The sequence below is a fragment of the Siniperca chuatsi genome, linkage group LG7, assembly GCF_020085105.1.
Source record: "Siniperca chuatsi isolate FFG_IHB_CAS linkage group LG7, ASM2008510v1, whole genome shotgun sequence".
NCBI lineage: Eukaryota > Metazoa > Chordata > Actinopteri > Centrarchiformes > Sinipercidae > Siniperca > Siniperca chuatsi.
The window spans coordinates 5,879,084-6,001,017 of NC_058048.1; the positions used below are offsets into that span (position 1 = coordinate 5,879,084).

Genomic DNA, 121,934 nt, shown 5'->3' on the forward strand with positions numbered 1-121,934 from the left:
AATAGTAGCGGAGCCAATAACAACAACTGTAGTAGCAGTTGTCGAGCAGCAACATGGGGGCAGTAGGTGTCCCACAACCACAGATCCAGTCTCTGCAGCTCTGGAGGTAGAAATACCTGCTGAAAGTGACAGAAGGAGAGAGGAGAGAAACGAGAAAGCACAAAACTATGGGAGAGAGAAGATGTCGAGTTAGAAACATGCAGTAATAGGATAAAAATGCCTACAGATGGAGAGGGAGAGGAGGAAAGAGGTGCATCATGGGAAGTCTCCCGGCAGTCTAGGCCTATAGCAGCATAACTAAGGTTCAGGACTCACCCAAGTCAGCCCTAACTATAAGCTTTATCAAACAGGAAAGTCTTTAGCCTACTCTTAGCCTACTCTAAGAGAGGAGCTTGATAACCAAAAGGCTCTGGCTCCCATTCTACTTTTGGAGACTCTAGGAACCACAAGTAACCATGCATTCTGGGAGCGCAGTGTTCTAGTTGGGTAATACAGTATTATGAGCTCTTTAAGATATGATGGTGCCTGATCATTAAGAGCTTTATAGGTGAGGAGAATAATTTTAAATTCTATTCTGTATTTTACAGGGAGCCAGTGCAGAGAAACTAATATTGTAGAAATATGATCTCTTTTCCTAGTTCTTGTCAGTACAGTACAGCCACAGCATTCTGTATCAACTGGAGACTCTTAAGGGACTTATTCGGGCAGCCTGATAATAAGGAATTGCAATAGTCCAACCAAGAAAGTTTTGAAGTGCTGCTGCTAAGGCCGGGATGTTAATGGGTGTTGAAAGGTGCTTATATAACTGCAAAGATGCAGCAATAGATTTCGTTGTTGAGTGTTCCCCAGTAAGTGTTCTTGAACTGTGACGGGCAGCGGCTTCAAAGGCAAAGTGACTATGGTACTGATACAAACCGTTTCCTCCAAAACGGAGGGCTAGATTTACGACAACTGCCATGTAGTTGTCCATTTTCTGCCGGTGGGTGGGAAATTGAGAACATAGTATATCCCTGAGAAGAGAGAAAGTGTAGGCAAACTCAGTGGGTTTCCTCCTTTTTGGGTAAGGGAGCCCTTCTTGGCCTTCGGAAAGTCTGTCGGTGTGTGGTTTGTGGAGCGAAGGCATGATCAAGAGCAAGATCTATGTAATTACCATATATGATCTGTTTACATAGATTAGAGGGAACTAGAGAAGGACGGGAGATGAAGCTGTAAGGATGGCGAATGGGAGGATTTGATGTAGACAGGGTAAAGTTGCCGGTTGCCTGCTGGGCTGGAAAGTGTTGAGAAGGAAGACTGAAGTAAGGAGAAGCAAGGAACTGCTGCTGCAAAGGCTGTGGAGAAAAGCTGGCCATCCCAGTGCCAGAGGCTCCCACTGACATAGGCTGCTGGGACTGGTGGAGCTGGGAGATGGAAGATCCTGGCATCCTGGTGCCAGGAGCCCCGACTAAAGCCGGCTGCTGTTGTTGGAGGAAGTGGGCAGCTGGGGTCACTGGCATCCTGGTGCCAAAAGTCCCTAATGGGACCAGCTGCTGTAGTTGATGGAAGTGGGCAGCCAGTGTCAGGAGTTCCAACTAAAGCTGGCTGTAGTGGTTGTTGGTAGTGGGCAGCAGCTGGTGCTGGCATCCCGTTGCCAGGTTCCCCTGCTGAGGATGGCGGCTGGTGTTGATGCTGGTGTTGGATGGCGGGGGCGCTGAAGTTCTGGTGTCGATTTTGCTGTATAATGTGGGCTGCTGGAGTTGTTGCTGAAAACCCTGATGAGAGGTGGAGAGCCCCGCAATTCCAGTGATGGCTGCTTCGAGTGAAGGTGGAATGTGGATGAGAGGTGGTTACTGAAGCCATTGGTGATTTTTGTACTGGCTGATGAGTCTTGTTTTTCTTTTGTTCTTGCTGGCTTTTCTGTTGTCTTAGAGCTGGAGGACATGGGTGAACTGTCCCTAACAGGAGAGCTGACATCATGGCGCGTAGTTGGGGTGCGGGTGAAGACGTTGTTGCTGACACAAATCTGAAGTTAGCTTGCTTTGACAAGGTAAACAGCAACATTTCAAGTTCTAACAACCAATCAAAAGGGTTTACCTCAGTTTACATTCTGAACTCGGCCTCCTTAATTTTGTATGGGATCAGTCTGTAACGCAACAGGGGTGCCAATGTAGAAGGCTCCAGAAAAAGAAACACTGGGTCCTCCGGCAAAAAAAGTTGGACTCAGCCCAACTTTTGCAGCAACACTGCACAATGTCATCCAGCAACATGCTGCAGTGGACAATCAAATACATGCAAGCGGAAAATCCTGATAGATTACTTTATAACACCATATTTCTTCTGTTTACCTCGCGTTTATTGCATTTTAACCACTGTGATAACCATCCAGAGTTGTAAAATCCTGCCTCGGAATATTATAAACTGATTTGCAGTGTTTTGGCATCTGATAAACCTTCAACTTCATGTATCTGTTATTCACACTGAACTTCCTGGATTGCATTTTATTTGCTCACTGGTGCCTGAAGCAACACACATTCCCACCAATACCTTCAACGCAGCCCCTTGCATTGTTTTAATGGAGGGCTGTTTTTGCTCTGAATGCCCCTTAAAAGTGTGGTCAAGCAGGAACCTGCATCAAGTCCAGGTTTGTCTGTGCCAAGCAGAACAGAGAGATGGATGCCCTGTACCTGATGGAAGAGCTAACAGGAGTCAGGGTTGGAGAAGGAAGCAGCTGTAGGTCATGGCATGTAGAAATAGGAGGGCTGTCACAAATGTACCTCCCTGTTTACAGTGTCAAATGTGATTGGTGTTTGTTGGGATGATCCGGGGGTCATTTCTGTACATATTTGACTGCTGTGTGTTTATAGCTGTGACATTATGATGCAGGAGCTGTGATTAGGTTACATTTCAGCCGGTGGAATCATGACAGCGAGTGTGGGAGATGATTGGATGCAAACTCATGTATGCTTCCCCATAAACCATGCAGTACTGTGATTGGCTGAACAAATAACCATTGGAGAATCAATCAAAGTGTAGCCTCCCGTTGCTTTGCAAGACAAACAAAACAGCTCCAAACAGGTTTTTTTTACATTTTCCTCTGTCGCTGTTCCTCTCATCTTTTCTTCCCTCATCTCCTTCTTCCTTCCTCTTAAAACACTGGCGCAGAGCTCAGCCAAAACAAATCGTTTTTTATTCATGCTTTTAGCAGGCGAACAGAAAGTATTGGATTCCTTTAAGATGGAGCAGAAGGCAGAGTTTAAAAACAGTATTATCCTTCCAACAACCTTCAATCAATTAGATTCCCTATTAAAAACCCCCACTGCTAATGGGGCCTAAAGAGCTTTGACACACACACACACACATACATACACACATAAATTGTCACTATCCTCTTCTTTCTCTGTAAGTCCTCCAAAGTTTTTTAGTGATGGGCCAACTACCACGTTAACACTTGGGGACACACACATACACACACACACACACACACACACTTGCTTGTTAGAGAGGGCAGATGCAGACATTTGGAGGGTAGTCTGTGATGCTGTTAACACATTGGGAACCAGCTTGTCTGCTGCCCTTGACATCTGCCCAGTCTCTCTCTCTCTCTCTCTCACACACACACACACACACACACACACACACACACACACACACCATAGCTGACCTCATCCTACAGCGCAGCCAACAGAAAATGGGCAGAGATGTTCTGAGAGTCAGTCAAACACCCCCATTGGCTGAGCGACCAAAACAAACTCCCAATTATAGCAGATAGTTAGAGGCTATGCAGAATAAACAGCTGTTACCGTTTTGGACAGTTAGCTGAATGGAACTTGCTGAGCGCTATCAGCCAACAGAGAGGTTCGCAACAACCTCAGTAAACTGTAACGGCATGAAAACTGCCGGGACATTTTGAGAAGCGTGAACAAAGAATTTGCTGCCAGCAAAATGGCCAGACATGTTCATCTCTTGCAGAAAAATGACCACTTTCTTGGGTTGTAGCAGGGTAGTATTTGATGCCATCAAATGGGAATCAAACAGGCTCTACCTGTATTTATACTGAATGTGATTAGTGTTTTGGGCTGACAGGTGAATGTCTTGACTCACGGTGTATACAGATCAGTAAACCACATCCAGCTCTCCAGAGAGGCTCCTCACTTCTTTTTCTTCATCTTCAAACCAACCCATCTCATCTTTTTCTTATCCTCTCACACACTCCCTCACTCTGTTTTCCTGACAGATTAGATCTCTCTCTGCTTCATAGTTTAGATGGATTGCAAAGTGTCCCGAGCTATAAATCTATTAATATTCACTTTGGAGACCGAAGACGATAAATCGTATTCATAAAAGCGCCACACAGAGGACAGAGCACCAGCTCACACACACACACACACACACACACACACACATATACACACAGACAACTGACATAGGGTTTCACACACGCACAAATCAGGCAGTTCATTAACTGCCTGTGTGCTTGGGTGTACCTGTGTGAGTGTGTGCTGCATTTATGTGTATGAAGCTGTAGCCTCTTCATATGATGGACTCAGATGGGCTCTGCTTATATACACTGCTTATATACACTGCCGTTATAAGACTGACAAAGATCACTAAAGCAGACATACATACACTCTCTGATGGAACTCTTTTTCTTTTTCTAACCATAGATATATTTTCACTGTCTGATTTTGCTGCATCTTGTTAATCCATTTTCCTTCTTGTAGAATTGGACCATCAGCTTTACCATTTTTTGTCTTGATTCTTTATTTTGTGTTGACTTCAGATTTTTCATAAGCCTCTTGATTTTGCGATCTTTTCTCAACGGCACAATCTGTAATTTCTTCATTGAATAAGACAAGTTTTTTTTAGATTTTGTTTTTGGTTATGTCACTTGTAAAAGTAACAATTAAGAACACGACACCACAATCATTAATGTGAGTGCAGGTTTTGTTACAAGATTGAAGTCTAGAAAACTTATCAGAGTCAGATCAATCAGCATACTCTGAAGTGTTTAGATGATGATGTGACTCACCATCTCTTTATTACATTACATTATGTACACTTTTGTCCAAAGCGACAAAGTATAAGAGCTAGATGAAAATTTGGAGGGGCATCCCTCCCAAACAAACAACTAAAAGATTTTTTTTTCTTAAGAAATGAGCTGTCAGTATGAGCTAGCATGGTGTGTCAAGGTACATTCTGAAAAGGTGGCTTTTCAGCCTGCAGCAGAAGATGGGCAGTGACTCTGCTGTCCTGACTTCAATGGGGAGTTCATTCCACCACTGCAAGGCCAGGGCAGAGAAGAGACTTGACCAAGAAAAGAGACAAGAGGGTCCATGGAGTGACAGGGTCGTCCAGAGGTAGAAGAGCGCAATGATTGGGCCAGAGAGTAGGGTTTGACCAAGGCTTGGAGGAAAGAAGGAGCAGTTCTTTTCAATGCCCTGTAGACCACAACCACAGGAGGGAGGGAGTCAATGTCAGAGAAACAAAATGGAGCGGGAAAACGTGAACACTAGACAGGAGGCAACATTCTTCATGGACTAGCTCCAGAGGTCTGGTGGCAGATGCAGGGGCTCTAGTGAGGAGTTGTAGTAGTCCAAGCGGGAGATGACAAGTGCCTGGATGAGCACCTTGGCCGCCTCTTTAGTAAGGAAGGGGTGACTCCTCCTGGTGTTGCATGGGAGGAATATAGTAGAAGAGGGTTACTGCTACAATGTTTGCTGAAAGTGGCAGTTTGCTCTTCAGTGTCACACCGCAATTCAGATTACAGCACAGGTATCCCTTAGCCTGAAGGAACACAAGCTCATTATAGTCCAGGTTGAGCTTTGGTGCCTTGAGAGGGGCTACTTATATTGTTCACAGGAAGTGAAGGTGTGCTTGGAAACTTGTTCCAATAATGATGACTTTTGAAACCTCTAAATTAACTACGTTTTGGTCCAACTAACTTGCTTCTTTAGCCTTCTATAGGTTACATCATGTTAGTGGGATTAAACTGTTGCTGTGAATAAATGAATCTCCCAGCAACCAGTATTTTACAGTAAGTGTTGGAACTATGCTTAATGTGTGTTTTGTACATTTTTAACCTACCGTAAACCTAAAACTAGTGAACTACCTCTCAACATAGTGTCAGCTAAAGGGTTAGAATAGAACACCAGTGGCAGGGGATACTTGGATGGTCGGTGTTAGCTGCTGATACAGATCTAACAGTAAGTTGACCTTTTGGACCAAAACACCAAAAGTTGCTAATTTCTCCATGCTCTCTATGATTTCTTGTTGTGTACCCAAATCAAGAAACTCTAAATGCAATGATTATGGCCTTTATTATGGTAATTTCTAAGTTCTGCATTTAGAGCTGCCATGTCCACCATTGGGTAGGATAACACCCCTGTGGAACAATGCTATCACAGCCCCACCACAGGCTCTTTACAGGTAACCTCCCACTTGACATTACATCCAGTGTCTGAGAACTTTGCGGTTGTTGAGGAGGTGGATAGTTTGCAATGTAAATCAATAGTGCAATCACACGCGCTGTTGTTGCAGTGTAATAATTTATTTATTAGGCTGCAGTGAGAATGAGGCCATTTGGTGCAAGTCCTTTGTGGGAGGTAGCTGGTCTGAATCGGCTAACCCACCACAGTATGAGGAAGAACACTTACCACAAACAAATATATACAAATCTGATCTCTGTCAGCTGCACTGTGTGTGTGTGTGTGTGTGTGTGTGCGTGCGTGTGTGCATGATTAGATCTGAGTCAGAATATGAAGTTGAATGATTGATGCTTGACTCTTTGAGTTTTTTGTTTGAATCTGTGTCAGTGTATGTGTGTGTGTGTGTGTGTGTGTGTGTCAGAGAGAGAGTGAGTGATTTGGGATGCTGTGTTCCTGAGAGAAGAACTTTGTGCTTATCTGAAACACCACATGGCCTTTCTCTCCCCTCACTCACTGTCAAAGCTGCCATGACCAGGGGGAGTGGTTAGAGAGAGGTAGAGAGAGAGAGAGAGAGGTACAGAGAGGTAGAGAGAGTTAGAGAGAGGTAGAGAGAGAGAGAGAGAGAGAGAGAGAGAGAGAGAGAGAGAGAGAGAGAGAGAGAGAGAGAGAGATAAACTATTAAATTAATAGTTTTTAATTAATAAACTATTACTGTTATTGCACACTATCCAAATATTTGGACAAATTATATGTTGATGCTTTGGCAACACCGTTCTTGAAACTTTCATATATAATAAACCCCTTTGAATTGAATTGATAAACTAGGTGGATCAAGAAGGGGAGTGTGTTGGTGAATCAAAATGATTCTGTTCTTCTTGTTATAATTAGTAGTATGAGTATTATATACTGCTGTGCAGTATTTATACTAGGGTACCATATAGAGAATAAGTCTTTTTATTTGTTTTTGTTTTTATTGCTTTCATTTCAATTGTAATTTTAATGCTACTGATGACAATATATATTTTTTAGAAAACATATTTTGACAATTTTTTATTGCCATTATCTTTTAAATGACAACCTCTTGTCAGGGCAGAAAGACTCGAGAAGGTGAAACGAGAGTTACAAATGTAACTACAGTTCTATGAATTCTAACTGACCACAAGAGACAGTATGTAATACCGCCATGTGCATGCACATGATGAATATCCAGGAACTACATCCAGGAATCTCTGGCAGTCAGTGTGTGTTGTGTGGGCACAACAGTCTTTGATATTTCGTTGCTGAGTTAGCCTGTATTTATTGACCTTAACCACAATCTATCCCTAACTTTAACCATATCATATAGTAGTGGCCATGTGCAGATTTCATGGAAAGCAAGAATTTTAAAAACATTGGCATTAAAAAAAATAAAAAGTAGATAAAATATAAACATCACTGAATGTAATCCAGGGAAGGCTTCTGTTATGGAACAGTCTCCCTCTGGGAGGAGTCCTTATTCTGATTACCTGAGAGGCCTAGCGGACCTGTATGGGATTAGTAACTCACTGATATATGGTGTAGCCAAATTGTGTAATGCCTTAAAAGTTCAAAAAATGTATCATTCAATCCTGAATTTAATAGAAAGCCAGTATAACAATCCAGCCCTGGAGTAATATGGGAATGCAGTTGAGTCTTTGTTAGTAATGGTGCAAGCAAATTTTGAACTAACTGTAGACATGCTACTGCTTCTTGGCTTAAACAAGAATATAATGCATTACAATAGTCAAGATGAGACTACTGTTTGCATCTCCTTTCGACAATCAATATTGTTTTCTTTTAAGCATGGCTTTGAACTTTCCCTAACCCAAGTAATTTTAGTTGCCTAAAGTTATCTAATCTTAACCATAGAGGTGACAGTTCAGAATTAAATTTTTTGGTCATTTGTAATTGAAAAATTTGGAAGTCACCAAGACATACTTCCAATAGGGGCAGAAAACATTCAAATTAGTCATTTTGGAAGGCAGTGACAAATAACATATTTTGGAATTTACATTGTGGAACACTAAATCTAAAGTGCAAAAAAATCAACAAACATAAATAAATATTTTTCAGACATTATAAAAGTATAAATAGTGTATTTTTATTAGCCTAGGTTAAAATAAAATTCTCATTTGAGTCCTGAGTTACAAATGTTTGAGAATCTCTGTTGTTAAAGACACAGCTGCAGTAGAAAACATTTCATGTCATTTGAGGGTTTAAGAGCTTTGTCTTGCTCCCGGCAGCCTGTGTTGTCATGTCACTACATCAGTTTAACTGCAGGCAAAGCTAAAGATGAAACAGAGAATATGAGACAAAAGAAATATGAAAGTGTAAAATGAAAGAAAACATCAGTAAAGCAGAAGAAAGCTGTTTAGCAGGTAAAAGCTGAAAAGGTTTGTCAGCACAAATAAAGCGAGAAAGTGCCAAAAAACAAAGACGATCACATGCTCACAGAGAAATGAAAAGGTCAGAAGTAAGAAAAGCAATAGAATTCAGGGGAAAAGGTCAAAATTATATAGACTGCAAAGAAGAGAAAGAAAAGAAGGCAATGGGTAACCAATGAAGTCCCTCAGTTTGAAGTGATGGTGTATATGAGTGCCTGTGTGTGTCAGCATGTTTCCTGCCTTAATGAGACTGTGGCTCAGTGGAGTGAGGAGGGCGTAGAGGCCGACTCCTCCACCAATCCCTCCTTATTAAACAGACAGAGACAGAAAGGGAAGGGGGAAACAGAGAAATGGGAGAAAAGAAATAGAAAGAACAATAAGGTGGAGCGACTCAAACAAGAGAGGAGGAAAAGGGAAAGAAAAAAGAAGAAAGGGCAAATAGTAAGGACGCAAGAGAAAGAGTAGAAAGGGGAAGGGAAAGCAGGGAGGATGGTGGAGAAAGATAAAGACAAGGAAGGGAGAGAAGTGGGGAAAAAGAGGTACAGAGGTTAAGAAAGAGGTATTTGGTGTCAGATTTTCGCACACTTTTAGCTCTTCTCTTACTGAATTAACAGCTTCAGTGTCAAATACTCCAGAGTGAACATAAAAGTTCTCATTTTGCACAACTCTTGTGCTAAAGATTAGTTCAACATATGTGTAGTTGGAATATGAAAATTTTTGTCTGTTACGTGGACATTAATGATATGGATCTGACATTATGTCTTTCCAGTTAAAAATCTGACATTGAGCAGTGACTGTCACCTCTGATTTGATGCAAAAAAATATTAAAATGGATCTAATAGAAACCACTTGGTTGAACCTCTGATTGGAATTCACATAAATATAACTGTTTTATTCCTATTTAAACCTGCCTTAACTGATTTTTTGGCTAGCTGGGGGCAGTGCAACCAGTTACCTATTTAAACCTCCAGCAGACACGTAGCGACATAAGCATTCATTTGGAGCTGTGTTTGTCTTCGCCTGCTGCAGCTGGACAAGGCTGTTGAGAGCAGTGAGACTGAAACAAAACAGCAAAAGTTGCAGGCCACAAAACCAAAACAATGAGCTGAAAGACATTAAAAAGGCCCTAAAGAGCTGAGGGGAACTGCAAAGTTTGGTGATAATTCTTTGTGGGTTCGTCACTATGAGTGACCTTTCACAATATGCCAAGTTATTTCTTTACATTGTTAATATGAAAATATTGATGTGCAGCTTTAAAGCAAAATTTCAATACAGTGATACCAGTGATTGATGGTCTTCTGTGAGCAGAAAGACATTGGTTCGATCCCTAGACTGTGAGAATGAATCTGGGTGGTGGGTTGAATGTGTACTGCTCGTCCTGCTCTCATTATAACAAAATCTCTGCAGGAAATATGTTCATTTTGGACATTTCTGCAGCACATGATTTACGTTCATTCAACAGCGTTCAATGACAATGCAGAAACTAGTGTTCTTCTAATCTAGCACAATCAACAGAAAGGGGTGCATGACAGCTTTTAGATGGGTGTGAAATGTAATGGGTTCAAATCCCATCAGTAAACATTTCTATTGAAAATATTTAAAGCCCATGTGTGCACATTTTCATATGACTACAAAACATTTCAAATAATTCTGATGGCGTAAGTTTATATTTGTAAAAGAAAAAAAGTGCTACAATCCTAGTGAAAACTGGTGTGGGCATTTGTTAATTTTAGCCCATTTATTTAAGTGTCCCCAGGCCTGATCTGTGCTCTTTTTTGATACTACCACTGGAGGGCACCAAAGTTGGAATTTTTCAAATTTTACACATTCTTGATGCAACCAACAATAATTCCAAACAATGTTAACCTCAACTACAGCAAGTAGTTTTATATGATCAACCTTAGCCATTCTTGACAATGCCATGTGCAGTAAATAAAAACACTGAACACTAACACAAACTTAATATGAGGTTTGGTATTGTCACATCCATACATATATCAGTGTCGGCCAGTGGATTGTAGCCTGATAATCAGACTAAATTGTCATGTCATTTCTCTTCATTACTGATCAAATCTGAGATGTGGGTGGTGATTTAGAGGTCTGGAAAGTGAAGTGGTCCTCACCACCTCTGACGTGCTCTTGAGCAAAGTTCTAACTGTTCCAGCAGAACTTTTGCGAAATTTGTTTTTGTCATGTTATACTTAATCATTTCTCAACTTTGTGTGGGTTTCAGACCACAAACCTCTCAATAAATATATTTCCAACTAATAAGTCTATTTTCAATTCAGTGATATAGGGGAATGAATACTTTTAAAGCCACTGTCTCATTAATATTCAGTGGAGAACTTTAAAGTTGTCCTAGACGCCACATCAAGAAATGTCTCAGGGTCAAACACTGAAATGTTTGCTTTTCCAATATTGTATGGAAGAAAAAACTAAACGACATGTGAAATATTGACCATGGATGAAAAACATCCTTCCTTTTTATATCTTCTGGAGATATTTTACCATATAATTTACCACTTGAGATGGATGAAGATGAAAGAAGAAGAAAGGAAGAGGGAGTCGACTGAGAGAAGAAGGAGGGGGTAAGCTATAAACTAAAGATCACTTTCATCAAAAAAAAACAAGACTTACAACCTCATAAAGACAAGCCACATTAAATCATGCTCATTCAGTCCCTCCACACAATCCCTCCTTCTTTCTCATTTCTCATCCAAACTTTACTGTTGTCTTTTTATACATCCTCTCTTGTATTTTACCAGAATAAAAGACTAAAAAGTCCACCCAGTCTTTCATAAAAAACATTCTTTCAGCTCATTCCCACTGTTTCTTTCAACTCTCCGACTCTTTCTTTCTTTTTCTCTGTCTCTCTTTCTCGTCATTCAGCTCTATCTGTCATTTTCATCTGTCCGTTCTCTCACCCACTCTCTTTTCTTCTCTCTCTGGTGTTTTTTATTAGAAGAGAGAATATGAGTCGGGGGTGATTCCTTGATTGCTCCAGCATATGTGAGTGGCCTATAAATCTATCATTGCATGTCTCTCTCTTTCCACACACACACACACACACACACGTGCACGAGCTGTAGAATTTAGCCAGTCCCTCTGAGGTAACCACATATACCCACTGGGAGAGAGAATGAGATGGAGAGAAGGACAGGAAAAGAAAAGGAGACATAAACGTGGTGCTTGAGGGGTCCAACAACAGGAGACTATGTTTGTTTAACCCTCCAAACACACACACACACACACACACACCTGTCAATCAAAACTGGATCCCTGTAGGCGGGCACAGGTGACATGAGAGGTACAAACTGTAGCTCATGAGACACACATAGAGACAAAGTCAGTTTCCCACACACATGAGACATTTGGAGGCTGGTAATTTCAACAAGAAGATGAGTTTCATATCCCTGGATGCTTTGTGGTGATTTATCTGTTAGTGAGACAATCTGCAAGACACACAGCTGTTCCCCGGGAAAATAAACTTGTTTTAAAATGACAACCCAACCCCATTACCACACAGCATTTTTACAAAGTCACAAATACGTAAATCTGTTTGAAATGCTAAAATATATCCAGTAGCTGTTTTGCAGTGACTGATGTTTGCTTCATATCCTCCAGCATAAAATAAAAACATGTACCATTTAGAAACCCTAGTTTGTAGAAAAAGTTGTGTGTTAAACAAGCTGGAGAATTGTTTTTTGAAAAGCTATATACTGTACGTGTACATGGTGTCCACTTTAGAGATTTCAGGGTTTAGTTTTTTAGGGTTCCCACTATTGTCCTGATGACAAAGTACATGGAGAACTTCTGAGTCTGGAGACTCAGCAATAGACAGCAAATTTGGATTTTCTGGCTCCAGAACCTGTCAAACGTGGCCAAGCTTGCATGCAGGTGAGGTGGCAACAAGTCTTCAAAACTAATTGACAAAATAGGCTGTTTGTCATTAACGTTCAACCATTGGGTTTTCTGATACCACTTTCAGCAGGATAACATCGTTTGTTAGAGCCTTAGAGTGTTATGCAAAAGTGCATAACATAAAAGTGTGTGTAGTTCAAGGAGACCTGAAGGTCACAGCATTCAAAACAAAAACAGGGCCGGGACAGCTCTACCTGTTCAGAAAGCTTGAAATCTCAGCAGCAATTGAGGTAACAGAAGAGAGACTGGCATTAATCAACAACACTTCTTCAACACACATTATGGTAATTTGCCTGAAAAGTGAACAGCCAATCTCAAACAGGCACAAGCACATCCTTAAAATTTGTGCGGGTGCTTGTGAGGAATTATCTGCACTGACTAAATAACATTATTATATGTAGACATGATTGACAGCGTGTCGACAACAGATGGTCTTCTTTTGGCAAAGGTCACCTTTACATAGAATGAAAAGATAAATTGGAAATGAGCAATCGTTTACAAACTGCCAATATAATATTAGTGCAACTTTAAACCTCAATATCCTCTCAATTAATAATAATTTTCAAAACCACACCCAAGACTCACAAAAAAGAGAGTGGGAGGTTTTAAACACATTCATTTAAATCAATTTGGGGGTTTTAGAGCCAAAATGAAGGCACTTCTGTACTGCCTTTAACTCTCAGCTTTTCACCTGGGGAAAGTTGTTGAGTATGTTGTGACAGTGTCTTTAAGTCCTGTCATAGTGAATGAGCTTCTCTAAGACAAAATGGACATTTAAAGAGGCATTTTCATATCAGGGATGTTAGTGTCTCATCAGTAATCAGTCAGTTTATGAATGGGACACACTCAATGAACACCTTTAAAGCAGATATGAAACGGTGCAGAACTCTGATGTGCTTTTCTCTCTACCTGTGTGCTGTTGTGATTGCAGAGTCCAGGACGCAGTGTAGCGTAGAGCCACCGCTTCAATCCGCACTTAATCACACACTGCAGCACCGAGTAAATATCTAATCACACACACTGGGCTGCATGAATGCTGATGCACACAATTTTGTGTTTATTGTGCATACACACACACTCCCAAACTGCACATTTATGAATGAATAAACACACACACAAACACATACTGACACGTGTCTTTCTGAAATGGATGGGAAATTCCATCTTCTTCCACTCGGTGTAACCGTCAGACCAGGCAGGCGCACACACACACACATGCACACACACATCATTGTTTGTGATCTATCTCAATGCCACGCCTCAACAGATTCAATCAGAGGGGAGCCTTTGTTTTTTTTCCTATCTGTTGTTTTATTTTCCTATTCTCTCTCTCTCTCTCTCGCTCGCTCGCACACACACACACACACACACACACACGCACGCATACTCTCTCTTTCGTTTCTCGGTTGGAGCCAAATAACTTTAGTCTGAATGTTCCCACAGCTCTCACTATGGAACTGAAGACAGACATACAACAGCACCACACACACACACACACCCCCACACTGAAAATGCAAGAGAGGAGTGAGTTACAGACGCTGAGTTATTGCTGATGTGTGGCTGATATTGTGTGTATGTCTATATATGCATAGTGACGGTGTGTGCGTATGTGTGTGTGTGTGTGTGTGTGTGTAATGGGGCACATGACAGTAGAAGTGAGTTACAACTGCTGCTTGCTCTGTGTCCGGCCCTCAAGATTTATTACACACTTCCACACTTTAAACACTTAAACACCCACACATTGAGTTTACATTACTATATTTGTGTGAGCCTTCCAAGTACATATATTCTCTAAAACTTAATGCCTAACCCTCACCACAATCGTGAAGGTCCAGTGTGTAGGATTTAGTAGCATCTAGCGGTGAAATTGCAGATTGCAACCATTTGAATACTGCTCGCCTCACCCTCCCCTTCCAAGCGTGTAGGAGAAACTATGGTGGCCGCAAAACTCACGAAAAATGCGAACGGCCCTATCTAGAGCCAGTGTTTGGTTTGTCCGTTCTGGGCTACTGTAGAAACATGACGGTGCAACATGGCGACCCCCATGGAAGGGGACCTGCTTCCTATGTAGATAAAAATGGCTTATTCTAAGGTAATAAAAACACAACAATTCTTATTTTCTGGTGATAATACACTAATGAAATATACCCTAAATATTATATTCCATTTCTGCCAATAGCTCCTCCTAAATGTTACACACTGGACATTTAAACAAGCTCCCACTGAGCAAAACTTGATCCTCATGTAACTCCTCAAATTCTTTGTAGGTAAGTTTTTGTCACCACTTCTTGATAAAATACCAATTTTTGCCCATATTTATTCTAAACAAACCAGAAGCTTCACCTAGATCAGAGCTGGAAGATTTGTCAAAATAAAGCATTTGGGTGTGCAAAGACTAGCGCAAACAAAAAGGCATATATTCTCATCCCTGGCAGAGAGTGCATTGTCCAAAGGTGCGGGAGAAGCGCAACGACATGGGAGCAAATGACATACCACAAAAAGAGGTATTGGCATTTCCGTAAAAAGAAGGTATTTTATGTCGTACTGAGCATGGATGCCTGTAGATATCTGAAAGGAATACAACATACTCATCAATTACATAATGATACTCTATGATACGGTGTAGTCCCTCATTCGTCCAGGAGTGTTCTATCGTAGAAAAGGTTTCAATCGTAGTCACTAGATACTCTATGATATAGAAAAAAACACTTGGAAGACTTGAAAACCACATTTAGATTCATGTCAGAAAATGAACTTAAATGTGATAAAACAACGCATGCCAGTACGGCAGCGGCTATGCTGACAACAACATTGACATTTTATGACATGTTAGCAGTCAATTGCGTTTTCAGACATCCAGCGGACACAGAGCAACATTAATTCACAGCAACAGCATCCATTTGGAGCCCTGTTCCTGGTCACTAGGCGGATCAAAGCCCAAATTTCACACTCCTTTTAGCTATGTATTGGTCTCCACCAAATCCTCAGGGGAAATATTTGACTCTTTAGCAGCTAATTGTTCACCAGCTAGTTGCTAACTTTATCTGTCTGTCGTTTGATGCTTGGGAGGTAGTGTACAGTGGTTTTATCTGACCTTTTTTTTGCAGAAAACAGCTGCCTGCTGTTGGTCCTAACCTAGCCTCACCATGTGTGAGGGGCAAAAGACAGGCCTGGAAGGCCAAAGCCTTCACTAAGAGGCTTGACTTAGAAACAAAGAACAGACAATAGGAAGGCACCAAGCCGACACAACCATTAATTCACACCTGAATGTGAAATTGAGACGAGATCTTGCTTGAACCCAGCGCGAGATCTCTGTTGAATCTAAACAACAAACTCCTATTGGATGAGACGCGTGAAACAGCGCATTAAATAAACTTTAATTTCCCTAGGAAGAGTCTTAACTCGCTGGACGAGAAACAGACAGTTTTGTGTTTGCTGAACACTTTTTGGATCTTGATCGTTCACTCCCCATAACGATCCGTACCTGCAGAAGGAAGAGACATGGACTGACAGTTCCCTTCACGGAGAGCAAGATCGCCGCTGAGCCCCTCTCCCTACCGACGACGACCGTTGTTTTCCTTTGCTGCCCTGAAAGGAACAGTTTCGCCATTGGACCTGGCTTCATCAACGTCCAAGCCTGAGAGAAACTCCGCTGAACAACTCCAAACAACTGTGGCATCAATCGCTAACCAAGAACGATTTCAAGTAAGAGGCTTGTGTCTGGGCAGAGATAGATTCTATAACTGTGTGTTATTTTACCTTTTAAGTTTCATTGTTGTGAATTGTGCTTTGCTTTTTGGAAAAGTGACTGCTGCATTCGAATTGCTTTGTTTTTCTTTGTGTCAAGCATGTTCCATTTTGTATCGGTACCATGCTGTTGGTCCGTTTTAACTGTGTTAGCTTTAGCCACTGTGGGAGCTAATAACTGTGCTTTATCAGACTAAGATCCAGTAACACGGCCGTTGTACGAAAGTCTACTGCCAGATTACTGTGTGATAAAGGAACAGCCATTACGCTTTGCCACGACATTTGAGATTCCTTGTGCCTCACTCTGTGTGCTTTCCTCTCTCTTCTCTCTCTCCTCTGACCCACACACCTTTACACATACATGTACACGCTTACACACATCTCAAACAGCCCAGATAACGAGGTAGCTTAGCCAGCTAAGCTGCACATTATTTTGAGGAAAAATAGAGTTGGTTGGTTGGTTTTGTGCGTGACGATCACCCATGTGGCCGCCACCTTCCTTGCACCCCCCCCCTATTGTCCCACCCACACACACACACACACACATCTTATATGGTTGCTCATTGTTGTATGCTTATAGTGTTTAGACTAGATGATAGTGGTTGTTGATCGAAGTTATTGATTATTAAACAGTGCTAAGGTTAAGTAAACGCTATTTTATCTTTTAAAGAGCAGCTGCCTGTGGTTATTGTGTGTACATGTTGTGATAATAGCTGGTTGTGACGGTCAGTGCTCGGATCTCACCCTTCACTGTCCCCCCTTTTACTGTAAGATAGTGCCTTAAATATCAACATTTTTAGGTGGACAGCCACGTTTTTCACGTTGGTTATTGGTCCCTGTTCCCAGGGTGGTGCCTCGTAATTATTCATCTATATTAATATTTTTTACAATATTAATAATTAATATTCATAAATATCTTTTATATTTCTGCTAATAACCAAACCTGCCCTATCTGAATCCTAACACCGCTGCTACAAGGTTTAGAAGAGCACTGAGACTGAATCAAAATAGTAAAGTGGGCCACAAAACCAAAACAATGAGTTGAAAGATTCTAAAATGCTCCACTAAACTGAGGAACTGCAGGGTTTGGTGATAATTCTCTGTAGTAATTTGACCAATTGTTAATATAAATCTATCTATTAGTGCAGTTTTAAGTTATTCTTACAAATTTCTGTCATCCAAACACTGTGCTTATTTTATGTATGAAAGTGTTCCTCTTAAATTGATTAAATTCCTGCAGTGACCTGAAGGCAGCAGGACTGATATGAATTTAAAAAAGTGCGAAGCACAATTACACGCTTTGATCAACTAGGCACCTTGACTGATCTATATATACATACACACTTACATATACAGTATATTATATCCATGTATATATACAGTATATACATACACACATACATGATAGTGTACATAGCTTTGCATTCATAAAGTACCAAATTCAATAGTGTAAAGTAACACTCAATGAATAAAGTATGTGTGTATGTATATATAGACATATATATCTGTTTTGTCTATGCAGTGTATGCTATTTCTGTCATATTACAGACTCGGTTCACATGATTGTATCATGTTACTGTTTCATGTGTATGTTTAAGACACATTGTCACTTTAGTCTGATGAAGAGCAGTGCTTAAAACGTCACCTTGGTGCCATAAATAAGTGGACATTGGAGCCCTGCAGTGTGCGAGCTGTATATTTGTTTATTTCATGATTTGCTGTTATGGTTAGTACCATAACCTGAGTCCGTCCTAGTGTTTCTAGTGCTTTTCCCTTCCCTGGTGTCTCCTGTTTTTTTCCCCCGGTCTGCCTGTCTGTGTCTGTCTGTGTCTGCTGGCGCCCTGCTCACTCTCTTTCCTGGCCACCTGATTACCTGCACACCTGCACTCTGGCCTGATTGATGACACTCCTGCCATCCATCAGCTCATCAACTCAGCAGTACTTCAACCCTGGTCTTTCATCCAGTCTTTGCTCGATCGTTGCTTCAGCCAGCTTGGTATCAGCGCTGTCTAGGCCGCTGCTTGCTAAGTTTCTTCCAGTGTTTTTTGCCTGGAATTAACATTTGTTTTTTTCTGCTCCAGGATCACTACCTATATTCCTACCTGCCTCCCTTCTCCGCCTGCCACGCTCACAGCCGGTCCACCTACCTCTTTGCCTGCCATTCTGCCCACACTCCCGCTCAGTTCAACCTGACCGTTCTACTCTCACCCTCCACATCGCCAGCCAGAGCCCTCACCTACGACAATAAAATCGTGTTTGTTCATCTTACACCAGAGTCTGTGCGTTTGGGTTCCCCCGTTGATCACATTTGCTCACTTTCGGCTCAGCACCTGCCCTCTTTTGGTTTGGCTGTGCATGCGTTCTCCTATTTGTAAAAGTAAAATTGCCTCAATTCAGCTGCTGTCATATCCCTCCTGCTACATCTGCTCTTTCTTTGCCATTCTACCTCTCTTCATGACAGTTGAGAAATATACACAATTCATAGCCTCGAGGCACAAACCATACAGGTGGGGCCCTGAAATATGGCAGCGGATTGACTAATTAAAAAAGAAAATCCCATTTACGCATCGACTCTTCATATCCCAGGACCGATTTGATACGCTTGATTCAATACCAAATTCTCAAATCTCACCTGAGGCAGCGAATATTGCCAAGCGTCTGAGTCTAAAAGTCTAAATCCATCTGTTAGTGTGAGAAGCTGAGCCTGCTGCTGTCTGCTTTAGCAGAGCAGGTTGCACTGTAGAGTTAGGCAGATGTTAAAACTAAATTAAGATGTCCTATCTCATTTCCTCCTGCTCCTCTGCCCAGATCACTGTGTCACAGTCATTGCCCCCCCCTCCAATTCTTTTTTTTCCCTCTTCCCAGTATAAACTTTGCTGTGCACGACTGACTTTTATACAACAGTACCATTTTCCACAGGGTCTAAAGAACACACTAAGCAGTTAAAGTGTCAGGGGACATCAGTCTACCTTTGCAGTTACCTCAACAAACAAACAGACACTGCTTCTCTGTATTCAGACCTCACATTTTTCAACAAGTGTCAACTTCATCCATCAACACTGCGCCATTTCTAGGTTTGATATGCAGTTGGTGTCATTATTTCACTTTGAATGAATTTTGTATTTTTAGTGAAGAGAAAGTAACCATGGCAACTTCTAAATTTGGGACTGAATGAGTCCTAACGTGAATTAAATCACAAAGTGCTGTGAGAGATCATCATGCAGTCAATGACAGCCTTTCATAGAAGGAGAACCCCAAACTTTTCAGTGATGTCGACAGCACTTTAAGGCTGCTATGTTTCTCCTGCTCAAGCCGAAATGCATCTGATAAACATTACATCTGGTTAAGGTAAAAAAAACAACAACTCCTATTTGAGCATATTTAAGCTACCACACGCACCTTCCACATGAGTCAAATCCCAGCCTGAAGCCTTCTGACAGGATCTGACTGGCTGTTCCAGGGTCTAGATTAAAAACAATTAAATTAACAAATCAAATACTAATGTTTCATATCTGCTTAATGTCTAAAAAGGCAACTGTTTGCTAAAACATTCAGCAACCTCTTGGCCTTGTTTTGTTGTTATTAAATTTGGCAAAATTGGAAGTTCAGCCCTGACCTGTCCCTGGTGGATGTACAGGTAAATACAGTATGTCATTGATGTCACTCACGTTTCAAGCCCTTATCCATGTATATGCATCGGCAAAATCACCTATATAAGCTCTCTTTAACTCTGCCCAGAACCAATAAAGCTGGATTACCAACCAGGCAAAGTGGGCAGCTGCCATCAGACACCCAGGGGACCCAAAAGTCCCAGGTTCACTGCAAGGCAATTGGGGCCCTGTCTTGAGGGGCCCTGTGTCAAAACAGTTTTGAGAGCATTATTATTTTAGTTTATATTGTGGTCACACAGCACATATTCCGGAAAAAAGTTGTTGTTAATCGTGTTATCACAAAATAACTGACAAAAAGAAACCTGAGGCTAGGTATAATCTGCTGTTTACACTGTACTTAATGGGAACTTGAAGGCAACAGGGTACATACAGTACACAATGCAGTACGAAAGAGTGTGGTGGGCATGGGGTTGTGAGGGGGTCTGTATATTTTTTCCCTGGACCCCCTACCAGGTTAATCCGGTCATGCCGACCAATAAGGGTTGCTAAAGCAAAAACAACATCATGAGCTTTCCTCCCTGAACACAGTAAATTGTGTTTGATTGAGTGCAAGAAAAAATCTGAAACTGGAAACTCATATCACTTCTTAAAACCATGTTTTTCAGACCTGTATTTGTATTGTACCTGTATTACTTATTATTGATTTTGACACTTTTTGTATATTTTTCTTTTTTTGTATATCTGTGTGAAAATTACTATATTGAAGTACAATTAAGGGGAAAAAAACTAATTTAAAAGAGTTACATTAAAATAGGGAGCAAAGGTTATTAAGACCTTTTTATCCAGGCACCTTAAAGAGCCATTAGTACATCTATTTGTGGCTTGAGTGGCCACGTTAGGCTACATCCAACTCCGCAATATCACAACACATACTCCGAGTTCATGCTTGCGTTTTAGTCTGACTTCACTGCATCACTGTTATAGAAACCTTGTTGAACTTCTAACAGCACCTGTGCTAATTTACATGACTTTAAGTTGCCTTTAAACTTCTGAAATCTGATTAATCACACAGACCAATGATCTTTTAAGGAAAACACTTGCAATTAGCTTCCATGACATTTTGTTTCTGTGTTTAATGGATGCACCCACAACCATGTAAGTGTGTGTGTGTGGTTGTGTGTGTTAAATGAACCCTGTGGGTGTACTTTGGCGTAGGTTACACTCCATTACTTGTCCATTTCCACTGCATGGCTGGCCTGAGCATTTTACCCACAGCATAATGCACTAATTACCACTGTAAACACACACAAAGACAAACACTCATAACCATTTACCTTGCTCATTTCACTGAGCCAAAGTCCTTCCGTCTTTGCTCTCTGTCAGATTTCATTCAAGTGATCACTCTTGTCTTGACTGTGTAAAGAGACATAATTTGTTTGTTCCCTCAACAACAAAGGATGACCAGATTCAACTGGGCTCAAAGGCTCAAAAGGGAGTGGGTGAAGGAGGAGGTGGAGGCAATTTCATCTTCATCAATGAATAGATGTGATTACATCTCTGGGTAGAGTGGCGGGGCGGAGGAGGGGAGAAGGCAGGGGGTGACAGTAGGTGAAATAAGAGGTGAACAGATAATGACAAGCAGCAAGACTGAAGTAGCAGAGCAGATGAGGTCTCCCACCTCCTTTTGTTCTTCTTTTGGGTCACTGCCCTGATTACTGAAGACGAAATGAGCAGTAGTGTGGTTTTTCTTAATATTGTTTAAGCAGACTGATGAGGAACATTAGTCACAAGGCACAGTTGTGTGGTCGGTTCTTGTAAAGCTCAATAGGTAGAGCATTAATAAAGTCTTACTGTGGTTGAAAAAATTGAGATTCTATGGATTACAAGATAAGGTAAAACTGTAATGTTCCAGTAAGGAAATTAGAGTGTTTCTGAGGCAAACAATGACGGTCTCCAGTGCAGTCTTGAGACGTTTATTGTTATTTGGTCTCATGGCTTGTTGTCAGACAGACTGAAAAGGCTGCTCTAGTGTCAGTTCATCATCGAGACACACAATTCTCTAATATCACCTGCACTGTTCTGCACTGCCATTGAAGTGTGGGTAATGCCTGTTTTCCATGTAACAACCAAGCATCCAGCTATGAACTGTTATGCACAAATGTAAGGATAGTTATTCAATATTCTGTTTCTAATACTGTATAATTATTTTAGCCATGCTAGCAGCGTACGTGGCTCTGGCTGTTGGTCGACTGTTTTGGTCCAGACCAAAATTTCTCCAAAACTATCAGAAGGATTGTTATTCATGGTCACCAGATGATAAATCCTACTGACTGTGATTCCCTGACTTTTCCTCTAGCGCCACCAGCAGGTTAACATTTGTGATGCTGAGTGAAATGTCTCAACAATTATGGGATGGATTGCCATGAAATTTGGTACACACATTCATTTCCCCCTCAGGATAAATTGTAGTAATGTTGCTAATCCTCTGACCTTTCATCTAGCGGCATCATCTGGTAAAAAATGTAATTTGTCTAATAGGCTACTTTGGTTTATGACCAAATACCTGCAAAACTAATGTCACACTCATCAGCCTCAGCTGCACTTTTGTTTCTAATTAGCAAATGTTAGCATGCTAACACACTATACTCAGATGGTGAACATGGTAAACATTATACCTGCTCAAAAACAGCAGTATTGTCATTGTGAGCATGTTAGCCTGCTGACATTAGCATTTAGCTCAAAGCACTTCTGTGCTTAAGTACAACCTCATAGAGCTGCTAGCATGACTGTAGACTCTTACCATGCGTTCAGAAATAACACAAGGTGAATGTAAAGCCAATGGAATGACGGCAATACACACAAATTTCCTCAGGGCAGCACAAATTGAGTCGATGACACATCTGCCCAAGTTGAAAATAATTCAACTTGAGTGGAACATTTGCGCATATCTTAGGGCATTATGAATCTACTTCATAAACATATAGAAACAAGAGGAAAAAGGAGAGAGACTGGAGGGAAATAACAGAAAGAACTGGAGTTCTAGTGAGTCTGAGTTCACACAGAGGCTGAGCTGAATACAAACACACACACACAGGCATACTCTCACACACAGTCAGTGCTAGCTGACTAACAGCTAATGTCTGTTCAGAGGGGACGGCCCAATGGTAGAAAAGCACCCCAGGCTAGAGCGACGAGGGCTCCCTTGTGCCTTTTTTTCAGAAGGTAGCCCAATTATTAAGTTATATTATCAAATAAACACTCTATTTGTGGCACAAAGATTTGTTTTGATTGAAAAAATGAGTGAGAAAAGCAAAAAAAAAGAAAAATGTTTATGAGCATTCAAGAGCACTTTTGGTCCAAGCTCTGTTCATTTCTGACCCGGCCTCTGTCATGCTGCTGTCACACTTTCTCTTTCCCCCAGTCTTTCTCTGCTGTAGAGAATATACAGAAATTGTTGAGAATTATTGCAGTTTCTATTTTAACCAGCTTTCCTAGCCTTTACAGCACTGGTTTAGCGGCCAGCGAGTCGAGTCAGTGAGTGTGAGGTACACACACACACACACACTCACTTAGACACACACACACACACACACACACACACACACACACACAGGGAGAGTAGAAACGAGACGAGTATGAGAAAGTATTTCACATGGCAGAAAAGTAGACAGTGGAGTTCTTTTAATCAAGAATGGACAGACTCTTACATGTTCAATCTTCCCACAGGCAGTTCAAATCCAGTATGTCTAGGTTTCGAGATTGTGGTGATTATTTAAAGTAGCAATGTGAAGCCACTACGAGACAAAGCACAGCGCATCTTTTGAGCAGGTAACAAAGGGGACGGATTTTGGTCATTTTGCTAACAAGGGGGATAGCATCCCCCCTCGTCCCCCTTTAAATCGGCTACTGCAAACTGTCTAGCGGTCAGATTTGTGTGAATGACACAAGGCAAAAATTCACTTTGCTTTCTGTCTGAACACACCTAACGTCCTGTTTACATTGTGCGCTGTTGTGGTTGCACTGAATGGATATCTGTTGGATTGCTTTGCAGAACAAACGGTCCGCTAGCTGTCCGTTCAGTGTGTGCACTGAAAAAAACTCAGGTGTTTGCACTCAGCGCTGGCTCTGTAAATGGGAAACAAACAAAGTGGCTCGTACTGAGCAACACAGCACTATTCCAGCCATGATTTGTGTGTCAGGTAACGTTAAATGACTTGCCCACTGACATTCAGCTTACTTTCTAGTTTGCCAAGATATGCTGTTATTGTGACGTTTGCTATAGTAGCAGGAGAGTTGTGAGTATCGCTGTCCAAATATCATCCAATTTTCTACATAGATTGAAAGCGAACATTTTTGACATAACCTATGTCATTTGTGTGATTTGTTTTCCTGCATTTATTTGATAATTCCACTTTATTACAACTTGGATCATTCCTATTGGTAGTAATAGCATTGTATTTGTACTGCAAGTACTAAGTTACTTGCTAAGATCTGGGAAAGCACTGACATCACTGAAAAGTCCAATGGGGAAAAACAAACAAGCAGTGGTTTTAAACAAACTGCAAAGTTAGTCAGACATTGCCAAGTGAAGGTGAACAGTAAAAGTTTCACCCAAACTGTCAGTTGTACACATCAGTTTACAGACCAACTACCTGGTTCAACTTTGACCTCCATAGAAATTGTTTTAGATAATCTACACTGTTGACTGTTCTGTATAACCTTTCTGATCATCTGACTGCTTGTGTTTCTTGCCCTGCCACATTTTGTTGTAGCGATATCTGTGTCTCAGAAATGACTTTGGTGAGTTTGAACTGATGGCCAAAACTATAAGAAAAGACCCAAGTTGTAATTAACTGGAATTATCTTTTAAGTATGTTCTTATTTATCTCTTACTGAAATGAAAAATTCTACGCCTGTCTGAGGGTCACTTTCCGATCAATCGGAAATGGCCTGAGCTGGGGCAGTCGCAGGCATCCGTTGCCTTCGTCCCTCTAAGACTAAACATTTTCCAAATTTCGAGGCAAACCATTGAATAGTTGAATAAAGACATTTCACTAAAAAACAAAAATATCAATCTCGTTGTGACTTCAGAGGAAATACCAGAGGATCATCAAAGGCAATCGGCTTCATCTTCTGGGGACCATGAATGTCTGTGCAAAGTTTAACTACAATCCATCCAGTAGTTGTTGAGATATTTTAGTCTGGACTGACCCACCAATGTAGCCATCCATAGAGCCTCACTCCTAGCATGGCTAATAAATGGAGTGTAGAGGGTTGGCAGGGGCTGCAAAATCTTCTAAATGATGGTCTCATTTAGTTATTTACCTAATGCCCCCAAATCAATACAGTAATGATTTATTGATGTCAAAATGCCACACGTAGCACCTTTTATAAAAGACAACTGAGAAGAGAAAGTGTTGGAGAACAAAAAGTGACACGAAATAAGAGGAAATGTGGAGATTAATTTTGAGGACCAGGTAGTAGATGTAGGAAAGGGCGAGGGCAGCTCAGTGGATAAATGGAGAGTGGATGAGAGGAAAACATTGGGAAAACAGATGTAAAAATGAGAGTGATAGAGAGGAGAGCTATTGTAGGTTGCCAGCTCACACTCACACAAACTCACACACAGTATGTTTACGCAGCCTGTTTCAATTACATGGAATTAATATAGAATCTGCCAAGGCACAATTCATTTCCATTACTCAGGGACACACGGACCTTTCACAATGGTCCTGAATACAATCAACAACGACACATTGATATTTCCACACACAAACCTTCATCTGAGTTCAGCCTCAGAAAGCATTCTCACTGTTACTGCTAAACTTGAACTAAGGCCATGGATAAACGGGATTGAGACCTTTCTTTGTCATTACAGCAAAAATAGTGGTGATGCGCATGCTTTTTTCAGTATTGGTTCCATTTGATGTGATTTATTGTTCGTCCTGTCTCTTCTCATCCCTTGCGCATCTCCCACCCCCCCAAACGTACAAACAAAAAGCAAATGTTGCCAAGTCGCATGGTGGGACAATGAATCGTAAATGTAATGACATTCAGCCAGTAGGCCATCATCTTTATGCACCTTATCCTGTTCAACCTGCGTGGAAATGAATATCGCACTGCAGCGGAGGTCAAACATAAAACAGAATAAGCAATAAGGAATGCTCCTCCACCTGTGGCTCTGCAAGCACCTTCACAATACATATTCAAAAGCACGATAGGAAACTCTACATGGGTTATAGTGTGACTCAGCACACACTGTAAAACTATGCTAATTTGAATGTGTGTGCGTACATGCCAGCTTTGTAGATGTATTTCATGGAGTTTGTTACTTGCCGTGTGGAATGGTCTCACGAGACCCTTTAAATGTATCTTCTGTCAGTTGAAAACGAACAAGCAGTCCAGTGAGCAACAGAAAGTGAGAGCTTAAGAGAATAACTTGAATGGAGAGCCACAAAACTGAAAAAATGCCTCTCTCTTTCCAATACTGTCTCCTAGAAATTATATATTCTACTAATACGTTAATACTACAAATCATAGGCGGATGACGAGGTGGACTGTCCCACGTGCAGTTAGGTTTAAGCAACAAAGCACTTTGATTAAGACTAGGAAAATATAGTTTTTATTTCAATGTAAATTAACTAAACACAAGATGTTGTGTACTTCCAGTTACTTTTGACTTTCACAGAGCCACTAGCATGGCTGTAGACAGAACAGTCCATTTTATCAAATGTATCGATCCACACTGACTCTGAGACGTGCGCATCATCTGGGTTTCCTTATTATGTTGATGGAATACTAAATTCAGGTGACATGATGTAGTTCTCAAAAAGTATTTGTTATCACAAATTAGTGGTATATAAAGGTAATTTCTAGGAAACAGGTTTGCTCTTACTACAGTGTCTCAACTGAACCAAAATAAGCTGGAAAACAACAAAACTTGAGATTACTGATATAATGATATGGTGTTGTGACGAGACAACTTATTGAATAAGGACGTTCACTGCCATGCACACACTGTTGCTGTTAATTGAATTTTATGGTCACTTTTGAAGCCCTGATGATTTATCAAACTGGTATTTACAGCAGAGCTACACTATTTTAAGCTACATATGTATGAAGCTTAGTGAAAGTTCAATCAAGAAGATTCCTTTTCATATGCTTATGTCACAGGTCACAGGTTGTCATTTGTCATTTTAATTGGTTGTCAATCTCAAGAGGGTGGGTCTTACATCATATGAGCTGACCTAAGGGCAGAATGAGAGCAGAGTGGCCTGCTGCCGCATCATGAGACCATGATGGACAATGAATGAACACTCTCATCCCAGAAACATTCTGGTTTAGTTTCTGTTTGTTAACCTGAATGAACTGAAACCCCCATGAAAAGGACTGATTTCATGATGGGGTCTGATTACCAAAGACTACTATACTGTACTACTGTAGAATATCTCCTCAGCATTTTCTTTACTGTGCACCCTATGTCAAATGGAATTCATTTCACTATAACTCTCTAAGCCATACTTTCAATTAATCTCTTCTAAATGAGCTGTGATTTTGTGCTCCCCCTCATCGGTACAGTATATAAAACCCATATCCAGAGAACACATCACAGGTTTGAGGTAATATCAAAAGATGTTCAATACATCTACACCTTCCAAAGGCCACATAAACAGTGCAGATTTGCTTTTTTAAGCTCCACCCTAATTCAATTCCCTTATTCAAACAAGTGCACGCACAACCTGGTGAGGTGTTGGCTGTTTGAGTTTAAACAGCTTATCAAGTTTCCTGCTTAAACACAACACAGCAAGACAGAAGTGCCTGTAAAGTTAAGTCTGCATTTAGAAGAGTGTGTTACATTTATAAGTAGGGTTAGACCACTACATCAGGCAATAAAAGACTTTTATTAAAAATCTAATAGTGCTGTCAGTGTTGATATGATGCAGTTCATGTGATTGAACTGATGAGCTTCCATGATATTGAAGGCTTTTCTAGGAAGAGATTGGTGGGTGATGTCACACAAGGGGGACAGGTCACACAAGGGGGACAGGTCTGCCATGTTATTAGCCACTGATACTGCCACTGACTGTTGCGAGTCAGGTGGCCAAAATTGCATAGTTCACATTATCACATTATCACTCATGATATTTAAACTACTTATTTACATGCTACATTTCATGTTTAGAGGGAAGCAAGTGTGGCAAGACCACTTCTTTTTTCTTTTGTTGTACTTTTATGCAATATCATTGCATTTTAATAGTCATGTGACACATACAACAACATAGCCAGAAACCCGAAGCAAAATCCATGTAAGAGGTCATGTGACTACATGTGACAACAACATAGGCATGGGTCAGGCCTTCATGTTCAAAGAGAGTGGGCCTGGCAGTGCCAGCCAATGGCATCAGTCAGTCATTATTGTGATGCCATAACAAAGTCCAACATATTAACAAGCATTTAATGTCTCAAAGGTGGGGTATGCGATTCTAACCCAATACACGTCTTTTTGTCAAATTCGGTGAATATCGCCTCAAAAACTGCAAGGTGGTAGTGAGACAGAGTGTGCGTGCGAGAGATGTGGCCCATGACCAGTTCATCATAGTTTAAAAAAATGCAGGGTAGTGAGGATACAGCCATTTCATACAGGAGTCAAGCCAAAACTCCAGTCCGCAGTATCGTTCATACACTTCACTGATAAACCTGGGAATAACAGTTACATTACATGATCATTTTGTTTTGTGTCACTTCTGTCCAAACGCACGCTCCCTCTCTTTCCCTCGTCCACATCTATTTTTGACCAAATCCCATATCCTATCTTACAAATGGCCAATGAGTGTCACTGCTCAGAGGCAGTAATTATAATTACATTATGTAGCTATAGGTGACTGAGTTGAACTCTCTCCAGGGGTCTGTGTGACAGGTGGATTGGTGCCCTGATGTCTTTGGTTACTTTGATTCAGTGGGACACTCGAAAAACTCTAAAATCTCTAAAACACCTCAATGTGTCCACAAGCACTAGAAAAGTTCTGACCTACATCACTGTACAGGAAGCATTATAAATAGACTAATACATACTGATAATAAACGGATAAAAAGTAAAACCTCTTCCCCTCCACAAATACCGGCGTACTACACATATACTGTACATCCCAGTAAAAAAGGGAGAAAACATTCTACGTTTTTTAGTAACTGATGTTTTTTAATGTACCTGATTTAAGGTGTTGCTGCAGACCTGACCTGACCTGAGCCCGGAGAGCGAGAGTGGAGATATTGCATTGAGTGGTGTCATGACTAGATTATAATTGTCTGATTAGTCATTTTACCCATAAAATAAAACCTGACCACAACAAGAGAAGAGCAAAGGCAGAAGAGGCCTACCAGCTGGAATGGCTACTATCACTACCAGCCTTGAAGGAGGACATTGCATTGCAAGGGTCCTGTCCTTCAGGCCACGAGGAACAAACAGGAACATCTTTGTGTCAAACTTGCAACTCGCAGCTTATGTGATGAATAAAAATAATAATTGTACTTTCAGGTCAGACTCAGTTTTGATGAACAAACTCATCAGTCTCCATTGTCATGTTTTTGAATGTATTTATTACAAAGACAAGACAGATACCTGGAACCAAACCCCACACAACAGTTGTAACATGAGATTTGCTTAAAGGCAGAATGAGTAGCATTTGTACAATGTATAGACTGACACAAAAAGAATCCCTCTCAATCATCATTTATGACCCACTAGATGTGTGTGGCGGTGTCTGTATCTGCAGAGATGCTGCCCTCTGCCTGTATTTTCTTAGTTTCTTATTATTTTGCTGTGTTCGGGACGTTTCTGAGCGTCAACCTCCTGGCAGTGGTGTGTAGCCCCTAGCCAATAACAGCGTGCAGGGTGTGAGGTCGGGACTCTGTAAAAACGTAGCAACCAGTGGTTACATCGCTGTCTCCGTCTCTCTCCTCTGCTCTCTGTCTGTGTCATGGATGTATCTCCAGCGCTGTCACAGCGCTAAAACGAAGTGTGCAGACCGGTCTGGCTATGCGAGGCTATGGATGTATAAAGAGCTGTTTGACCGAGAGATGGGCTGAGCAACACGCGCACAGGCAGAGCAGATGAAGCGTTGCTTCGGCTGCATATTCACACAAAATCCAGCAATGTGGCTCCTTCCCGTAGGGTTGTGAGGAGATGTGGACGTGGTAATTTGTGCTTTAGAACATAACCACTGTGAAACAATCAGAAAATAACATTTTATTTCTCTAATTCACTGCTTTGTTCTTGCTAACGCCGCTCTCTCTCCTCTCTCTCTCGCTCGTTGAGGTGGGGTGGAGGGGCCAACTGCCTACTAGCTGAGCAACACACACACTGCGCTTCTATTCATGAAGAAAATGGAGCTGCGATTTGACATGAAGAAAAATGACTGGCCTTTACTTTAGGCTTCCATGACGCCACTTAGTGCACTTTCCTCTGGGACTGTCATTAAGCAGCACAAAATACATGAACACACACACACACTCAGTTCAGAGCATTTACTGCCTGTGAAGTAGTGCAATCTTAGTGCCACGCTGCTAAAAACATACAGTAAACGTGTAATCACAGCAGCGAAGAATTGCTTTAGATGCTTTAGCAATCAGACTATGACTCCTGTGCTGAACTCTTTCCTTCGTACTGTAATCTAAATGTGCACACAACCTTTCTGCATATTGGAATGCAAACACGATTCGTAGGAAAAGCCAGGGGTCTGTTTGGCCTCTGAAAACCTTAACTAGTAATCGAATCTGGGTGTCAGTGTGACCAAATTCTACTTGACACCCTCCTCTCCTCCCTCTATCTCTCCCCTCCGATCCATCTGATGACTCTGGCAATCTGTGTGTCATGTAAAATTAAGCGGATCTGAAGATGCAGAGAGGGAGATGAAATGGAAAGTGTGGTAGAAATTATGAAGTGTGTGTGTGTGTGTGTGTGTATCCCAGCGGCGTGCCTGGTGGTTAGGGCTATGAAACATGGTGGAAGTGACAAGGTAGTGACAAGTTTCCTCTGATCAGGGCTGCAGACATGACAGAGCAGAGTTTTAGACTCGGAGGCAAACACACACTCAGTCCTGATGGTCTCCATCTTTGATTTTGTCACACACACACACCAATTTAGGAAAACCCCTTTGGGTGAGCGGTTCTTCTCCGCCACAGCCACCCTCCTCCTTCCTGTCACCAGCTCTTGTTTTTTGTAGCCTACAGCTTTTTTGTTTTAACAAGTAAAATACTTTGAATGCAAAATTTAATTCTGAAGCCTGAAGTTTATGGAGAGAAATTAGTGTCAAATATTGGTGACAAATGCGTGTTTCATCATCCACAAATAAAAACCAGATTTACAAATGTGTATGATTTGTGAGTAATTTATGGTGTTCACAAATACCAACCAATTTGAACACATGTACAACAGTTTTACAAATAAATACAACCAACTTGAGAAAATGTCAGCATTCTAGATATACTGTATATTCCCACCTTCAACTTCACAGAGCTGATAACATTTGCTTTTGAAAAGCTTCCTGTGCATGTATGTAAATGTCTAAAAATATTTTTTGCATTCATTAACTGAGTGTTGAATGTGCGTGCATGGATCACCTGACACGTGTGGATTGGGTAACATTTGTGTGTGGAGGTTTGAGACTCTTTTCAAGTGGGAAAAAACATACGATAGCTCGTCACCCTTTGAAAAGATCATCTTTAAATAAGTAGTTTTACTAAGTCATATGACTTCAATTTCGGCAACTTCAAATGTACTGACTGTACTGTTTTTGTCATATTAAACATGTAGAGGCTGTGTCCCTTCCCTGACTCCTATAGACATAGCCTTGGTCCCAACATGAATATTTAAGAATCAATGTAAACTGTCTTTTAACATTATGTTGTTGCAAATTAGTTCAGTACAGGGCCCCGTTATTCAAACATGGTTTAACTAATCCAGGCTAACACGCTATCAGGCTAAAATAATCCTCATCCAGTTGAGTGGGTTCTCAAATGCAGATAGAGGACTGATTTATTAATCCTGGATGTTATCTTGAAAAACAGTGAATAACTAACTACTGATCATATGATTGTATTTACATGAGGTTGGTGTGTCGGGAAGCCTCCTAGCATGCAACGGGCATGCCTACCGGGCAACAGATTCATGGACATAATTGTCATTTTGCTCTTTCTATTGTAGATATTGTATGGGTGACGAAGTAGCTGATGGGGTGACAGAGGCGGACTGGCAATCTAAATTTCCCCCTGTGGGCCTGTCAGCTCGTGGACCATTGATTAAGTACTGTAATGTGGGTACAAATGGATTCAAAAGAAGATTGTATTCTATTTGATACTGCTTTTGACTGGCCTGCTAGCAGCTCTGTGTTTGTCAGGTTGTATATTTGTCTGAAAAGCTGTGAACTTTACTTTGGTACATTCAATCACAGTCTGATTGTTTCATGCCTAAATTGGTTGAAAAGGTTGTCCTACAAGTTTAACATCATGGCGCCTTCTGAAGCTTGATGGGAATACCAGAACTACAAGTTGAGAACACAAAAAGGATTAAATATGTAGACAGTCAGGAGTTTAGTGATCCAATTGGCCAAGTATAATATCCGGTCTTCATTTTAAATATTCTAAAAATTGTTTGTATCTCTAGAGACTTTGTGCTACATTGTGCCTCCATATTGTGCGAGGCAGTGCAGATGGTATCAATGAGTTAGCAGTGATGTCCCTGTCTGGGTCGAAATTCAAGGGTTGTTTTCTTTTTCCCAGTCTGTCGTTGGATGGGGAGGTCAGTACCATTAGAACTGCTGAGATCTGCAGTGATGCTGCACTAAAAGTGGTCCACACACCTTCAGAGAGACACTGCAAAAATCTACACTTTCTCATCTATAATTGCCATCTCTCTAAGAAAAGGACTTTTTTTGTATCTAAAAATGACATCATGTTTGGGGTTCACGCTTAACTCTCATGGCCATGAACCAGCTCGCTGTCAATAAGCCTGCACTTCGCAGGTTTGGGCTTTAGGACTTGTTGCACAGACAACAGCTGCAGATACATTTTAATCCAACTTGAAGAACTAAAATTATTTTTGTACTGGAAGCTTTTAAAAAGCAAATGTTATTAGATTAATGAACTTGAAGTTGGAAATATATATGTAGAATACTGACATATTTATAAGTTGGGTTGTATTTATTTGTAAAATTGTTTTACAATTGTTCAAATTGGTTGGTATTTGTTTGTGGTTTGGAAAAAGCACCATAAATAACTCACAAATCGTCATACACATTTGTGACATGCATTTGTCACCAGTATTGAGACTAATTTGTCTATAATGTATTTAATAAACTCACACAAACATACATCAGACAACCTAGTTCTGAATCTATTTCTTTGCGCGTGCACACACACACACACACACACACACACACACACACACACACACACACACACATCCTCTCCGAGCCAGGGTCCTTCCCTCAGTGATAAATGTCAGCCTCCCTCCTCCTGAACAGATATCGATGGTTATTTGGGCTTATTTCTGCAATCTGTTGTTCACCTCAGAGCGGAGATGGAATCCATTTCTGCCTGGTTGGCGGCGAGGCTGACTGTAGGACAAGGTAATTTGGCTGGCTGGCACCCTCTAGTATCTCTCTGTCTGAGCTGCTGAGCTATCTCAGCCTCTATTTCCAAAGTTTACCTCAAACAAACAAGTGCAGCGGACACAAAAACCCCTCAGCTCTCTGCTCTGAGACACACAAACTGGTCTTCAGCCGAAATGAAACAAAGTCCGGACGCCCTGAGCGGTTGTTAAGTTTGATCTGGCTTTCGCAAACAATCTGCTGAGGAAGTAAAAAAAAGGACACGTAGTACAAGCGTTTTATTTTTTTCCCTGTCATTTCAGTTTACATGTAATGTATATATATATTTTTTTTTCTGATTTCAACAGGAAATCAAACACTTCACATTTCATTTCTTCAATAAATGAGCGTGTATTTGCACTCCTGTGAGGCCAAGAGCAGAAAACCAGGACAAATATTTTAAGAAATGTAGTGTCAATGGTTTGTTGAGGAGTGTAGTGTCCAAACAAGAACCCATCCATGGAAATAGAAAGGATCCAATTAGTCTACAAGTAAACATACATCTCATTTCAAACACAGGGATATCAAGATAAGTCCAAATCCAAGTATCAGCCTTTCTTCAAATATGGATCTGAGCCCCACAGATGTGTCAGAGTCAGTGTGATGACGATTGTTGGGATGAATCTCTTAAACTCAAAGAATCTATTTGTACAGACTCATAATTCAAGGACACCAACCCTTTAGACTATTTCTTTTTTAAATAAACCTGCATCTGACACTGGCCTAAGGGGATACAGATTGCATTATCAATGTGTGAAGGAATGGAAATACTATTTGCCACAGAATGTTAGGTAACACAGTGATGCTTAAAGTGAGACTGTCACTTTTGACAGAAGAAACATTCTTCCACTTACAAATGAAAAACTGTAATAATAAATGCCACTTGTGGCCACTGTACAGCAAAGGTTACATAGGTTCACTTCAAATGTTACACATACTTTGGGTAAAGGCCAAAGATGTAGAAAATACATATAGGCACTTCAGCATTGAGGGTGGTCAAGAAATGTGGGCAGTGGTGAGTAAAAGCAATTCTAAAAGTTACAGAGTACCTAAAATCAAAAAAATATTGTGGATAATCACAGTAGTCATTGGTGCTGTAAACATGTTTAAGGAATTCTGGAGAGATGCACTACATGCAGTTTGGCAGAGGAAAGACAAAAGTGCATTTGGATAAAAGAAGAATGTCTTCCTGAGATCCCACATAAAATGATTTTTGGAATAAAACTTTGAAGACTTCCATAGTAGCACCATCATTATTACTGTTCAACTGTTTCCTTTGTTCTAAGCTTTTAAAATGGAAAAGCAGATTTCCTGCAAATGACTGCTCCAAGGTGTAACACAGTCCAGCTTTCTGTCCAATGAGTCCAAACTTTGGCTCCCTAACTAGCAAGGCACTTTTACATCTGAAGGCATATGGAATGATCATTTTAAGGAATTTGAGCAGCAGCACACCCAGAACACAAGACTGCTCTTTCTATTGTAGATACTGTATGGGTGACGAAGTAGCTGATGGCGTGACAGAGGCGGACTGGCAATCTAAATTTTCCCCTGTGGGCCTGTCAGCTCGTGGACCATTGATTAAGTACTGTAATGTGGGTACAAATGGATTCAAAAGAAGATTGTATTCTATTTGATACTGCTTTTGACTGGCCTGCTAGCAGCTCTGTATTTGTCAGGTTGTATATTTGTCTGAAAAGCTGTGAACTTTACTTTGGTACATTCAATCACAGTCTGATTGTTTCATGCCTAAATTGGTTGAAAAGGTTGTCCTACAAGTTTAACATCATGGCGCCTTCTGAAGCTTGATGGGAATACCAGAACTACATGGGAATTCCTTGATGGGAATACCAGAACTACAGACTTTGGGCTACATTGTGCCTCCATATTGTGCGAGGCAGTGCAGATGGTATCAATGAGCAGTGATGTCCCTGTCTGGGTCAAAATTCAAGGGTTGTTTTCTTTTTCCCAATCTGTCGTTGGATGGGGAGGTCAGTACCATTAGAACTGCTGAGATCTGCAGTGATGCTGCACTAAAAGTGGTCCACACACCTTCAGAGAGACACTGCAAAACTCACCAGCCCTCAGCATCTAAGGGAAGGGGATTGTTCAAAGGTCAGTGGTGATGACAGGCGTGACTCCGTGGATGAGCAGTGTGGGGCCCAGGTCCTGAGTCAGCAGCTCCAGCTGGTGTAAGTAGGTGGTGTAGCGGCGGGTATCAGCTGGTGGGCGGGGCAAGTATAGGAAACGCACAGCAGGGGCGGGCTGGGCCGTGTCCAGGATCAGCTTATTGACAGCTGACAGGTAGTCATCTGACAGGCGCGTTGCGTTGCTCGGGAAGCTATTGACGTAATCGTCTTCGTTCTCTTCCTCATCTGCTCTTGGCGTATTCTCTTCTTCAGTGGTATCAGGAGATTGTGACAGCAGTTTCTTGTCCCACCCGCCTTGGCGCTGCCAGTGTAGTGCCACCTGCTGGTCCCAGGGCACAGGGTAGACCTGAGCTTTAATTCTCAAATCTTTCAACAGGTGGCCCAGCTTCTCCTCCGAGCCTCTCACGCTTCGTCCTTCCTCCACGCACAGGAAGAGACGGAGCGTAGCTTTGCGCCAGGCTCTCACCATGTTGAGGATACATGCTAGCTGTAGCAGGAACAGAGAGCAGGTATCAACGTAGCTGCTGCTGTCCGGACGTAGGAGGTTGACCGGCCAGACGTCAACGTAGACAGCTCCCTTCCCTGGAGAGGAGGAGGGCGGCGAGAGGACCTGGGTTCGGTCAAAGTTGTTGAAGTATCGGGCAAGCACCACATTCTTAAGCATCTTCATGGCATCAGCAATGATCGCGACATACTCCTGGGATCCCAGAACCTTCCCGTCCCCAAATTCACCATAATCCTGTCTGTCGATGGACCCCCGCAGGGAGCTAAAGTGGAAGACAGGGGGTTGTTGCTCGAGCTCATGTGAGGGGCCAAAGGGATCTGTGGACTGACTGGTAGAAAGTGACGGATCAATCAGTTTGTCCTTTGGAAGACAGTCGTCATAGAAACCAAGGACGAGGGTGTTAGGACGCATCCCACCTGGAAAGAGGAGAAGGAGGAGAAAAGAAAGATGAGGGAAAGAATGAGACTAGACCATTTGTTACAATCTAATGCAAATTGTTTCTTTTTCATTATCACTGATTTCTTGAGTTGTTAAGTGAAGGGTAGAGGCTCAGTCATTTTATCCAATGAAGTGAAAGTAAGAGACAGATGTGAAGAAGACAAGTGCTGGAGTGAGAATAGAGACAAAAGAGAAAGAGAGATACTGGAAGAGAAAGGGCTGGAGAAAATAAGAGTGGTCAAAGTTAGACAACTCTCAGGAAAGCAGGAAGAAAGCAAATAACAAGGAAAGAACTAGAAAACCACCAAAGTCAAATCTCTTTAGAATTTGGAGTGTTTTAATTAAACCATTTTCATTCAGACTAAAACTAAAAATGAGAGAGAAAAAAAAATCAAAAATCAGCTAAACCAGAAATAAAGTTCATTCCTGAAAAAAAGCCAAAATATATAAATTACAAGTTACACTTGAAAGATTTTAAGCCAGTAGAAGTAGAATTGGAAAATTTCTGACTTTGACGCCCCCTAGTGGCCATAAGTGAAATAAGCGGGTTGCACCAATTTAAACCAGGATTGTCTAGTTTTTCTACAAACAAAAAGTTATGCCAACATAATAATTTGAAAAATGCTATAATCACATAAAATACTTCACATAGTGGTTTTAATCTTATTTTTAGTATATACAAAAGAATCACAGCACAAAATCAGCTACAGCTAGTATCAGCAGCTGTAAAACCAAGAGATAAATGTAGGCTTTCCAATGTCCTTATTAACCAACATTTTGTGGTGATGATGGTGACACTGACCTAGTCCAGAGATAAAGAGGAGATGTTGGATCCCATGACGCACAGAATCAGCCAATGTCAAGTTGACAAAAGCTTTGATGTTTAGATGGTCCACCAGGGACAACCAGGAGTCATATTGGGACTGCAGCGGGTCGGATGGTAAAGTGTCTGGGAGGGTGGAAGAAAACAAAATTGTATGATGTGAGAAATATAGCTGACAGCTCAATAGAAGTATGTTGGGATTCAGAGAAGGTAAAGGAAAGAGAAGGCCAAGAACAATAGATACACAAGTCAAAGGAGAGAGTATAGAAGTCAGTATGACAGAGCTGGAATTAGAGGCACAGCGTGAGTGAGATCTGAGACAAGATGCCGAGATGTGGGGGGGCACAGAGAGAGAAAGATGCAAGCACAAGTGACAGCGTAGACAGAATGTGAGACAGAGAGAAAGATACAGGGCAGCACAAACAGGCAGGCAGGTGATCAATCATCCAAAAAAACATCAATATGTATGTAGAGAGCTATCCAGAGGCCACATCTGCGAGCTTCATAGACAATTCCCGTGATAGTTTAAGCTGTGTTAGGACCTCTTGAGACTCCAAACACCGTTGTTCCTGTGGATAACTATTCTTTGCATTCAGCTTTAAGGCAAACAGCTGCTAGACAAGTGAGAGAATAAATGAATAGACTTAAAATACATTAGGAGGGGAGTGGGGAGTCCTCAACAACAAACTCCTCTTCAATGTAATTATGTGAATGAATGATTCTTTCATATTTCTCAAGACCAAGTGCCTCGTCAGCACTCAAAATGAGAGAAGGGCTCTTCAGTGGTAAATGAACATGTCATTTTTTCACTGTGAAACACTCAGAGGGTTTGGATTCTGAAGACTCCATTCAGGGCCAGTCCCAGTCTCCCATCAACACATAAAACCCCCAACAAAATCCTCAAAAGACAAAGAAAACAATCAATGACCCTGCTCCTTTAAACTCTGTCAGTGTGCCTCTGAAGAAAAGAAAGGAGACGCCTCCGGAGAATTGTGTGCGCGATTACTTCCCTCTAAATAAAACAGGAGCAGATGAGCCGATGTCATGGAGGAAGGTCTAGCATGCTAAAAAGGTCCATTAAATGATGCACTGCTCACTGTGAAACAGCATTTTGCTAATTCGTTTACTTACATATTTGGAAAAGACCTCACAGTTATTTTGACAAACACTTAAGTAAAGTGGCAATATTACTACTTTTTCTAGGAAAGAGTAGTACAACAAATGGCTATTAAAATTCAGCAATAATTGAAGATGACAGTCAAAAAAACAAGCTTTTAGTTTTATCATTGCCGCCTTTAAATATCCTAATAATATGAAATTATACAAAAACGTTATCCCATCACCATCCCCAATTTGTTTGGCTTATAATTAATAGTCACCCTGTCACACTGTGCTGGTTTAGATGAGAAATGGTGCAAAAGTAAACTTTCAAGTACTCCTGATAATCTGATGTTGTCATACAGAGGAACTTTGGAAGTAAATACTGTCTGGTGTCGTTCACAGGAGAAAGGACTGAGTCGTCACAATGTTTCAAAGTAAGAGTCTGTTTCATCATGACCGTTGAGTGTAAAGTAAATGTAATATAACAAGTAGCATATCTGAACACAATCAGAAACTTAACAGTGGGTCTGTTTCTAGAGGCTAAACTGAAATTCAGTTTCCTTACTGAGATCTCCTAGCTGGACGTGTCCCAGCACGTAGAGGCCGCTCTTCTTGATGTCGTTGATGAAGGTAATGAGGCCCACACTGCTGCGAGGGTTAGAAACCATCAGCAGGACCTGAGGCCTCCAGAACTTTACGTGGTCCTTCCTCACATCCAGCATCAGCAGGTACTTACGCACCTAGAGGAGACAAGAGAATTTTGAAAAGTGTACTTTCACCCCCATCCTCCTTCTTATTTAACCCCGTGGTCTCAAGTTCCATTCCAGACAGCCATGTGTGTAGGGTGGAGTTTCCTTAAAACAGAGATGTCTCTGTACTTATGAGACTCAGGCTCAGAATTTAATTACATGACACCCACTCCCTAAAATTCATGTCTAAATGTGATCTAATGCTCACAACACTTGCAGTAGAGATTGCATTACATTTCTTTGAATATATGCATTTCACTGCAGGATTTTAAGTAAGCAACTAGAAATTGGCCATATATACTGTGTATAGACTTGAACATGCTCACTCATGTTTTGCTTTCCCCCATGATCCATGATCAGAGACGTGTGCAGAAAGGGGAAGTAACTTTTATGGATCATTGGTGCATTAAGATTTCACATGGGGTTCATGTAACAGCCTATAATAAACCCAATAATGAATTTCACATATACTGTATATCATTTCTTATGCACAAGGGGAAACAAGTTAAATAAACCACTTGTTAATGAGGTAATTTGAGGTTAAAAGAGAAGCAGGCAGTGTATATTTTAAAAGGTATAAGTGCCACACAGAGGCTCAGGTTGTCTGAAAGTTCCTAGAGCTTATATATTTTAGCTGTGATACAAGCTCAAGACTATCAAAAGCTATAGTATAGTCAGGTTTAGGATAAGGTAAATCATCAAAATTAATTTCACCTGTTAGTTTCAGGAAGTTTATTATGTGGAATTCATGGGACCACAAGGATGATAATAAAAATACCAATGACGCACTATAGGAATCCAGCCATCTGTTGGAGCACGATGTTCCTGTTTTCTTTAGGCCTGATTACTGGGCCATCATGGAAACAAAAGAAGGTCAGTTTCAGGTGAAACTAGGCAGGGTAAACAGCAGACACTCAGGAAGACTCCTCCCTGAGGGCAGGGCTTAAGTAACACAGAGTAGCTTAAATTTCTGAGTTCTCAGACCATTTTCACAATTGAGAATGACTTCCGGATGGGAGCCAAAACGTCTTGATTCTGAAAACAGTGTCCAGATGACTACGACATGAACACTCCTGGACGAATGAGGGACTACACCGTCATAACACAAGTAAACACAAAATGCAGTTTTTAAATGAAGGTTGTTATTTTTAAGGGAAAACAAAATCCAAACCTACATGGCCCTGTGTGAAATAGTGATTGCCCCCTAAACCTAATAACTGGTTGGGCCACCCTTAGCAGCAACAACTGCAATCAAGCGCTTGTGATAACTTGCAATGAGTCTTTTACAGCGCTGTGGAGGAATTTTGGCCCACTCATCTTTGCAGAATTGTTGTAATTCAGCCACATTGGAGGGTTTTCGAGCATGAACTGCCTTTTTAAGGTCATGCCACAGCATCTCAATAGGATTCAGGTTAGGACTTTGACTAGGCCACTCCAAAGTCTTCATTTTGTTCTTCTTCAGCCATTCAGAGGTGGACTTGCTGGTGTGTTTTGGATCATTGTCCTGCTGCAGAACCCAAGTTCGCTTCAGCTTGAGGTCACGAACAGATGGACATTCTCCTTCAGGAGTTTTTGGTAGACAGCAGAATCCATGGTTCCATTTATCACAGCAAGTCTTCCAGGTCCTGAAGCAGCAAAACAGCCCCAGACCATCACACTACCACCACCATATTTTACTGTTGGTATGATGTTCTTTTTCTGAAATGCGGTGTTACTTTTACGCCAGATGTAGTGGGACACACACCTTACAAAAAGTTACATTTTTGTCCACAGAGTATTTTCCCAAAAGTCCAAAAGTCTTGATGATCCCCAAGACTTTTAGGAAAATACTCTGTGGACTGTCTGAGACAAAAGTTGAACCAGGGCCATGTAGATTTGGATTTTGTTTTCCCTTAATAATAACAACCTTCATTTAAAAACTGCATTTTGTGTTAACTTGTGTTATCTTTGACTAATATTTAAATTTATGTGATGATCTGAAACATTTAAATGTGACAAACATGCAAAAAAATAAGAAATCAGGAAGGGGACAAACACTTTTTCACACCACTGTATGTAACTGACCTTGGCAATTACATAATTTAGTGTGAACATCAGTGTTGCCAATTTGACGACTTTGTCACTAGATTTAGCGACTTTCCAGACCCTCTTAACGACTTCATTTCTAAAAAGCTACTAGCGACAAATTTAGCAACTTATTCAGACCATCAGGGAAAAGGTGAGAAATATATTAAAATATATTATACTGTAGTTCATTCCCATGCATGCTGCGGCTCTTCTGCCAACAGCGTCTCTCTTCCTCTCCTCTTGTGCTGTGCACAGGCAGTCAGTGTGTGGCATGTGGGGCAGCTTCACTCTTTCTCTCTGGATTAAGATGTTACTACAGGTTGTAAATATGTAAATAGTTCGTTTGATCTTGTAAATACTGAAAGGAAAAGCACTGAAAGGAAAAGCAAGGTGAGCAGATTAAAATAGTTATATATTTAAATATATATATATATATATATATATATATATAAAAATATATATATATATATATAAAACACACAACATTAACTGTAAGTACCAGTCTTGGCTACTTGACTTTAGACAGCTGATTTTACATTGTCTGTCTTCAAAGGACAACAAACAATGTTAAAGACTGTCATCTATATTTTGAAGTGTTGCTCCCTTGTTCCATTTTCTTCTACAGATGTGACATAATAGTATTGTAAACATGAAAAACTTCGCCACATTTTATAATTAACTTTATATTTTTCATTATCTGAAGCATTTATTACAGAAATTTATTTTCACTGGGAAGGGACTGGGAAAACTAGGCAGTAAAAAGAGCAGCACTGGGACAAGGAAGAGCAGCACTGGATGTCCTTCACATCCAGCACCCTGACATGAAGATCATGTTTTTGTCTGTGACCCGAAAGGTGCCGGTGGAAGGCACCAGCCAATCCGGTGAAGCTTGACAAGGCCAGGAAATCTGTCAACAGTGTTACAGCTACATTTGTTCGTAGCTTAAATGGTGTTGTGATTGAGCACCCTCACATTAGAGATGACAGTCCTGGGCTATTTTTGAAAGATGGAGTTAATTTCACACCTAGAGGAAATGATATGTTTTTAAGTACAGTAGCTAACTGCCTTAAAGTCCACCTCCAAACGCAGTGAACTGCTTACAGTTGGCAGTGTCACTGCTTTTGAATTTGGCCTTTAGGACCCATTTCGATACACCTAAACATAGCTCTGACCATCATGGCTAAATGCTGAGTTAATTTTTTATGTTCATTATGGTTGTTAAAAAATAACATCTGTAGCCATAACACTGTTACCACCTCTGCTCTTCCTCATTCCTACAATCGCACCCTTTATCCCCTTTTCCCCCTGCCACGCCATGGACTCTGCAGGTCTCTGGGCATAGCTGTTACATCTTGCACAGACCCAGTCTGTTGATTTTATTTTAATAAATGTGTTTACTTTTACATTTATAGTTTTAAATAGTGTCCACCTTTTTATGTTTTGTCATTTAAAAAAAAAAAAACATGGTTCACATTTGAATAAATTCTATTTATATTTGCACTCTTTTTGTCTTTACTACTGACTGAAAATGTTAAGATTTCACATTTTAATCTGACAGGTGAATCAGATTAAAATGTGAAATCTTAACATTTTCAGTACACTGAGTAGTTATGAAGAATGACAACTCCTAGGGGGCTTCAAAACTATTCAGTGTGCATTGTATAAAGAGTATAGTTTCTCAGTGAATGTTCCACATTTGTCTCAAAACAATGTCCAAACAAAACCAACACATAACATTATCTTTTAATTTTTTTTCTGTTAAAAACTATGCAAAATGTTAACCTATAATTACCATCATAATATTTTCATTTATAACTATTAAGTATTTTTGTTAAAAGTTTAGATCACCACTATATTTCCAATTAAAATAGGAAACTGATGAATGACAACTTTTAAGGATGTGCTTTTACTCTAAAGTATATTTAGTCTGATCCATTTTAGATAACAAAAATGTACCACTACACAAGCAACGGTTCAACAAATTAAAATCCTCTCTTGCATTCATGAAAACATCAATATTAAAAAGAAAGAAGAAGAAATTAAAAGTTTTTTCCTTGCCACTGTCGCCAAGTGCTTGCTCATGTTGGAAATTGTTGGGTTTCTGTAAATATTATAAAGAGTACGGTCTAGACCTGCTCTATAGGAAAAGTGCAATGAGATAACTTGTGTTATGAATTGGGGCTATATAAATAAAATTGAATTGAATTAAAAGATTGCAAATTTACAAGTCGTTATATATGACTTAAGTACGCTTGAAATAAATAAATGATGTGTAACAATAATTATAATGATATGACCTATGGATAATAACCCAGTGCCATTATTTGGCAAAATCTTAATGTCTTGTGATTTAACCTCTTTACCATGGAGTACACATCGCATTGGCCTAGGCGTTGTAACTTTCCTCATAACACGGCCCATAGGCCATGACAAAAACGGGAAAAGACACAAAATGCAAAAATACAAGTTATTTAAATACAAGTTGGATATAAGGTGACTAGTCAGTGAAATCAGTAGTGGTCATGTGGATGTGTGTGGATAGTGTAGGATAAGGTGTTCTCGAGTAAAAGTAAAACAAAGTGCTAAGCAAAGAAACGTGCAGGGGCCGACATGGAAGAGAGCGAGCCAAGCTGGAAGCTGGGACCTTTATATCCTGTAGAGCACGGGGCCCAGGTGCTCCAGATCTGGTTGGATACTGCAATCAGCTTTCTGGCACCTCAAAAGACAACATGGGTAGACACAGTAACTGACAAAGTGCACACACACAAGCAGACTAAGCAGGGGCCGTCACACGTCCTAATACTACTAATCCAACCATACCTGACTCAGGAACCTCGCCCACCTACATCCCAGCTGCCTGTCTTCATCCCTAACCGGAATGCGAACAGCACCCGCCCCAAACATCAGTACTCTGTTAGGCTTGGCCGTCCGCAGCAAGGGCCGCTCCCCAGAACAGTGTACCCACTTTAAGCGGCCGACTAAGTCACCAACTCTGAATATCATGTTTGTATGTGTACCTTGTATTGTAACTGCAGAGACTTCTTTTATGTAGAAACACATTATATCTCTAATCAACATCCCATTAGAATATGAGACTGTGGCAGGGACCAAAGGCTTTATGTGTATATATTTGTATGCATATGTGAGCATGTGTATATGCATGCATACATATGTGTCAATCAAATGCTACTGGTAAAAATTTACCCACCTGTCATTGCTTATGAGCATACGCTTAAATACTAGTGTGTAGCAGTTTGTATTATAATGCACACTATAACACTACCATCATTAGGATTCTGAAAGTGTGTTGATGAGGTGGCATCAAGGTACCATTAAGGGAATGTAACCATGTGGAACCAAACATTAGATCTAAACCTACAGTCTACTAGGAATGATTTAACACTCCATTTATACCCTCATTGGAATTAATGACCACTAGCTCAGTGACGACATGTCCACCATGTTAAAGCTGCTGCTTACACTGTCTGGTTCACCTCTTTGAGAGATGAAGGATAACTTTAGGATAATTCTGTGTTTTGCATGGCTTTGGCACTCTTGAGTGGCCCTCTTTAAAAGTGGAGTGAGTCTCTGTCTTGGTGTTACAGGAAAGTTGGAGAGAAAGTCATCTCTGACACATGCACAACAGGGATGTGATGTGAAGAAAGCAAACTTTACAGGAGTCAAACAATCACCTCACATTTAGTGGGAGGACGTGGAGCCTAAAGCACTAACCAATTTAGTAGGCCTTTTTTTGGTTAAAACACCCCTTAAATTGAAGAACAGCACTTGACAATGACTTGAAAATACTTGGCAGCTCCACTTAGGGATTTAGTCGTAAAAGAACTAGAAAAATCGTGCTAATGATGACAGTCTTAACAATACAAGTTTAGCTCAAGGTCCTGAAGCTGCTGAGTGTACGCATGTGTGTCTATACAGCCATCAATCAAAAATGAAGATGCAACCATTTCCAACATTATTACCATCATAATCACCATAACTGTTTTCATGTTCCCGTCCGGTAGTTGCCATAAAAAGAAAAAACAAGGTCTCAGAGGCGAAGTCCAACTGCCTCCACTCATCCAATCATCTGTCTCTCTTTATCTCTCCATTTTCCCCTGTCTTCTCATCCATCAGGCTATCATCATTTCTCTGTCGCTTCAGTCTCATCCATCACTTAGTTTCTCAATCACTCATCCCTTCTCCCTGCTTATATTCTGTCTGTCTTTCCCTCCCATGATACCATCAGCATTTCTTGCCTCAGTTTGTCTTTTTCTTCATGCTCTTTCTCTCTTAAACACTGTTGTTAGCCGCCTGTTATCTCCCAGTGTGTTTTTTGTTGCAAGCTGTTGTGTCTCCCGTCCCTGCTTCAATGTCACCCAGTTGGCGTCCTGCCACACTGGCTACTGCTGGAGGGTGCAGGAATGGAAGACGAGTGCATGTATGAGATATGTACACACACACACACACACACACACACACACACACACGCACGCACGCACGCACCCACACACACACACACTTAGCCTCTCCTGCTAGGCCTATTAGTATAATCATTTCAATGGGGGTTAAAGAAAGGAGGCACATTTGTAAAACTGTAGTCTTTTTGCACCTCTTTGTGGTTGTTTTGCATGTCTTCATGTTCTTTTTTCATCTTTTTGCACTGTTTTTGCATCTCTTTATGGTCATTTTGCTTCTCTCTGTAGTCGTTTTGTGTCTCTTTGTAGTTGTTTGATTGACTTCTCAACAAGAAATGTTAAGTCACTTTATACAGAGGCTCCGGTCCAGGGCCCCCTGGGCCTGTACCCGGTAGGTCTGTTCAGTAATCCATTCATGATACTAATAACTAATAACTACCTATCACCTGGGGGGTGGGGCTAGGCTGTCTCAGGTTGAGAGAAACAGCAGAGGAGGGAGAGAAGGAGGGGGAGATGGAGAGAACAGGATGAGAAAAGGGAAGGAGGACAAGGAGGAAAACCTCAATAAGTTAAGTGGTTGTAATAATGCTCTACCTCCTGACAAGCTGCTGGCAAACCCAGCCACCCTCACCCTCCCTGCTCATAACCCCTGTGCAGCCTTGGCAACGGTTCCCCTCGGCAACGGGCCCTCCTGGCAATGGTGCCCCCTCTCCTTGAGAGCAACAGACTCGCCACATAGAGGACATGGAGAGCTGGATGATGTAAAGCTCTGTGTGTGTGTGAATGTTTGTGAGTATGTGTGTGTGTGATAAATGTAGAGAGCTTTGCTGAGGGAAAAGATGCAGATGTGTATGTGTGTGTCAGGTAAACCTGATAAATATGTGATAGATGGCTGCTGTAGAAATGACAAGGCAGTGTTGTGTGTATGTGTGAGAAAAGAGAGACTGAGATAAAATGTGTGTGTGTTTGTCTGTTAAATGCAGAAGGCTTGGCTGAGGGAGAGGCAGCAGAGATCAGTCTGTCTGTGTTTGTGTGTGTGTGTCTGCGTGTCTCTATAAACCTGATAGAACGATTGCTTGGCAGAGGTACAGGCTCTTGTAAAGCTGAGGGGATGAGATTTTAGTTGCTCTAGTAATGACAAGGCAGTATCGAGAGTGTGTGTCTCAGTGTGTGTGTGTGTGTCTCAGACCTGGTGGAAAATGAGAGCCTGGCTGATGTAGCCCCAGCTGGAGGTGGGACTGAGGTAGTGAATCAGCAGAAGCAGCAGCAACATGAAGGCGATGCTGGCCGAGGCGTAGATGGCGTTGATCAGGAACATCATGATGGCGCAACCCACAATGCCCAACGCACATGTATGCCAGGTGAAGTAACGAAAGGTGGGCCTAGGAAGAGAACAGGAGAGGTGAAGAGGTAAAAGCTAGGGTGGAAGCAATACACAAAATCATGTAAATCGAGTGTGATAATGATTTGGTAATTAAACCTGATAAAGAAGGAACAATAGGTCGAGAGAAATACCAAGCTGAAATTATTTTGAAGTTGAATGTTAGTAGGTTCAAAACATCTCACCAAAAAACGTGTTGGTTGTGGCCCTACTGCAAATACACAGTTTTAGTTTGATTTGGGAGTGAATTGTGTGGGCACTTGTAAAGTATCACCACTCTGGGCGATACGTGCACCTTACTATGCAAACTATTTTACCTAACATATAGAAACTGACATTTTGTAAACATGGTCTGACTCTGAAGTCTATATAGATGAGTTGAAGGACTTTCTGATATTGAGCTACAGTTTTGACTGTTGTCTGGTATTTTCCATGTAATTAAGTATAGAGATGGTCGTAGAAAAGGTTTCAGTCGTAGTCATCTGGACACTGTTTTCAGAATCAAGACGTTTCTGAAATCACACTGTTTCTGAAAACAGTGTCCAGATGACTACGACTGAAATCTTTTCTACAATGGAACACTCCTGGACGAATGAGGGACTACACCGTCTTATAGAGATGGTCCTTTTAAATGCTTGTGGGTTATAAACGTGCTGTTTCTTTGTAGTTATTTAGTGGAGTTCTTTGATATGATAAGAAAAACCTTTTATTAGCTACTAGCTCACATCCCACACCTCTGAAGAGGCCCTTCCCAAATGTCAGCTCTTTAGACTGAGAGGGATTTGACAAACCACTGAGGATTTCAGTGAAAAGGCAGCCGGAATGAAATTAAGATTCTTCTAACATGGTTATCCATCCACCTGGGTTGAAACAGCTAATGAAACAGGAATCTCATACTTAATTATTGGTCTTTGTGCAAAGAAATACATTTTCAGTCAGAGTATTACTACTTACTGACCTTATTCCCATGCTATCGAGTCCATTTTTAGAAAGCAATGACAGATTTTTTTAGTCAGATCATGAATGATCTTTTACACTCTATGATCCTCTTCCTTTAGTCTTTAAACAGGACTGAAATTTGATACTTTTCTCATCTTCAGATTTCATGGCATGAAAAGGTCAGCTTGCCATCTGGAGCGGTTGACCATGACGAGAGGAAAGATTTTCTACTATTATTCGATGGATTTGTTACAGATATCCATGGTGCCCAGAAGATGAATCCTAATGACTTTGATGATCCCCTGACTTGTCAAAGTGCCACCAGAAGGTTGAATTTTTCACTCGTCCTGTGAAATATCTCATCATCTACTTAATGACATTAGGTGAAATGTCTCAACATCTATGGGATAGATTGCCAAGAAATTTGGTTCAGACATTCATGTTCCCCTCAGGATGAATTGCAATCACTGCGGTGAACCCTTAACGCGCCAGTGGTGCAAGTCAAATTTTTTAAATTGAAAGAAAAAAATTTAATTGAAAGACGCTTCTTCAGGAAATCATGTTTTTGTCTTGATGCTACAGAGCAGATCACCACTAATCTATAGCAAGAGGCAGATGCTGTGGGTTTTAACAGTTAATTAGACAGAAACAAATAATAAAAAAATAGTTTGGTGAAGCCGTTTGTATAATCTATAATAATTTAATTCATAATTCTACTGTATCTCACTTTGTGTAGCATTGGCACTGTAATGCATTTCAAGAATAAATACAGGATTAATGAGTAATCTGATGTCTTCTGCATAAACAGCAGAATACTGAGTTAGAACAAACCAGTCTGCTCTGTGCAGAAGTGTATGGGGTTATTTTGTAACAGCCTGGTGTCCATTAACCATCTTCGTTTACTTTCAAAAAGTAAAGAATATAAAATACGGCAATTTCATAAGAGTGAGTGAGCCATCTGGAAAATGAACTAACTTTCACCAACACTGAGGCAATCTTTTAAATAGCTGCTACACCCATGAAAGAATTTAATTTGCCTGGGTTTCACTGGAGAGTTTCAGTGTCACATGATGGTCTAACCCCCCTTCCAGAGACGTTTCCACCCTGACAGGAATACAATTCTTTAGAAAACATGTAAGTCACTTAATACCTGTTGTTTATTTAGACATTTGGGGAATGAAAATAGTCAAATATAAAGAGTGAAATTTCAAGGGCCCAACATATATCATATCAGATTTAGAAAAATAAAACACCTTGCAATATCATAGTCCTGTAGCAAATACTTGGTAAATATTTGGTGAAGCTCATAATGTTCTGTTTTTGTTGACACTGTCAGGGTTGTTACCTCAATGCACTTTTATTTCACTCAATTTTTGCTGTCCTTTCAGTCAGTGTTGCTGAGGCTCTGCTTGTGACTACTTGCTGGGCTCGACTATAATACGGAGGTGTTACTTTATTTGAATAGTTACATTGGCAAAGTAAACAAATATTTTTTTGCTCAAGCTTTTCAATCAATATAAATTTCAGCAATGCAATTTGGGCCATAGTTACTCTGAAATATTTTTTAAAAAGGTCAGACTTTAACCATACGTGATATCTGAATCTCAATGTCAGACAAACCATACTTCAACTCAAATTCTCCACACACACACACCTACAGAGCCATTTCTTAATGTGTGACTGTACAGCAGCATCAAAACAAACATGGAGTTAATGCTAGGAAAAGAGTAATTAAAACAAAAAACACACATAGATAATAAGCTGCTGCTGCAGATTGCTGTAGACCTCTCAGTGTGTGCATGACCTTGAATTCATATATGAATGAGTACATGTTCCTGTCAAAATATACTTTCATATGTGTGTGTCATTTAAGTGTAAAAAAGTTGAAGGGGTCTTGGAGATGGGAGCCACACAGCGGATGGAAGTGCTCACATATTTAGAGGATCATGTAATTGACCCCAATTTCCTGCAATAACTGCAGCCGTGTGGATAAACAGCCATTAAAATAGTACCAGCTGTAATTACACAATGCAGCTCAAATGACTGACTGGCTTCCTGCATGGATCCAGCAACAGATTTAGACTATTTAAGAGGGGGGCAAGTAACCACTGCTGAACACTATGCAGCAGGAAAGTGCAATTAATTCAAACAGCAGAGAAACAGAGGGACAGATGGACAGAGACAGCCATGACACAGTCATTAGCCCTCCAATGGGTCAAGTTATCTTCATCGATAAAGGAGGGGCAAAGGAAAATATGGGTAGGTTTAAGGTTAGAACCTTTAAAGATCAAAACAGCTGAAAGCCAATATTTCACACTGATATTCAAGAGTCTCATCGTGTGCAACCGAGACAGTAAATCCACCCCATTTGTCAAAATTATTAGTAGTAGTTAGAACCAGAGGCAGATATCAATATTTGAGTTATAAACATCCAATAGCCACGCTAGCATCATGGCTCTATGGATGGCAAAGTCAGTCTGTCAGCTGGTCCGCCACTATGGTCTAGACTGAAATGTCTCAACAGCTATTGGATGGATTGCAAAGAAATCTGGTGCAGATATTCATGGTCCCCAGAGGCTGAATCCTAATAACTTTGGTGATCCGCTAACATTTCCTCTAGCGCCACCAGCTAGTTGACATTTTTAGTTTTAACTTTGGTGATCCGCTACCTTTTCATCTAGTGCAATCATCAGATCACAATTTTCATTTGTCCAATACGCCTCAGCTGTACTTTGTGTTTAGTGCTAATCAGCAAATGTTACTAAGATGGTAAACATGGTAAACATTACTAGCTAAAGATCAGCATGTTAGCATATAGCTCAAAGCACCTCTGTGCACTTTTGAACCTCCTCAGTGCTCTCTGGTGGACAAACTATGTAATGGATACACCTCGAGTATATTTTTGGAAGCAATTTCTTATTACTTTCTTGTTGCCGACATATATTCCAATACTGATATATCTCTGTTGTAGATTTCCACTGCTGTTTTCAAATTGAGGTATTTGATATTTTTACTTCTCACCAATAAAGGCACTGAGAGCAAGACTCCTCACCATGCTGAAGTTGTCCTTTCTTAGGAAAATTTAAAACTTAGTCCTAAGCAATATTACCTCTCGTCCCTTTGGTATTCTTTGGCATATAGCATCAAACCGCTGGATTGCTTAACATGAGCCTGCTGTGTGGAGTTTACTGTTTTAAACACAGGATTTCAGGCTCTTTAACATTCAAATAGTTGACTGTGCCATTTTGTTGGGGTTTTATCTGACTATTTTTATGTATATACATTGCAGACAAATCACAAAAATGTACTCTTGTCAGGGTGGAAAATCCTTTGAAGCAGTATTTAGACCACATGGGACTCTGAAACTCGCCACTGAATGTCACACTAATCAAATGAGCTAGATGGTAAGAAGCTCTTTAATTAAGACGAGTTGGGCAGGTTTCATTGCAGGTTTTAAAGACTGACATTCCTGAGGCGGTTGAGTAAAACCCTCCCACAGCCCCCCGGAATGATTTCTCCAGTGAGACTCTTGAAAGGAAATAATAATAAAACATATCGACTTGTTAAAACTTGGTAGGAAGCTTCATCATATTATAAGTGGATGACAATATCATCCTGATATATAAGCCCTATCCTAGCCCGTGACCACGGTTTCACCGTGCTGGCCTACTGTCTTCAAACTTTGCTTTTATGTCTTCTTGACTTGATCACTTAGCATCGGTGGTGCCCGCAATTCTCTCATCTTATCCCTGTCTCCATCCCATTGGAGAGCAGGTGTAATTACGATAAAAGCTCGCCCACCAGGTCCGCCCTCCCCGACCCATCTCTTTTGTCTCTGCGGTCCCTCCATACGATCACCTCCATCTCACCCCTTCTGCTGTCTCTCTTGTTCTCCAGCGACTGATGTCACTTAGCTGACACAGCAAAAGCACCCTGAAATAATCGCCGCCAATCGAGCCCTTAGAGACATTAAGAAAACGAAACGGAGAGCGACAAAGATGGAGAGAGGAGACCCGGCCTTTAGCCAAAAGACACGTCATAAATGAGGGAAAGCGGGGACAGAAACTTTATCCTTACACTCCCTCACACACATACACAGACACACACACACTCTGACACAGGGGGGCTGCCAGGAGATGCCAGAGTCTGTAAGTGAGAGGTCAGTGAGTGTATGAGACGTTACGTCAGGCAGTGGCAAAACACCAGTGGAAACTGGACTGACCTTAAGAAACCACTTGATATTGGATCAGCCTGGTATAACATGATAACCAATTCACCTCAATGTAACGTGTCCTAAAAACTACCTTAACACAACTGCATGATGGGATCAGGCTCAGGTCATCTTGTTACCTGATAAACCTCCACACAACATAATCAAAAAATCCTCTCATGATAATATAAGCTGAATGTTTATGCATGGTGGTTACGTCAGCTGGCGAGTTGCCCCGCATGTAGATCCCTATGCAATTAGCCATTATGGCCGTTCCAGGTGGCTTCTTTCTGTGTTTCCTTTTGGTCGAACTCAGAGACAAGAATTTGAAATTACTCATGTTACAATCATGTTTATTTGGAAAGCTGTAGGAGGCTTATGCAGCTTGCCCCAATATACAATGTTTTGTGTGAGTCCTCGTTTTCCCTGAATCTCTACAAGGGAGGTGATGGGTGCAAAGTTAGCACGACCCACAGAGGCACAATAGCCACATTTATGGGAAATACGCCAGGTTGAAAAAACTGTAATTTTCCTTTAAAGTGATGCATTTTGTCATTCAGATATAGGTGACTATTACTTTAATGTCCCTTATGGCTTTATTGAGACATGAGAGGACATTTACAGAAGGAGTCACAATGCTGGTGCAATATTTGGCACCTGGTGCTCGAGAGAAAGCAGCAGTAAGTTAAAAATGTTATTATTAGGAGGAAGAACACTGTTGTTGCTGTACTCTCACAGGCTGCATTGCTGATGGATTTAAAAACTCTGCCGATTAATGCTTAAATAAAGACCATCGTCATTGGTCTTATTTGAATCAATTTCATCATTTAAGGTTATTAGAAAACAAACTCTAATCTCTTTTTTATAATATCCAACCGTGCACAAGCATTGAATGACAGGACATTTGGAGCGCCCATTTAATTCCTATTAGCTCACATTCTGTATGTAAAGTGTTTTGAAGGATATTCATTTATTCGGCCATGCAGTTGGAATGAAAAGTGAAAATAAACATAGAGAGTACTGGTAAAATTATTACTGTCATAATAATAATAATTATTATTATTATTATTAACCTGTTTTGCCCCAGTTGCATCGCAAGGCTAAAATATGCTTTATAGACTGATCTGATATGAGAAGAATCTTCTCAACAACTTAAAATGAGCTCTTTCACTGTGATTCCTGGTTTATTCGACTGGTTTTATTTCTATGTGCATAAGAGATGAAGATTGATATAACGCATTTATTACAGTGATCTTAGAAGGTGGCGTTGCCATTTATGTCAAAATGAACTATATTAACCCATCATGACATAGAACATACATAATACTGTGTCTATGTCCATACCCTAAGATAGTTAATCACTCTCAAAACCTAAGTAAGAAGCTGTTTAATCGACCACGATGTAACTTTGGTTCAACCTAAGCCCTGTGAGAGACAGATTAAAGACGAGAAGCTGAAATATGTTGACTATTAGTCTCTAGAGTGGGATCCACTGGATCCTACATTTCCCATAATGCAATTCCATAAGGTCTATTGATAGACTCTCCCTGCCAGGTAAATGCCCACATCTTTTAATACTCCACACCCCCAGTTAAATGTATGAAGTCTTTAAGACGGATCTGAGATACCCAGACTTGACAAAGCTCTACCAGAGTTACAGCTGAATTCTGAAGCACTTTGTAAAGTCTGTTTCAACGTGAGCTCTCTAAATGAATCATCGATAATCGTTTTGACGTTAAATAATGATGATTAAGATATCACCGCGATGATACATGTGATGATTAAGTGGTACGGACGCTATAAATAGCCACAGCCATGCGTAATGGTCACCTGTAATGACAGCTGTTTTGCTGTTGGAGAACCTCACCGATGCGACACAGTCGGTGAAAATGAGTGGAAATGAGACTTGTGCACGTGTGCCCAGTTCCACAATGACTGATTTATAAAACAGAACCAGGTGTACGTGTGGCTTTATAAATCTGATGAAAGGAATGCGTACGTTTGTGCGTACACACAGTTGTAGTCGTGAATCTACGACCTGATCATAAAGGATGGTTGAGGATAAAGGCACCTTTATCCTCAACCATCATCAAGTCATACCCCTCCATTAACAGATAATGATTCTCTAACAACCTACTGTCTCTCATCTATCTAGACACAGTTGATGGTCCATCTGGATTTTTACACACTCCAATCTGTCAAATCACTCTGCCTCATATTTGGACAAAGGACGGGCCCAGCAGAGGACAACGCTTTTGTTTTTGGAGCTAATGGTTCAGCTGGTCAATTCACAGATTATTACAAAGACAATCAAGGAAGCTGCAGAGAATGCTGCTGTAATTTGGACATCAGGTGGCACCGAGCTGGTAAAAGTATGTGTTTCTGTTGAGCTGCCAGTTGTTGTTGCTTTTCAGTTGCCCACTCCGACTGAAGGTCACTGCTTTTGTGTGACCGAGTTCCACGCTTTCCACAAACATCCTTTGGCATTAGTGTGGGGCGCTCAGTTGTGTCCTGAATCCTGGCCAGTGACCCTGTGATACTGTGTGTATATGTGTTTATGTGTGTGTGTTCATGCGTGTTTAAGCCCCAAGTCAAAGTGGCCGGTGCCCATGCAGCATCAGCAGCAGGACAAACAGCACCCCCAGAGGAACACTCCACGCAGCTGGAGCCACCGCTGATAAAGCTGCAGCCAACAGAAGCCTCCTCACACAAAACACACACACAAAGATAAAACTGCAAACACACACAAATGAAGGAAAATACTCACAAGCAAGTGCACACACAGATAATCCAAGTGGCAGATGCACTCATACATCAATGATCAGAAGAAAAAAATAATTCACCCAGCATGATGGATCTCAGACACAGTCTCCAAATTGCATACCTCAACTCTCCTGTTTTATGCTTTTATGTGCAAACACACACACACACACACACACACACACACACACACACAAACAAACACACTTAACAAGCAGACATCTTTTCCGCTAAATCATAATTTCAATCCATCCCCACCCCTACACAACAGCAAATTTAAGGGAAAGGGAAATATTTCTGCTAAATTAGTTATGCTAATTACAGAGCAGTTCTCAGGGGGAGAGACGGTGCTAAATGGCTTTTAATTCTTTTTGCCTGGAAAGAGACGTGGGAGAGAGCCAGACAGAGAGCGGAGTGAAAGAAGCAGACAGCACAAGCGAAAAAAAGTAAAAAACAAATTCAACCAATAAACACACAAACAACTGGTGTTAAAATTTGCCCGGTGACACAGCAACAATGAACTAACAGAATTAACAACTCAGGGGATGAGGAAGGAGGCCCAAAGCAGGCGGCCGGCCAGACAACAAGCCGCCTTATCAGCTCCAGGGGCCCCGGGTCCCTCGGCCGACAGGGAGAGGAGAGATCGACGGTAGGAAAAAGTTTCGCAGCTAACTTTGTGTCCTGTAGCCTTTGCCAGCGGTCACACAGTGATAACGAGGCATGAGCAGATAGCACACAGCAGTGTACATGGAGGGCACCAGAGGAAACACTGGACATTCTGAGTGTGCTGTACAGAAAGTTAGTTATTCTCTCACACTCACTCTTCAACAACCAATTACTCACTATACTAATATTATAAAGTAGACACCGTATACTGATGTTGACAGTGCACACTTGTGGCAATTGAAATTAATACATTTTAATATTTGTGCAAGTGTGAACTGATACAAGGTATAACCAAGCTACAGCAACTTTACAAAATTTCAATGCCAATTTCAAATTCTAAAACTTTACAACAATATAATTTTCCAAGAACTTATCACCACTATAATGTTTTGGTTTCAGGTGTGAGGTGTGTCAGGTAATCAAAAGTCACTGTAGCAGTAATGGTTTGGGCAGGTGCAGGTGAATAATTGAGTAGGTATTGAGTATGTGCACATTCGGGTGACACAAGAGTTCATTATTTCCCACAGGTTAAAAATATACTTGGGAAGAAGTTTTTTTCTTTGTCTTTTCTCTCCATCCTTCTACCAGCCTGTTTTCATCACAATAATACAACAGGTCTCTGAATTGAGCTCAAAGAGAGCTGCAGAATAGTAGACTGGGGCGATAACAAACTAAGCGTTAAATCAAATGTCAGCTGCATGACTAACAGTGGCTAACCCTTGGACAAGCTTTGGTTTGGTACCAACAGTCACGGCCTGTTGGCAACACAGCCACCTCTTTAGTTTCCATGACTATCGGCTATTTGGGCTGGCATGCACACACTGCAGCCCTGTTAATTTGAGTCTTCTTAAGAAACACCCAAACTGCTATTCTATTTGACAAAAGCGGGTGTTGACATGTATACATGGGCTGTTCCTTGGGATTTAGAGCAAATTAGATGATGTTAAAACTGTATTTATGAACCTCTGTCATTGTTAAAATGGATCAAAATATACTTGGGTGGGACGCACAAGTGTCAACTATGTGTGGGAAACACTGAAGTTGATCAGCACGTCTAGTGGGGATCATGTATGACATCAATGGCAAATCCTGAAACAAGGCAGAATAACATATCAGCCCAATAGTATCAGAAAATATGAACTATCTCCTTTCTTTGTGCACATAAACAGTGTAGTTAGATTTTTTTGTGCGTTTTCATATTGATGTGTTTATTTGTTTTGTATTGTCAATCAGCTGACACCCACAGGAAGACAGAATCAAAACATGTTGTACAAACTGTACTGTCACTGACGCACTGTTTTTATTCAGGCTCTCTATATCCTGGGACAGCAGTTCCTTTAATGCATTTGTCTCTGCATATTTCTTATTTTCTAAAAATCTAATTATAAGACAAAATTGCTTAATGATCTGGGTAAATGTACAGTAGAAGAAGACAAAAGTAAATAAACTTAAACTATAAATCAAATATATGCTATAAAGGCTAATTAAGAGACAACACATAGGGACAGAGCTATTTCCATTTCTCCCAAATATATGGTTCCTGAGCTCATAATAGAAATACTTTTACCATGCAGTTACATTGCAGTTTTATAAGCACTAAAAAAGACCTGAGTTGTGAGTCACAGAGAAATTTGTGAAATTTTCTTTTAGGATATTGTTCCATTCCTACATCCTTCCCTAAATATGACAAGAGAATTGGTACAAACATCATCTCTGTACTCACATTTAAACAGAAAGCAAAGGAAGCAGCTGTTGTTGAATAGCATCATTTTACAGGTGAGTTTGTGTAACTTCTCACCCTCCATGCGAATGCCTTTACGCGAGGTTTTCAATCCCCAAACTGCTCCAGTAGAGTAAGACAAGACTACAGTTGTTGTCCAATATGCAACTATCAAATTAATCCACTAACATCATCCTACAAAATATTCAGAAGCGCAACAGTTCAATTAATCCCATTATGCCAAGAATCAATACTACAGGAAGAACTAATTGATTTGAGAATTACTTCTCCACCTCTTTGTTTTCCAGATGTGCAGTATGTTTCTCATCCATCTAGACTTGACAGGTGTGTCCTTGATGTGGAAAGCTGCAAATGTTCTCACATGTCTTACAACTCATTTCCAACTATCACTGCAGAGGAATATGTAACACCAAATGCAACGCTGGAGGCAAACTGTCACAACAATGAAGTGATGTATGGTGTTTCTCCTCTCCATAACAAATAAAAACAGTAGCAGTTATCATGTTCAAATGTATTTCACAGCCAGTGGAGAAGTTTAATCAAGGAAGGTATGTCTTTGGAAAAACAATATAGGTTATTGGATTTGGGGATGTACTTTTATAAGAAGCAACATTTGTGACACGATCAAGACTTCACACACAAAATATAGACAAACTCAAAATAAAAAGTTGCCAAGTTAATCAAATGCCAAACTCTGGCTGTGTTGATGTCATGATGTAATCATTGCGCTAAATATACACCAACACTGTCCTCAGGTTATGCTACTGTTGTGTGAAAATGGCTTCAGGGAGCTTTTATATATCAGGATCATTGCAAGTGTCCTAAGAATACAAACAACACACACACACACACACACAGATGCACACACAAGCATTGTAAATTTAAATCTCTAAGCATCTCCATGTACTGTTAGTTGAGCATTCAGTTCAGGTTGCGCCCCCACAAAAGCAAACACAAACACACACACACACACACACACACACACACACACACACACACACACACACACACACACACACACAAACTCACTGTTTTATTGTTGGTCCCTCTCCAATATGGGGCTATAAGCAGTGGCCAGTTTTATGTCTTTTAATTAGTACACTGTCACCATAGCAGCATCCAGCTGGCAAACAACCACCTCCTTACACACATACATAAACAATGGCAGAGGTAGAAAATAAAGAAGAGAAGGGGTGTGTTTAGTGAGGAAAATGTGCTACAGAAAGTCACATCGCAGGGTGTCGACCACAGGCCTTCATTATGATGGGCAATCTGTGTGTGTGTGTGTGTGTGTGTGCGTGTTGAGTAAATGACACATGTTTACCTGAAATTAGGTGCAGAGGCCCATTCCAGAGCGAGGCAGGCCAAGTCCACAGCAGCATATACCAACAGGAAGAAAATGGTCACAATACTGGCGATGGTGTTGAGCTTCCCTGAAAACAGCACCAGCTAGAAAGAAAGAACCAAACAAAGGAAGAGGGAGAGAAAGACAGAAGGAAAGACGGAAAAGAGAGAGGGGATTATTATTCACAGCAACACGTCATTCCAAAGTCAGACAGAAGAGTGCATTTTAATGCCTTTTTCAAATGACCTTTTCCAGCACCAACCTACTTTTCACGCCAAAAAAACGCATCTCTAAAATATGAAGTAAAGCACATGATATACATGTTCATGTGCTTTTTGAGTGAAAATAAGGAGATAAAGCCTCTGATTTATAAGCAACTGACACAGTTCACCTTACTGTCCTCTACCTTCATTTGGAAAGAGGCGAATTGTGTCTTTGTGTCTTATATGGTTTTTCCACAAAAAAAGTTCAATTACCTTGTTAAGAAAAAATGACATCTTAAAATGGCATCTACTCTTCCAGCATTTATTTCTTCTTCTTATTATTACTTATTATATTTAATTTAAAAAGTGGAACTGGTGGACACAATGTGATTCCTACTTCACTGAAACCCCATTCTTAATGTGTGTGTGCTAGAGGTTTCAAGTTCACACATCGCAATTCTGTAAGTTTCATACTGGACCACGATTGGCTTCCAAACTAGTTGTGATGAAACAAATCATGCTTGAACAAAAACATGTCAAACTGAGTTTCAAGGTGAGAAGAAAGTCTTCTAAAGTCAAACTCAGCATAATGAAGCTATTGATATAACAATAAGCAAAACACATTTTTGAGTGGAGGGGGACTTTAAAGATTTCTGACGGTATCGAATGCACTCATCAAATCTGAATTCTTTCTAATCCATTTTTGTAAGTAAGTAAGTAATAAATAACTAAAACTCAATTCAAGATTCAATTTAGATCTATAATCTCCTTCACAAAAACACCATAGTTATTTGTGGTAGCCTAATTATTATTCACATCCTTTATCTACAACCTGAAAATGAGATTTGCAGCTGGATATATAAAATGTTGCACCACTACTACTAACATTTCCACATCATTTTTAACAAGTTAGCTTCCCAAGACCCCGATACAGACCAATTATGTTCATGAGCTTCATATATATATATATATATATATATATATATATATATAAAAAACTTGGGGGTGAAGGACAAAGTTTTTTTTTTTATATAAAAAAAACTTTGTCCTTCACCCTCCGCGGGTGGTCTCATCCTTCGAGCTCGGGTCCTCTACCAGAGGCCTGGGAGCTTGAGGGTTCTGCGCAGTATCTTCGCTGTTCCCAGTACTGCGCTCTTCTGGACCGAGATGTCTGGTGTTCTTCCAGGGATCTGCTGTAGCCACTCCTCCAGTTTTTGGGGTCACTGCCCCGAGTGCTCCAATGACCACGGGCACCACTGTTGCCTTCACCTTCCAGGCCTTCTCCAGCTCTTCTCTTAGCCCTTGGTACTTCTCTAGTTTCTCATGTTCCTTTTTCCTGATGTTGCCATCGCTTGGTATCGCCACATCAACCACAACGGCTTTCCTCTGTTGTTTGTCAACCACCACGATGTCAGGCTGGTTCGCCATTACCATTCTGTCAGTCTGGATCTGGAAGTCCCACAGGATCTTGGCTCGGTCATTCTCTACCACCTTTGGAGGTGTTTCCCACTTTGACCTCGGGGTTTCCAGTCCATACTCAGTGCAGATGTTCCTGTACACTATGCCAGCTACTTGGTTATGGCGCTCCATGTATGCTTTTCCTGCCAGCATCTTACACCCTGCAGTTATGTGCTGGATTGTCTCAGGGGCCTCTTTGCACAGCCTACACCTTGGGTCTTGTCTGGTGCGGTAGATCTGGGCCTCTATTGCTCTGGTGCTCAGGGCCTGCTCCTGTGCAGCCATGATGAGTGCCTCTGTGCTGTCCTTCAATCCAGCCCGCTCTAGCCATTGGTAGGACTTCTTGATATCAGCCACTTCAGTTATGTTCGGTGGTACATCCCATGTAGGGGTTTGTCCTCCCATGATGGTCCTTCCTCCAGCACGTCTTCCTCTGTTCCCCATTGCCTGAGACATTCCCTGAGCACGTCATCTGTTGGGGCCTTATCTTGGATGTACTTGTGGATCTTGGATGTTTCATCCTGGATAGTGGCTCTCACACTCACTGGTCCACGGCCGCCTTCCTTACGGCTAGCGTACAGTCTCAGGGTGCTGGATTTGGGATGGAACCCTCCATGCATGGTGAGGAGCTTTCGCGTCTTAACGTCTGTGGTCTGTATCTCCTCCTTTGGCCATCTTATTATTCCCGCAGGGTATCTGATCACTGGCAGGGCGTAGCTGTTTATTGCCTGGGCTTTGTTCTTGCCATTGAGCTGACTTCTTAGGACTTGCCTTACTCGTTGGAGGTATTTGGCCGTTGCCGTCTTCCTTGTTGCCTCTTCGAGGTTGCCATTTGCCTGTGGTATTCCAAGGTACTTGTAACCATCCTCAATGTCTGCTATTGTTCCTTCTGGGAGTGAGACCCCTTCTGTGTGGACTACCTTCCCTCTCTTTGTCACCATTCGACTGCACTTCTCAAGCCCGAATGACATCCCAATGTCAGAGCTGTAGATCCTGGTGGTGTGGATCAGTGAGTCGATGTCCCGCTCGATGTATAGCTTGATGTCATCCATGTAGAGGAGGTGACTGATGGTATTCAGTGTGTGCGGCATTGAGTCATATGCTTTCTTGTAATCAATCCAGGCAGTGCACAGGTTGGTGTGTCGGGCCCTGCAGTCTTGGGTGACTGTTCTGTCAACCAGGAGTTGGTGTTTGGCTCCTCTGGTTCCTCTGCCAATGCCCTTCTGTGCTTTGCTCATGTATTGATCCATGTGTCCACTTATCTTAGCCGCGATGATGCCTGACATCAGATCATGGATTCTGTTCAGGGAGGTTGCTGTGGTCCTTTCTCAGGGCTGCCAGCCACTGTGCATCGCTGTTGTGTGATGCCTCCCTTTTCCAGTACTGCTCCGTTTGCTGCTCTGCTTTTATTACCCTGCCATTGAGCGTACACTTTCGCAGGTTGAGTTGCGAACAGCCGGTTTATTCATTATCTCTCGTGTATCTCTTTAGGCGGCTGGCCAAGGCTTGGAGCCTTTGTTTGGCAGTTTCGAGTGCTTCAGGTATGGGCATCTGGGGGGGTTGCCTTGCCTTCATTTTCGCCATGATCTTATCTTTCAGGTCAGTTGCTGCCTCGTTCAGCGTGATTTCTCTTGGGGCTCCGTACCCAATCTCTGGTTGGGGAGCTGCTGGTTGCTCCCCTCTGACCTGTAGTCCTGGCTCCCCCTTGCCGTAGCATTTGTGTTGTACCTCGTCAATCTCAAGTTGTGATAGCAGTTGCCGCTTGTGGATGTTGGAACACTGAGCTACTAGTTGCTTCGCCGTAAGCCTCGATTGTGGGTTTCGAAGTAACCATTCATCCCACATCCTGTGCATGTAACCCCTCTGACTAGGGTTACTGGAGTAGTAGCATTCCAACAGAGCCTTATTATCGCATCTCGCCCATTTCCGTCTTGTTCCAGTAGCCCATTTATCGTCTCGATGCCCTGGTTCCCCAACACCTGACGCAGACCTTGTTTGGCCGGGCATCGTCATGAGGTAGGCAGCAGCGTGAAGGGTCTTGCCTAAGGACCCACACTGGATGATGGGTCATTGCTCAATGCGTCCCGAGGGGATTGAACCCTGGTCCCCACGCTATATATATATATATATATATATATATATATATATATATATATATATATATATATATATATATATGGTGGACTTAAGTTGATGTGGGACATCCATGTTTTGCGACCGTTCATGACCGTTGTTTTGCTGGTTAATATGACAAACGTCATTTTAGTTTGTAGCTAATAAAAATTTTATTAAAAACATTTAACCGTGGGCTGTTGTCCATATATATATATATATATATATATATATATATATATGGACAACAGCCCACGGTTAAATTTTTGCTGTAGAATAATTTTTTATTAGCTACAAACTAAAATGACGTTTGTCATATTAACCAGCAAAAACAACGGTCATGAACGGTCGCAAACATGGATATATGTTTATATATATATATATATATATGGACAACAGCCCACGGTTAAATTTTTGCTGTAGAATAATTTTTTATTAGCTACAAACTAAAATGACGTTTGTCATATTAACCAGCAAAAACAACGGTCATGAACGGTCGCAAACATGGATGTCCCACATCAACTTAAGTCCACCATTCAAGGTCATAGCCGGCTAAAAACGAGAAGCCTGCTACCTGAATGTTTTCTACATTGCTCATTTGCTCTTTAATAAAAAAGAAGAAACAAAAGGTTCAATAATATACTTGTTATCTTCTGAGCTTAACGAATCAGGGTATTTTGCCAACTGTGTACCGGATCCAAAATGGAACTGGCTATTAGATCTCAAGTCTAACCAGTGAAAATTAATGGTAGAGACCCAGGATTGTCCCATGTTTGTAGTCAAGTTAATTTTATTTATATAGCCCAGTATCACAAATCACAATTTGCCTCAAGGGGCTTTGCAATCTGTACAGCATGCAACACCCTCTGTCCTTAGACCCTTGTACAAATAAAAGCATATGCCATCAAAATAATTAGAAAAATTTGTCAAAACAAAAGTCAAGGATCCCCAGATAATTGAGCATTAGTCCATTCTGGTCCCAAGAAACCTGATGAAGATTGTATGCTGTTTTTTGATTATTTCTGCACTGTAGTGGGGAGGTGACACCAAGGACATATCTGACCAACATCTAGGGAGCAAGACACTGTTAAATTAAATTGTTCTACATTTTCCTGGGGACCACTGTAGGAGCCCAGGTGGTCCCCAGGCTCCTCTTTGGGAGCCACTGATTGAGGCTAATGTTCAGTTTTAATTAAGATGGTATCTAGGCTGTTGTTCAGCTGCATGCAGTCAGCTATGTTAGCTACAGCAGGCAGCTATGTGACAGCCAAGTCGAGTTTCATTTAGAATTCTCAGGGGGGAATTCACAAAGAATGAATTGCGGCTGCTGCTGGCTCCAGGAATTGCGCATTTGCAACCGCTATCCGCGCAGTCTCAAGGCCCGATTCACAAAAGCTATTGCACTAATAATTACAGGGCAAACACATAAAGTTTTGCAGCTGAGAGCAATTTGCCATTGTTTTGCATCTGTTAAATGTTCATCTGCAATTTTCTGTAGTGGTCCCAGTAATATTTGTTCTTAAGGTGTATGTGGTTCTTAAGATGTTATAAATGCAGTTGCAAGAACAATACTTTCCACTCGTGGAAAGAGATGTATGATTTGAAAGAGAACTTATTCTAATTATCTAATAACTCCCCGTGCTCTTTGATTCGTTTCTATCTGCAGGATGTCTCTTATTTTTCTATGACTCACTCTGTATAGAGTGATTGTTATTTTGGTTGCTTTAACTGTACACTCTCCCTCATGCCTCTGGGCGCATGGAGAGCTGTTTTCTCTCCTACTCTGCTCTCTGCTGGACTGTTACAGTGCGTAACCACCGTCTCCGTTTCTCACAGCAGCAGGTTTTATGTTGTTTTACAGTTTCATTCCCTCATGGTGAATATCAGGTTTGGTACTGTCTCTGTGCCACCTGTGCGCATATGATGTACTGTGATGCGCTATTGCTTCGCCTGGCTACAATCGCTGTTGCTGTGATCACTGGAAAGCCCGGTTGTGACGGCTCTTATAAATGCGCTTCAGTTACCACCAACTATGTGAAGATGCTAATAATTTCACTCCAAATGCGTGTGGCTATTAGCGCTGGTGTTTGTGAATTTGACCTTGTTTTTAAATGAGGATCATTTGCATAGAAAGGGGCTGATTTTGCACCAAATGTATGCATATTACCTGATATACATACCTGCAAATAGCACCGAGACGCTTTTTGCTTGGCAACACAGTTAGGGGTGCAGTTCACCCTTTGTGGGTGCTTTGAAAATTACACAGTTTCTTTTTGTCGTATTTATGCAGGTTTAGCAGCCGAAACAGCTGCGCAATCCTTTTGTGAATTTGCCTCTCAGTGCCTGATTTGGAGGGAGAGTAGTACCTCTAATAATACTGACAGCGCATAAGATTCACCCTCCCTCTCTGACTGGGGAGTAGTAGGTGACTTCTAATAGAGGAGGGAAATGATGACCCCATTATAAGCACTGCTCCCTGCCATGTTCTCTGACATCAGAATGTGTGAACAGGGCTGTGTGTAACTCACTGCGAGTTACCACAGATGTGAGAGCCAAAGCAGTAAGAGCTTCCACTCTTTCACTTGCATTACATATTGCTATAATAACCACAATTAAGGTTACATTTATAATGCAGAAAGCAGTAAATATTTGTGTCTACATAGTAGAATTTTGTGTTTTAAAGCTACATTGTATGAATTCGGGGGTAGTGCAATAAGCTGTTAACATAGTATGGACATACAGTATCATCACCTTGTAAAGCTGCTTTGGTGAACTTGTTAGCATACAGTTGCCTATTTACACATCAGACAGACACAGAGCAACATTAGTGTCTTGTGTATTGGTTGGTGCAGCTTTAAAGATTTAAGGGGACTGTAGTAGTTTCAAGGAAATCACTTGTCATTGATAAGCACAATTAATCTATAATCTAATCAGATATTTGTATATTTATTTATGAAAGTCAGATTAAAGCTACATTTCCCCTTATATTAAAGTTATCATATTTATATTTTTTATACTTGTAAATACAGTTCACATCAACATCTGAGCAATAATTACTAATAAAAACTAGGATTCTCATTTTTTTCCTGATAGCTCTCATATATTTTACTTGAAACTAAATTATATCAAATAAGTACACAAACATGAATGCCCCACATCAGCTGAAGCCCATCATTCAAAGTAACTACACCCTAATTTAATGCAATATAGGTATATACACATTATTTTTATCAACACATGGTCAGCTGTGCCCATCATAGAACTGTAGTTTAATTATTCATTCAGTGTGTAAATTACACTCGTTACCAAAAATATTGTATTGAATTGTGCAATGGTGTGAACACTTTCAAGTTATAACAATGGAAATCTTCCCCATCGCTACCTTCCTTTCCACATGTACCACACCTTCTTACTTTGGTGGAGGAACACAAAGTGTGCATAAACATTATCTTTCAGGCAAAGGCCATCATTATTTCTTCTGTAATGAATGAGAAATCTGTGGTTTCATCATCATCAAGTGCGCTTTCTTTATCTGTATGCGAGCTGCTGAGACTGATTGAGCAGAACAAGGAGGTAATTACTGTACCTAGGAACAAACACAGAGTATAGTCTTTCTCTCCAATTATCATGTATTTTACGATTGGCCGATGAGAAACTCTGCTGGAGTTGGAGTATATTTTCTTGAGCTCAAGGGCATATCATTGGTATTTATGGAGGGGGGAAAGTAGCAACTCTGTGATCACTAACTTTGTGACCATGAAGCAGAAGTAAACTGAAGGGGAGAGAGAGGAGAGAAGATAATGATGGGGAATTGAGATTAATGATGTCACATTATTGACAGGCGGTCAGAAAGAGAGAGAAAATGACGAACCGAGGGAGCAATGAGGATGGAGAAGGGAAGAGCGAAAAAAGAAGAGTGAAAAGGATGAGATGGAAAGAAGAAAGGAAAGAGAAAGAAAGATGAGTGAAAAAGAGAAAGTGCGTAAGAGAGCATCTCTGACCTCTGGCAGTCAAAGTCAGTGGGTGTCTCTCCAGCGCTCCCCTGGGAGCCGGCTCCACCAGAGCATTAATTAGCCATTAACTCAGACACAGGCCAGCATGGACAACTGCTGTCACAGCACACAAAGTGTGCGTGAGATGTGTGTGTATGTGTGTGAGCATGCACACATACACACTAAATCTCTCCTGGGTATGTTTTTGTGTAGCGATTTGAAAGATTTAAAAAGTTTTTACTGGAAAGCAGTGTGCATAAATTGGCATAAAGTTCGCTGAAATAAGTGGGCTAACATAGACACTTTTATTAAATAAAATAATTGAGCGGCTGCAGCTGAGTAATGCTTTGGACTACAAAGCCATTGTTTTTCCAGAAATGTTTCCAAGTTACAGGTAACAATTGGACAGTGCTTGCTTAAGTGTGTGTTTGGGTTCAGATGCAGATACAGTATGGCTAATGAAGCGATAAGTAACAGTAAATATCCAAATTTCCTGAAATAGTTTAATCGAGAAGTAATCAAGAAAATTTTAACAAAAATTGTGCCCTCAGAGTGTGTGATCAATAAACAGATTTTGGTGATTATTTTAGCCCAAAATGACAGAATTTGTGGCAGCTTTCTCATAAAAGTTAGCAACATTTTGGCACCGTTTTTTCTGGCTCGTTATTTTGAGATAGATTACAGTAGAAAGGAAAAACTAAAAGTCAGCTGTTATGTCTGTTTAAAGAACTTACTGCTAATTATGATGTGTAATAAGTTTCAGTGACAGTAAATTCAGTCTAAGGAATGCCCTGTAACAAGTTTTGTGACGTTGTGGCAAACAGGACTTTTGTTTTGTATCTGTAACCTTTGAAGTAAGGGGTATACAGATGAGGAATTGCAGAAATTACCATAGATATTTAGTCATACCTTGTAAAGATTACACTTCTTGGCCCAGCACTTCATCACTTTTTGTGTGAGCTCTTGAGAGCACAGATGGTTTCCAGAGGAGTGAGGCAGTGGGGATGAGAGTCAGCACCTCAAGTTCTGAGGCCATGGTACTCTGCCAGAAACTCTTCAGGGTGAGAGTGAGTCACTACCCCAAGTGAAGGAGATCAAGTGTCTTGGAGTCTTGTTCATGAGTGAGGAGAATGAGATCAACAGGCAGACTGGTGCTGCGTCAGCAGTAATGCAGATGCTGCACTACACTGTTGTGGTGAAGAACTCACAATTTTCAATATAAGTTCCAACCCTCACCTATAGTCATGAGCTTTAGGCAATGACCCAAAGAATGAAATCACAGCTACAAACGGCCGAAAAGAGTTTTCTTCGCTGGGTGGCTGAGCTGTATGGTAAGGAGCTCAGAAATCAGGAAGGAGCTGGAGTAGAATCACTGCCCCCCCGTTGAAAGAGGTCAATTGAGGTGGTTCAGGCATCTGATAAGGACATTGGGAGGACATTACGAGGCAGACCCAGAACACGCTGGAGGGATTACATGTCCCATCTGCCCTGGGAACACCTCAGGATCTCCCAGGAAGAGCTGGATCAAATGGCTAGGAAGAAGCACATATGGGCTACTTTGCTTACCCTCCTGCCAAAGCAACCCGGACCCTAGATGACCAGTGAAAAATGGATGGATGGATGGACGGACAGACTATGGAGCATTGCAAAAATCAGGCACATCCAGAATGCTGCGGTATGTTTACTGACAAGAACTAGGAAAAGAGATCATATTTCTCCAATATTAGCTTCTCTGGACTGGCTTCCCGTAAATCCAGAATAGAATTTAAAATCCTTCTCCTCACCTACAAAGCTCTTAATGGTCAGGCACTACCATATCTTAAAGAGCTCATAGTACCTTATTACCCCACTAGAACACTGCGCTCCCAGAATGCAGGCTTACTTGTGGTTCCTAGAGTCTCCAAAAGTAGAATGGGAGCCAGAGCCTTCAGTTATGAAGCTCCTCTCCTGTGGAATCAGGTCCTAGTTTGGGTTCAGGAGGCAGACACCATCTCCACATTTAAGAGTAGGGTTAAGACTTTCCTCTTTGATAAAACTTATAGTTAGGGCTGGCTTGGGTGAGTCCTGAACCATCCCTTAGTTATGCTGCTATAGGCCTCGACTGCCGGGAGACTTCCCATGATGCACCTCTTTCCTTCTCTCCCTCTCCATCTGTATGCATTTTTATCCCATTACTGCATGTTACTAACTCGACATCTTCTCTCTTCCGTAGTTCTGTGCTTTCTCGTTTCTCTCCTCTCTCCTTCTGTCGCTTTCAGCAGGTATTTCTGCCTCCGGAGCTGCAGAGTCTGGATCTGTGGTTGTGGGACACCTGCTGCCCCCGTGTTCCTGCTCGACAACTGCTACTACAGCTGTTGTTATTGGCTCTGTTACTTTATTAATATTAATATTACCACCCTCATTACATTATTACTATTTTAAACTTCTAAGTGGTATTTGCATTGAACTGAATTGAACTTCCAGGCAGATTTTGTCCTAATTTACATTCATTCAAAAATGTTGTGAGAGGCAATTCAGTAGTGTCCCGAAGAAAATCTTTTCCGTCACATAAATTTGTGCTGAGCCGCAGCTTACATACACCTCACCTATCTGACCCTATCCTTTTCGAACTTCTCTTTTAACTTTTTCTGTTTTTCTTCTCCCCTTGTTCTTGCAGTCCGCTTATATTCCCTTTACTTAAAAGTCCAATAAAAGAAAGCCTTAGCTCGTGCCGCCCCCCCTCCCCTCCTCTTTCCCTTTCAATCCTGCAGTGTGTGTGTGTTCGAGGCGAGATTACAGTCAGACTTTTGTCATCAGTAAATCATTTAAATGGTGGAGGAAGAGGCAGAAAGAAAGAGGACGAGAGTCAATGATATCTGATGGTGGCGGCGGCGCAGCTAACGATTTCCATCTAATTGCTCCTCCTCCACTCCTGGAGAGTGGAGAGGGATGAAGAGAAGAGGACGAGAGAGGGACAGAGAGTGAGAGAAAGAGAGCGCAAATGATGACAAGCCATTCAGCCTTTAACACTCACCTCTGATAATGATGATAGTCAGGCTTATTTGCTCCCAAGATCCTCCTCTTTGTCCCTCTATCCTTACCCTCCTCCCCTCTGCCAGTATTTTCTCCTCAGTCTAAACCGACTTCTTTCCCCCACTTAGAAGACACAATAGAAGAGAAAAAACACTACAGGCAGATTTTTTTGCCTTCTCTGATCAGAGTAAAAAAAAGTGACAGTTTGTTCCGTTCAGCTATTCTAATACTGCTGTATTCCTGGCCTCTGTCTGTTCTAGAAATACATTTTCTTCCTCGTGTTCCAACTTTTTAAAAGTTACTCTGACTGATTAAAGGTAGCCTTGAATTTATGAGTTATAATCACTTTGAGACTTTTTTTAGTGACCAGCCCAGATGGGTACTGCATCAATCATGGAGGATAAGTTTTGTTAGGATCCACACTCTTAACACAGGGGAACCTCAAACCAAACAACAGGAGCTATATTTTGTCCCACTACCTCGCCAACCTGGCATCTATTATCCAGAAATAATAGTAGCTTGTATCTCTTTTGTACTGAGCTTCATTGCTCCTGTAGCTCAGATGTCTAAGACCAGTGTTGTTTCTGTATTCTTGACGGCTGAAGCTCTATATTTTTAGGCCCATTGATCGTACAACACTAACTAAAATTTAAAATCTTTTCCACATTGGTCTTTTAATTTAATCGAGCCAGCCAGTGAATGTTGCCTCAATTCAGAGAAAAGGGTCTAAAATTTGGACAAAATGTGGAGCTGATGGGAGAAAATGAGAGGACTTATTGTGTCTGAAGAAGAAACGGGATTTCTACGCCCCGTTTCTGATCAGACAACAATTTGGTTAAAAATTCTTTACACCACATCAAATCCTAATAAAACAACTTATATTTAATATGTCAACTGTCAGTATTTTTGAGATTTGATGCCTTAACTGGCAGATTTGCTGAGATTTCCCCTTTGATGATTACTGGCAAGTATCAAATATCTTTATTCACTAACCTGCACAAGAAACCAGGAGATGAGCACCGAGACCCAGGGGTTACCACTGTGGGATGTCTTCTTAGCCGGAGATAGCACCTTACCTACAGGGATGAAAAGAGATCTTGGTGAAAACACTGGAAAATCTTACACAATTTTGGACACACTGTGGGCATGGAGTAACTGAAATAGCAGGTGGACATTCCTTGTCGATCAGATGTCACTCAAAGAGATGCCTGTTCACTTGTCAATACATACATGTTCACACTTACACAGTTTAACTTGAGCTCCTCTATTGACACCTCCTCCTCATTGCTATTCCTAATGGTGTATGACACTCTACTTCCCACAAGTCTCCATGAAATATTAATGTATTCACTTGGCATGCAAAGTTTGCTGCCAGTGGACATTTTCTTAGTGATTCACACAAAATAGAATATGAAATAAGAAACACAACAGTGAAAGACTACAGTGCGGTAGAGTTCTGCACAGAACAGTGTTTTAACCCCATACCACCTCAGTCCGACAGGATTTAGAAAAATTAATGCCTGCTCCAGCAGATGTGCCATCTGTCTCCCACCCGCTCCTTTAGAGACTTTGATCACTTCTACCTGCAGCTGTATACCACATCCCGCAAGGTAAATAAAACATATGTACCCGATCTTGATTTTACTAATCTAAAGAAATGCTAAGGCTGTGTTTAGATCTTTTCAATATGTGAAAAGATGCAGCCCCCTCATTCATTTCAACAGGACCAGTGTTGACGCAAACCCTTTGCCACAACGCATCATCCCGCAAGGTGAAATGACTGTCACTGTTATAACTTTCCAGAGTTGTAAAATCCTGTCTCATAGTATTACTCATGGAGCCATCAAAACTTGCCTCCCTGGGTCACCCCCCCCCCCCCATGTAGGGAAAATTCATCTTCATCTTCAACAGCTTCATCTTGAGGCTATGGTAACTAAGAGCTTATTAAAACACATTGATTGTGTCCCTGTTTCTCTTATAATTCATTTTGTTTCCTATAGCAACAGATACAAACCAGATTATGGAACATCAGACCTCAGAGCAGCATTGATAATGTTACAGTTTACAGATCAGATCAGATTTGGACGAGGGAAAAAATTCATGTAAATAACTACACGTCTAGTCAGGAAAAAAGACAAAGCGAGAGAGAGGAAGAGTGAGTGGGCGAGCGAGAAAGCGAGGGAGAGAAATTAAGCTGACACTTAACTTCATTTAATACCTTATAGGGCTGTATGCTTTACTGGAAGACAATTCATTTACATACAGCCTCTAATTTTTTCCATATATGACATTTCATCTCATGACAATGACGACATTTGTGTTGAATCTCGTGGCAGCTGTGTACAGTAGAGGTTAAGCATCAAGAATGAAAATGACAGACCCAACCACAGAGACATAAAAACTCAAAATGGGCGAGACTGTGGAGCTGTGGGGGGAGGTGACAGTTGGTGAAGGGGGAATCCAAGTTTAAGACTAAATTTCACAGCTGATAAAGGATTGGAATTAAATCAGTGAGACTTTAAAGTCAAATCAATGCGGCTGAGAGGAGTAGACTGAGTGATGGAGAGGATGGAGAAAGGCAGGACAGAGGTGAAGGCGTTCGAGATTAGTGAGTTATAGAGAAGAAAGAAATGGAAGATGTGTGGAATGGCAGAACAAAGTGTGTGTGTGTGTGTGTGTGTGTGTGTGTGTGTTAGAAAATTGACGCATCCATCACTCTGTTTGCATAGAACAGTGGCAATGAATAGCATGCATGAATGACATAAAGAACCCCATACACACACAGACACACACACACACACACACACACACACACACACAGACACACACACACACTCATGCACATACAGTGTGGTCATACTGTACTAACCATGTCATCCCGCCTACAAAAACGTTACAGTTATGGTTCGACAGTCATTGGCTCTTAATTAAACAGATTAATCTAAGTTAACCCTTTGGCTGTTGGTGAACAGACAGCTGAACAAGAGACATCTGCCTCTGCTCCTTCTGATCACTCCACAGAGGAACTCGCACTAATACAGTCATTTACTTCCCCTGACACAAGCGTGCACATGGCTACACACACAGACAGAAACACTCAAAATCAATTTGCAATAGACTTAACAAAAGGAGCAGAGGATGGGATAAGGAAGATGCTCACAGTCATAAAAAATGACAAAGCAACAGGCAGCATGGTTTCACACTGAGAGGCAGGGAGAGATGGAAAACACACGAATGCTGCATTCGCTTGACATGGGAATAACTTCATGGCTAACATGACAAGGTGTTTTTGTGTTAGAACTTTCAAGAAGCATGAAGTTATGTTTACTTTCTTAAAATACACTACACATACTGTACATATATATTTGAGGATTTAGTTGGTACATTGTCATCAAACCATGTCTAAAGGCAAAAGTGATTATACCTGTTTTGAATGGTTACACTTGAAGATGGGGCAAAAAGCCTGCTATCATAGCGTCCTCATGGTTCCATCACACTGCCTTCCTGATCTCTCTCCAAACACGCTGCATCTTTTGCATGTCTTTATAATCTAAATGTAATGCATTACACAAATAGGGATAAGGTCCCACACCTTAGGATAGTCTCTTCTCTAAGGAATTCATAGCACACTTGGCTGTACACACTAAAAAGTGGTGGATGTAGTTGTGTGAAGAATGAAAAAAGAAAATGTCACTCCCCATCTCTCTCTCCCCTTTTTCCTGTCACCTCCCTGTCAAAACCAAAAAATAATTATATAAAAAAAGAAGTGTGCAAAAATGTCATTTTTATATATGTTTTATTTGAAGTGAATATATTATTATGACAAGCCCTATTCAGCCTTATTCTTATCTAAACTTGCTGGTGAGATTCAGAATTCAGGAAGTCACAGACATCAGAGTCATCATCAAGCCATTAGTTTCTAAGTAGAACGTACTGTACCAACTGTAACTTTAATGTAAGTGGTATTTCACATATTATTTGAATCAAATGTGTGTGTTTTATCACACCATGACATTTGTGTCATGAAAAATGAATTAATGAAATCACTCCACTTCTGCAATAAAAGTGCAGTGAAAAAATTCTTAAGTTCTAATTTGCCTTGGAAGCCGGAGGTATTTAAGGTCACATTTTTTCAAGTCTGTCTTAAAACAACAGTCAGGTGCCCATATGAACATTGAAACAGTTTGCAACACTGGCCACTAAGAGATCTCTTTCTAAGATGCTTCCAATGGGCGGAGGTTGGCAGAGTAGCCAAAACTGTACTCAAGGACTGTTACTGTAAAACAAGTAGAAGTAAAAGTAGTCATCACAATAACTACTTGAGTTTGAGTACAAAAGTATTTACTGAAAAAATGACTTGAGTAGCGAGTAACTTAAAACACCGGCACACTTTTGTCTTTTTCCTCAAGTCTTTTATTTGATGTGGATATGACTGGAATTATTTCAACCATAGATGGTCTTCCTCAGGTAAAGGTAAAGACGTGAACTTACACCTGTATTTATTTGTGATGAAATGACAAGTGGCCAAATCAGTCTCTTATCTTTCTGAAAATGTCTCATATTAGATGACTCATTTAGGCTAATTAGGAGATAATGCTGTGATGTTTCATCATTAATTGCTTATTAAATACACGTGTGTTCACTTCTTCACTTTTACCTGAGGAAGACCATCTGTGGTTGAAACATTATATCAGTCATGATGATTGTCTTTTTTTCCCCGTGTGCATAATTTGGTCTCTACTTTTCTGTCTCTCTTCATCAGACTGCACCAATGAGTATGACTAATTAAATGCACACTGCTTGCACACAATTAGCTTGAATATTTACATTACGGCAGAAAGCAGGAGGAGTAGTAGTTTTGTGTGTATATATTATTAAACGTATTAGCATTAACACAGCAGACACGCTTACTGTTCCAGACCAGCGTTCACAACCGGAGCCCGCTGCACTGTGCGCTGTTAATTCATCTGTAAATATTGGCCTCTAGCGCTGTTTGAAAGCCATACTCCTGCTGTAGCCTCAGCCATTATGCTGCTTTGAACAGAGTCATGTGGAGGCGTGGCTGCGGTAGGATAACAGAGCCCCAGCAGACCTGGGACCAGCTGACATGTGACATGTACATGTAATGGAGTAAATGTAACTTGTTACTACCCAGCACTGCCACTGTCACTGGGAGCAAGTGACAAAATCCACAGTCCTCGTTCTGTGCATCTGAAGTTAATGAGTCTTCTGCAGTGTGACTTAAATCAAGTGGGTATTTTTAGTACAAAATTCCATCTTTGTGTTTCCACAGTGTTTCTGTGCTGAGCTGCATTGGAGGGATAGTAACACTAGGAGGGGTTTTTGTACGAAAAATACTGTAACTCAATTTAATTTGATGCATCATATTAACTTCAGATTAACTTTGGAATGTATTTCTGAATGGAATGGGAAGTGTGGATTTTGATCTTTTAATGGCGAATATGAACAGGAGGAATGATTACAGCAAGCAAAACCTGTGCCAATGTTCAAATGGGCACCTGACTATTGTTTTAAAATAGACTTTTGAAAATTATGGGCCTCTAGGTCATTCCACTGGGAAATTTGTCTCACTTGATTTACAAGGAAACTCAATGTTTTATTGCTAATTTGTTGCATTTACTTAATATTTTAGGTGTTTGAGTACTTTCATTTTCCAAGAATAATACAATTTAAGTTATCAATACTCTTAGTTGTTATTAATTATTATTATACTTATTATTATTATTACTATACTTTAGCAACTGAGTCATTGGCTGAAAAACAAAGAGAAAAGTACTGAGGAACTAAAAGTTGGTGACAAGAAACATTAATTAAGCATTTTGGCAGATGGTGGGGTATACATTATTGGCCTGAACTGAGATGATGTCAACTATTTTTTTTTAAAGCACCTGTTGCAAAACTTGTAATATTTAGATGAGTTACACAGAGCTTTAAAATCAAGTCTGAAAAAAGCCAGTAAGTGATTATTTTGTCAAACTTCAATAGAAAAAACATTGTTTCTAAAAACATTAATTTAAACTTTCAATGATGAAATAAACATACAAAATAGGTCTATTTTACTTTGCTTACTGAAACGTCATCAGTGCTGCTCATCTCAATCCCAAAGCCCATCTGCCTCTCTCCCCCAACAAAAACTTTAACAGCAGTTTCAGAGGACATTCCTCCCCAGCAGGAAATGGTTGTGTGACCTACCAAACAAGTCGTCCCTGGCCAGGGCGTAGAGGATGCGTGAGGCTCCGATGAGGTTGCTCATGGCAGCGGAGAGAGTGGAGGAATAAACCCCAACGGTAACAAAGTGGTTCCAGATGTTGATGTCTCTTAGGAAACTGTAATCCCTCTGAAGCAGGACACTGTAAAAGTTTGGAGAATACAATTCAAGAGATTACTTTAACAACTATGCATGGAAGTTTGGTTCTGACTTTCACTACAAACCACGTACAAAGAAAACCATGGCATCTTTAGTTTCATTTTATAGTTTTAAGTAGAAATACATAAAAGATGGGAAAAGGATGAGGTAAGATGTGGAAAGGTCTTTGGCCAGAATCAAAATGGCTTAGGCAACTGAGCAACAAAGACACATACAGTAAACAATTAGTAAACTAATGAATAAATAGAACCCAACCAATTCAACAGCAGGGTTATTATCAGGTGCTATTGGATCACAGATATATCTGTACTGGCATGTATGTTGGCTGAAACGCAAAAAGCAGTTGTGGAGCATTAAACTGTTGCAACTGTATTAATATTTGACATTCATTTTGACTTTGACTTGAACTTTCATCCTTAGATTAATCATAACAGCTACTGAGCCCCCATGTCAACAGATCCATCCCCATTACAACTGAGTGAAATCCTTGTGCTGATAAAGACCATGTGATACAGCTGAAAGCTCCAGAAATAGCTTGTAAGTGTACTATGAGTTGGAATGTGTAGTATAGTTATGTGGTTTTATTTATAGTTAGAATTTAAAATATTTGAAATTTCAATGACGTTTACTGTATTCATTTATCGTGTATTTCCTGTTACTGTCAGCGATGATATCTATATATATCTATATCTATATCTATATATATATCTATATATATATAGATATATATATCTATATATCTATATATATATATCTATATATATATATAGATATATATATCTATATATATATATATATAGATATCTATATATCTATATATCTATATATATATAGATATCTATATATCTATATATCTATATATCTATATATATATATATATATATATATATATATATATATATATATAGAGAGAGAGAGAGAGAGAGAGAGAGAGAGAGAGAGAGAGAGAGAGAGAGATATCAAGTATATTTTGAACACCACAGAGAAGACACCCATCATCTTTATAGCCATTTTATTGCATTCATATCAGGAGATCAAAATCAAGTGGTCTGAAAGGTTGTGTGTCATTTCAAACTCATTTGTTCTGGGGGGCAAAACTAGTCCAATGAAAGAGAACAAGATTGAAAAGGAAGTGATGATTACTCTGCCAGGGTGCCTAATGATGAGATCCTGAAATAAGGGGCTCACTCCAGCGAGAGTGTGTGTGTGTGTGTGTGTGTGTGTGTTTGCGCAGGAGATACTGCACTAGACATGGAGAAAGAGAGATCAGAGAGTACAAAAAACACAGCAGGGTGTGCAAGATTGCGGCCTGCCCTCCCACCTCTTTTCAATACAACACAGCAAGAGAGAGGAGAATTAGAGTGCAAAGTATTCTCTCTCTCTCTCTCTCTCTCTCTCCTGATCCATCTCAATCTCTCTGTTTCAACACACACACACACACACACACACACACACACACACACACACACACATCCAATCCATCTATTCCCCTCCCTCATCATGATGTTTTTAAAACCCATTCAAGGGTTTTTTCCTCTCTCTCTCTAGTCTCATCACGTTTTCTTTCAGGTCCAGTGATTTTAATACTTATTATCATGGCCCTGTTAAGTATTGTTCACTCCATCCAAAGATCTGAGCACACTATTATTTCACATGGAGCCCGAGAGGCAGGCAGCACGCACACACACACACACACACACACAGGCTTTTGCATTACCACAAATCAACTATACAAAGATTCTGCAGAGAAGTTAACATCACCCTCGAAATTAGGAAATGCCAACTACTTTGTTTATTTGCACGCAGTGCGCGCACATGCGTGTGTGTGTGCGCGTGCGTGTGTGTGTGCGTGCGTGTATGTGTGTGTGGCATGGGCAGTGCAGTGAAAAGTTTATGAACCATTGCTTTAAATCAGACTCTCTGACATATTCATAACACCAAAAAATGGTTCAATGGTCTGACACGCAGGCACAAGCTTGGAGGGGAGTCTCAGTGCGCCTGTTGCACAAAAAAGTAAGAATCGTGCACAAAAAAAGCGCTAAGCATGATGAGGAATTTGAGAATGTGTGTGTGTGTGTGTGTGTGTGAGTGTGAGAGAGAGAGGTGAGTGATGATGTGGGTCAAAACTTATAGGCTGATTATTAATTTCTCTGACGTGCAGCAGGAGCAAAATAAATCTCAAAAAGCTTGACATTTCCAAACTGGCTCTCAAAAACAAAGGCGCTGCAAACCGGGTGACAGCAGTGACAAATGGGTGTGTGTGTGTGTGTGTGTGTGTGTGTGTGTGTGTGAGAGAGTGAGAGAGAGAGAGAGATTTGGTGCTGAGACTAACTGCCCCCCCTCAGACAGACTCTGACCAGTCTCACAACAACACTGCTTTCCAAACACCAATCAGAATAAACCAAATTGTAACACAATGTAAAGAAACCTATTTGGAACACTGGAAAGAAGAAACTAAAAGCCAAAGTAGATTAGACTGTTATCTGGCCCTAAAAAGAGATGATGAATTGGCAGAATATCTCTCTGCTGTCAGAGACAGAAAGCAGAGACAGATCCTGACCAAGTACAGGCTCAGTGACCACAAACTGGCAATCGAAAAAGGAAGACAAAATCCTGGCAACCAAAATAAAACAGAATGTGTGTTCACTGTTCAACAGGTGAGGCTGAGACAGAGATGCACTTCCTCCTACAATGTACGACATTCAATGAAATGAGGAACGTTTACTTTAACAAGTTCAACTCTGTAATCTCAGATGTCAAAGAGCTAAATGAGCTCTCAAAATTATAAATACTCCTAGGACAAGGACACAGGGCAGATCCTGCTGCTCAATATATATCAACATGCCACAACCTGAGGGACACACACACACACACTCACGAAAAAAAAAAAATGTTGCAGTATTTAGTTTTCACTTTTTGTGTATGTATTTTAACTGCAAGTCTACAATTTATTATTATTATTATTATCCTGTCTTACTTATCTGTATATATTTGAATATCATAATTCTTCTGTTTATGTATGTTTTTATTTTACACATGCTTTGGCAATGTTAACATCTGTTTCCCATGCCAATAAAGCCCCATTGAATTGAATAGAATAGAATAGACAGAGAGAGATTTTTCATGTGTTGGGTCATATTTGAATGAACAACTATATGTATTTAAATAACTATGTGTTCATAATTTAGCTGTGTATTCATTACCAAGGGAGTACTGCTTATACTGTATGTAACTCTGTGTGTGTGTGTGTGTGTGTGTGTGTGTGTGTGTGTGTGTGTGTGTGTGTGTGTGGCCTGGATAGTAATTATTGATCAGATCATCCAGCTGAAATGAGCTCTGCCAGGCAAATAAAGAGGAGAACAAAAGCGCGAGGGAGCGAGTGACAGATTAAAGGAGCTCGTTTAGAGAAGAGGAGGAAACAAAGCTAAATGACTAAAAGGAGCCCACAGAGATTGTTTGGCCGATTGTTCTCGCTCCTCCCCGCCCGCTCCATCCTTCAGCTCATTTGTTTACCACTTTTATTCATGCCCTCATTTGTGTATTCATGCGCATTCATCTTTTAATCCATCATTTTATGTTTGTGCTTCTGAAAATTCACCAGCGCTTTGGTCGAACATTATGGATTAATTATCCGCGATGAAAAATGAAGCGCTGACAAGGAGTGTGTGTTTAGGTATATTATAACGCCAGCATAAAAAAACCTCATCACAAACAGTGCTTATTCTGCTGTGATCCTGGTCGTCTCGGCTCTCAGAGGGCGAGGTCACTCCTCATCAGGACTAACATAACGATTCAGGATCATCTAGTTTAATGATCCTGAAGAAAAAGGTTTCAGAATGTCCAATAAATGCTCAAGTGGGATCATAGCTAGTTAATGAGGTGGCTCTGGCTTATGGCTAACATCACTGTTATGCTCATTGCACCATTATGTGACCATTTGTGTCAATGCAATATGGACATGATGGTCCTGTAAATCAATACGCTGACTCTCTGTAGAATTCAAAAGTTAGTCCCTCTTATGAGTCTCTCCATCAACATTACGAGGACAGCAATTAACTTTACTGCATTTTTCTTTTTTGCCCTTCTCTCCATGTTTGTAAACAGGGATGGGCGGATATAGTACTGATGTTTGTAGATAAAAGCTGATGACTATTATCATTATTTGTGCTATTATATTCAAAAACTTGCCAAGCTGCACTTATATATTTTTTTTAGCCTACTTTTGCCCATTGTTTTAGTTTTTCCAGCCCAACAAATTCTGCTCTCATCCACCCTTTTTCCAGCAGCAGCAGGCAGCTGTTTCCCACTGTACACCACCTGCCCTGCAGCAAACAGCAGACCAACAAAGTTAGCGACTAGCTGGTGAAGAAAGTCAGACATCTAACAGCTAAAAAGCCAAAAGCTAAAAGGAGAGTGAATATTGGATTTTCATTTGTAAGGCGGACAAAAACACAACACCAAATGAATCCTAATGTTGCTCTGTGTCTGCTGGATGTGCAAACAGGCTAGTGTTTGCTAACACGTTCACCATAACAACATTAAAAGGTGATAATATCTTAGAATTGGTGTTTTTAGGTTGTTGTAGAGTTCTTCTACTCCCAAGTGGCCAGAAAAATAAATGACTGCAGCTTTAAAGATGCCATGAAATGGTATTATTATTTATATGGTATTAAATTGTAAATAAAAACAGGATTAGACAGCGAGGGATCAATCTTAAGTGTAATGTAATGCTACTAGTTATGCAGAGAGAGGCAGTTTGATTTGATAGGTCGGTTGTAGAAAAATTGGGCTTTTTAATTACGCCCACTACTGCAGTATGAGGTCGTGACTGATGAGCCACTGTTTTTCAGAAGTTCAAGTGCCTATTAAACACCCTGCATTACGTCGGCAATAGGGATATCCCGATCAGAGTCCGTTAGTATTGGGCATCTGCCAATACTGAGTCTGAGCCGATATTTACCTAAATGTTTACTTGAACGGTGCACCCAAATAATTTTGAACTTCCATAAAGTTGGGGCACTCAAAAGAGTCGGATTAAAAAAGGAATGGTATCCCATTTTCAGTCTGTAGTATGGGGCAAGCTCTAAAAATAATGAATCCTACGTGCAACTTAACAGCGTCCTTAATTAGATGTCTTTCAAGGCTCAAGCCCAAGCCGAGATAACACTGATAACATAACTGTGACATCATCAGGGTTATTTTTTCAAACTTTAAAAGTTCCTCCAGAGCCACAGAAGACATTATATAACGGTTTTCACTGACAAGTACTCCTCATGACAAATGAACTGAAGTTTTATGTGTAAAATCGGCTTTGAGGCCAACAAGAGATTCACATAGATCATATGATTGTTGAGTTATCACCAGAATCAAATCAAAACTTATTTCAGGGTTCCTGGTCTTAACTGAAAAAACACAGTCAAAGTCTGCTTTGTAAAAGTGCACCTTCATCCTAACCAAAATTGAAGTGAAAGTGTATGATATAAAAGTATAAAGGCAACACCTCAGCTGAAAGACATGAAAAGGCAACAATTCTTCGGTCCAATTTTCCACCGTGCCAGTGGGGAAAAACAAAGAAGAACTCTTTCTGCAAGCAGAACCAGTGGCAAAATCCTCAGAGCACACTTCAGAAAGTGTGAACAGTAACAGCCTGAACATGTGAATCTCAATTCGCAAAAGACCAGTGTTACCTTTACAGATTCTGTATCTTGCCTGGTGTGCTTTGAATGAGCTCAGGCCTCTTAGAGACAACTGAATCGACTCCATAGCAACAAATGCACCAGCACAGAACTACAACCTTTACTGCTGGGATTTAGTGTTGGTCTTTAGCCTCACTTCACCTTGACCTTGTAGATAGACTGTGGCCGTAGTACACGAGGGGTGAGGAAGAGATACAGACACATAAAGAAGCAGCTGAGGAAAAGGAGGCAAACAGAAAGTAAGAGGGAGGCAGAGAGGGGTTGTAAGAGCCAGAGAGAGGGAGGGAGAGGGAGAGTTAAGTGCTCTCAGGGGAGTAGACTGTGGTTAAGGATTATTAAATGGGATCAATAACTAACAAGGCCTCTGTGCGCACATGCGCGCGCGCGCACACACACACACACACACACACAAAACCTCTTTCTCTCTCCCTCCCTCCCTTCTTTTCTACCCTCCCTTTCTCAGTCTCCAGCCTTCCCTGCTCTCCCAACACTTCACACGCACTCTGCAGGTCTCAGCTTTTTCCGGGGCCCATCTTCCCATTCACATTTCAAAATGTTTATCACATTTTTCCTGAGACTCTCATCTTGTTTTGTGGCTGCTCTCCATTTCACCATTTCCAATTTCAAGTCGCTCTATTCAGTCATTCTTTGCAGCAACTTCCAATTTCCAGCCACTTGTTTGTATTACTCCATCGTTTGCCCACGATGCTTGTAACTAGGGATTGAATGATGGGATACCAATATTGACAGCTGTTTTTTTCCGATATTCAGGGTAAAGCAGCCCTCAGGAAAAGCACGTACACCATCATCGGAAAGTCTCCAGTGAAACCCAGAACACAAACATATAAAGAACTTAGACTGAGTTAAACTGGAACTTCTGTATCCTGTTCCAGCAAGTACATCTCATTCAAAATCACAGAAATTTATAATGATGCAAATTACTTAAAATCCAGTTCTACAACATAACATCACAGTATATAGGATGGTTAACTCTGTTTGGGGACAGGGGCGGTGAATTTTTTGCCATGCTAGCGCCGTGGCTCCAGGAATGGCAATGACCAGCGTGCAACTATCGGATGGATTGCCATGAAATTGAACAGACTTGTAGACATTCAAGATGGTTAAGATGGTAAATATTATATCTGCTAAACATCAGCACGTTAGCATTGTCACTGCGGGCATGTTAGCATGCTGACATTAGCATTCAGGTCAAAGCACCACTGTCAACTCTCCAGAAAAGCAGCAATTTGATTACATTTGCTCCCCAAAAATTCCTGCTACCTTACCTTGACTACTTCCTCTGTTTGATGCATCTAGTGTGCAATGTGACGCTCCACAACACAGGCGGTGAGTGATGCACTTTACTGTAATGTATCACACATGGTGCCGTGCTGAAAATTTACCGTGTGGTGAAATTCTTTTCTCAACAGATTTTTCCAAGGTCAAGAATGAACTTTGAACCTTGAATTAATCAGCATTTAACTTTTGTCAAAATCATGTCTTCAAAATATAATAGCAAGTACAGTGATTCTCATTTCTTAGAATATGGAAAGAGGCTAGCCCCGAAATGACGTCAGGACTTTAGCTGTCTACTTGTCAATTGTGTGGAATCTGATCAAAAAGTTGAACTAGAATTCAAACTTAGTGCTTCCCATAGACAACAGGTGAGGTTTTCATCAATTACAATAAGCTGCCTTATATCTTTCATGGACAACACAAAGTGTCTGTCACTAAAAAAGCCCAATATCTAAACCTCTTTGTCACCCAAATCCTCCCTTTCTCTCCTCTGTCTGTCTCTCCCTCCAATCCCAGCAGCTTTTAATTCAGACTGGACATGTTGTTGACGACTTGGCCTGTACTGCCACCATTCTTACCCCCCTCCTCAAAAAACAAATGGGGACAGCAGTGAGAAAAAGAAGAGAGAGGGGGCGAAAGTGACTGGAATCTCTGCAGTGGAGAGATAGGGGTGAATAACAAAAGGAGGGAACACGGCTGTGCGGATGGATGGATGAATGATAGACAAGGAGAGGGGGGAGAAAGGGAAGCCAAGAATGCTGCTGTGGGGTGATAGTGCCAAAAGAAAGGGAGGGAGAGGGGGGGAAAGAGAAAACGAAGGAGTGGGGATGAGGGGAGAAGGGATGCCGGACTTGTTGCCTTACAATGGCTACAGTCTGGACAAGGAGGAGCAGAAATCCTGAGAATGAGGGGAAATGATGTAAAGACTGAGAGGGATGACAGAGTGTGTCGTAACACACAAGGTTCCTGAATCTTTTCTGCCAAAAAAGAGCAAGCGAGAAGAGCTAAAAAAATTCATGGACTAAAAACCAAAAAGCATGAGCACACGAGAAGCGTGACTGTGATCTTTAATGGTTTTATAAACCTGATTCTGTTTCTGTTTCTTTGAGTTTCTCCTGTTCAAGGCTGGATTGAAGGAGTGGTTTGGAATTTTGGGAAATGCACTTATTCGCTTTCTTGCCAACAGTTAAACGCAAACGTTTGTATGCTAAATATGCAGCTAGAGCCAGCAGACGATTAGCTTAGCTTATCATAAAGATTCGGAGCCTTGTCGTCACTGTGAGGTTGCCAGGCAACCAGAGGAGACTCCAGGAAGTCTCTCGCCCAGCCAAGAAATAGTTCCGGCACGCAACTCATAGTAAAAGCATAGCTTATTGTTTTTGTACGGATTAAATAAAGAAGATATAGCATGTTAATTGGTGAGCTTTAGAGGTGATAGTAGGCAGATTTTCTGGACAAAGCCAGGCTAGCTGTTTCCACATGTCTCACACAGCTGCTGGCTGTACAGTACCTTCATTTTTAGCACCAATTGTTTGTGACCCATCATAAAATACAACCTGGGTCACAGGGATTTTTCTTGGGGGTAGAAACTATGACCAAGAGCCTTTAACCCCTTTTCAGATGGGAAAGGAGGTAAAGGTCCTTGAGTTATTAAAACAAAACGTCAGCGTTCAGGAGAAGATCCCGCAGACAGGAAGGGGCAAAAGCAGGAGAGAAGATGTAGAATGAGTAAAAAAGTGAACAAAAGTATGTGATTGAAAGGTAACCAGAGTGAGGGAGAAAAAAGGACAAAATAGGAAAATAGAGAAATGGAAATAGACAGTGTGTGGGTGACAAGACAAGAGACAAAGTAGAAATACAGAATGTTTTTTGGAGGATGGAGAGAAAAGAAAAGTGCTGTGACGAAAGATGTGACTTTTCTGGAAAAGTGAGAGGAATTTGACGCATTGTGTGTGTGTGTGGGGGGGGGGGGCAGCAGAAGTGAGATGAGAGACAGAAGCACTTCAGGGGGTGCGGATTGCGCACACATTCACAAGGCTGCATGTCAGAGATAGCACAACAAAAGCCGGCCCAGCAGATTCAAATTAATATAATTATCAAGTCAGTTATTAATACAAAAGCTTCTATAGCGTGGGGCAGAATAGCCTACAGGTCACTGACGCACAGTACTGTGGAAAACACGTGTGTAGCGTGTGCACTCACCCCCACACACACACACACACCAGTTAGTTAATATTCAGGCATGAAACCAGTTCTAAAATAATAAAAAACTGTGGAGTAACAGAGTGAGTCGTCATGCTCATTCTGTTGCTTTGAGTGTAGATTTAAGTTCCTAATCCACACACACACACACACACACACACACACACAAAAGAGCTTGATAAAGTAGCGACAGGGCAATCTGTCATGGTTGGCTAGCTGGTCACACGAGGTTAATAGATTCCCCTCTATCTCACATCCCCTCAGCCTTCATCACCATCATCAGCGGCCCTCTTACCATAGTGGCATATCATCAGAGATAATCTCAAAACAGACAAAATATGGGGCCGCTCTATTAACAGTGACCTGGAAACCAGTTGTACGGCTTTTACATCCAAATGAGCTTCATTTTCTTTGCAGTGCTAATAGCTGTGAAGCAGAAAATGTGCTCATCCGGCTGTAAAATAAAATACACACTCAGTACTGTCAGTGCATCTGCAAAGTCAATCTCGCAGGCACAGGGTTCCCGCTGTGGAGCAGGTCGAAAATCCACAACGTGCCAGAACGAAGTTGCATTACTTAGCTGGAATGTTTCTGAAAACTTACTTGAAAATGTGATGGAAGTATATCTATAAGTTTGTGAAATTGTGTGACTCGCTAAAAGAAATCACCAAATCACCCCACTGTCCCTGCTTGGCACTGATTTAACAAAATTCCATGATTTTCCAGGAATTCCATGACCAGCGAGAACTCTACATACAGGGGGGGGGTAATGGAAGAGTAAGTTGAAGTATGTCATAGTTCATGTTAAAACCAAGTCTGAACTGGCTGAAGCTGTCAGACTCGTTATAATGAGCACACACTGACAATCTTCATCTCCCCTGCTCACACCTGGTGGGGGCACTGACACTGTGAGGTCAGCACACACACTGAAACAGGTAGGCAGTTATAAAGAGGTACCCTTACCATGCAGTACAATCATTTTCAATGGCCGCTCTCCACCTCCTTGACATTCACTTTTAAAAAACAGTCGTAACTGCTTTGCCTTTTAAAGCTATGATGCAGAACTACAATTTGCAGAGGGTAGCAATTTGGATGAGCCTTATGTAAAGGTTAGTTTGTCACTCTAAATCTTCCCTTTAAAGGGAGCATGGCTGGTTGGTAAGAGAGTGTGACTGCCACCCTTTGGACAGCTCACGCAACTACAAGAGGCACTGGATTTTCCTTTTTGCTTTTGTTAGAGAACTAACAGTGGAAATGAATATTTTTCCAGCACAGAAAGGTCGAGTCGGAATGAAACCTGTAACCCTGACAGCATTAGTACCGAGCTAAAAGACTGCACCCTTGAATTACACCATCTTCCAGTAACACTTTATTTGAACCCTTCCATTTAGCGTTTACAAGTGGTATATGAACAATTAATAAATGGTTTCTAACACGCTGTAAGCACTACAGTTGCAAGCAGTTATAAGGGCATTTTTAAGTGTTTACATAAAGATATTGCCGAGTAACTAAAAAAAAAAATAGGTGAGGTGTGATCTTGCACTGATAATGAATGACCAGTATTTTCCTCATTTCCAGATCCATTTGCACTTGGAATAAATGGATGTCAGTCGAGATCTTGCGCCATGATAAATATTGACCATTTTCAAATTTCTTTTTAAGGACATTTTTAATGTCCTTAATGTTGATTCATTTCAATTTGTTAACAACTATAACTCCTCCTGTGACGATGCAATCAATAATTATTTCATATAACAAGCATTTATTATATTTTATTATGCTCATTATATTTATAAATACTACTTCCTCGGATGAAGGGCTTGAGATCAGGGAGAAATCTAGTAAGTGGACCTTGCGTTTGAAACAGTTTCAAACCCACATGTGAATGATTTGATGTGTATAAACTGTTAATATTTTCTAACACACAAACACTGTTGTGTTCATGTGTGAATCATATATAACTAAATATGATTACAGCTATGCTTTACTGTGTTGTTGTCAATCCTTCATTATCTGTTTATGCACCAACTGGGATGCTTGACAGGAGGTTAGAAATGTCAGCATATATTGCTTATAAATGCTAAATAAGGGGGGTTAGAGTAAAGGGTTAGGGTTACCCATCTTCCAGTTAAATCACACACACAAACATATTGTCTACCTACCCCGTCCCACAGTGACATCCCATAATAATGAGATACCGCCATCATTACAGTAACCCTGGAGTCTCGTCTCAGGCGTGAGGGCTTCCCTGACATGGTGGTGTGGTGGAGCCATAACATGACAAATGACTTTAATAGAAGCAGTCATATTTTAATCCACGATAATTTGCTTAGCCTGCCTGTCTGCATAGTTTAATGAAAAAACCCTGCTGCCTGCCTGACACATGCTTGTGTGTCTGAGTGTGCTATTTGGAGTTGGCATGAACAACTGGTTGTGTGAGATAAATGTAAGGCGACTCTTTGCCACAGGGTTTTGGTTTCTCTTCATTTTGATTACCTATCTTTTTATAAGAAAATCAGCACATAATGATTCTGTTTACATACAGATATTTCAGAGTAATTTTCACAAAATGCTTTATTTGAATAGGTATGTGATCGTGTACTTATAATGGATGACCAGGATTTTCCTCATTTCTAGAACAAGTTGCACTTGGTAAATGGATGTTACTTAAATTCTTGTGCCATGATAAATATTGGTCTTTCTCTAATTTCCTTACAGAAAATCAATAAAGTTTTATGACGCAGGTATTGTTGATCATATTTTTTGTAGGAGTGAGCCGACTTAATGTAGCAGAAACAGCGGTGAATGAAAATGTTTTTCTGCAAGCAGAAGATGAAATACACTGCGGCACACTGCTTACAAACAGGTAATGCATAGAAGCTCCTATATTAAAATAGATTATTCACCAGTGGGACCTGTCACTGTCACTATTGGCCCACTTATCGTCTCCTGATCGCGGCTGCTGGCCAGTCAGTGGCTGTATTCTTGTGAGTTGGGTGTCGAATATTGAGTGGTAACTTTTTCCACAGTGCACAATCAGACCATTGTGTTAATCTAGGGAAGTGAAAGCAGTAAATTCCAGTCATTGAGATATTATCACATGGTTAGATTAATTTACACAACACAGAAAATTCTGCATAAACCTCTAAAAGCAAGATGAGAAACACACTCTGAGAAATATCAGGCTATCTACCCAATTAAAATAACTGGTTTAAGTTTAAAATGACTAACTTTTCTTCTAGTTTTCTCACATTAACCAGCATTTAAAAAAAGTCAAAAATCACAAAGTCAGTCATCTGGCCTGCATGAGAATGAACAGAAACAAGTGCAGAATAAGGAAATATCACATCAGTGACAATTTTCCTAGTGCTTCCGAGAAATTATTATACATTTTCTCCAGCAAGATAACACTCATATCAGTTCAATTCTGGTCAGCATCAATAAACCAAACGACCCCGCGCTAACTGAAGATAAGACAGGGAGTGATGTCCCGGGCAAGAAACCACTAAAAAAGGATTTTATGGCCCATGTGAGCTTAAGTCTTCTGTATTTCATAATCACGCAGCTGTGTGTCTGTCTGCACAGCTCTGAGGAAGATGATGTTTCACTTTCTACCCCACCCTTCTGTTCCTTTTATCATCCTTTCCATCACCAAGAATATTTTACACTTCCTGTCTACAGTAAGTCATTAAGTCATGGGACCAGATTTTCACAGAAGCCCTGCGTGCACAGACGCATAAACACATGTCACTGAACAAGTACCCCTCCACCTGTCATGTTACAAATATGTCATCAGAATTGATTTCAAACTGTAATGAACTGTTTAGCAACTATTTATCAATGACTTTTAGCTAACTTTCTCAACAGTTTAATACATTCAGCTAACTATCTCAATTGTTCATCCATTACTTCTAGCTATTTCACGATTTATCTACTACTTTTAGCTAACAATCTCAACTGTTAATCCGTCAATTTAACTATCTATTTCAACCATTTATGCAATATTTTTAGCTAGCTTTGCTCACTTGCTGACTAGTTTTCATGCACTCTTAATCGCAACACCTAGTGCTCAGGTGTTACAGCTGACTCAACATATGGATATTTTCTGCTAATCAAAACATAGTTTCTATTTTATCAAATTAGTTGAGCTACTCTATAATCTTTCCATGTGCCCTCTGGCAACTGCAGAAGTACCCCCGGAGGTACAAGTACCCCTGGGGGGGAATCACTGCAGTATGTGTCCACATGAGTGACCAGATTCCACTGCATCTACAAATGGGTTTAGACCTATGCATTTGTGACTGTCAACAAGTCCCCTCCGCACACACACACACACACTAATATCAAATCTACTGCTAAAAATCTTGGAATCATCTTTGACCAGTATGACTTTTGACCATCCTGTTAGCAAGCTCGTCCAGACCTGTTTTCTCAGCTAAGAAATATCGCTAAAATCAGATGTATCTTGTCTTCTGCGGATCTGGAACTATTCATTCACACTTTCATTTTCTCCCGTTTAGATTATTGTAATTCCCACTACACGTGCTTCAGTCAAGCCGCTCTAAATCGTTTATAGTTGGTCCAAAACGCAGCTGCCAGGCTGCTAACTACAACTAGCCGTCGGCCCCACATCACCCCTGTTCTTGCATCCCTCTGTCGGCTTCCTGTAAAATTCAGAATAAACTACAAGATGTTGTTGATTACATATGAGTCTCTGCATGACCTTGCCCCAAGTTACATTTCTGATCTCCTCGTTCCTTATTCCACTTCTCGACCACTCAGATCCTCAAATCTCAGCCTTTTATCCATCCCCCGCTCCAACCTCAAAACAAAAGGGGGATCGTGCCTTCGCTGTTTTAGCCCCAACCCTCTGGAATCATCTTCCACAAACTATCAGATTTGCTGAATCTTTGGACTGCTTTAAGTGGCTTCTAAAAGCCCATCTCTATACGCAAGCCTTTTTTAGAGATCTCCGCCCCTGTCTTATGTTTTGGTTTGTTTCAGTTTGGTTTATGCTGTGTTTTGTATTGTAATATATCTTTATTTATTTATTCATTTATATTTTCCGTGTGTGTGTGTGTATGTGTGAAGCAGTTCTACACAAATAAAGCTTTACTTTCACACACACACACACACACACACACACACGTCATGTGAGGGACCTTTGTGGCCTCTGTTGGGTCATGTGAGCGGGGGCTCAGAACTGACTTGGTCCCACTTCAAAACACTGACACTGCCTCAAGCCTTCATTGATGACCAAATAACTGCATATCCAACAGAAGTCAGTTTTTACAACTTATTTTTTTACTACTTCAGATATCTACAGATGATGAAAACCATATGTAAGTATACAGCAACATAAAGTACAAGTAATATGTGTGATTGTAGGGGAAAAGATAGAGTACTGCAGAGGTAGAGAAAGTGTGTTAAGAAACTCTCTTATCAGTAAGTGTGTGTGGGAGGCGGACGCAGGGAGGATGGTGCAGCAGGCTAAATGATGGCAGTATTGATCTCCAATGCTCTTTTACAGCCCTGTCATGTCAGTTTAGCACCTTGGCAACACCCGCTTTAGGGCTACATCAATACTGAACTCTGGCACAGATAGAAAGACACAGATAGAGAGAGAGGGAGAGGGAGTGACAAATAAGCAGAAAGAAGCAAATACCAAGAGCAACATCAAGGTGAAGACTTTACCGCTCTAACCTTAAGAGTGAAGTGAGGACACAGACACCTACGTTATCCATGTGATTATGTGAGATTGTGGGTAGCCAATAAAAAGTGGACAAATTAATACATGGTTGCTTATCAGAAAGCAGTTTCAAAACCCAGCTGTACATAATCTGGTCAGTCTTTTTACTGTTGATACAGCAAGCCACCCACTATCATTAAATATAAATATAATATATGTATGCTACAGTGATAGCATGCTGTAATGGATCTACTAATAGAGCTGCTGAAGACATCTGTTCACTTATCTCCTCAAAAAAACTCAGGATTGAGACACAAATATAATGCCACACATGTCAGCTTGCTGTTTTAGCGTCTGTGTCTACACAACCTTGTCGGTATTACGGTTCTTTTGCTGTTGCAGAGTGGTGCCTGGATGGACATTCAGCTTCTACGACTTTATGAATAATGACTGCGAGCATGAAACATTGTTGAATGTAGACTGATTCAGCCAGTTTTCAGTGTGCTCCCCTGTGCATTTGTTGCTGTTACTACTCTAACATTTAAGAGGACAGGTATTTGAGCTGCATTACACAGTAATTGCAACTCGTTTGAATAACACAGACAAGTGCAAACAAACAGAGCAATGAAAAAAAAAAAAGGTCAGACTCCGGTGTCAAAAATGGGCTTGAATAGAGGCACACTGGTCATTCTTGCACACAGTAATGTTTCCATTATTTTGTCTGCTTTCATTCATGCATGCTGCAGTTGTTCAGATTGATTAACTGACAATTGGTGTTTGGATAACATTCACTTGGAATAGATGGTTTTGACATCATCCTCCTCTGATGCTTCAATTCTGTTTGGTGAAGCAGAAAATGAACCCTGTTTGCATTATCTGATAGCCACTAAGTATTGGATTTCATCTGCTATATCTATTACTACAGCAGGGCACTTGTACTCTTATCAACGCAAAGGTTTAATTACCTTGTTTGGATCTGCGTGGATTAATGTTCAATTATGGGCAATCTCACTGCTTTTTGTTTGTAGATGTAAATGATATGAACTGAATATTCACTTAACAAAAATGGGAACATTAAAAGTAAAAAGCATAAATGAATGCTTTTCAGACAGTTCATCAAGTTTAACCTTGTTTCTATTTTCCACTACATCAAAGATTTTAAGTCTAAAATACCCCAATCACATTGCCTAAGTGTATGCAGATACAGGAGTGTTTGTGAGTGTGTGTGTGAGTGTGTGTGTGTGTGTGTGTGTCTGTGTGTTACTGACCGGTCACAGGAGCAGGCAACCAGTACACAGAGCAGATTGTAGATGATGAAGGTGAAGATGACGGCTGTGATGGTGCCGCGGGGGATGGAGTAGCTAGGATTCTTCAGTTCACCTGGTAAATACACAGGTTTACCATGTGTTCATACACAGGTAATCAGGTCACACACACACACACACAACCTGCCCTCACCCACCTGACATGTTGGAACCAGCCATGATGCCGGTGCAGCCATTAAACATGACAGCGAAAACAGTGGCAAAGGTCATCGTAGTTCCCGTTGTGTAATCCACAGTGTAGTCAGCTGTGGGAAGAGATAACAACAGATAAGTCACTGTAGTTGTGCTTTTACCAGCATCATCAGTCTTCTAACAGAAAGTTCAATTTGGTTTGTTGGCAGACACTCCTCTATATACCTGCTCGCCACCAAACTTCATCATGTTTTACAGCATTTGAGAAAACCATTCTCTGCACATCTTTCCTGTTGTTTACAGAGCAGCATCTACTCGATCACAGGATGTTGGTTCTATTTATAAAAAATAAATCTTCTTTGAGGTCTTTATGGATGTATGTGTATAATTGGAAACGCATATAATATGTACCAAAGAGACTTCTGATTACCATTCCCAAACCTGTCTAACATTGATCACGACTAACACTTTAACTTCAACTAAGACTTCAGAACTTTCTGCTCTTGTAAAAAATTTAATTGTATAATTAAATTGCTATCATTTAATAACAGCATTTTTACCGGGGGGACTTCCGAAAAGAACAAAACTCCTAAAAAGTACCGCGCTTCATTGATTAATGAAGGTAAACAAAGAAAATAATCTAACAGCTAATATTAACAACAGTTATATTTGTAAAGCACTCATACAACAGTTTGATGCAATGAAGCAAACATGCAAAAATACCCAGGAGAAGAAAGAACTGTGCTGCCACTTCACTCAGGCCCTTTTGCTCCTTAGAATGTAATTAGACACATTCAGAAACCATCATTAGAGGTAAATACATGATTTTCTCTGGACTTTAAAATATTCACAATTAAAATTAGGATTTGACATGTCTCTGTGTGTGTTTGTACTCTGTTTAGTTAGATCTTGGGATTATTCAAAGCTTGAATGTGTAATAGTTCTCACGTGTGCCTGAGTGCATGGCCGAGTTACAGCAATTAGCTTAGTAATCATGTGCTTGGATATAAATCCCTGCAAACACAGTGGAGTGCCGGGGGGGGGGGGCTTATTTGGTTTCTTGCCAAAAGTTCACGAACACGCTATATCTCATTTAATCCGTACAAACACATGTGGTTTTATGGGGGGGGGGGGGGCGCTATGTGCGGGACTTTAAGTCTAGTCATCATCGTGAGGTTGCCAGGCAACTAGCGGAGACTCCAGAAAGTGACTGCGCATGCAAGAGACATTTGGCTCTCTGCACCCTCCCCAGGTCAGCAGTGGAGTTAGCAGTGAGAAGGGCAGCAGCGCAGGGGAAAAGGGAGAAAAGGGAAAAGCTGGGTGTGTGTGGATTTACTGAAATATTGTACGTGTACAGTACATTAGGTGTACAGTAAAGTCTATGTCACTGAGGTCATGCCTCCAATAAGCAACAATTTAGTAGGAAAATTCCAAACCTACATCGTTCACACATTGGATCAGTGACAAATCCGTCATTAATAACTGTATTACAATCTTTTTCTGAGGGTTGTTGCAACACAGTAAATCAATAGAACTAACCAAGTACATTTTCCATCCCAGTTAAAAGCTGTACAACACAATGCTTGTTAAACAGTATGAGAGCTGAACTGAGGGCTAAATCTCGTCAAAGCCTTACATTGTACATTCATTCAGTCGAAATAAGTCATTATTAATATGTAATGTAGTGCTCAAACTGATCAATGTATTGCTTAATAGCAGACTACAAACCTACTGCTTTTGACCTCTGTCTTACATGCACATTTAAGTTAGTCTAGTCTGCCACTGGCCTGATCTCATCTCATCTCGCAACAAAACGAAGAGTGTAATCACCACTACATTTTCTTTGGTCCAAACCCAAGTGGGAACGTTTAGCATGTTCTATAGTTGTATTTTGTTTATTTATATCTGAATCAGGGCTCGCAAAGAAATCATATGAACTCAAAAGGAACTCCAGCATGTTTGGACAGAGATTTGATAATATGATCGAAAAAGGGGGGGACGTTTGAATTATAACATTTATACTAGGGACGCAAATTTCACAGAATTTCCTTTGCTGATTATTGGACTTGTTAACAATCAATAGCTGGTTAATCATAAAAAAATGACACAATGAGCGAGTGTATCCATAATAACAGCGTTATTACGGATAAACTAGTGTGGTCCACGATTGCCACAAAATCAAAAAAGTTAAATGTATTTGAGCAATAAATTCAATAAACATAAGCTAAATTCTAATAACATAGTTATGCCTCACTTAATTGCAGTGTTCCAACTCCTTTTTGTCTCTATTCAACGAATGACCTGACAAGTTTAAAATATTAACTAAAGCAAATAATTAAGCAATATTACACTCGAGGGTGAGCTTTAACGTCATTATGGTACTTGCGCCTCGGTCCGCAAGCATCACTGTCGTGCCAGTATGACGTTGAAGCTCGCCCTCGAGTGTAATATTGCGATTATACAACGGTTAACAAGAAAATAAAAGATATAATAAAAATTTATTCATATTGTGGGCCAATTCAATCTCAATATAAAAAACTTTTTGCAAGTCTTATCGCTGTTTCCCTGGAAACACATGGGTTTGACTAATAACTGGAAATCAGTCACGTCAGTAGAATCCTATGTAATGAAACGTAGTTTACTACTCCAGCAAGTAGGCTGATCCTTAGTAACAACCTAGCAACAGAGACAATTTCTAGTCCCTGTTGAGTCAGCCAGCCAACTTGAGCTAATGCTTTCTAGAGACCGTGGGATTTCCCAAACTGAATAAATACCACGCATCTAAACACAAAACTGCCTTGCTAGCTCAATCTTGATGTAACTAAGATATCTGCTGAAAAAAGATTTTTTCCATGGACTACGTCCACGAACCTCACATGTATTTTTAAGCTAGTAGCGCCATGTCACCGACTCACTGGCACATGGAGGACACCAGAGACATCAAGGCTGAACAGTTTCCATGTGATCCAAACGTTCCAAAGTGTTGTAAAGTCCAAAGGTCAAAATTTATTGAAAAACGCCAGATGAAAAACAACAACATTTTCACTGCGGTCACAAAACTGTTTGCTCTTCGGCTTACCGCAAACAAGAGAGGCACGCACCTGGCGGAGTAATATTTTTAAAGATGCGCGCTTTCTAAATGTCTAGTTGACCAATCAGATTGCTTGGACGGAACTACTTGTTGTATAATGCTCAACAACTGATGTAACCCGGTACTACAACCAAACCACAGTACATTTTCTGACCGTTCACACCAATATTCCCTCGTCTTTTATCAATTAACTGATTATTCATTGACATTCCTTTGTCAAATCTACGTTTGAATTGTATCGTTGTCAGCTGTCAAAATGAGCAAAATGAGTAAACACACTACAATTCAAATAAGCCATTCCAAACTTGCTAAGTATGAGCACATCCTGAGAACTCTTTTTGGCCCAGCCTCATACACCTTACCCCACAGGTTCCCGAGCAGCGTGTCCAACTTGAAGCCAGTAAAGTTGGCTGTGGTGGGAAACACGGGGCCTGTTCCGTTGGCTGTCGGGTTGGCGGAACTGGGCAGGACGATGGTACGAGGGCGTACGGCAAAGAAGCTGATGAAGATGGTGCCCAGGACAAACATGACCACCAGGAAGATGAGGAAGGTGGCCTTGGCGTAGATGTGGGCTCCCACCAGGCACACCAGCAGGCACAGCAGGGCGATGGCTGTGGCGTAAAGCAGAGACCACCAGTAGCCCGACGGCAGGACCTGGTAGGGAGAAGTGGCCAGAGTCCCGTCTAGCGGTGGATGAGATGGTTAAGGTGTCGAGGCAGGAGGCAATGAGGGAAAAGATAAGGGGGAAGATTTGTTAATGCTTAGAAATGATTGACAGCATATGTTCAAGAGTATACTGTGATAGCACAAAAGTCAATATGAACTGGTGCATTTCAAAAGCTTTAAAAGACACAAACAGCTTTTCACAGGAATAAACAATCGTGTCTGTGCCCTCAGTCTAACTGCCCTGCAACAGAAAACGCCCCCATTTTGGGATCAATGCCTGAGCTTTATGCTCTTTTCTAGAAGCTTCCTGCTTTGTATTCATACAGTTCTACACATTCACACCTAAGAGCTTCTCAGTACTTTCCCACAGTCAAATACTGAGTTACTGAAACAGAAAGCATTTCTTATTTGGTATCCCTATGAATGTTCTCAGAGTTCTCACCAGGGCCCTGCTGTAAAATGTGACTTTTCCCTGATTTTCCGTGACTTTTCATAACTATGTTAGTGTCACAATGACCTAACGCTCCTGGTTTGGTTGTTGTTTTCTAAAGGAGTTTCCATTTTATTATGATGGAAACCCACCACTTCAACTACAGAAGAAAACCTGGTAAACTAACAAAATAAGTTAGAAAATGTATTGAGCTATATTCATATAAAATCAATGATTTGTAAAAATTCATTAATATTCCCTGACCAGGCAACTTGCTTAGGAATGCTGACCTGAATATTAAACTCACCTTCAGGCACGCCGAAGGTGGCCACAATGGCTTCAACCAGACCCAGCACAAAGAGAGCGCTGCCACACACATTTGCCAGGAAGAACATGATGCCGATACTGCCACCAAACTCTGGACCCAACGCTCGGCTGATCATGTCTGAGTGACGTTAAGGCAAAGTGCACTTGTTTGTTGGATATGCTGTGAAACAGGTGTGTGTGTGTGTGTTTAAGACCATGACGTCAGTGACATGAGGGCGATGGGTGTCTCTTTTACAAAGGGTCTGCTTCTAGTTAGGATCAGAAATAGCTTTAGGAAAAGAGTTAAAGGAATAGTTTGACATTTTGGCGAACACACTTCTTTGCTTTTCTGCTGAGAGTTAGATGAGAAGATACCACTCTCATGTCTGTATGGTAAATATCTACATCTACAGCCAGGAAACTGTTAGCTTAGCTTAGCTTAGCACAAAGACTGCAAACAGGGGGAAACAGCTAGCCTGGCTCTGTCCAAAGGTACCTAACCCCACAACCACAACTTGTAGTTTTTACACTTTGGTTTTTGTACAGATTAAACAAATGATTTAGAACATGTTAACTAGTCATCTTTAGCGGTGCTGGTAGATGGATTTTTTTTCCCCCTGGCTGTAGCTTCATATTCAACGGATAGATATACGAGTGGTAACAATCTTCTCACCTAACTCTCAAAAAGAAATAAGCATATTTCCTAAAATGTCAAACTATTCATCTGAGATTAAGATTAGTTCAGAGCTAATGGCTGGATTAAGACTTACGATTACAACTAGAATTCAGTAAAGGATATGATTATGGCTGGACAGTTTGAACACAGTTAAAACAAAGTCCTCCCAAGCACTATAATAGTGTGTGTAGATAGATTACTCTCATCCAACTCTATTTCTGGGCCCATGCCACAATCAGAACATTATATGGGCATATGAAAATTGCTGGGAGACAGTAAGCTGCTCAATTACTGCAGATGATCCATGTATAATGTATTGCTTTTATATACTGTAAATCATCTGCAACAACAGAATGCCAAGGAGACAAGCTGTTTAATACATGTGTCTAAGCGTACTGTGCATGTTAATGCAGGTTTCAACTTCAGAAAAGTATGGATATGGCCTGTCCTTCTATCTAAAGTAGCAAACAGTGTCCTATAGTGCAGTTAATGAACATATAAGTCCCCATTCAGTGTCACAGACAATGCTACATATACTTCACTAAACACAATACTAGAATGAGGACAGTGTGTCTTTGTTTAGTTGACGATTGCCGATGTCACTGATACTACGCTGACTGTCACGTGCAAATGTCACGTGATGGTGCGTGTGTGAAGAGGATACAATAGGCTCCCCCGGCATCCAGGGCTCCATTTGTGGAGATGGCACAGACTGACAGCACGGTCATGCAGATGATGAAGTAGGCCACCAGGAACATGGCAATAGCTTGGTACAGTCCGGACTGTCCCACCACGAAGCCTAGTCAGACAAAACACAAACACAGTCAGACCAAACACTGACCACCTAGTCAGCTGGTTGAAAGCAGAACTTTGACCTTGGCAGTGACGTCAGTGTGGTTGAAGAGGGAAGTTAAACTTTCCCGGGAAGAGCCCCGACACAAAGCACAGAGGATGTGAGCATTCAATGTAGCATGAGAACCCTGTTAGTACACGCTGTTACCATCATCTAGTCAACTAAGTGTGTATGATAGACATACATTAATATCAGAAGAATTGTTCTTGTAGTTTATGATGGATATATTCCTGAAAATCTTCTACGAAATCAAATTGAAAGTGACCATTGCACAAAATGACTCATCACAACATTCCATCCTCTCTGAAAATGAAACTGGAATCACATGCTGTAAGTGATTCCAGCTTCCTCTCCATGCATTTACTGTAATGCTAAAGTCTGTGGTTCTAATAATCTATACCAGAGAAGAAATAGTTCCTGATTTAACAACAGGAACTATTTTTTCAAAGAGGGAAGAAAGATTGACATAATTTTGCTCTGATTCTCATAATTAAGAATAAGTGCCATGCATAAATGTTACCAAGTTTTCAAGCTTGGTCTCAACTCCCACAGAGGCAGCTTTCATATTTTGGAAATGTACAATGAGAGGCTGATAAGATACAAGGTCTGTGCCAATACCCACACTACCTATACAACATGACAAAGTTCATGACATGATGGATTCCGCATGAATACAATGACATGTTTACACATTGTTGAGTGCTTCTTCCATAATTTTCACATTAACCACATATATATTAATCCTAAAATGTCAAATACATTATAATTGTAGTAGCTAAAGTGTCAAATCTAAGAATTCTGGTGAGTTTGGAAGACAATGAATAACAAAACATAGACATGACAAAGTAAACTGATTCTAAATATATACAACCTGGCCAGGAAACTTTTTATGGAAATGTTTCACTTTTAGGTTGAATTCTCCTTTCTGTTTTGGAAAGACAAAAACAATAAAATGTGTGTTTGATTCACATTCAAACATTTTATAGGACCCCCACAGATAAGTATCACTTTAAATGATTACTAAATCCTTCTTTAACTCATTTAAGATTTGCATGAATAATATCCCAAATAGCATACACGCAGTTTGCCAGTTTATTTATACTGCTCTATCCTGCATTTATGCACACGCTTTATATCCTGCACTTGCTTATTGCACTTCTGGTTAGACCTAAACTGCATTTCGTTGCCTCGTGCTTGTGTAAGGACAATAAAGTTGAATCTAATCTAATCTAATCTAATCAGGTCCACCTAGCTAAAACTAATGCAGTCTAATACAGGACTGTTGTACTAGACTAGATTACTTTTAGCTAGGGTGACTGATAAACTGCTAACTGAGTGTATATTGATAGTGTCAGCGTAACTGTAGGGGAAATATACTGTATATATAAGCTTTCCTCTGGCATACTACAGTATATGGAAGCATGTAAGCACTGGATACAATGAATGATGGGTATTCTTAATCATGATCATTTGTCTGAAATCACTCCCTCGCTCACTCATTAACTACTCCCTATATAATAGACACTCTATAATGTCTATTATATAGGTGAACAGTAAATTTCAGACTCTCATGAGTCATCATAATTCTGCGTCATCACTGACAGCTGTAAAGTTGCACCTATAAAATATGACAGTTTTCATTGTGGGGTTGTTAGCAGAAAGTAGTGTACATGCCACGAAACAATACTTTTTTTGTTCCACTGTAAGAATTTTTGAAGGCACTACATAGTGAATAAAATCCACAATGATTCAGAATTTGGACACAAAATGGCAGATAGTAGCCTAAATATAGTGCACTTTAATAGGGAGTGATTTCTGACACAGCCAATGTATGCATGAAGGTGAGATGACACATCACCCTGCAGGCTCTCTGCTGTCTGATTCAGGGCTTGAGGGAGGGCCTTTTGGGTAGACATAATTGTTGTCCTTATTTAACAGCACTCACGAGTCACTAATCACACTCAGACTAAAAGTTACTTTCAGCTTCTTTATAGAGAGCTTTTAAGTCCTACTTTTTACAAAGAGTTTAGGACAATTCTTAATACCGGTCCAAATCAAGATCTCTGGGCCAGCTTGACAACATTTGACAGTTTTCAATCCTGCCAGTGCTCCAAAAACCTTAGGCTAGATACCCCTTCCTTTACACTCCATGTGCAAACAGACGTTTTGTAACAAAACTAGTTCAGATGCTAGCAACGGTTGATTAGAATAACTAAAATATCAGAGCTTCATGAGGAAAGTCATGTGCATCTCATCAAAGTGTGTGAGAAGATTTCAGTGCCACTTTACACCATGTTAGACGCACATTTTCCACATCATCACCCATTTCTTCTACTGTAACGTTTGACTGTATAGATAGCCTACAATCAGTGACTATGACTAACAGAATAATGCTGCTGTTTTCATGGTCTGCTATATTTCTACAGCAATGCTGCAGGTGTCACATGATCACTAAACATCAGAACCAAAATCTCATGGAAAAGGGGAAGAAGGCAGCAGACACAGTGTTCAATTTATATAAGTAGGATTCTTTGTAGCTTTAGCTAAGTTTTGATTTTAAATACCATAAAAATATAACTATTGTATATATATTTACTGGTATAGGTTAGGCCATGATAATACATGTATAATGACAGTTTGATTTTCACAGCTGATAAATCTACAAGTTTCACATCCACAATGAAACCACTAGTTCCTGTGTAGACTGGCACATTACAGTGAGAGAATAGTAGTCTAAAGTCCTGAGTCTGTGCATGTGTGTGTGTACAGACTATGTGTGTCCACTGCACAGCAGCTGACATCTCATGAGACTGGATTGGGGGGGGAGCACAACAAATAACCGGAACAGAGAGAAGAGAAGATGAAGTTACATGAGAACGGCTGGTTTTTGGTGCTTTTCGGTTGTCAGTTTTTTCTACTTTGACTGCAGAAATGTGAAACTGTGGATTGCATGACATAGGATTACTAGCTTCACACATGCATTTTTCAAAGGAAAACGGAACTTGTACCCTCCTGACATGGACCAAAATTTGTTATTTCAGCTATTTTTGCCTTAAACTTACACAATATTACTCGAAATGACAAACAGGGATCCTTCCTCTAAATGAAGTTGAATGAAGTGCCATCGCAACCAGAAAGTTACACTTTCCTACAGTGGAAAATGTTCCAACTACTGTATTTTGCATAAGCCTGAGCGTCTGAAGATTATCGCTCCATGTCAAAGTGGGACTCATTTGACTGGTCAGATTATTATCTAAACCTCAGCAAAACAGTTGTCATTTTTGCTGTGAACAAGCGTTTGTTGAGAGTGGAACAATTTTGCAAAAGAAAGTAGGTTATGCATAACATTCAAAACTAAAGAAAAGTCCGGTCAAACATTTTATTCTTAAACAATAAATAAGGAAGAAAAAGCTCTCCTGCTGACTGGGGGAATTCATCCACCTTGCAGGTTACATGCAAAATTGTGTGACGTTGAGGGTTTTCATGTAAAAAGCTAGTAATAAATCTAATAAAGATGTGTCTGCTGGTGATATTCTTACTGAACTAAATTTACGATGCACTCACTTTGCATTTAACTGATGATTTGATCTCTATCAATTCAAATCTGGGCACTTCAAAATCAAGCAATGCACATAAAGGCACCACGGTGCTGACAGAGGCCCAAAACAGAAATACGACCCACGTTTAGTGTGCAGGTGTTTAATTTATTGATATTCTTCTATTACTGCTGTGCAATATCCACCGTCTCATAATAATCTTAATAAGCTACACTTAACAGTTCATGCACTATTACTTATTACTTATATTATTACATTGTATTATTATACCTTACATACTTATCATCAACCGGTAAATCCACTTTGTACTTTACACTTATTTTAATTTTATACTTATATCCACGTTGTACTTAATTTATCTTGCCTGTATTATAGTGTATTATATTCTGATTTGCTTAGTACTTCTATTCCTGTGTGCACTGACGTGATAGTGAGCTGCTGTAACAAAAGAGTTTCCCCTCGGGGATCAATAAAGTATTTCTGATTCTGATTCTGAAACCTAAAGTGACTACGTCAAAGCTTAAAAATCCCTCTGTAATTCATCTGCTTCTCAATCTAATCTCCTTTAAAACAGTACTGAATTAATGAGGGAAATTATAACGGGATAAAACCTTTTAATGGATTCATCATATCAGTTTGAATGTCACCAAGCACAACTTTGTTTCAATAAAATCAACTTACTGAATTGATTCACCCTGCTCACTAGTGTCCTCCATGGTTATTCATTGAAGAACATTGAGCAAAGTTGATATTACGGAAACAAGTCAAATTTGATGAATGGCTTGCATACCGAATTCACCAGTGGCTCATAAAAAGCCCAAAACGATGTTACATACCATGAACCATTACTGACAAGCAAGGCAACATTAAAATCTGCAAATTTTGAATGGGGTTTGGCGTGCCTCTGTTAAGAAATCACAACACGGTGCGCTGTGCAGTGATTTAAGGGGACATCTGTTATCATCAGCACTCACCTATCCGGAGAAACACTACCACGCTGAACATTGAAAGCAAGGTAGGGATCACCACACCGAAGAAGATGGAGAGTTTCTGCGGCTGCCGCTGATGGGACCTCTGCCTGGTGCTGCCCGGTTGCTGCTCCAGGGCCTGCCTGGCCGGAGGTGAGCGCAGCTCGGATTCATTGACGCTGGTGGAGAGGCGGTAGTGGAGAAGAGGAGTGCGCTCTGTCATGGTGAAACCTGCCTCTGCACAAGCTTCACAACTTCATGAAGTGCTCTGAATAATGTAAGAGCCGGATGTCACTTTGCTCTTTAAATGTGACTGACTGTTTCGCCTACTATCTCCGACACGTTAATGAACGTTTCCAATGTTTTTCTCAGACGTTAGTGACGCGTCCTGATTACCGACTGGTAAAAACTCAGCCATACCTAGCTACATAGCAGAGTAGGAAGTGCTTCCGTTATCAATTAATATAACTTAAAACAAAACCTGCGTAATAAACCTATTTATTAAAATGAGCAGTCCTTACACATAGTATTAAAAAGAAAGTTACAAATCCACACAGCTGCCCATGTCTAGCCTCTGCCGGTCTGGATAAATCCTTAGAACTACTGAATAGAATATCATGTGATGTACTAACTTTAATTCGCCTACATCACAAGTAGAACTTCCGGTTAAAGCTTTCAGTATAAAAGCAAATGACAAGTTAATGCAATGCCTGTAATAAATACTACAAGACACATTGGAAATAAAGAAGCTATTTCAACAGCAAACGCAAATTCACTTGTTCTCCTTGCCATAATATATATGAATATCCTACTATAACATATAAATCATGATCTTTAGAAAAGGCTATAGGCTAACAAAAACAAAACCAAATCAATGGTACATCCAAACTGCTCGGAAAGTATTAAGAGCTATTGCCTGGTGCCACGTCAGAATAATTCACCAAGAGAAACGAGAGAAATGCCAGTGCTTGAGACACAATACTTGAAAATGAGAAACACATGAATTTGTTTAAGATGAAGATGAACCCGGCAACTTCCGGTTTTTTCCTGCCTGTCTGTATCTAGCTTGACAAATCTTTCTAACGCCTGGATTTTCCTGTGTTTTCTAGCCCTCATATTTCCAGCCTGATGCTTTCGGTCATATGATCAGCTTGGCTGGGCCAATCAGAGCATGGCACACTTTTGGCCAACTGCTGATAGGACCTGCATCAACAAACCAATTAAAATCTAGAACTTGTGTGTGTGATGTGTATGTGATTTTACCTTACAAATAGAAGTTTAAATGTAGTTACTTTTGAACAATTTAGAACATAAAAACATGACAGAAGAAAACATACTAATAATAAATGTAGGTTTATTATTATCGATACATGCATTATATTTGTTTAGTGAAAGTTCCAATATAAAAAACAATCTTTTTGGCAACAATGGAATCTTGCATGGATCAATATAGCTACGAAAATACAGTGCTGTGAAAAAATACATAAATATTATATATACATATTGATACATATATTTAAAATAGTAAATGGATACATATCTACAAAATCTATAAAATTAATGCAGGCAAATTAAGTATCTCTGTGTGCATACATACATATAATACTGATATATTAATCTTAAATATGCACTCACTGATTTGTTGAGTGCTTTAACAAAATCACCAAGTGTATCTTTTCACTTGTTTCATATTTTGAAGATCTTATTTGCATTTGAATGATTTTATTCCTTCTTTTCCTCCTCTCCTTCTGAAATATGAGCTATCCGACTCATTATTAAAGTCTTCCTGCAGGCCAGGGCTTAAAAATGTAGAGTTACATTTGCCACCTTCCACGGTCTAAGTAAGATGAATGAAATGAAAAAGAGATGAGATGCCCATTTATCTTGGTGACTTTGTTCTTTTCACTGCAGAACCCAACACAGAGCACCTCTCATCCAGCCCCCACAGAGGGCACTACAGTCACAGTTGTGATTACACATTGCAGGATGCATGACCAATAAAGCACACTGCCACATTGTGCTCCACACTGTGTAAACAAATGAATGTGTGGAGTCTGATGTAAAATGTAAGACAACAGCATTCCATTCAGATTCGTTTCTTGAAGGACCTTAAACGCCTATTTGTGAAAATTCCATGGCAATAACAGTTGGTTGCTTATTTATTTCTTTATAAAAACAATTACTGACTTTACTAACCCCTTTTCATGTGATCATACTGTAGCTTTGACTCTACAATAGGAACTTAGTTAGGACTGAAATATCTCAACACAATTGGTTGGATTTCAATGATGTACAGACATTTCTGATCCTCAGCGGATGAATCTTATTGACTTTGGTGATCCCTCCCTTAACTTTTTCTCTAGTGCCATCATGATGTCAAAATTATAATTTGCCCAACACTTTGGTTTATGACCAAATAGCTGCAACACTAATGACATTCCCATCAGCCTCAGTTGGACTTTGTGTTTAGTGCTCATTAGCAAATGTTAGCCTGCTAACACACAAAACAAAGATCATACATGCTTAACATCAGCATGCTATCATTCTGACATTAGCATTTAGCTGACAGAACCGCTAGCACGGCTGTAGACTTTCAGTCTTGTTACAGCTGAACATTCTTTAGGTCTAAACCAGAAAAGCTTGAGAAGAAGAAACATCAACCTTTAATTAGGAGCGGCTGCTTAAGAAGTCACTAACACACTTGAAAAAGTCCTCCGTGTCTCTTTCAGGGAAGACTTCAAGTTTCAAGTGGTCTGGGGTTTTTTTAGAAGCTTTTCCGCACTGAAAAGTTCTGCAAGAAACTACCACTCCTTGTGGGTTTTTATGACATTCAATTCAAAATTGCCACCATCTTTGGCCTTCAAAACCACTCACTGGTTGATGCCTTTATCCATCCTTGTTTCCAGTGTAAATGGCAAAAACACAGATCATTTTCCCCACCATACCACTCTATCCGCAAATCAAATCCCAGACCTTTCTTCGTGGATCTTCGTGTCAACATGACAGGCCCTCTCATTCCTCTCAGTGCTGTTCCTCCCCTGATATCCTGTTTCTTGGATCAGTTCTCAGGCAACACAGCTCAGCAGCACAAATACGTTACTTTCCATTTGTTAAATTAGCCACAAGGTCCTTAAGTATTGGTTGTCCTGTGTTCTACTTTGCAGATGCTGTCTTCGAGATCAATAGCAAGGCGCTCCAGTTTCCCCCTGAGTAGATTTCTGTACTGTTTCAGCACTTCGTTCAGGCTGGTTTGGTTGGAAAGGTTCTGTCCTGCAGATTGAGATGGTGTCACCGTGTCATTCTGTAAGGGAACCAAAAGTTGAATCAATCAGTCATGTGAAACAAATGAAGAATTGTTTTCTTTTCTTTTGTTTCATGATGATTTCTATTATTAAATGTATTACATGAATATATCAGTAAGTGTTAAGTAAAAATGTGACAGTGTTTATCCAAAATGTATTCTCTTTGTATTTATCCTTTTGTCATGTTTTCCTCATTTTTGGATAAATATAGTTTTAATTGTACTTAGTTTTTTGGTGGATCTTTTTTGTATGTTTATGTATAATATGTTTACAACAATGTACAATATATATTCACATTCATGTGTATCACCTGTATCTGAAGGCTGCTGACAATAGCCAGATAATTTGTAATGTGACGTCCAAGACGATTCAACAATGAGGTCTGACACTGCAATGTGGACCGATTCACTCTGTGCACTCCATCTTGAAACACCCGGAGGGCCCCGATCACCTCTGCGCGCTTCTGCTGGAGCTGAACAAACACGCAAAGTGTCAGAATGTTGCTGTGTTTAATAGGTACAACAAAGTATTTTAGTATTCATATAAATTATTAGTATTTGATGTAGTTCAAGTCCGGATCAATTATTTCATTAACAAGACAAACAGTCTACAGCCATGCCAGCGGCTCTGTGAGGCAGTACTTGAGCTAAATGCTCACAATGCTAGCATGTCGATGTTTAGCAGGTATTATGTTTACCATGTTCACTGTGTTGGCATGCAAGCATTTGCTAATTAGCATTTAACACAAAGTACAGCTGAGGCTTGATGGGGATGTCATTAGTTCTGCAGGTATTTGGTGATAAACCAAAGTATTGGACAACATGGAATTTTGACTACATGCTGGCACCAGATGAAAAGTCAGGAGATCAAAGTTATTCCAAGTCTTCTTCTGGGGACTGAATATGTGTACCAAATTTCACAGCAATCCATCCAATAACTGTCAAGATATTTCAATTAAGAAATAAAAAGTCAACCTCATGGTGGTGCTAGAGGAAACGTCAGAAGATCACCAAAGTCATTAGAAGGTATCCTCCAGGGACCTTAAATATCTGTTATAAACTTAACAGCAATTTATCTAATAGTTGTCATGATAGTTCTCTCTGAACCACAAATGTAAACCTCAACAACCAGCCTGGGTTGTTAATTTAAATTTACCACATCTCATTGGTTTTCAATGCACTGATTTGACAGTCGGTTGAAGGCTCATTCTGACTCTCACGATGACCCTCGCTATTGTTGGTAACAGCTTCCTCCGCATTTCTACTGAATTGCATTCAGTGAGTACTGCAATGCTACCTACAACATGAACTGGCTTGGGCTTGAATTCCACAGAATTCCTTTCAGAGAGAACTATTGTGCTTCCCCTATCAACATGAACTGGAATAGGCTCCAGTCCCTCATGCATGACCCTGCAAATGATAACCAGTAATAGATGAACTGAAGAAATATTTTTGGAAAATTTCACATACTTTATATTTATATAATGTATAAAAATATATTCATCACGCTCCACAGAGATTTGAAGCACACAGGATGTGCCTTAACAATTGACCTAGCGGTGCAAAACGGTTATATTTAACAATCCACAGCCAATATCTCCAAAATGCGGCAACCCAGACCAAAAAAATCTAGATAGATAAATAGCTCTACAGATAAGAGGAAAAATATGTAGTTTTGATTTGGGGGTGGGCTGTCCCTTTAATCACTTTACCTGATGGAACATAAATTCTTGAAAAGTGGTGTTTGTTTTTGTTTTTCATTTTACTGTACAAGTGACAAAGCATTTCAACTTTTTAGTCACATTAGCGGTGGATAGGTATGGCAATGTTTGACGGTCGATCGGTCGACCACTTTGGCCCAGACTGAAATATCTCTTGGATGGATTGCCATGAAATGTTGTACATAGGTTCATGGTCTCCAGAGGATGAATCCTGTAATGACTTTGGTGATCCACCATGAGGTGACTATGGTTTTGAGTGAAATGTTGTGATAACTGTTGAATAGATTGTCAAGAAATTTGGTACAGACATTCATGTTCCCCTCAGGATGAATTGTAATAACTTTGTTGATCCTCTGACTTTCATGTAGTGCCATCATCAGGTCTAAATGTTAATTACTAACATTATTACTAACATATTAACTAAACCAAAACTTATGACATTCCCATTAGCCGCAGCTGTACTTTGAATTTAGTGCTAATTAGCAATGCTAACATGCTAAACTACAATGGTGAACATTATAAATACCTGTTAATCATCAGCATATTAGCATTGTCATTGTGAGCATGTTAGCATGCTGACATTAGCATTTAGCTCAAATAACTGCTGTGCCTAAGTACAGCTTCTCTACAGCCGTACACATGGCTGTAGATTCTCTTGTTTCTACTTTGTTTTGCATTAGCTGCTGTGTGCAGGAGCCAAGCTTAACGGAGTGTGAGGTCTGGTTTGTCCATCACCCCTGTTTGCCCAAATCCTGAACAGTGTCCCAACACTAGTGTTTCATAATTAGTCCCAACAAATGAAATACACATGTGTAAAAAAAGAAAACGGCATTGTAATTGCTAAACTACATCTGTATAATTCAAATTGAATCCATTAAGTGTATTTGTCTGTGAAATTCTACTCCAAACACTGACACAGAAACCTTGCAGTCGCACCAACACACTTGCCGGACAGGAAGAGCAGCAAATTTTGGAAAGTTGGCAAGAGAGGAAGGCAGTCATTGTATAACTTCGCTGGAAATCTTTGCAGCTATTGCCAAAACTTTCCTTGCTATGTTTTTGCCACGTTTCTTGATGCTTTTTCTACAGTATACGACATTAAACCTGTATACTTAAATCAATGTTTTGAGCATTATTTAGATTTAAAAACGGACTCCTCTGAGGTAAACATACATAAACTGTAATCTATTATTTTTAAATTTAGAAGTTGTTCTCTTACATGTGGGAAAATGTACTTCTGTAACCCAGAGATTGTTGTTTGATCATCAGCACTTTGATGCACTGAATGAAACTTGATGCAGCATTTACAAAGTAGCTTTTCAACAGAAGATGAGAGGTGATATGTTTTGCTTCTTAATCTACATGTTTTATATGTAAAATGACAACCAAAGTCGCATATTATTACACTGTAAAATTAGTTATTGAAAAAGGACAACCTCTCATTCCACAGTTTCCTGTATTCATTGATAAGGAGTGGACCAATAACAGGAAAGGCAAAAACCCTGCATACACGCTGTTGGTTTTTGCAACTGAGGAAATTTATGAATGACAGACAAACGGAAGGTGTGTGTGCGTGCTTTGGTGGATGTCAGGTATTGCTCACCGTTTTATTTGCCCATTCTGCTGTTTGTACAAAAACGTTTGGTAGCTGTACAGGAGAGGACAGCTTATCTGAACCCACGCAGTCAGCCTGAATACATGAACAAAGTTTTGTCACACACATGCACGCCCAGAAAATCACACATAAATCAACAAAGAAATTCAGAAAAGCTATTGTGATATGATGTTAGATTGTTTTTATACTGATGCATGCATTTGTCAGTGGTCAAAAATATGTTTTTTTAAATTCTACTATTAATGTATTATTCCTCACCATGTCTTTCTTCAGCTCCTCGAGCCTGTTCTCCATATTTTTCCTATTTTGAGAGTTGCACCAAAAGTCAGTGGGTCTGGCCTGGACTTCAGGTAGATGGAAGGAAATCACTCCTATCAGCAGCAGCAGGAGTCCTAGAGGAGCACACGGAGATGAGTGACAAGCTGCCATCTAGCTCCTTTCTGCAGCAGCAGACAGAAATGTACCCGCCTGCATTGGTTTGTTTGTATCCCCCTCCACTTTTATTGTCCTGGGTCCAACTCCTGCTCAATGCACTGTGTCTCACCTGGTAGCTGTTTCCATGTCACCTCGTCTTGCCAAAATCCCACCCACAAGTTTCTCGCCCTGACAAGTTGAACAAAATAAATTCATATCCTGTGTCTGCATAAACTGTCACTTGTACAGACTTTTTTAGTGTGAATGTTGGCACTGAATCAATAAAGTGTTGCAGGAAAATATCACCTGTCCTCATTTGATCTTTTCTGGATAAAACAGATTAAAACATGAGTCACTCTGCGCTCCTAGTAAACAGAGTGGAATCTCCTGATGGGTTGAGCCATTATATGACAGCTGTAGTCCTAACATTAACATGATCAACAGTATGTAACATCTTGTTTGACATCCAACTGACACATTTACACCACTGTAAGTAGGCCTACGTATAAACCACAGTGACACCAGATCTCCCTCTTTTGAAATAAGAGTTGTAATACAGGGCATGAGTCCAAGCAGTCGACTTACTGCTACAAGCCATAACCCATTCCTGGGTGCATGGTGTCCCTCAGCTGTGGTCTGTCAACCTGCATCCTTCTTCCATTAAACTCCATAAAAATGAGCTCAGAACACAGACACTCAAAAGTCATTCGGTATCCAGGAGAAATTCCATTTTTCCGCGCGTAAAGCTCAGGCAAAGTCCTGAAACACAGGTCCCAGGTCTGTCCAGTTTGACAACGGTTTAATAAACTGATACATCAAGAGTGATGTGTGGTCGCGCGAAACCGTGACACGCAGTGCAAGCTTTTAGAGCAATAGGCTTCATGTTTGATTTAGCCCAAAGTTAATGTTTGACTCTGGACTGACTCCTCAATGCAAATAAGACAAGAGAGGCACCAGGTAGACCCAGACAGTACTAACCCAGTTATAACATGATGACATATAGGACTCACTGCCATAGTGTTTTTGATTAATTAGTGTAGTTTATATGTGTTGGTTCATCTGTCACATTTCTGTATCTGTTTGTTGAGACAATGCTAGACTAAAGATGGGTTGTGTAATAACAACAACAACACCAATATGACACCACTACCACCACTACTACTACTACCAATGACGTAGTTTTCCTGGTGGGCTGCTTTGACAATTGGGGCCGGCGCAACACAAGATGTAGGCCACATATATGCAAATAATCCCAGCCCCCGCTTAAATAAACCTGACCAAGTGCTGTGTTGCCGTATCTAATTGGAATTAATAGTAGTATATTGTATACTATTACATGACATTATATGAATATACATTATATAATTAATATATTTATATTATATTATTGTTTACACTACTACTATTATTATTACAATCATAGATGCATAAAGAGGGGTTCCTCTATATCCCAGAACATGTCAAGATGGAAGTGTGGAACAATAAACCGATGATACTAGCTTTTCTCTTCATTCCTGACCACAGGTGAGCAGAGCTGTGGTGCATTTTTCAGTTTTCTGGTCAGGTGGCAAAGTTATTAGTTAAAAGGCAATTTCATTTATGCTGCCCAAAAACACATATTTGTCTCAGCAGTCATTACAGTCTGTAGCCTACAACTTATAACACTCTATAGAGCCATGATTCAGATCCAGAAAATACTCCACACACACAAAGAAAACCCCCAGGAAGAACAGGAGGACAGACAGACATTCAGTATAGATTATGCAGAGTACACAGAAGTGGCAGTCGGAAAAATACAATATATAGAAACTGAATGACAATATTAAATACAGCTTTAAAATTATATATTCACAGCTGCGTTATTCAACTCATGCCACTATCCACCCCCTCTGGTGTTTGTACACAGCCCTGGCTCTGTAAATGAGAAACAAACACAGTGGCTCGGACCGAGCCACGCAATACTATTCCAGCCATGATTTGTGTGTCAGGTAACGTTAAATGACTTGCCCACGGGCATTCAGCTTACTTTCTTTGCCAAGATGTGCTGTTGTTGTGATGTTAGCTATAGCAGCAGCAGAGTTGTGTGTATCGCTGTCTGGAGCTGCTGTGCTGGCTCTGGGAAACCGTCTCGTCCTCTCTGGCTGTTAGCTTCGCAGCAGCAACTGTAGCGACAGTCTGCTAACCCCCAACCTAGCTAACGTTAGTTACATTACTTTCTGTGTCGTTGTTCGCTCTGTGTCGTGGTATTTGTCATGGCATTGGATTTCTCCAGAATCACATACCCCACCTTAAAGAAAAAGTCATACAATAAAAGTGAGTCTTAAGAAGAGATCTCCAGGCAGGGAGATGACATACCAAACTTCAATGTAATGTTGCGCAATGCTGTGATAGCATATTTGCTGTTCCCAGCAAAATCCCACGCCAGGAAGGAATCACACTGAAAGAGTCTATACATGTCCTTTTCCCTGAAAACTGTCAGCTTTAATTGTTGCCTTTGTACCTGATACCAAACTCAAATGCGTCATTCAAAGCCACAGTTGTCGTTTTTTTTCTCACATAATCCTTCTTGATCTTATCAGTTGATTTTATTGTTTTTATATATTTTATGTATTTTATATTTTATCATTCATTGTGGTATTTTATTTCTCTCTCTGTGAAGCACTTTGTACTTTGTTTTGATAAGTGCTCTCTAAATAAAGTTTTATATTTTAGCATTATTATCATTTTTTTCCCATTCATAGCATTTGACAGCCCTCCCTACACTGACCTCAGCTTTGCACCCTACATGGTAGACAAGGCGAGGGGACAATGAGCGGCCTCCTTCTCACCGGCAGTGAATTACAAAGAGCTGTGACAAATATCTTTGACATTCACATCATGTCATCCTGAGGGTGGACCACTCATTGATAATCCTCCATAAGGGAGGCACAGCTGAACAGGAGAGCAGAGCATCCAGGAGGAGAAAATGTGCGTGTTCAAGTGTGTGTGTGTGTGTGTGTGTGTGTGTGTGCTTGTGTGTGTGTTGTTTTGGCTATACACAGAGGTTCTGTCTAAGTGGCGTGGCTCGTGCTCATGGCGTTTGTTAACATTTAGACGTGTATGTGTGTGTGCACAAGGGTTCTATGCAGCACATTATTTTGCAGTTGTGGCTCTCTGTGGGAAAAGCCATTACCATGGCAACACCAAGCAATGAGTACCTTTTAAAAGGCTGGGCGCCTCGCTCCCCCTCCCTCTCTCTACCCCCCTCCCCCCACTCTCTCTTTTATCTGCTCTCAGGCCATTCTACCCATTTCACCCACAGCAGTCAGCTGGGAGACAGAGAGGATGGCACAACAGGATGATTTCTTAATATCTGTTCAACAGCGTTCTTTCTATCTTGCAGTCTACCAATGTGCTTTTGGTCTGTTAGGGAAGAGTGATTAGGATTTGTCATTTTTGCCACAGTGGGATATCTCTACCTACTAGAACATTTTTGTGATGTTCTAGCAAAAGGATATCTTGACAATAAGATGCCACCCCTGTGTCTCTTTTCTGGGAGATTGGATTGTTGATGTTGCTTGTATACTGACTGAGGTCTTGCTTACTGTAGATGATAGCTGGATATACACAGTTAAGCACAGAATTGATTTAATTGTGAGTAATGTCAGGGAGGATGTTTTATCCCAGGAGAAGACACAGGGAGCAGAAGCTTCTGGATGTGGAGGCCGGAAAGTCTAACAGGGAGGAAGATGAGGAAAAAGACTTAGATTGTTTGCAGCAGTTCTCCCGCTGTCCCGCTTGCAACCAGGAGTGTGACATCGTCCTGATCCTGCCGTGCTCTCACACCATGTGTGGTCACTGTATAGCAGCTGGAGAGGGAATGAGGTCAGGTCAGTCTCGGCACCGTAGTGTCGGTCTACCCATCTGCTCTGCGCTGTGCCCGAGCTGTCAACATCCTGTGGAGCTGCCATGCTGGACCTGGACCTCTGCCACTTCCTGTCTCCCAAAACATCCCACCATGAGTCCTGCATGTGTCAGCAAGGAGACAGGCACCAAGGAGGGAGCATCTGAAGATAACCTTCGATATGTGCAGGTGAGAGATGCAAACTAAGGAGAGAGAACTTTAAAGATACACATGCTAATACAATATGTGCAGTGAAATGCAGGGTGGTGTACTGATGACGCCTTGCAAAAAAGGCTAGTGTGCAATAAAGGATAAGAATTAGAAATAAAGATTAGAGCAAGACAAGAATTAGAAATATATGTAATGTAAGTATTAAAATGCTAAAGTGAACTGGCCCATGTGTAGGTGGGCTGTATTTTTTCAGTATATGAAAATGTAAAATATACATGTCACAATTGCAAGGCAAACTTTACAATACAATTTTATACACACTTGAGTGCAAATATGTAAAGCTTATTCAAATTAACATTACTTGACTTCAAGTAACATTCAAGTCTTTGTTAATGTATTTGTCAACAACTATAAGTTTTGTGGAAGCTGGTGGAAGCTAAGCTAATCGCCTCCCGGCTGTGGCTTCATACTTCATGGACAGACATGAGAGTGGAGACTATTCCTTTAAGCACAGGCTCTTCATCACAACTGGAAGCAAATATACATTTTCTTTGGATAAAAATCTTGTTTTTCAGAAACCTTTTTTTTTTTATGAATTTGATACTACTGATACTACACTATAAACAACTGTAAACTTAATTATTCTTTGTGCAAATAAAAATGCAGGTACGTTTATTTTCATTTCATGAAATCAGTTTTTATTCTATGTGACCTATGTCCCTTGTTTGGATTTTTTATTCTATTTTTAATTCCATCCCATTACTGTCACTATATCTAGGGGGACACATACTGCTGGGATGGAGGTGACATGACAGCACAGAGCTGTTCACATGGTGAGTATCAGGGGTCCAGCCAGTTCCTAAGCCTTCATCTACATGAACCTCACTGTAAACATGGGAACCTACAGAATTGTGTACGCTGTCCCTGTTTGACTCAGGATCCACTGCTGCCAGTTCCTCAGTAGCACCAGTGGATGGCGTTGTAGACCTGCGAGAGGAAGAGATGGAGCAGTCTGTCTTTGGTCAGGAATCGCACTTAATGCTTTTAATGCCCAAACTAAATACATTTAATATAGGTTTATGTGTATAAAGAGGAATGATATGTTTGTTTGTATGGATTACTATAGTAAAAAGGCGTGAATATTCACTCCTTACATCCTCTCTTCATATCTGGTCTATTTTAGGACTGTGTTTTGCACTGGACCCTTCAACTGTCCCTCCATCCCTCCATCTTTCCAACTCCTCCCACACCGTCACCTACCAAGGGCGGAGCCCTCCTGGCCCACCTCCAGACAACAAGGTCAGGAGATCAATGACATCTGACCCCAGGGTTACGCTGGCCCTCCCCGAGGTCTGCGCTGATGTTGTCATTGCAAGAGGACAGTATTACTGGGAGGTGGATGTCTGTAACAGCTCCATCTACAGGATCGGTAACAACTCTTTTGAGTTTGTTTTGGTTGGTTCGATGCCAGCGTGCTTATTGCTTCCAGAAACCCTCACCTTTAGTCAGCAAGACTGTGCTTGTTTAAGGCCACACACACGTGTATACACACATGCACACGTCAGCTTCATAGTTCATAGTGCCACCAAGTGGTTAGACCAATGATCACTGGCTATGCAACATTTCCATTCTTAGCTTTTTGTCAAATTACTGGAACAAGTTGCCCTTATATCTGCAACTTGTGTTTAATTTTATATCTATTAGTATGGCATGACTAGAAACAGGTTTTCATTTGTATCAAATATGAAGAATTGCCACTTTCCAGCTGTTTTGCCAAACATTCCTACGTAGCGAAAAACATTTGTTTTGACATTTATTTGCTTTTTCCCAATCACATATATTTTTTTCAAAAAGTATTGATTTTTTTTTAATGCAGCCTATACATTTTGTGTTTATATATAAAACAACATTGTACTGTGTTACACATAGGCTACTACTCAATGACTGCCACTCACCAAATTAGTTAGCACAGTAATCATATATCAGTCTCTGTTTTGTGGTCTTTACAGGATGTTTTTATGCGCAGCCATCCACTGTTTAAAGGTCAAGCTCATACTGTATCATCTGAACGAGAATTGTCATATTCATGCTCCAATTCTGCTTCTGAATTATCCTGTGACACAAAATTATAATCCTCATCATCAACTGCTTCAGACACAGAGTTACTGTCATCAAAACCCTCCAGTATCAAAGAAAAGTGTAGTGAACCTGAAACCCTGGTGCTGCGGCATTATGTTATTCTAACAGTAAGCTAACATAGAGAAAGTTCTTTATTCTTTTGACTGAGATGAGACATTTGCTAGTTAGCACTAAACACATGTTTAGCAGCTGAGGCTGATGGGAATGTCATTAGTTTTGCAGGTATCTGGTCATAAACCAAACTAACATTTGGACCTGATATGGTGGTAATATAATGTTAAGGGATCACCAAAGTTATTACAATTCATCCTGAGGGGAACATGAATGTGTGTACCAAGTTTTATTTTATAGTTGTTGAGTTGTTTCACACAAAAAAACGAAAATGTCAACCTCATGGTGGCGCTAGAGGAAAAGTCAAGGATCACTTAAGTCATCTGCTAAAATATTTCAATCTGGACCAACCAAACGACTGACATTGTCATCCCTAGAGCCACACCACTAGCCAATGATTTTCAACTTGTTGGCTTAATAAAATGAAATCAGACAGAATGTATTATGGTTGATTTAAAGGGGGGTTTAAAAATCTTAGAAAGATGTTTTGTAGAGGCTGCTAATCCATAAATGTGCCCAGTGAACATGAAACTTCACTTTTCTGTTTCCCTCAGGTGTGAGCTCACTGGATGGTTCTGGCGGCTGGTGGCTCGAAAGGCAGGGTTTGTCTTTCAGTGCAGTGTATGATGGGAGCTGGGAGCCGCTCTGCACTGTCCCACCTCAGATCAAAACCCTTGGGGTATTCCTTAACATTGGTGGGGGTGCCCTGAGCTTCCACAACCCTCTGACCCAAGAGCACCTAGCCACGCTGCCTACACGCTTCAACCCCGCTGGAGTGCTCCCCGCTCTGGGCCTGGGTCAGGGCCGACTGAGGCTGCGCTGCGGCCTCCCACCTCCTCCTCACGTGTTCCTCAGTAAGGACTCTGTCTACAGGGGACCTTGTGGGGCTGGTGGGGGCCGGTGGCGCAGGGAGATTCCCTTCCAGTCAGTGAGGAAAGTGATACAGAAGTTTGAGGAGCTGGCCGTGTCGGACTCAGACTCAGGCCTGGTGTCCAGTTTTGGATCATCCTGCTCGACCTTGACTTCCCTTTCAGATGTGGGGATTCCTGGGCTGTTTCCCTCTGGACATGCAGGACAGGAAACAGGCTGAATAAGAAGAGCTTCTGAAACTCTTCAGTGGGAGCATCAGAAACACCCACTGCTCCTCTGAGTGGTTTGTTCTTTGGCTGTCATTTGAAAGGCTAATTTTCCATCTTGAAGGACTTTTGGCTGCTTCTTCCCACTCTCTGCGTGACCCCGGACCTGCAATTGACTCTCTCCCCAGGACACAGCCATTTCTCTCATCCAAACAACCCCCACTGGTTTGAGATCGGGCCAGAAAGAGTCCTCTGTAATGTGAAGTGTGAGGAAAGGGTGGGCTTTTAGCAGCAGGACTCCTTGATTTGTCTCTGTGTGACGGTTGTCAGACAGTAGGGGTCCTACAGTAGTAGTGCGCATGTTCCTGTATGTGTGTATGTGGGCGCAAGCACTACCCCGAGTATGTGCGTTTGCTCAGTCGCATTTCGGTGTGTGTGTGAGCAAGAGGGAACAATGTACAAGCGGCAGGGGGTGAGATGACGAGGTGTGAGTACAGTGACACCAGCGGTGTTGACGCAGAGCAGCGAGGACAGGTGGCAATATACGTTTATCCCGCGGCCTGCCTTCGATAGAACAGTAGAGCTGCCCTTTTCTGACCCTTTGAAAACCACAGGACGTCCCAAAGACTTCAAAAGGGGCGACAGAGAGCAGTAGAACAGAGTGGGAGCAGCATGAGAAAACAGCATGCATGAATTAAAGACAGCAGGTGATGGCCTGGTAAAAAAAGAAATGAGCTGAGAAAGGGATTCCCACCAGCTTTCATCCCAAGAAGCTCTGAATAGATCAACTGGCTCAGGCCACGCCATCTGAGAACACGTTTTAAGGTAGAACTGAGCTGCGTAAGCCACTACTTTACATTAGAAGTGGTAAGATTACACTATAGTGAAAGAGATGCATTAGCTGTCTTGGCACATTAAATGATGAAAGTGGCACTTTTTTCAGGCAAGCACATGTCATTTTATTGGTCAGATGTTGAATAAAAATGTGTGTTTTCATACCTCTGTTTGCTAAGGGTTTTTTTCCTGCAACTAAGACCTTCTCTTCTGTCTCTTCTTCTTTGGCTTTTAGCTCCACACACCCCTGGTTTTGCATGTTAGGCACAGATTCATTTTGAGCAATTTTGGCAAACGAAATAGTGAAAGTATAAACTTTTCCTCATTTTCTCCTCAATCCTCGGGGCTCCAAGCCTCATTTGAAGAACCACTGGTGCCGAGGACTATTTATACTTGGCATCTATTTATACTTGGCATCTATTTATACTTGGCATGGCCTTGTTCATATTCTCCATGTGACCACTTGACTTATGATTAAGTAATGCAGGCCCTATTGAAGAACTCCCTCCTGCCCTGCTTTTCAATCACTGTGTTTGCCTTTCTGGAAGGTGCAGACCTCCCAAACTGTAAATCTCATTGTAAGAAGAAAAGACAAAAATCCTTGCAATTAAAACAAGCATCATTTAGCAGCAGCACTGCAGGGGCACTTTTGAGGAGAGTAGTGGAGTTGGACCGATTTTCCACTGAGCATCATTCATTTCATGCATGCACGAAATCAGTTAAGCAGGGGGGTCAGACTGAGTAATAACCGATGAGTCAAAGAGACGCTTGTTAGACTGCCGCCTCTCAGTCCACTCATCAGGGTGACTGTGTGTTGATGTTTAACGGTCGAGGTATTTGCCGCGCGAGTAAAAAATGCGTGTGCCGTGACCGCTTTTGGCGCAGCTCTGGCTGCAGATGTATTACGAATAAAGTGTGTGGAAGCAATTTGACTCTTGTAAACAGAAATGAGAGGGTCGTGATGCGAATTTCAAAGGGCCGGGAGGAGACCGCGGGGGGAGTTTGCCAGGAAGGATGGATAAGACTTGAAACGCGTTGTGCCATGTGTGCGTATTTGGCAGCGCCTCGTCTGGCTTTCTGAACGTGAACTGTATGGCAAGGTGCAGTGGTGGAATGTAACTCATTCAAGTACATTAACTCAAGTACTGTACTTAAGTACAACTTTGAGATACTATTCTCAGTATTTCCATTGTATGCTTCTTCCAGATCTTTATTTATAACTTATGTCACTGCTCTGTATTTTTAATTCGTTTTTATCGTTTTTCTTTGACTCTTTTGTGTGTCTGTATAGTGTCTTTTGTTTCTTTTATTTCTCATCTTAATGCCTTTTTTAGGTCAAGCACTTGTCTTGCCTTTGTTGATGAAAGGTGCTACAAATAATGTGTAATGTACCTCTCCTCCACTACATTTCAGAGGGAAATATTGTTATTTTTACTCCACTACATATATTTGGTAGCTACAGATTACCTACAAAATGTATGAGGAGTTCATAAAATATGATGCATTGCTATGGTTTAACCACCCAACAGTATATAAAGTAGTTCAGATTAGCCCCACCTTGGCCAACAACAACAGTAAAATGCTGCTCACACTTGAATGCATCAGTAATAACAATCCAATAATAAAACATACTATAATATAACACTGACAGGAGCCATTCTGCTTAGTAATGTGCACTTAAGTACATTTAGCTGATAATACGTCTGTGTTTTTACTGAAGTGGGATTTTGAACAAAGGACTTTTAATTATAGTGGAGTGTTTTTAAAGTGTGGTATTGCTACTTTTACTTGCTATCTGCATACTTCTTCCACCTCTGTCAGTTTATAAACTGTGATGCATTGTTGCAGATTGAACTATCCGACAGTATATCACATAGTTCAAAATTTGCTTCATCTCCACAATCTTCAGCATTAACATGATGATTAATGCAACCGTAATAATAAATAAATAATATGATATATGAGTTGTATTATTATAACACTCATATGGACCCATTTTATTATGTAGGGATTTTTAGCTGTGACAGAGTATTTTTACACTCTTGCATTGCTACTTTTACTTTAGAAGATCTGTGAACTTCTTCCAGCGGCAAGGTGTGACAATCTCCAAACCAAACCGTTTCTTGAAGTCATATCTGATGCCCTGCGACATGAAATGTCTTTTCAGGAAGCGCCGTGGCCGTTGTAGGCCTAATTACATTTGTACGGACGGACGTTATAATATCTAGGCAGTCTATCACATGATCTCGCTCCACTTTTTCTCCAGAAATGAAGCTATTTATTGGTGACAAATGATGGAGACTCCTCCCTACAGCCAAATAGGTCCTCTCCCCGAGGTGTCAAAATAAACCAAGCACCCCAACACACCCCACAAAAACCATACCCCAGTACATTTGGAGATGGCTTCTGCCCGCTAATTGCCTCCAGTAATTATTGTCACACACTCTCCATCATGGATCCCAATTCGGAAATAGTGATGGTGAGAGGAGAAAGCTTTTTTCTCTCTAAAGTTTCGACTGTGTCTGCCAATTGATTCCGTTTGTATGAATAAACATCAACTCAGCAAGACTTCTGCAATTTGCATAGTGAGTGAGGAAAGGCCCATTCGCCCTTTTCCGTTGCCGGCAGCAGCACAAAATTAGCTTTACAACTGAGCGGGCCGCCTCTTATTACCATCATTATCAGCATCAACATAACAGTGGCTGTAAAAGCATCATGCGCTTCTTGTTCTGTTGCTCTGTCAGCTTTTACGGCTTGCTCTGAGGTACATCCTGCGTTTAACTGATATGCAATGACCCTGTTAGATGAAGATTGCGGCTCCTGTAGCGGGAAAAATGAGATGCAGTTTAGTTCATTTCTCCCGATCTGATTATTTTTGGCGTCAAAGATCATTTTCCAGCATCTCCGAATGAGTTACGTCCTTTAGATGTCTGCCTATGATAGAATAACCTAACCTAAAACAACCATAATAACCGCATAGGTTGGGAATGTAACGGGAAATGTACGATTACAAGCAGAGTTTATGTCATGGCTTATCTAAACATGAGTCGGAAATAATTGGGTCTTTAAGATGTTTTTCCAGCTAATTAATAGGAGAAAGGGAAGGTCACATATGTACTCTAAACAGAACGTGTTCTATGAGCCATGTGGGAGCCTTTCTAAATCCTGGATTTATCTGCCGTGATTTACATATGTGCCGAATAAATAAATAAGCAGCTGTTTTTTGATTGCTTTTTAATTTTTTTTTAACAAATCACAAGGCTATTTAAGTCTCATTGTCGAGCTTGTTAGTGCAGCAAGCTTCCATGTGATGAGGAACAGGTGGTGTGTGTGTGTGTGTGTGTGTGTGTGTGTGTGTGAGAGAGAGAGAGAGAGAGAGAGAGAGAGAGAGAGAGAGAGGTAGAGAGAGAGAGAGGCACATCTGCCAGGCTCACTGGCTGAATATTCACACCTCCCAGGCCGACCAGCAAACAGGATGCTGGTCGGCCTTAGAGTGTGTGCTGTGTAATCAGACAGACAGATTAAGGGGGCGATACTGTTAAACAACCCGCATTTATGACCCGCAAGCTGGGTCGTCTGACAAACAAGAGCAAATACACAGC

General features: G+C 40.7%; 2 protein-coding genes across 3 annotated transcripts; one reads left to right on the plus strand and one right to left on the minus strand.

Annotated features, from left to right (window-relative positions):
* Positions 1–33,952: 33,952 nt before the first annotated feature.
* zgc:153039 (uncharacterized protein LOC767698 homolog) lies at positions 33,953–103,691 on the minus strand. Its single transcript, XM_044202477.1, has 13 exons — positions 103,074–103,691; positions 98,354–98,488; positions 97,015–97,152; positions 95,974–96,294; positions 92,526–92,633; positions 92,332–92,443; positions 76,006–76,163; positions 70,786–70,868; positions 58,995–59,119; positions 47,163–47,355; positions 39,308–39,482; positions 37,621–37,767; positions 33,953–36,796 (listed from the first exon to the last, which is right to left on the minus strand). The coding sequence occupies exons 1-13, from the start codon at positions 103,288–103,290 to the stop codon at positions 35,835–35,837; spliced, it is 2,874 nt and encodes a 957-aa protein (XP_044058412.1). The 5' UTR covers positions 103,291–103,691; the 3' UTR covers positions 33,953–35,834.
* A 9,252-nt stretch (positions 103,692–112,943) lies between these two features.
* Positions 112,944–120,345, plus strand: LOC122879218. 2 transcript variants are annotated; one of them, XM_044203085.1, is made up of 5 exons: positions 112,946–114,190; positions 114,951–115,005; positions 115,110–115,193; positions 115,356–115,601; positions 116,977–120,344. In XM_044203085.1, the coding sequence occupies exons 1-5, from the start codon at positions 113,759–113,761 to the stop codon at positions 117,510–117,512; spliced, it is 1,353 nt and encodes a 450-aa protein (XP_044059020.1). In that variant the 5' UTR covers positions 112,946–113,758; the 3' UTR covers positions 117,513–120,344. The 2 variants fall into 2 exon arrangements, with proteins under 2 accessions (XP_044059021.1, XP_044059020.1); XM_044203086.1 differs by lacking the exon at positions 115,110–115,193 and having other exon boundaries at positions 112,944–114,190; positions 116,977–120,345.
* The last annotated feature ends 1,589 nt before the right edge of the window (positions 120,346–121,934 follow it).

Excerpts from the sequence above, each read along its gene's own strand:
- zgc:153039 (XM_044202477.1), bottom strand. The coding sequence starts at position 103,290 with ATGACAGAGCGCACTCCTCTTCTCCACTACCGCCTCTCCACCAGCGTC. Across the intron at positions 47,356-58,994 it reads GCCTCTGCACCTAATTTCAG|GCCCACCTTTCGTTACTTCA; the intron begins GTAAACATGTGT and ends TTCTCTTCCTAG. Across the intron at positions 36,797-37,620 it reads CCTCTTTATCTCTGGACTAG|GTGGGATGCGTCCTAACACC; the intron begins GTCAGTGTCACC and ends TCCTCTTTCCAG.
- LOC122879218 (XM_044203085.1), top strand. The coding sequence starts at position 113,759 with ATGTCAGGGAGGATGTTTTATCCCAGGAGAAGACACAGGGAGCAGAAG. Across the intron at positions 114,191-114,950 it reads ATAACCTTCGATATGTGCAG|GGGGACACATACTGCTGGGA; the intron begins GTGAGAGATGCA and ends CACTATATCTAG. Across the intron at positions 115,006-115,109 it reads AGCACAGAGCTGTTCACATG|GATCCACTGCTGCCAGTTCC; the intron begins GTGAGTATCAGG and ends TGTTTGACTCAG.